Here is a 121728-nt window from a genome sequence, read left to right on the forward strand (position 1 = left end):
ATGTTCAAAATCAGTTCTAACCAGGTGGGTTTCTAGACTAGATTTTAAGGAACTGTGTTTCAGCTGTTTTGCTGTTTTCTAGGAATTTGTTCCATATTTGTGGAGCAAATGAAATATGACCAACAGATTGGTAGAAACATCTGCCTTTTAAACTAATTTAGTTTAATAGTTTAAAGGACAAGAGATGAAGACAGAAAATAGTTCATCCACTTTGATTTTGCTGTTTGTATTTGACTTTGACAATAACTTCATAGGAAATGCTTCCTATGAAAAAGTTTTTACTTTTTATTAGTTGGGCAGTTTCCTTTTACTGTTATTTAACTCATTGATCATAAAACAAAACATTTTCAGAGTTTTAGTTTTTTTTTTTTTTTTGCTTTTGAGTTTGAAATATTTTGGCTTTTCATGACACGTAAAAGTACTCTTTGGAGAGCTGCAAGTTGTTATTCAAAGGCGAGTCTTGAAGTCGATCGGTTGGATATCTTTGTGGTTCCTCTCTCATAATTTAAACTGCAGGACATGGAAAAGAACTCACTGAATGAGTTGGGTTCTGGTCTTTACTGCAGGAGAGTAAAACAAGCAAAACTGACTGGACATTTGAAGATATGAATAAAAATAGCAACCAACTTTTATCCTCAGCCATCCAGGCTTCTTAAACCCATTTAGGCCCTTCATCAGTGCTGCTCTGTTCCCACCTTAGTCAGTCATGACGTGGTCAGGTGCTGGTCACAGACGGGTTCACAACACATGCAGGTTTAAGGACCCTGATCAATAGTAAATCTGTTTTTTATTCACGGACGGTTTCAACCTCATCGTTGTCTTTATGCTTTGTTGTACCAGGCAAAGGTGTGAATTCATTTCTTGGCTCAGGTCCTGATTTCATCGTCACAGCTTTTTAAAGATGCCTGTTTGTCAACGGTATGATGAGTTGAGCTGCACCTCAAAATTGTTACCTGAGCCTGAATGATGGTTCTGTTCTGAGAAAGACATGGGCTCATTCAGAGAACAGAACCCAACACACTGGTTCTACTGGTGTTTCTTTTACAGGAACAATCTGATACAAACACAAATTCCTCTCATGTTGGATTAAAGCCACTTTCAGTTCTATTAACAATGGGTGATGCTGTCTATTGGTTTGATAATTAATACATATTTAAAATTCTAATTAAACAACTATTATGATATCTTTTTGAATTTGCAATAAAGCAAATCCTGGTGTTGAAATAATAGTGTGCGACAGACTGGCGACCCGTCCAGATGACCCCGCCTCTCGCCCAGAACGTTAGCTGGAGAGGCAGCAGCTCCTCCTGACCCCACTGGGGACCAGGGTGTTAGAAAATGGATGGATGGATGGAAATAATAGTGGAAAAATTAGGCTTCCATGATTTAGGGTCTATCAAAGAAAATCAATGGACAGCATTAGGATTTGGGAGGCATTTTGAAACAGTCTAAGTGTTTAAAAAAGTTAACATATAAAACTCACCATAAAGGTAAACTCACTTTATTGCATTCAATTATTGCAAGCTGCTTTATATTTGGTTTCAATTAGTTTTTAAAAAAATAATAATTAAAAAAATATTTAAGGAATTGAAACAATCTTGGTGTAAGTGTCTGTCCAAGAATGCAGAGGACAGATGAAACAGGAAAAAACAACCAGCTTAAAAGATTCACTGTAAATGAAATCTGCTGAAACAAAATCATACTCTACTATCTCACCGCTTTGGAGCTGCAGACTAAAAGTCACTAACCCTCAGAAATCTGCAGCCTTCCAAACCACGATCTGAACTGGGTACCACATCTTTGTTTTAAACGAAAACTAACCTGGAAATCCCATGCTCGTAAGTTTCAGGCAGAACGTATGAGCATGGGATTCCTTTAGGTGGTGCAAACTGCACAGTAAGTCAGCGTTCGTTTGGTCACAAGCATTGGATTTATAAACTTTCAGGTGTTTATAAGTGTTTTCAGTTGTTAATAATCCTAATCACCAACGTTGGACATGGTAGTCCAACATTAGTCAAGGTGATATTCTGCTAACTAAATTCAGTACTTATCCTCTGCTTTAAACAGCAAGACCACCAACGGGAATCAGGGAATATAATTAAAATCAGGCCTTAAACACCCAAGAGGCCAATTTGAAAACCCCCCAGCAATCTTACAGGCCTTTATGGACAATTTATAAAATAAAGCAGTGTTAGTTTTTTATGTCAAACACTGTTCATTTTTGACAGAAAACTAAGAAATATACTTTGTTTTCAGTTGGGAAAACACTGGATTTTATATTATGAAAATCTCCTTACTTGAGCCACCCATTTTGTTTTGCGTAACACTTCTATTCTGAAATTGATGGATTGATGGAGACACACAATGTTATTTTCTCCAATCAGAATGTTTTTTCATGCTTTTGTTCCCTTGCCAAATATTTCATTGCTCCACCCAGAATATACCTGTTTTACCTTTGAGGTTTGGTCCTCATTTTTCTGTGACAGAACAAAGCAGCTGGGTGAGTTTGAGTCCCCATTTTTCTTTTTTCTTCGTACAATACCGAGGTAAGTTTGACCTGCGATTGTTGTAAAAAAATTTTTAAAAAACAAAGCCAAAAAATGTCTCTTTACTTTGAAGTTTGAATGAATCAGGGATTTTAAAGAACATGTGCTCTTGTTTTTGATAATATTGTATAGTTAGTTGTAATATTACAACATAATATGAAATAATTAAATTCTAAAGTGGAATCTACTGGAAAATATGTGTTTCATATGAAATTATTATCAATCAATTACCAGAAGATTGTGCATACATGTCATTTGGAGAGTTTAGATATACAGCAGCTATACAGTACTTACCTAAACTATTGTTTGTCTTGTGTTTTCTAAGGAGTTGAAACAATCTTGGTGTAAAATGCTAATAGAATAAATTGAAGATCACTAAAGTGAGGACGGTAACCTGCAGACAATGGCGGTCTCCCAAACCTCAGTGCATCTTCTTCCACTCTTGGTGGTTGGGATCGGTAAGAGCTTCCCTAAGCTCAGAGGAGGACCTATCATTTTCAGTTATTGATCTAATATCTGGATTTAATCAAGAGTTTTCTTCCAATCCCTACAGCATGTGTTTCCTCATTGGCCTTAACAACTGTAAGTTTGGTTCATGATTTTTTTCTAGCTAAGAATATACCTCTTCATTTCTTGAATTAATTTTTGTACTGTAAATTTCTTTTCAGTCCAACACAACAGAAGGTATGAAAAGTATCCTCATTCAATAAGAGACAATAATATACAAATAGCAAGCTGTTCTTTAGCCTGTATCACTGTGTAATACTATTTCTGTGTTTTTATTATGTGTAGTTCAACATCTACCAATGCTTCACAACAGGTCAGCATGCATAATTTGCCTATCTATCTTAATAGTTTGAAGTAATTTATTTTTAGCTGAATAAAAGTTAATAAATTAATCTGCATTGTGTTTAATTCAATGGTTAATAAAGCACTGCTTCAACACCAGCCAATGGTATTTCTGGATCTTGCCACGGCATAAATCTACAAGATGCCAGTCGCAGTGTAAGCATTTTAGTGTCATCATCAGCATTAATCCATGGTGCCACCACACAGAAGTGACGCCCTCTTGTGTTTGGTTTCAGACATTATTACTTTCTCTGCCTGTTTTTCCAGATATGGATGGCAGCAGATGTGTTTGTAAGGGATCTTACTTGTAAAAGATCTGATGCAAATGCAAGCCTGTCAGAGGAACTGTTTCTGGAGATGGAACAAAACATTCGGCACTTAGTGGACTCGTCCTTAAAAGCTTACTTGATCCAGGTAATGGAGTGGTTAATTGGCACTATAGAAATGAAACTGAACTGAGGAAATTGTCCCAAACTGTCCCATTGTCTGTCTGTCTGTCTGTCTGTCTGTCTGTCTGTCTGTCTGTCTGTCTGTCTGTATGTATGTATGTATGTATTGCCCCTTTATGAAGAATCTGAATTATTGAGTTACAACATTTATTTTCCCTTTGGGATCAATTAAATATTTTGAATGAATACTTAAATTACATATCCAAAATATATGCATACAAGGGAAAAAACATTTACTAATATCAAATTAACTTTTTTAAATAACAGGGTGACAACCAATCCAGAGCTGATCTTCTGGAAATATTTGGAGTCCTGGATAGTCTAAATCTGGGTGACTACCGTGACCCAACATTCATCAGACTGTGGTTCTCTCTCAAGATGGCTCCTCTTTTGCCTTACGTGGCTCAAAGCTTCTTAGTCCAACTGGGCAACCAGAACTTCAGCTGCAGTTCTTACCAACAAATGTATGTAAATTAAAATAGTGACTTTTGATATATTAGCTTGCATTTATGGTGTTGGGGAAATTTAATACTAATATTGCAAAGGTAGCTACAAAATTCCTATAAGCTAATGAAGGACAGAACCAGAAGAACTTATTGGTCTGGAAGGTTGGTACAACAATAGCAGATCTTTATTATATCGTGGTGCTGAGCCGTTCAGTGATTTATGAACTAACAGTATTTTAAAGTCTATTCTCTGAGCTACAGGGAGTCAGTGTAAGGACATTAGAACTGGTGTTATGTGCTCTAACTTCCTGATTTTAGTGAAAATGCCAGCAGCAGCATTCTGGATCAGCTGCAGCTGACTTTAACCACAGGCTGACTTTTTAGGCAGACCTGTGAAGACACTGCTGCAGTAATCAATGCAACTAAAGATAAAAATATTGATGAGTTTTTCTAGATCTTGCTGAGACATTAGTCCCTTAATCCTGGAAATGTTCTTCTGATGGTAGAATGCTGTCTTTGTAATTGTCTCTATGAGACTTTGAAGGTTCAGATTGAAGATAAAAATATATCAAAACCAATCTGGTATTAGAGGGACAATTTATTTCCCTTCAACTTTTTTTTAAAAGATGTTATTGGCTCTAGTGGCCTTTATTTGACATGAAAGTGGGTAATGAGCGAAGGGGAAGACATGCAGCAAAGGTCGCCAGGCTGAGAATCGAACCTGCGACAGCTGCGTTGAGGACTAAGGCCCCCACATGTGGGTTGTGCTGAACCCCTGCCCCTGCACAGCACACCCATTTCCCCTCAACTTTAATTGGTTCTGGCTGCCTGTGCAGCAACAACTTCCAGAAAGCGTTTGCAGTGGAAAGCAGTGAGAATTTTAAACCACCATGATGGAATTTTGATTGACAGATCTGTGCAGAACTGTTTTCTTTTAGCCACATTAGAAAGTTTGCATCTTTCTGGTTTTAAGTCAAGATGCTGAAAAGCAACTGCAAATCCTGATTTTATTTTTAATTTCTCTTTGGAGCCATTCTGTGGTGGCTTGTAGTGTGTTTTGGGTCAATGTCTTGTTATTAAAACAGGTGTACTTTTAGTTAAAGCAGGGGAACCTAAAGTCGGTCCTTGAGGGCCGGCATCCTGCATGTTTTAGTTCTCCACCGGTTTAACGCACCTGGATCAAATGATGGCTCATTAGAGGCCTAAGATGAACATTGACTTGCTGAAAAGGTTGTTGGTACCAGGGAGAGAATAAAACATGCAGGATGCCAGGCCTCCAGGACCCACTTTGGGCACCACTAGGTTAAAGCCACAAAATGATGATCTGATATTATCCTTCAGCCTAATCTCGTAGAGAGCTAAATTCACTCTCACATCAATTACAGCAAGTCATCCAGGCACTGGAGAAGCAAAGCAGCCCCAGACCATCACACTATCACTGCTGTAGATACATTTTCTTTCTGAAATGTTGTTTTTGTGCCACGTGAAGCAAGACACACTCCTTCTAAAAAGTTCTGTCCGTCTTGTCAGTCTATAGAAAATAAAAAAATAATCTTTTGGATCATGAAGAGGTCTTTGTTTAATATAAAATGGGCCTTTGTGTTCTGTTGGGACAGTAGTAATCCTGGTCTTGAAACTCTACCATTAAATCATGAACACTGACCTTGAACTGAGGCAAGTAGGGCCTACATGCTGTAGAAGTTGTTCTGGGTTCTTTTGTTTGCTGTTCCTTGTCTTTCTGTAGATAATGGTTCTCACTGTGGTTCTCTGCAGTAACCCAACGACCAAAGGCTCCCACATACTCGGGTGTGCTGTACGTGTTCTGTGAGCCACACAGAGTGCTGTCTGCAGACAGTTGAAATTTCATAGTCAAGCATACCGACCGTCTACATTTCTTGTGAGAAACTCCTTGATTTCCCACAATCCAAATGAAAACTACCAAGCTTAGTGAATTAGTTGGACACTTAGCCCCACTTCGTCTCCACTAGGGCAGCCACCACACAGAGCCACAGTCTAGATGCTGTGCATCCTTGCGACTAGTTGCACCGACTCTAAACCTCATCAGCTTGGTGTCGTACACCAAACAGTTTGATGTTTTCACCGTTTCCCATCAACCAGTTTACTGTGCAACACAGAATATGCATATGGGTGTCACACACTCGAATTGGCAGACGTCCACTTGGCGTATGTGTTGACCTCTGTGGAGTGAAGAACCCCAAGTACGCGGATTCCTGTACAAATGGCTCTGCAAGGCTTCCGAGACTGTCAATTTAATCAGGTCATGATGTGCTGTTTGTTGAGAACATAGCTTAACACAAATTGTCTAAAAGGTTCCATTTAAGTGTTTATCAATTGTCTGGGTGACGCAAATGCATCCTGGCTAATCAGGCCTAAGTGTGGCTTATGAAATAACTCCCTCCACCAAAATATAGTTATTTACAGTTAGTTCTGTGAGTACCAGAGAAGGGTCCTTTGTTAACATTTCTACCTTTGGAGCCCAGAGACGGGTCGACTGACCTGAAGGATTTTAGCTATATTTGGTTATTTTAGCTATAACCAGTTTTGCATGATTTTCCACTCCTCCTTTCTGGCCTGACGGTCAATGGCCACGTTTACAATTGAAAAAGGGATGCTAATTTGAGCCATCAGAATAGTCAGTTTGGACTCAGGCCTTTTGACCCTCTTTTCGGGACTTCAGGGGAGAGGTCGAAACCCTGGTACTTATCTTTCACGGTAAGATCATTTTCATAGGTGTAAAAGGCAAATGATGCACTATTAGAAAGTGAAAATGACTTTTTTATGACCAAATTGGTTTGGAAAGCGTTTCCCCAAATAAGACCATGACTTGCTTTTTGATTGACTCAGGTAGCCTTGGGTGTAAAATTCCTAAAGCCACCACTAAGGTGACATTGTGTGCCCCAAAGCTAGATTACACTGCTGGGAAATAGCACAGAAAGCTTCCCGGCCTCAAATGCCACCAAGGTAGAGGGCCCACATGGAGGAAGCTGCCTGTGGCCACCACCAATGTTATCCTTCTGAAAGACCCAGCTAAAGAAGGCTGTCCAAGTCTCCCTAATCGAGGAAAGGTTGGTCTGAAGTCAAGTGTCTACGGGAGACACTTGACTTCACCCATCATGACTAAGTTAAGAAACCAGCTCGGATTACAAGAGTGGGCTAAAACAAATTATGGAATTTGAATTTACAGAAAATATGTAAAGTGTATATTAAGCAATGTATAAAATAAATTATGAAACAGTTTATTAAAAAAGTATATGCTGATATTTTAAAGGATGGAGTCTATGTCCACTGAACTTCAGAAAACACAAGGTGTTGACAGGGAACTAATCTACAGTAATTTCATCAAAGTGTTCCTGTCAAGAACAAACTCACCAGGTAGGATTGTTACATTTTTCTGGGCATAAAAATGGTGGAAAGAAACTGAGATATTTCTTAGAATACTCAACTGAAACATAAAAATAATGAACAAATTCTAAAAAGAAAACATTTTTTTAAACAAAAACTATGTTGTGTTTTATAATCTTAAACTATTTACTTTTACCAGACCCTGGATGCAAAGACAAAAGTACAGGAAGTGAAGAATGGCTGCAAATAAACATTGGGATTTTTTTTAAATTTGCAACTATTAAGGAACTTAAAGAAATGAATAACAACTTCTCTGCCGTAAGTGATTTAACAGATTTTCAAATATGACATGTTTCATAAACGTACAAATATATCAGACCACAAAATTGCAGACCCGATCATATAAACTTAAGCTCAATAGCATAAGCACATGTTGTTACAGATTGAAGTCCTGGAAAAACTTTCACTGCAACAGAAGGCTGAGCTAATACTGGATCCAGACAGCGGCGCTTTGGAGGATGTCAACTTTGTGAGGGAGGTGCTCACCAGCTTGAAACTGTTCGGCCAGGACGAACAGCTCAGTCAGTTTTTCCAGACGTTTGCACAAATCAGCGAGAAGGTGAATGCTTCACACTAACTTGGGATCTAAGGGTCACATTTCCCCTAGAAAGTTCTTTGTTAAACCACACACAAACAACCCCGTCTGGGGCAAAGAAGGGGCTGTGGATCCATGTAAAGCCAACATTTAGGTCAACTGTTGGACTTCTGCCGATGAATTTTGACAGAATTTTTGACGTGTCTCCATTTCTGCCCACAACCAGGATCTGGTGAGCTCTTAGACTACAACCTGAATGCTTTTGTTTTCAGAAAAACACTACCTTCATCACAAACGCAGTTGTACGAGAAACCATACTGAACATAAGCCTGACAGCCCTTGTGCCTGCATTTGAGATCTTTGGAGCACAAGAATTCCAGCTGTGGTTCCAAGTCTACCTTGTTCCTGTGATGCCAAGTCTCCGTCCTGCCTACCTGTGGGTGATTCCAAAGGACATCAGCTGTGCATCCTACATGGCCATGTGAGACCTTGTTTTTTGTTTGTTTTTTAACTCAACCACTTCAAACCTTGTCTTTGTGTGATGGGGGATAATGTGATTCCATTCCAACAAAGTGAAATTGTCTTTTCCTTTAGTCTCACTGGTCTTCAGAAAACATTGAACTTCCCTCTACCACTGGAGTTGTCAATGGGCATCAATTCAAGCATCGAGTTCCTCAAAGAGACTTTCCCACGTAGGTGTCCAAACAGCTTTGCAAACAAGAGTTTTGCTCAAAACACCAGTGCCTGACAGCAATGTATTGAAGCCATGGCTAACTTCACTTTTGTTGTTAAACAGGTTGCTTGACACCAGAATCTTTCACGGTAAGATCATTTTCATAGGTGTAAAAGGCAAATGATGCACTATTAGAAAATGCTCAAGCTACAATCACTGTTCCTACATAACATATGCAATAGTGGAAAAACCAACACATCTGTGACGCAGCTAGTTTCATTCTGTCGGGATCTGTCCCTTATCTGTGTTTATTTTGAGTTTCTGTCTCTCTGAGTCTCCGTGTTGTCCTGTCTCCCCTTGATTGTTTCCAGGTGTTTCTTGTCTCTTTGATTACCCTCTGTGTATTTAACCCCACCTGTGTTCTTTGTTCCTTGTCGGGTCCTCGTCGTGTTTGTCTAGTCTGCCAGTGTCACCAGTTGTGAGCATTTGCCCTGCGCTCCTTTTGTGCTACCTGGTCTTTTGGACTTTGTATGTTTTCTGGATTTTTGGATGACTTTCGTTATTAAACCATCTTATTCATCTTACCCTGGGTCTGCTGCCTCTGCCTCACCACCCAAATCATGACAGTAGGACCCGACCACAAGTAACCACGGTGAGGCACGCGATTTAAGATAGATTTTTTTCAACATGGAGCCAGCGCGTTGGGATGACTTATTATTTAATATCAGAGACTTTGCAGAGATTGTGGTGGAGCCATACTTCGCGCACAGGCGCATCGGGGCAGCCATCAGGCTACTACTGGAGCTGGAGGGATGGGCCAACCAACTCCAGTCCCTGGGGTTGGAGAGGCTTAAACAGGAGGCAGAGTGGGAACGCCAGGCAGGTCTAGCCTTCTTGGCTGGCGATCCTCTGCCTCCGGAGCCGGACTTCTGCTCACCCAGCCCAGCCTCAGCGTCTCCAGTTCCAGCACCGGCTTCTCCGACCCTTGCCGCAGCCGCTGCCCCTGCGCCTCCAGAGTCCGCTCCAGCCTCTGCTTCGGAAACTGTCCCCATGGTAATGCGGTTCCAGGCAGCCCGCCTGGCACCCAGCCGACAGATGGCGTGGCTGCGGGCGTGGCCTGCTCCAGTTAGTAGGTATTCGGCCTCCTCAGCACCCTCTAGTGTTCCCTCCTCAGCGCTTTCTAGTGTTCCCTCCTCAGAGGTGTCTAGTGTTCCCTCCTCCCTCAGAGGTGTCTAGTGTTCCCTCCTCAGCGCCTTCTAGTGTTCCCGCCTCAGCGCCTTCTAGTGTTCCTTCCGAGTCCCCGCCTCCTGTGGCTCGGTCCCTGCGCCGCCGTTGCCCGCCGAACCCGCCTCCTGTAGCTCGGTCCCTGCGCCAATGTCGCCCGACGGACCCTCCCATTGGGTCCCGCCTTCTGCGCCGAAGACGTCCGCCAGACCCTCCCCTTGGATTCTGCCTCCTGCACCGAGGACGTCCGCCGGACCTCCCCCTTGGCTTCCTCCTTCGGCATTACGGACGCCCTCCGGCCTCCTTTGCCTTCGCCCATTATGGATGGGTTGTTTTTTGTTTGTGTTGGACTGTTAGCCCTTCCTGTGCCTCTGCCCACTCTGTTGGGTTGTTTTTTGTTTTTTTTCGGACTCTAGCCCCCCGTCCAGCGCTCCTCCGCCCGCCCTAGTGGTGTTTTTTGGACTTGGTTTTTCTTGTTTTTTTGGGGGGGTGGGGGGCGTCTGGTAGCCGCCCTTGAGGGGGGGGTAATGTCGGGATCTGTCCCTTATCTGTGTTTATTTTGAGTTTCTGTCTCCGTGTTGTCCTGTCTCCCCTTGATTGTTTCCAGGTGTTTCTTGTCTCTTTGATTACCCTCTGTGTATTTAACCCCACCTGTGTTCTTTGTTCCTTGTCGGGTCCTCGTCGTGTTTGTCTAGTCTGCCAGTGTCACCAGTTGTGAGCATTTGCCCTGCGCTCCTTTTGTGCTACCTGGTCTTTTGGACTTTGTATGTTTTCTGGATTTTTGGACGACTTTCGTTATTAAATCATCTTATTCATCTTACCCTGGGTCTGCTGCCCCTGCCTCACCACCCAAATCATGACACATTCACTAGTCTAACATTTTTGCTGCTATTATTTACCCCCAGTGCAAGGAAACAGTTGTTGATGGTAAGTATTAAACGACACTGTTGTTCACCAACTAATGCAATTTGTACCACATTCTGATACAAAAATCTGGTCGTTTTCCAGAGAACCTCCTCTGCGCTGAGGTCAATAGGTGGGTGGTTTACTGACAGGCCCGATTTGAAGTTTGCAAGTTCTCTGACACAAAATTCAAAAGGTGGCAACTGATTTATTTTTCTCATTGTTTGGCTCAGGTCACTAGTCCAACAAACACTGAAAGCTGACAACTCCTCCGCAGCCTTGTGCTCTTTTACCATCACTGAACATGCCTGCTCTGTGGTAAGACTTTTATGTGCAACCTGTAATTTCAAGAGAAAAATGCCGGCTGTTTAAGTACAGCCCTAAAAAAAGTATGTGGGAGTTCTGACAGGTCTCTCTTCGTTTCTCCTTTCGTCTGTTTTGAAGGCTGACCAGCTTGCACCGCAAAACCTGGCCACACTGCTGAAGTGCTCGCTGGAAAGCCAAATAACATACCCCGTAGAAGTGTGGAAGCTCTACTTTCAGAAAGTTTCCTCTTCCCTGAATGACACCCTTCAGACATTTGCCACCATGGTAAATCCATTAGCCGTTTTCCAAATTTGCTCACCTTCCTTTCAAAGCAATGTTGGCATCTAACCATTTTTCTCAACTACAGACCTCCAACAACAGCAGGCCAGCCTTATCAAACGCCCTTGATGCTCTGAGAGAGGTGCGACTTGCCAACCTCAGCGACGCAGAACTACAGAGTAGGACTGTCATGGGGGATCTGGTCCAGAGAGTTATTGGTCCATTCTTGGCCTCCCCATCCACAAACTTCCTGTTCTGCCTCAGCTCCTACAACTTCAGCTGCCTGACCTACCAGATTGTGTAAGTACAAATCTTGTTTCACACAGGAAGATATTACCAAAAGAAAGCTGCATAAGTATTGATTACCTTTCCTCAAATTGCAGTGTCAAGGAATTGAGCAACCAAAGGCAACTCATGAACAGTGATAAGCAGCAAGCAGTCTTTACTTATTTCATCAAACCGTTCCTGTCACGAAAGGAGTCATTGGGTAAAGCCAGGCTCTCGGGTTCCGCTTGCTAACTTCTTGATGGCAAAGGATGTTGTTTAACAGTCAGCGTCTCTTTCTAACATCTCTGCAGATCCTGGCTGCACTTTGTCCAGCAATGGGAGTCAGGATTGGCTACAGGCAAACCTCGGCAGCTTTGCTGGTTTTGCAACCGTCCAGGATTTGCAAACCCTCAACCCGCACGTGTCTACCGTAAGTGCCAATGACGGCTGCTGATGGGTGCTCATAAACCAACACCTTTTGACCAGCTGCTTTGCAACAAGGACTGTTTTGACTCCATATAGTTTTTTTTCCTAGATTGAAATATTGTCAGTACTGACTCCCTCTCAAGTGGCACAGCTCCTAATAAGTGCAGGGAGCTCAAATGACACAACCCTGATTGATCTTGCCTTTGACCGACTTGAAAAGCGTGATGCTCTGGAAAACCTGGACGAATTCCTCACACAGCTCTCAGTGAACGGACAGGTAGGTCCCAGTCCCAATCACGGACTTAAGACGTACCAATCTTAGCCCTCATGTGGGTATCAAAGGTCTGGATTACTTTGGACATTAGTAATTTACACAACTTTGTTAACTCCAATCTTTAAAAATGCTCTGTGCAGTGCATTTGTCACACAGATTACCATACTTGTCATACTTTGCAAGGTCCTACAGTTCCAGACAGTGGTCCGAGATCGTGCGATGACAAGAACCTTTTACATCCTAAGGCTACATTTCCTGAGCTTCAGCTCACAAGAGTTGTATCTTTGGTTCCACGTGAGACTGGTTACCATCCTTGCCAGTTTCACGCCACAGATGCTCAACAGTACGATATCAAGCATGAGCTGTGCAAACTATCACGTCGTGTGAGTTGCATTCTAAAGAAGTGTATTCAGAGACGATTAGTTATAATCTACTGGTGAGGTGTCATGTAAGAAACCTTTTCTACAATCTTTGCAGTGTGGGAGGGATTGCCAAAGTGTTCCCTGCCATACCCCTGCTTAGACGACGAGGAATCGCTTCTGTTCTGCTGGCCTACCTCAAAAGCTCTACCATTGTCATCGACAAGCCAGGTGGGAATGAAAAAGTGACTTTTACCACATGGATTTCAGTTGTACAGCTGCTATGTTGAAAGAGCACCCGGAACAAAAAATGAACCTGTAAATGCCTGATGACTTTAAATAGGGCTCTGTGTAAATTATGCCTATTCTAATAAATGCATATGTCCCTCAGCTTGCAGGATGGGACTTGAGACTGATGTTGAATGGATTGAAACAAACCTGGGACCCTTTTCTCAATACACAACTTACTCTGACCTCAAAGCCTTCAACCTCTCAGATGTATGTTCAATTTAATAGGTTGTAAAAACATCCTTTAGTTCATAATCATTGAGAAATGTATTTTTTCTTTATCCTCCAACATGTTTTTGTAGCTGAACATCCTTGATTCCTTTTCTCCAACCCAACTGGCTACATTCCTCCTTGAACCAAACATCCTATCCAATGAGAATGTTGTAATAATGATTTTCAGAAGACCTGTGCTTTCAGCATCTATGGCAAACCTTGAGTCATTTTTTGATACATTTGTTCATGGCGCAGCTGAAGTAAGTTTTCATCAGAAAGTAATCTTATTAAGTTGATGTCAGAAGGAAGGACAGTAAATTCCATTTTCTCTTTTCCTTTCAACAAAACCAGACAACAGTCAGTCCAAGAATTCGTGACACCATCCTGAATCTTACTTTAACAGTTCTGGGCCCAAAGTTTTATCTGCTGAATGAGGAAGAATTCAAATTATGGTTCCAGGTTTATCTTCCTCTTTTCCTGCCAAGTGTTGACTCACAAGCATTTGAAATTATTCCCAGAAATATTACCTGCAGCTCTTATCAGAAAATGTGAGTTAAACATTTTTGTTCTTTGTTTTATCTATGGTAAAAAACACACACTAATGTCCCAACTGAAACATGATTAAATGCCTGGATGATATTTGTTCTGTCAGTCTCAAAGGGTTCGACAGCATTTTCAATCAACTTTCAGAAGAACAAACTCAGCTGGTTTTCATGTTTGCATTGGACTATCTCAGGGGACAGTTCCACACAGGTAGCTCCTGCTTACTTGAAATTTAGTCTATATAAGCACATGTACGTATGGTTGTTTGTGTGATTGAGAATTGGTACATTCATACATAGTTAATTGCTTTAGAATTGTAGTAGTCTAATGTTATGTTTAGGTTTAATGTGACCTGTTCAATAAAAATCTTTCTTATTTTATTTCTAGGTATTGCTTGTGTAACATCTGATAACAGGCATTGGCTAGAAGACAACTTTGGCTATTTCAGATTTCAAGCCTCCATCATGGATTTTCTGTCTTTAAAGAATGATTTCAGAGGAGTAAGTTTTACACTGCTATGTCTGAATAACATCTACAAACTGTCTTAATATATACATCACCAAATATAATTTAGATGTTTTCTTTAGATCCTGTGTTTATTTGCGTCAGTTTTTTATTTTCTTAGTTAGGCACTAGTGGCCTTTATCTAGCACAGGTGTCAAACTCCAGTCCTCAAGGGCCACTGCCCTGAAACTTTTAGATGTGCCTCTGCTGCATCACCTGAATAGAATAATTAGGCCATTAAGGCTCTGGAGAACTTGCGTACCCAAGAAGGAGGTAATTAAGCCATTTCATTCCAGTGTTTTGTACCTGTGTAAAAACAGCAGGACAGTGGCCCTTGAGGACTGAAGTTTGACATCCCTGATCTAGCAGTTAGTCATCAATATCCTATTGACGAACTAGATTTTGTTACAAAGTTTGCAGAACAATAATATACATTAAGGTCAAGTCTGAGTACTAGACTTGGACCTAGTCTAGTAGGTCCAAGTCTAGTGGACCTAGACCTGGAGGTCCACTAGGCTCCACTAGATTGTTGTCTAGTGGACTTTTACTTAGTTCTGGGTTTGTCACTCTATTTTTTTTTTTACCCAGAACCCGGGAGATGAAGTCAGGAAACTATAGAGTTTGGTTATTTAAGTGTCACTTGTCTTTTCTTAGGTGGAAGTTGTGGATGTTCTCACGATCAGTCAGTTGAGCCAGCTTGCAACAATTCCCTCACAGCTAAACGGGATACAAGACGTGAGGGAAGTCCTGGGAGCAATCCAGACAGCTGATTTTGGTGCTTTCTTTGACACAGTCTCACCAGTGATTGAGGTAAATGAGTAAAATTTTCTGAATAGTGATATATAGGCTCATCTTGACTGAAAGCTACTCATACACTTACTTAACACTTTCAGACATGTATTTAACAATCTTACTTCCGATCAGTAAATGGGACATTGATTTATCTAATGGCACTGATTTGAGCAATTTTAGTCAAATGTGTACAAATGCTTTTTAAATCATCAAAAATGCTAACTTTCAGCTTATGCAACACAAATTCCTTCATAGAACACACAGGACAAGGGATGTTCAAAATGGGTTTCTCACTAACACATGTCCAAATTGCATGGACACCTGTTGGCTGTCTACATGCACTGCATGGTGCCCATACCATGCACTGCCCAGCCACAACTACAAAATTACTGCACTTTAGACATACACATCTGCGTTCAAAGAAACTTGGGAGGTTAACAATATGTTATTGAGATCCTGTTTGAGGTCAATTGAAGACATTGAACAAGTTTAGAAATAGAGTGTGAGGATTTGAGTTGTTCTGTGTACTCATTTAGGTTTCTTTGTTCAGTTGAGTTTCTGTGTTGTCTGGTCTACCCATTGATTCCTCCCAGCTGTGTCTTGCTTCCCCTGATTACCTCCTTGTTTATTTAGTCCCACCTGTGTGCCTTGTTGGGTCCTTGTCTTGTCTGCTGTCTTGTTGCCTGTTTCTGTCATATTGACACCAGTTGCTACCAGGGATTAGCTCCTAGCTTTTGCTCAATCTGTGCTGCCTAGATTCTTGTGTTTTCATCATTAAATCAACATTAACTCTCCATAACCTGGGTATACTGTGTCTGCCTCACCACTCAACTACCGCATTTCATGACATAGAGAGCTAGTAGATTGGAGACAAAGTTATTGTGTGAGTAAAGAGAAAGGATAGCGGCGAGATGGATCATAGCTGTAGAGAAGGAGGAAGTGTTAGGTCTGTGTGACAGGATGCTGTGGATAATTTGTGTTTGAACAAACATCTGTTTCTAAACTCATCCACAGATCCAGTCTGCCAACTACACACTAGAGGTAAAATCCTCCTTCCTCCAGACAGTTCTGGAAAGAGGAGTGCTGTCCTTCCCTTCTGTTAGTGATGAGGAGTTCCTGCAGTGGATGAGGGTGCGGCTGAGGCCTTTTTTGGTCAATATTTCATCTAGTCTGGTAGAACGACTTTTCAGCATTGGGACAAACAGGAGCTGCAACAGCAGCCAAGAGATGTAAGTTATTCAGTGAAATACTAGGATCACAGAAAACTGACAAGTATTCCGAGATAACGTCTACTTGTTATAACGTAGTATTTCATTAGATTTCCATCTATACTTGAAAATGATAGAGAATTGTTGTTTCTTTTAGGATTACAGTGCTTGACAAGGTACAAATGACGCTTAGCACTGAAACCAAACAACAGATCTACAACAATATAGTCCTCTTCTTTCAAGGTTTGTTTGAAAAATAATACCATGCTGTAAATCTCCTAAAGAGCTGCTCATACACATCTATGTCTAATAGTAGCTCATATTTTCACCCATAATACATTTTCCTTTGTAAAAACAAAAGGCCTGGCATGGGTAAAGTGTTATGAAGGTGGAAGCTTCTACCGCTTCATGAAGAGCAACTTCCTCAACTTTGGTTTTCCTGATGTGTCAACATTCATCTCTTTTCTGCCATCAACATGCAAGTCAGAGGTAAAAATATAATGACAAAGGAATTTATCTCAGTGAAACTTGCTAGCTATAGCTGAATATCTAACCAACCTTCTGATTTCAATAATTTGGTGACAACTTTGTTTGAAACTCTCCAGCTCCTAAATACCATCAGCACCTCAGAAATGCGTCAGTTCCTCAGCCAACCTGATGTCACCCAGAACACTTCAAACATCTGTGCCATCTTTAACAACTACAACAAAACCTCTCTGTTCCTACAAAATGTATGTCCACCATCTCAGACGAGCACGTCTGCAATCACATCTAAGGGGCAATCTAGTTGTGTTCTCTTCATTCTCCCATTGATTGATTGTACAACACCTGCAGGAGGACGTCCCAGATGATGTGAGGAGGATCATCCTTCCCTGTGTTTGGCCTTTGGCTCTGAGCAGCAACAAAACATCTGAGGTTGATCTGTGGTTTAACGTACGTTTGAGGAACTATCTGAGGTTCCTCACTAAGGACCTTCTGAACTCAAATGAGGTGCAAAATGCCTCATGTCTCTCCTTCCAGAAACTGTGAGTTGGATTCTCATTGCATCTCATTATTGAATGTGTAGGTTTCATCAAACTTAGGTTTTATTATTTTCTTTTTAACAGGGTGTATATTATGGGGAAATCTTTCACATACAACAGTTCAGAATTTGGACAAAAAGATGTGTACACCGCCATCAGGAGCTACCTGACAGCAGGTGAGAGTCTAGATCCTATCATTTGCTCTGTATGACTTAGAAACTGACCAGTGGAGGTAAGATGAGTGTTACAGAAGACACCTTTCTATTCTGAGCTGAAATATCAGTGATGCAGGTTTACATCATCATGTTTTAGAACAATAGATTACATATTTCTATTACTCTGCTATGGTGGTGTCCTCAGGTTCTGGAGCCAGATGCTACGATCCCAGAGATCCAGAGCTGAGTTCTACCTCCTGGTTTGTCAGCTACATTGGCAGCTTTGTTACATTTATCACTTTGGATGATCTCACCAGCTTTATCTCCACCTCTCAGGTATTTGTTAATTTTTCCACATGGAATTGCAAGAGGGAGGAGTAGGATACATGAACTGTTTGCATGAAGCTTGCTGCATTTAGCTGTGCAAAGTAATACATATGTTCCATGGTGATCAATGTTTCTACATTTAAAGCTGGAGATATTCCTGGAGGATTACTCTAACCTGGAACTCTTCAACAACACAGCCATCTCTAAATACGTAACAGACTACTACATCACCCAGCTCTATGCATTCAAGCCGAACTTCAGTCTATTCAAGTAAGTTTTTATCACTTTAGCTAAAAAATGTACGACATTGTTAATCAGATCAGGTCTCCATGTCGGCATGTGCTTAATTACTCATCCTTACACTTGGTTGAATAAAACTCCACCTTTCATTCAGGCTTCCAGGCTCTTTATTATGTTCCTCTGACATCCCAAGCTCAGTATTTTCCTCTCTTACTGAATCTGAGACGATGGTCATCTTGGAAAAACTGAAGACATTCTGTAATGGGACAGAAGATCCTGAGGTACCAGATCTCGAAGTTCCTACACACAAATATTGTTTGCTTCAAAGACGTTTTTCCAGCTCAATTTAATTCAATTTGTACAGCAGTGATTCACAGCAAATATCATCTTAATGTCCTTCACTAGACAAACATGTTTGACTCACATGACATTCTAATGAGTTTAAAACATTACAATAGCTATATAACAAAGACTTTGTCATTTATTGTATGATTGATTGCTCTGCTGTAGACAGTGACTGAGAAAAATAATTCAAAGTTAAATGAAACTAATGCATCTGCAATATTATATTCAACAGGTATCTGCAGCTCTGACATCCACCATCAAGACCTTCACAAAGGAAACCTTTGAAGAACTTGGCAACGCCTCTTCAGCACTGACCAAAGATCAGATCCTTACAGTGCCATCTTCTGTGCTGGTTTCCTCTTTGCCCACCCTGGGCTCTGTGAAAAACTGGGGCCAGGACCGGGCCACCACTGTCATCCAGTCCATCACCTCCTCAGGATTTCAGGTAAGTTTTGCAGTTTTCTTCAGCTTTCCTGAAACACTTCAGATATTCAATGATTGGCTGCATCAATGTTAACCTGAATTTGTTATCAAAATCTATGATCCAATCTAAATGGTCATTAGTTTCTAGTTACCAGAACATGGTTTTAATGGTTTTAATAGATAACAATGTAACTGACAGGTCAACAGCGCAGCCTCTCTGGAGTCCCTGGGAACTCTTGTTGTTGGACTTCACTCAGAGTCAATTCAAAAGATCTCAGCTTCCGAAATACTCAGCGCCTCCCAGAGGCCCAACGTCGTTTCCAACATGCTGGAAGCCTCAAAGGTTGTCCAGGAGACTTTTGTCAGAAAGGTACGAAATCAACTTGCCCTTAAATTCAGTAGTATTGAATGAACCACACAAATAACAATGACATCTACTGACCTACTTGTCAGATCATTTCTGTGGACGCAAATCCAGTTAAATTGGTGGAGAATGTCCCTGATGTCCTAGCAAGTGAGATCCCATCTTCACTGCTGGTATTTTCGGAGAGCACAGTCAACATCAGCATGATGAACAAAAAGACGTGGACTCCAGATCAGGTCAGTGATTTGTTCTGGTTTTAGATGGATAAAAACTTGATGCTGTGAGAGATATTTTAATAAACGTGCCAGAGATCACCTGCCATGTTTAGTATAATAATATTTCTCACATATGTTAATAACATCTTAAACAAAGACTCCTGTATTACTCTTTATAGTCCGCCATGTTTATTTGGACATTGGGTGAATCAGGCTTTGACATCGAACAGTAAGTAACCAAAAGCCGCAGCTATTTGTCATGAGAATTTCCACCTTTCCATGCATTAAACTCTGTGCTTTTTTGTTTTCTCTCTGCAGGCTTTCGCCGTCTGTGCTGCAAGGCTTCAGTTGTTCATCGGTTCAGAAAATGTCTAAAGCCAAAATCAAGCAGATGATTCGTGCCTGTCGACCGAGGAAAGGCAGAGCCAAGGTGGACCTGGAGGAACCTCAAGTAAGTTCTGTTGCCTACATTATGATTTATATAGTTTCTGTTTACAATTCGAGTGGCGAGATTTGAAATAAAACATGAGCTGCAGTTATAAGAACCAGTTTTCCATCCTTGTTCTCACACTGTGACCTCCAGCTGACCTGCATGTACAACCTGATCCGTGACGACCTCTCTCAGAACTTCACAGATTATCCTCCAGACATGCTTCTCTACTTGGAGTGAGTCTCTCTCCACCTAATTATTGTAACTATTGTGCCAGTTGTTTGAAAGTTATGTGATCACTAATATCTTTTTTACAACAATCCCCACCAACAGCTCCAAAAATGTCCAGAAAGCAAACTGCAGGTCCTACTTTTCTGCCCTGGGTGCCGCAGACTTTTCTGTGGCCTCCAGCATCTTGAACAAGGGCCCACAGAAGTTCAGGGAAGCTAGAGACTGCTTGGTGAGAGCCAATAAAAAAGAGAATCAATAGACAAAGAGCCTATCTGCAGCATGCATCAAAGCACACATTAAACATGTGCCTCAAATTATTCTTCTACAGCAGAGTAATGGAACGTATTCACTGATTTGAACGTTTTTCACTGTTTCAGGGGATCAGTGGCGACAGCCTGAGCAGAGACAATGTGGAGGTCCTGGGGAACATGGTCTGCACTCTGGATAGATCCGACATTGAGAATTCAGATCCTCTCATCCTGGAAAACCTCAAAGCCTGCAAAGACCTCTCTGCCAGCCAGGTGGCTGCTATGGAAACACTGCTGCTGTCTGGGAAAACACAATACGGGTACTAAAAGCAAATCCATGCATTGCATTTTAAAAAATCTCTGCCAGTTCTTTACATTTTGGGGGATTTTCTGACCTTCAGGTGTCAGACAAAATTGATTTTATCCAAAAGGACAAAATTAGTCCTCTTGCCCCCTAATAAAGTGTTGTACAAAATAATTCAGATGAAGATCTATACAAAAATGTATCCATTACCTATTTACATCAATATGACAAAATATATATTGTCTTTGATTTTTAGATATGTAACCAACTGGGACCAGCAAACACTGGAGGATCTCAAGATACTTCCCTTTTACTTTACAAGAACCTTCTGGGACCGGTTTACAATTGTGTGTTTTTATCACCTTGGTTACTGTCATGAAAATTGGTCTGCTTATATTTTTTGAAAATGACTTCTAGATTGTTTTATTCCCTAACATTTATTTACATTTTCTTCCAGTCAATGAAGAGGAAATTCCTTAAGGGTTTTCTTCCAGACTTAAGGAAACAAAATCCACACAAGAACAAGCTGAAGTACCTCTTCAAACAGATCAGCCCAGTTTTAGTAAAAACAGGAGAAGGTAAATACTACTAGTAGTATTAATAAGAGTAATGGTGAATTCCTTTGCAAAGCCTATGGCTATGTCAACATAACTAAAGAAATGAACTGTGAAGAGTCAATTATTGACAAAAGGATTGATTATATATCCTGAAGAAATCTCTAACAAATGTATTTCCTGCAAGAAATTAATGTCTAACTACACAGTAGCCTCACTAGCTCTCTTATCGTTACAAGGATGCACTGAGGGCAACATCACCCAGGTGACTGTTAGCGACCCGTCTTTCCCCTTTGGCTACAACATGACGCAGTTCAACCTCTGCCTGGACGTTTCCGTTCTAAAAGATAACCTCTATACTATCTGCCAAAAAGTGGATGATGATGACTTCCAGAAAATCATTCTGAAGAAGCTCAACCAGGTAACTTGGGAACATGTGGCGGTTTGGTCAAACAGCGGTATGCACTTTATGACCTGTAAGAAGCCTTGCGACTAACAGACCCAGTGGCCATCAAGAGATGGCAGGCATTTCATCATTAATGAGTGTCATATTATTTTCATGCATTAATGTTTTGAGTTCATATTCAACACTTTGCTCTTATAATTTCATAATCTCTACTTCCAGGCATTCCCATCTGGAGTTCCTGATCAGGAAGTACAGATGCTTGCTTCAGTCTCTCGCTCAGCAACACTTGATGACATCTCTAAGTGGAACATCACTGAACTGGATACCTTGGCAGCTCTGATGAAACCTGAAGATGGAACATGGGAGACGGCACAGGTACAGCAGACCGTAGACATTAGCAAAACTTTCATTTGACTGGAATTTGGTAACTTGAGTTTTTCTTCATGATACATTTAGAGCAAAGCAATCATCACCAAGTACCTGAATACCTCTGGAAATTCACTGGGCAGCAGTGAACTGAACATTATTGACTCCAACCTGTGCTCACTGGACACCAGCACGTTACAGACCATCACAGCAGACAGTATCAGGTTGGTGTCAGCGTGGATATAACCAACATATCCACTGTGGTCGTTAAAGTAAAACTGAATGCCTCTGTATCTGTTGTCAGAAATACCAAGCATCTAGATGTGGCATCATGTTCAACTGAGCAGAAGAGAGTCCTCTACGAGATCAGCAACGCCTCCTTCAGCGTCCATCGTGATAATCCGATTAACTTTTTTAACCTGGTTAAAGGCTATCTAGGTGAGATTACATACTCACTATTATCTAATTATCCAAATAAGAATTGCTTTTTAATTTTGTCATTCATTTCTTTTTTGAAAGGTGGAGCATCTCTGGTTGATATAATATCTTTGTCAAAACAAAATATAAGCATGGATGTGAAAACCTTCATGAAACTAAACATCAGTGTTATAACTGTAAGTATAAACAAGAAAGAACTAGCATTAGGTGAATTCTTTGGACAATAATAAATGTTCTCTTCTGAAAAATATAATTAAACTGCAAAAAAATATTTTTTTCAACATTTAATTTTTCTAAACATGCAGGATTTAACTGTTTCCAACGTCCAGAAACTCATGGGGGAACATTTACCGGACCTAAAGTTGTTTGAGAACGACACTGTGATTCAGATGTGGGTAAACTTGCAACAACAGTCGGATCTAGACAGAATGGGTATTGGTCTATCTACCAACAGCTCGATCCCTCCAACTACAATGCCCACCCAGGAAACTAGTTTTACAAGTACTGGAACTGCAACTGGAACACGTTCTGACACACAAACAAAAACATCCCTAACCACTTCTGACATACCAGCACTTACTACCACGTACAGTTCAACCATTCATACTGTAAGCAGCTCATGGAGGACAACTAACACTGTAACCAGTGCTGGAACATCAACAGGTAATTCTGTGGCTACTGTTGGAACAACAACCGTGAGTGCTGAGTCTCCTCCTTTCACAACAAGAGCAAAAGTTTCAAGTAGTACTGGAACTTCAACACAAGATGCTGGAACAATCACAATGTTAGAAACAACTGTTGGAACGAGTTCCTTGATATCAAACCCTAAACCTGAAACAAGTGCTAGAACTTCAACAGGAAATGCTTTGGCCAGTGCTATGACAACAGTAGACTCCGAAAACAGTGTTCTCACAGCAACAACAAACTTAGCAAGTGCTGCAACATCATCAACAGGTGGTCCAACTGATTCTTTGACATCTCCAGATTCTGAATCTACCACTAGCACAACAATGCCTTCTCCTACAACCAGTTCTGGAACAATGATGGCAGAAGATACAATTACTAGTGGGACGTCAACAACTACTGAAGCAACAAGCAGAGAGACACTGACCAGTGTTGAAATCAGTGTTAGCACTGCAAGAATGCATACATTAGCCAGTACCAGTACAGAACTATCAAACACTGCAACCAGCCCTGTTACCCCAGAGCCTCCAACTGAAGGCAAGAGCAGTACAACATCAACACCAGATGCCACAACAACCCCTGAGACAGCAACAGCAGATGTTTCACTTGGTACATCAACAAAAAGCCTCACTGACTCTGAAACGCCAACATTTGCTACCACAACCAAATCTGTGTCAGCAACAATTAATACTGTAAGCAGGTCATGGAGGACAACTAACACTGTAACCAGTGCTGGAACATCAACAGGTAATTCTGTGGCTACTGTTGGAACAACAACCGTGAGTGCTGAGTCTCCTCCTTTCACAACAAGAGCAAAAGTTTCAAGTAGTACTGGAACTTCAACACAAGATGCTGGAACAATCACAATGTTAGAAACAACTGTTGGAACGAGTTCCTTGATATCAAACCCTAAACCTGAAACAAGTGCTAGAACTTCAACAGGAAATGCTTTGGCCAGTGCTATGACAACAGTAGACTCCGAAAACAGTGTTCTCACAGCAACAACAAACTTAGCAAGTGCTGCAACATCATCATCAACAGGTGGTCCAACTGATTCTTTGACATCTCCAGATTCTGAATCTACCACTAGCACAACAATGCCTTCTCCTACAACCAGTTCTGGAACAATGATGGCAGAAGATACAACTACTAGTGGGACGTCAACAACTACTGAAGCAACAAGCAGAGAGACACTGACCAGTGTTGAAATCAGTGTTAGCACTGCAAGAATGCATACATTAGCCAGTACCAGTACAGAACTATCAAACACTGCAACCAGCCCTGTTACCCCAGAGCCTCCAACTGAAGGCAAGAGCAGTACAACATCAACACCAGATGCCACAACAACCCCTGAGACAGCAACAGCAGATGTTTCACTTGGTACACCAACAAAAAGCCTCACTGACTCTGAAACGCCAACATTTGCTACCACAACCAAATCTGTGTCAGCAACAATTAATACTGGGAGCAGCTCATGGAGGACAACTAACACTGCAACAAGTGCTAGAACATCAACAGGAGATGCTTTGGCCAGTGCTATGACAACAGTAGACTCCGAAAACAGTGTTCTCACAGCAACAACAAACTTAGCAAGTGCTGCAACATCATCATCAACAGGTGGTCCAACTGATTCTTTGACATCTTCAGATTCTGAATCTACCACTAGCACAACAATGCCTTCTCCTACAACCAGTTCTGGAACAATGATGCCAATAGGTACAACTACGAGTGGGACGTCAACAACTACTGCAGCCACAGGAAGTGAGACTCAGACCACTCTCACAATCAGTGCTACCACAACAACAACAAAATCTTTAGCCAGTACCAGTACAGAACTATCAAACACTGCAACCAGCCCTGTTACCCCAGAGCCTCTAACTGAAGGCAAGAGCAGTACAACATCAACACCAGATGCCACAACAACCTCTGAGACAGCAACAGCAGATGTTTCACTTGGTACACCAACAAAAAGCCTCACTGACTCTGAAACGCCAACCTTAGGTACCAGTAACAGTCCTGGGTCAGCATTATCATCTCCTGGCACTACTACTGTGGTAAGAACTTGAACCTCAATAGAGGATATCATTTTGTCTCTTCTATTTTTGTGTCTGCCTGTTGTGATGTTCTAACATGCCAGCCTTTTAATGATCTACTTGTGAGCTTTCTCTTCTCCAGGGCACTTTTACATCTCAGTCTGACAAAAAAAAATTGGCTTTAGTTTCAGTTTGGATTCAACATTTTCAACCAGTGTAATATTCTTTTGCAGAGATGTACAACTTGCTCTGGGTTTTCTAACCTCAGCCTTGCACATTTAATATCTTGCACTTTTTATTCTTTAACACCAACTTATACATAACAATCTACATCTACAAGAAGAAAAGCAAACTTTTAGCACATAAATCTCAAGAATTGTAAAATGTATGATGTGTAGGTTTTTAATCTGTTTTCTAAAAATGCATCGTCTCTGGCTGTACCATCCTGATGTTCACTAAACCAATCCATTCACGCCTCTTTTTTCCTCCTAAAACTGAATTTCCCCACAGACCCAGTCTTCCAACTACACACAGAACCTGACATTGGCCTTTCTTGAGGCTGTGCTGGATAAAAATTTCTCCATGTCGGCTGTTAGTGATGAGGATTTCCTGCTATGGCTTAGGCTGCAACTCAGACCTTTGCTGGTCAATCTCTCTCCAGCTATGGTTATTCACCTCTTTGGTATTGTGAAAAACAGGAGCTGCAACAGCAGCCAAGAGATGTAAGTATCTATTCAATACATTTATGAAATTACAGTAGATATAAAAATATTACAAAATGGCTCCATCTTTTAGGCAATACATTGTATAATGTGATATTGATTATTGGTTTAAATTAGTAACTGATCATTTCCATTCAGGATTTCAGTGCTTGAAACTGTGCAGATGACACTCGGCGACGAAACCAAGGCAGAGATCTACAAAAATATGATCCTCTTCCTCCAAGGTAGAAAATAATGCTTACAACAAAAGAAAAGAAGCTTATTCTCTCTTTGACATTTCTTGGTTGCTTTAGTACATTTTTAACATCAGTCTAAACATCTTAAAAACAGTACATTTCTCAGGACATTTAGTTGAAATGGTAAACTGTGATTATCTGTAAAAACACAAAATCTTACCCAATATTTGTGGTCTAGTTTCTAGTGCTAATATCTTAGTACACTTAAAATAAGAAAACTAACTTACAGTTAACTTTTCAGCAAGATATAGGAGCTTGTTTGAAGTCAATAATACCATAATATTGATAACAATGTAATGGAGTGAAATAATCTGCCATTCACGACATTTTCCCATAAACTAAAATGTCTGAAATAAAGACAGATCAATTAACATATCAATGCTCTCAGAGACACAGCTCCAGGAATTCTGGTTTTTGAATAAACTATTCAATATGTTTAATGTCACTGTGAAATTTGTACTCTAAAATGTTTCTGATTGAAACTACAAAAAAATCTAAATAACAAGAAGGAAACATGCAGATTTTCTCAAGAACAATTATTCTTGTGCTCCTTGTTATAAAGTGACAATAGTCTTTTGCAGCAGCATAGCAATATCTCATGCATAACAGGCAGGATATGATGCACAACCATCACCCTAATCTTTAGCTCTACCCCCAGATACTCAATCAGATTTCAGTCAGGTCTCTGACTGGGTTGCTTCTAGATCTTAAAATGATTTCTAGTTGGGAGAAACATGTTAGTAAAATTAAAGTAGAACTTTAAACCTAAATCTGCTAGGGGTACAAACGATTTTCAGTGTAGTTGAATGAAAACTTCCAAGAGGTGTTTCAGCAGTAATACTTTTGTAGATTAAAAAGTATCACTTTTTCAAGCTCAAATAACAAATGGAACATCAGTCCAGTTGTGTATGACTACCCATGTTGTTTATTATTGTGGTGCTACTGTCCTTTAGTCTCTAGTAGCTTGAGAGGGAAAAGAGCAGATGGTCCGACATTGGGATGCAAACCTGGGATAGCTGCTTTAGAAGAAGCAACTGGGTGTGATTTGCTGAAGCTGATGAAAGTCATGAAAACTTGACATCTTTAAGAATTTCAGCTTAATTCTACAAAAAATGCCCCAAAGCAACCACAGCCGAAATAAAACTGAAAAGTCTTTTCTGTCCACCGATGTCTTATTTGTACCCAGAATAAGATGCTTTACTTTGCAACACAGATCCAACGCCACTAAAGTGTTACAGTGGTGGAAGCTTCTACATCTTCCTGAAGAACAACTTCCTCAGCTTTGGCTTTCCTGATGTCCCGTCATTCATCTCTCTTCTTCCACCAACACGCAAATCAGAGGTACAGCTAAATATCTGAATATGAACAACATTTATACACACAGATAAAAGGGAACGGATAGAAAGGAGATTTTTGGGGCAATTTTGTTTATACATACTTCTATATTAGGAATCCAAAAATGGACTCATTCACGTAATCGAGCTAAATTAACTTAAAAAGTGTTTTCTTCTGTTTTCAGCTCCTAAATACCATTAGCACCTCAGAACTGCGTCAGTTCCTCATTCAGCCTGGCGTAATCAGTAACAGTTCAGGCATCTGCATCATCTTCAGCAACTACAACAACACTCCTTCCTTCCTAGAAAACGTATGTCCTCATCTCAAATTTAAATGTGTAGTAACATCTATGGGTGAATCTGGTTGTGTTCTCCTCACTGTTTAATATTTCTGTACAACACCTGCAGGAGGACGTCCCAGATGATGTGAGGAGGATCATCCTTCCCTGTGTTTGGCCTTTGGCTCTGAGCAGCAACAGAAGATCTGAGGTTGATCTGTGGTTTAACGTACGTTTGAGGAACTATCTGAGGTTCCTCACCAAGGATCTCATCAGCTTCAACAGAGTGCAGAATGCCTCGTGTCTCACCTTCCAAAAACTGTAGGTTTCTGTATCATAATATCATAAACATACCTAAAACCCCATCATGAACCCAACTTTGTTGTTTTCTGTACCACAGGGTGTTTTTTATGGGGAAAATCTTCACATACACCAGTTCTGAGTTTGGACAGGAAGATGTGTACACAACCATCAGGAGTTTCCTGAGAGTCGGTATGATTTAAAAACAATTATTATTATTCCTGAATTTTCACACTGTTGGACAGTAAAGGATACTTTTATTCTATTATCTTTAACTCACAATCCTACATGGAATATAGAAAATAATTTTTCATAGTATAACAACAAACTTCTGTGTAGGTTTTTTTCTGATGTTTTGGGACAGACCAATACAAAGGAGTGCATAGATCTAAAGTTGAGAAACATTGACGCATGGTTTACGTTTGTTTTTTAAATAAGGGTGAAGTGTGTTTGTATTTGGCTTCTTATATGCCGACTCTCATAAATAAAGTCGAACAAAAAGAAAAACTCCTCAGCCCCTTAACATAAAACGGAACACCACTGTTGCGTTTTTCCATTGTATTTTCCAGGGGTGAGGGTTAAGGGGTTTTAAGAAGTCTTCTACTTAGTAAGCTAAAACTGAGTCCACTTAAGTATAATTTAAACTGAATATAAATCCAGCAGATCCGTATCAAATCTGGGGTGTTTGATCAAGGGAGCGCTGTCCCTTTCATCTGACGCCCCACTGTACCTGCACCAATCTTTCTTTGGAGGTTGCCACATGCAGTTAAAATACTTTTTTGGCAATTTTGAGGTCTTTGCCAGCTCATTCGAGGTAAGAGATGGATGGAGAAGAGCGCGACGACACAGATGGAAGGGGCAGTTGGACGAAAGATAGGAGCACAGCTCCATACCTTAATACAAGATGGGAGGGAAGGAAGGTCCTAAAATAGTCTTTTTTTCCTGAAATGAGCTCACTCAGGGAAGGTCGTAGAGAGCTGCCCTTTGGTGTGCTAGTAGGGGCCATAAGCAGGATGTAAAGCGACAAGTCTGTTGCAGAAGGGCCAAACCATCTGAGAGTTATTAGATGCCAAAGTCAGAAATCTGTCATCTTCTCCCCCTCCCCATTTCGCAGCCTTATGTTGCAAAGTTGCCATGGAGGGCTAGTTTTTCTTGGTACAACATGTCAAACCACATATCCAAAAACCAGATTATCAGGGTTGTTTGTGAGCTACATGGGCGGATTTGTACCACCCAGTGAAACCTTGACTGCAGTTTGGAAACCATTGGTTTATAATAAAAATCCCAGTAAAATATATTAATTTTTTGCTAAAGGGGTATGAAAAGGTTCAAAGAAAACTATGCAAATGATTCAGGCAGGCAGAAATATACATTGCAGTAATATGTCTCTCTTTGTCCTCAGGTTCTGGAGCCAGATGCTACGATCCCAGAGATCCAGAGCTGAGTTCTACCTCCTGGTTTGTCAGCTACATTGGCAGCTTTGTTACATTTATCACTTTGGATGATCTCACCAGCTTTATCTCCACCTCTCAGGTATTTGTCCTAACAAACTGGTTAAATTCGTAACACAATAAAAACCAAATCGAGCCCTGGTGTTTATCGGTTATGATTCCTACTGTTTGAGTGAATTTAGAACATTTCTAATCAGAACAACCAAAGTCAACGTTTGCAACATTTGATCAAAGTGCCGCACAAGGTATAAAATCACCAGGAGCTTTAAGTTTAAAAATAGAATAACAGAATGGTAGAAATAAAATATTACATTCAGCACAATTAAAGCTGTAATAGTGTGTTCAGTTAGTACCAAAAGCCAGAGTTTAAAAGTCAATTTTTGAGACTTCGAATCAGGAAAGGCAGAATGTTTCACAGATAAGGTGCCACTGAGCTGCCATCCTTAATGCAGCCCTCTTACGCTCCACAGGGGGGCGTAAGAGGGCTCAGATACAGGAAGCTTAAAGAATGTTTGTTTGCATGTTTGTTTGGGACTGGATGTGTTTGTGTGTACATTAGAACTCACCATTTAAAAAGTTTATTTGTGCAAAGTCAACCATACTGAACATTTTAGTCCTGTTTTATTCCTGTTTACATGCATTTCTGGATGTTTCTACATTTAAAGCTGGAGATATTCCTGGAGGATTACTCTAACCTGGAACTCTTCAACAACACAGCCATCTCTAAATACGTAACAGACTACTACATCACCCAGCTCTATGCATTCAAGCCGAACTTCAGTCTATTCAAGTAAGTTTTTATCACTTTAGCTAAAAAATGTACGACATTGTTAATCAGATCAGGTCTCCATGTCGGCATGTGCTTAATTACTCATCCTTACACTTGGTTGAATAAAACTCCACCTTTCATTCAGGCTTCCAGGCTCTTTATTATGTTCCTCTGACATCCCAAGCTCAGTATTTTCCTCTCTTACTGAATCTGAGACGATGGTCATCTTGGAAAAACTGAAGACATTCTGTAATGGGACAGAAGATCCTGAGGTACCAGATCTCGAAGTTCCTACACACAAATATTGTTTGCTTCAAAGACGTTTTTCCAGCTCAATTTAATTCAATTTGTACAGCAGTGATTCACAGCAAATATCATCTTAATGTCCTTCACTAGACAAACATGTTTGACTCACATGACATTCTAATGAGTTTAAAACATTACAATAGCTATATAACAAAGACTTTGTCATTTATTGTATGATTGATTGCTCTGCTGTAGACAGTGACTGAGAAAAATAATTCAAAGTTAAATGAAACTAATGCATCTGCAATATTATATTCAACAGGTATCTGCAGCTCTGACATCCACCATCAAGACCTTCACAAAGGAAACCTTTGAAGAACTTGGCAACGCCTCTTCAGCACTGACCAAAGATCAGATCCTTACAGTGCCATCTTCTGTGCTGGTTTCCTCTTTGCCCACCCTGGGCTCTGTGAAAAACTGGGGCCAGGACCGGGCCACCACTGTCATCCAGTCCATCACCTCCTCAGGATTTCAGGTAAGTTTTGCAGTTTTCTTCAGCTTTCCTGAAACACTTCAGATATTCAATGATTGGCTGCATCAATGTTAACCTGAATTTGTTATCAAAATCTATGATCCAATCTAAATGGTCATTAGTTTCTAGTTACCAGAACATGGTTTTAATGGTTTTAATAGATAACAATGTAACTGACAGGTCAACAGCGCAGCCTCTCTGGAGTCCCTGGGAACTCTTGTTGTTGGACTTCACTCAGAGTCAATTCAAAAGATCTCAGCTTCCGAAATACTCAGCGCCTCCCAGAGGCCCAACGTCGTTTCCAACATGCTGGAAGCCTCAAAGGTTGTCCAGGAGACTTTTGTCAGAAAGGTACGAAATCAACTTGCCCTTAAATTCAGTAGTATTGAATGAACCACACAAATAACAATGACATCTACTGACCTACTTGTCAGATCATTTCTGTGGACGCAAATCCAGTTAAATTGGTGGAGAATGTCCCTGATGTCCTAGCAAGTGAGATCCCATCTTCACTGCTGGTATTTTCGGAGAGCACAGTCAACATCAGCATGATGAACAAAAAGACGTGGACTCCAGATCAGGTCAGTGATTTGTTCTGGTTTTAGATGGATAAAAACTTGATGCTGTGAGAGATATTTTAATAAACGTGCCAGAGATCACCTGCCATGTTTAGTATAATAATATTTCTCACATATGTTAATAACATCTTAAACAAAGACTCCTGTATTACTCTTTATAGTCCGCCATGTTTATTTGGACATTGGGTGAATCAGGCTTTGACATCGAACAGTAAGTAACCAAAAGCCGCAGCTATTTGTCATGAGAATTTCCACCTTTCCATGCATTAAACTCTGTGCTTTTTTGTTTTCTCTCTGCAGGCTTTCGCCGTCTGTGCTGCAAGGCTTCAGTTGTTCATCGGTTCAGAAAATGTCTAAAGCCAAAATCAAGCAGATGATTCGTGCCTGTCGACCGAGGAAAGGCAGAGCCAAGGTGGACCTGGAGGAACCTCAAGTAAGTTCTGTTGCCTACATTATGATTTATATAGTTTCTGTTTACAATTCGAGTGGCGAGATTTGAAATAAAACATGAGCTGCAGTTATAAGAACCAGTTTTCCATCCTTGTTCTCACACTGTGACCTCCAGCTGACCTGCATGTACAACCTGATCCGTGACGACCTCTCTCAGAACTTCACAGATTATCCTCCAGACATGCTTCTCTACTTGGAGTGAGTCTCTCTCCACATCATAACTGTGTCTGTTGTTTTTAAAGCTAATTATTTCTGCAGTCATTTATAAAAACTACTTTCCACCACTCTACTACAGTATTCAAGATGTCCAGAAAGCAAACTGCAGGTCCTACTTTTCTGCCCTGGGTGCCGCAGACTTTTCTGTGGCCTCCAGCATCTTGAACAAGGGCCCACAGAAGTTCAGGGAAGCTAGAGACTGCTTGGTGAGTATAAAAATAAAATCAAGACTGAGTCAAAGGAGACCTCAGGTGCCATGATGAAAAATACCCAAATAAACAAAAACACTTAAGCCAGATAAAGCTTAGTTATATTTCAATTTGATGAACATGTTTCTTTAGCAGCTTGTAAAAAAGCTGAATATGGGTTTTTATTTCAGAATTAGATCCTGTTTATGGCTAAGAAATGTCTTGTTGCAGCCAATTTTTTGCCCATTTTAGACTATGATTTATATGCATGCATGTTCATACTGGTTCCATAAACTTTACACGACGTGGCTAATAACAGCGGGTTGTCACAGCTGTGACCTAATGCAAAATCTGAGTTCTCTGCTCACACCTTGACAACTGAGTCCAGATGTAGTTTGTGCAATCTGTTTAGTAAATCCAGAGACGTTCAAAGTGATAGCACAGACAGAACATTGAGACAAACTTAGCACATAGCAGGAGGGATTTGCATCAAAATGATATACGTGTATGTTAATGTTTAGTCAACGTAAATAATTTGAATGAACATTTTCACTGATGATCTGTATTTTCACTGTTTCAGGGGATCAGTGGCGACAGCCTGAGCAGAGACAATGTGGAGGTCCTGGGGAACATGGTCTGCACTCTGGATAGATCCGACATTGAGAATTCAGATCCTCTCATCCTGGAAAACCTCAAAGCCTGCAAAGACCTCTCTGCCAGCCAGGTGGCTGCTATGGAAACACTGCTGCTGTCTGGGAAAACACAATACGGGTACTAAAAGCAAATCCATGCATTGCATTTTAAAAAATCTCTGCCAGTTCTTTACATTTTGGGGGATTTTCTGACCTTCAGGTGTCAGACAAAATTGATTTTATCCAAAAGGACAAAATTAGTCCTCTTGCCCCCTAATAAAGTGTTGTACAAAATAATTCAGATGAAGATCTATACAAAAATGTATCCATTACCTATTTACATCAATATGACAAAATATATATTGTCTTTGATTTTTAGATATGTAACCAACTGGGACCAGCAAACACTGGAGGATCTCAAGATACTTCCCTTTTACTTTACAAGAACCTTCTGGGACCGGTTTACAATTGTGTGTTTTTATCACCTTGGTTACTGTCATGAAAATTGGTCTGCTTATATTTTTTGAAAATGATTTCTAGATTGTTTTATTCCCTAACATTTATTTACATTTTCTTCCAGTCAATGAAGAGGAAATTCCTTAAGGGTTTTCTTCCAGACTTAAGGAAACAAAATCCACACAAGAACAAGCTGAAGTACCTCTTCAAACAGATCAGCCCAGTTTTAGTAAAAACAGGAGAAGGTAAATACTACTAGTAGTATTAATAAGAGTAATGGTGAATTCCTTTGCAAAGCCTATGGCTATGTCAACATAACTAAAGAAATGAACTGTGAAGAGTCAATTATTGACAAAAGGATTGATTATATATCCTGAAGAAATCTCTAACAAATGTATTTCCTGCAAGAAATTAATGTCTAACTACACAGTAGCCTCACTAGCTCTCTTATCGTTACAAGGATGCACTGAGGGCAACATCACCCAGGTGACTGTTAGCGACCCGTCTTTCCCCTTTGGCTACAACATGACGCAGTTCAACCTCTGCCTGGACGTTTCCGTTCTAAAAGATAACCTCTATACTATCTGCCAAAAAGTGGATGATGATGACTTCCAGAAAATCATTCTGAAGAAGCTCAACCAGGTAACTTGGGAACATGTGGCGGTTTGGTCAAACAGCGGTATGCACTTTATGACCTGTAAGAAGCCTTGCGACTAACAGACCCAGTGGCCATCAAGAGATGGCAGGCATTTCATCATTAATGAGTGTCATATTATTTTCATGCATTAATGTTTTGAGTTCATATTCAACACTTTGCTCTTATAATTTCATAATCTCTACTTCCAGGCATTCCCATCTGGAGTTCCTGATCAGGAAGTACAGATGCTTGCTTCAGTCTCTCGCTCAGCAACACTTGATGACATCTCTAAGTGGAACATCACTGAACTGGATACCTTGGCAGCTCTGATGAAACCTGAAGATGGAACATGGGAGACGGCACAGGTACAGCAGACCGTAGACATTAGCAAAACTTTCATTTGACTGGAATTTGGTAACTTGAGTTTTTCTTCATGATACATTTAGAGCAAAGCAATCATCACCAAGTACCTGAATACCTCTGGAAATTCACTGGGCAGCAGTGAACTGAACATTATTGACTCCAACCTGTGCTCACTGGACACCAGCACGTTACAGACCATCACAGCAGACAGTATCAGGTTGGTGTCAGCGTGGATATAACCAACATATCCACTGTGGTCGTTAAAGTAAAACTGAATGCCTCTGTATCTGTTGTCAGAAATACCAAGCATCTAGATGTGGCATCATGTTCAACTGAGCAGAAGAGAGTCCTCTACGAGATCAGCAACGCCTCCTTCAGCGTCCATCGTGATAATCCGATTAACTTTTTTAACCTGGTTAAAGGCTATCTAGGTGAGATTACATACTCACTATTATCTAATTATCCAAATAAGAATTGCTTTTTAATTTTGTCATTCATTTCTTTTTTGAAAGGTGGAGCATCTCTGGTTGATATAATATCTTTGTCAAAACAAAATATAAGCATGGATGTGAAAACCTTCATGAAACTAAACATCAGTGTTATAACTGTAAGTATAAACAAGAAAGAACTAGCATTAGGTGAATTCTTTGGACAATAATAAATGTTCTCTTCTGAAAAATATAATTAAACTGCAAAAAAATATTTTTTTCAACATTTAATTTTTCTAAACATGCAGGATTTAACTGTTTCCAACGTCCAGAAACTCATGGGGGAACATTTACCGGACCTAAAGTTGTTTGAGAACGACACTGTGATTCAGATGTGGGTAAACTTGCAACAACAGTCGGATCTAGACAGAATGGGTATTGGTCTATCTACCAACAGCACGATCCCTCCAACTACAATGCCCACCCAGGAAACTAGTTTTACAAGTACTGGAACTGCAACTGGAACACGTTCTGACACACAAACAAAAACATCCCTAACCACTTCTGACATACCAGCACTTACTACCACGTACAGTTCAACCATTCATACTGTAAGCAGCTCATGGAGGACAACTAACACTGTAACCAGTGCTGGAACATCAACAGGTAATTCTGTGGCTACTGTTGGAACAACAACCGTGAGTGCTGAGTCTCCTCCTTTCACAACAAGAGCAAAAGTTTCAAGTAGTACTGGAACTTCAACGCAAGATGCTGGAACAATCACAATGTTAGAAACAACTGTTGGAACGAGTTCCTTGATATCAAACCCTAAACCTGAAACAAGTGCTAGAACTTCAACAGGAAATGCTTTGGCCAGTGCTATGACAACAGTAGACTCCGAAAACAGTGTTCTCACAGCAACAACAAACTTAGCAAGTGCTGCAACATCATCATCAACAGGTGGTCCAACTGATTCTTTGACATCTCCAGATTCTGAATCTACCACTAGCACAACAATGCCTTCTCCTACAACCAGTTCTGGAACAATGATGGCAGAAGATACAACTACTAGTGGGACGTCAACAACTACTGAAGCAACAAGCAGAGAGACACTGACCAGTGTTGAAATCAGTGTTAGCACTGCAAGAATGCATACATTAGCCAGTACCAGTACAGAACTATCAAACACTGCAACCAGCCCTGTTACCCCAGAGCCTCCAACTGAAGGCAAGAGCAGTACAACATCAACACCAGATGCCACAACAACCCCTGAGACAGCAACAGCAGATGTTTCACTTGGTACACCAACAAAAAGCCTCACTGACTCTGAAACGCCAACATTTGCTACCACAACCAAATCTGTGTCAGCAACAATTAATACTGGGAGCAGCTCATGGAGGACAACTAACACTGCAACAAGTGCTAGAACATCAACAGGAGATGCTTTGGCCAGTGCTATGACAACAGTAGACTCCGAAAACAGTGTTCTCACAGCAACAACAAACTTAGCAAGTGCTGCAACATCATCATCAACAGGTGGTCCAACTGATTCTTTGACATCTCCAGATTCTGAATCTACCACTAGCACAACAATGCCTTCTCCTACAACCAGTTCTGGAACAATGATGGCAGAAGATACAACTACTAGTGGGACGTCAACAACTACTGAAGCAACAAGCAGAGAGACACTGACCAGTGTTGAAATCAGTGTTAGCACTGCAAGAATGCATACATTAGCCAGTACCAGTACAGAACTATCAAACACTGCAACCAGCCCTGTTACCCCAGAGCCTCCAACTGAAGGCAAGAGCAGTACAACATCAACACCAGATGCCACAACAACCCCTGAGACAGCAACAGCAGATGTTTCACTTGGTACACCAACAAAAAGCCTCACTGACTCTGAAACGCCAACATTTGCTACCACAACCAAATCTGTGTCAGCAACAATTAATACTGGGAGCAGCTCATGGAGGACAACTAACACTGCAACAAGTGCTAGAACATCAACAGGAGATGCTTTGGCCAGTGCTATGACAACAGTAGACTCCGAAAACAGTGTTCTCACAGCAACAACAAACTTAGCAAGTGCTGCAACATCATCATCAACAGGTGGTCCAACTGATTCTTTGACATCTTCAGATTCTGAATCTACCACTAGCACAACAATGCCTTCTCCTACAACCAGTTCTGGAACAATGATGCCAATAGGTACAACTACGAGTGGGACGTCAACAACTACTGCAGCCACAGGAAGTGAGACTCAGACCACTCTCACAATCAGTGCTACCACAACAACAACAAAATCTTTAGCCAGTACCAGTACAGAACTATCAAACACTGCAACCAGCCCTGTTACCCCAGAGCCTCTAACTGAAGGCAAGAGCAGTACAACATCAACACCAGATGCCACAACAACCTCTGAGACAGCAACAGCAGATGTTTCACTTGGTACACCAACAAAAAGCCTCACTGACTCTGAAACGCCAACCTTAGGTACCAGTAACAGTCCTGGGTCAGCATTATCATCTCCTGGCACTACTACTGTGGTAAGAACTTGAACCTCAATAGAGGATATCATTTTGTCTCTTCTATTTTTGTGTCTGCCTGTTGTGATGTTCTAACATGCCAGCCTTTTAATGATCTACTTGTGAGCTTTCTCTTCTCCAGGGCACTTTTACATCTCAGTCTGACAAAAAAAAATTGGCTTTAGTTTCAGTTTGGATTCAACATTTTCAACCAGTGTAATATTCTTTTGCAGAGATGTACAACTTGCTCTGGGTTTTCTAACCTCAGCCTTGCACATTTAATATCTTGCACTTTTTATTCTTTAACACCAACTTATACATAACAATCTACATCTACAAGAAGAAAAGCAAACTTTTAGCACATAAATCTCAAGAATTGTAAAATGTATGATGTGTAGGTTTTTAATCTGTTTTCTAAAAATGCATCGTCTCTGGCTGTACCATCCTGATGTTCACTAAACCAATCCATTCACGCCTCTTTTTTCCTCCTAAAACTGAATTTCCCCACAGACCCAGTCTTCCAACTACACACAGAACCTGACATTGGCCTTTCTTGAGGCTGTGCTGGATAAAAATTTCTCCATGTCGGCTGTTAGTGATGAGGATTTCCTGCTATGGCTTAGGCTGCAACTCAGACCTTTGCTGGTCAATCTCTCTCCAGCTATGGTTATTCACCTCTTTGGTATTGTGAAAAACAGGAGCTGCAACAGCAGCCAAGAGATGTAAGTATCTATTCAATACATTTATGAAATTACAGTAGATATAAAAATATTACAAAATGGCTCCATCTTTTAGGCAATACATTGTATAATGTGATATTGATTATTGGTTTAAATTAGTAACTGATCATTTCCATTCAGGATTTCAGTGCTTGAAACTGTGCAGATGACACTCGGCGACGAAACCAAGGCAGAGATCTACAAAAATATGATCCTCTTCCTCCAAGGTAGAAAATAATGCTTACAACAAAAGAAAAGAAGCTTATTCTCTCTTTGACATTTCTTGGTTGCTTTAGTACATTTTTAACATCAGTCTAAACATCTTAAAAACAGTACATTTCTCAGGACATTTAGTTGAAATGGTAAACTGTGATTATCTGTAAAAACACAAAATCTTACCCAATATTTGTGGTCTAGTTTCTAGTGCTAATATCTTAGTACACTTAAAATAAGAAAACTAACTTACAGTTAACTTTTCAGCAAGATATAGGAGCTTGTTTGAAGTCAATAATACCATAATATTGATAACAATGTAATGGAGTGAAATAATCTGCCATTCACGACATTTTCCCATAAACTAAAATGTCTGAAATAAAGACAGATCAATTAACATATCAATGCTCTCAGAGACACAGCTCCAGGAATTCTGGTTTTTGAATAAACTATTCAATATGTTTAATGTCACTGTGAAATTTGTACTCTAAAATGTTTCTGATTGAAACTACAAAAAAATCTAAATAACAAGAAGGAAACATGCAGATTTTCTCAAGAACAATTATTCTTGTGCTCCTTGTTATAAAGTGACAATAGTCTTTTGCAGCAGCATAGCAATATCTCATGCATAACAGGCAGGATATGATGCACAACCATCACCCTAATCTTTAGCTCTACCCCCAGATACTCAATCAGATTTCAGTCAGGTCTCTGACTGGGTTGCTTCTAGATCTTAAAATGATTTCTAGTTGGGAGAAACATGTTAGTAAAATTAAAGTAGAACTTTAAACCTAAATCTGCTAGGGGTACAAACGATTTTCAGTGTAGTTGAATGAAAACTTCCAAGAGGTGTTTCAGCAGTAATACTTTTGTAGATTAAAAAGTATCACTTTTTCAAGCTCAAATAACAAATGGAACATCAGTCCAGTTGTGTATGACTACCCATGTTGTTTATTATTGTGGTGCTACTGTCCTTTAGTCTCTAGTAGCTTGAGAGGGAAAAGAGCAGATGGTCCGACATTGGGATGCAAACCTGGGATAGCTGCTTTAGAAGAAGCAACTGGGTGTGATTTGCTGAAGCTGATGAAAGTCATGAAAACTTGACATCTTTAAGAATTTCAGCTTAATTCTACAAAAAATGCCCCAAAGCAACCACAGCCGAAATAAAACTGAAAAGTCTTTTCTGTCCACCGATGTCTTATTTGTACCCAGAATAAGATGCTTTACTTTGCAACACAGATCCAACGCCACTAAAGTGTTACAGTGGTGGAAGCTTCTACATCTTCCTGAAGAACAACTTCCTCAGCTTTGGCTTTCCTGATGTCCCGTCATTCATCTCTCTTCTTCCACCAACACGCAAATCAGAGGTACAGCTAAATATCTGAATATGAACAACATTTATACACACAGATAAAAGGGAACGGATAGAAAGGAGATTTTTGGGGCAATTTTGTTTATACATACTTCTATATTAGGAATCCAAAAATGGACTCATTCACGTAATCGAGCTAAATTAACTTAAAAAGTGTTTTCTTCTGTTTTCAGCTCCTAAATACCATTAGCACCTCAGAACTGCGTCAGTTCCTCATTCAGCCTGGCGTAATCAGTAACAGTTCAGGCATCTGCATCATCTTCAGCAACTACAACAACACTCCTTCCTTCCTAGAAAACGTATGTCCTCATCTCAAATTTAAATGTGTAGTAACATCTATGGGTGAATCTGGTTGTGTTCTCCTCACTGTTTAATATTTCTGTACAACACCTGCAGGAGGACGTCCCAGATGATGTGAGGAGGATCATCCTTCCCTGTGTTTGGCCTTTGGCTCTGAGCAGCAACAGAAGATCTGAGGTTGATCTGTGGTTTAACGTACGTTTGAGGAACTATCTGAGGTTCCTCACCAAGGATCTCATCAGCTTCAACAGAGTGCAGAATGCCTCGTGTCTCACCTTCCAAAAACTGTAGGTTTCTGTATCATAATATCATAAACATACCTAAAACCCCATCATGAACCCAACTTTGTTGTTTTCTGTACCACAGGGTGTTTTTTATGGGGAAAATCTTCACATACACCAGTTCTGAGTTTGGACAGGAAGATGTGTACACAACCATCAGGAGTTTCCTGAGAGTCGGTATGATTTAAAAACAATTATTATTATTCCTGAATTTTCACACTGTTGGACAGTAAAGGATACTTTTATTCTATTATCTTTAACTCACAATCCTACATGGAATATAGAAAATAATTTTTCATAGTATAACAACAAACTTCTGTGTAGGTTTTTTTCTGATGTTTTGGGACAGACCAATACAAAGGAGTGCATAGATCTAAAGTTGAGAAACATTGACGCATGGTTTACGTTTGTTTTTTAAATAAGGGTGAAGTGTGTTTGTATTTGGCTTCTTATATGCCGACTCTCATAAATAAAGTCGAACAAAAAGAAAAACTCCTCAGCCCCTTAACATAAAACGGAACACCACTGTTGCGTTTTTCCATTGTATTTTCCAGGGGTGAGGGTTAAGGGGTTTTAAGAAGTCTTCTACTTAGTAAGCTAAAACTGAGTCCACTTAAGTATAATTTAAACTGAATATAAATCCAGCAGATCCGTAGCAAATCTGGGGTGTTTGATCAAGGGAGCGCTGTCCCTTTCATCTGACGCCCCACTGTACCTGCACCAATCTTTCTTTGGAGGTTGCCACATGCAGTTAAAATACTTTTTTGGCAATTTTGAGGTCTTTGCCAGCTCATTCGAGGTAAGAGATGGATGGAGAAGAGCGCGACGACACAGATGGAAGGGGCAGTTGGACGAAAGATAGGAGCACAGCTCCATACCTTAATACAAGATGGGAGGGAAGGAAGGTCCTAAAATAGTCTTTTTTTCCTGAAATGAGCTCACTCAGGGAAGGTCGTAGAGAGCTGCCCTTTGGTGTGCTAGTAGGGGCCATAAGCAGGATGTAAAGCGACAAGTCTGTTGCAGAAGGGCCAAACCATCTGAGAGTTATTAGATGCCAAAGTCAGAAATCTGTCATCTTCTCCCCCTCCCCATTTCGCAGCCTTATGTTGCAAAGTTGCCATGGAGGGCTAGTTTTTCTTGGTACAACATGTCAAACCACATATCCAAAAACCAGATTATCAGGGTTGTTTGTGAGCTACATGGGCGGATTTGTACCACCCAGTGAAACCTTGACTGCAGTTTGGAAACCATTGGTTTATAATAAAAATCCCAGTAAAATATATTAATTTTTTGCTAAAGGGGTATGAAAAGGTTCAAAGAAAACTATGCAAATGATTCAGGCAGGCAGAAATATACATTGCAGTAATATGTCTCTCTTTGTCCTCAGGTTCTGGAGCCAGATGCTACGATCCCAGAGATCCAGAGCTGAGTTCTACCTCCTGGTTTGTCAGCTACATTGGCAGCTTTGTTACATTTATCACTTTGGATGATCTCACCAGCTTTATCTCCACCTCTCAGGTATTTGTCCTAACAAACTGGTTAAATTCGTAACACAATAAAAACCAAATCGAGCCCTGGTGTTTATCGGTTATGATTCCTACTGTTTGAGTGAATTTAGAACATTTCTAATCAGAACAACCAAAGTCAACGTTTGCAACATTTGATCAAAGTGCCGCACAAGGTATAAAATCACCAGGAGCTTTAAGTTTAAAAATAGAATAACAGAATGGTAGAAATAAAATATTACATTCAGCACAATTAAAGCTGTAATAGTGTGTTCAGTTAGTACCAAAAGCCAGAGTTTAAAAGTCAATTTTTGAGACTTCGAATCAGGAAAGGCAGAATGTTTCACAGATAAGGTGCCACTGAGCTGCCATCCTTAATGCAGCCCTCTTACGCTCCACAGGGGGGCGTAAGAGGGCTCAGATACAGGAAGCTTAAAGAATGTTTGTTTGCATGTTTGTTTGGGACTGGATGTGTTTGTGTGTACATTAGAACTCACCATTTAAAAAGTTTATTTGTGCAAAGTCAACCATACTGAACATTTTAGTCCTGTTTTATTCCTGTTTACATGCATTTCTGGATGTTTCTACATTTAAAGCTGGAGATATTCCTGGAGGATTACTCTAACCTGGAACTCTTCAACAACACAGCCATCTCTAAATACGTAACAGACTACTACATCACCCAGCTCTATGCATTCAAGCCGAACTTCAGTCTATTCAAGTAAGTTTTTATCACTTTAGCTAAAAAATGTACGACATTGTTAATCAGATCAGGTCTCCATGTCGGCATGTGCTTAATTACTCATCCTTACACTTGGTTGAATAAAACTCCACCTTTCATTCAGGCTTCCAGGCTCTTTATTATGTTCCTCTGACATCCCAAGCTCAGTATTTTCCTCTCTTACTGAATCTGAGACGATGGTCATCTTGGAAAAACTGAAGACATTCTGTAATGGGACAGAAGATCCTGAGGTACCAGATCTCGAAGTTCCTACACACAAATATTGTTTGCTTCAAAGACGTTTTTCCAGCTCAATTTAATTCAATTTGTACAGCAGTGATTCACAGCAAATATCATCTTAATGTCCTTCACTAGACAAACATGTTTGACTCACATGACATTCTAATGAGTTTAAAACATTACAATAGCTATATAACAAAGACTTTGTCATTTATTGTATGATTGATTGCTCTGCTGTAGACAGTGACTGAGAAAAATAATTCAAAGTTAAATGAAACTAATGCATCTGCAATATTATATTCAACAGGTATCTGCAGCTCTGACATCCACCATCAAGACCTTCACAAAGGAAACCTTTGAAGAACTTGGCAACGCCTCTTCAGCACTGACCAAAGATCAGATCCTTACAGTGCCATCTTCTGTGCTGGTTTCCTCTTTGCCCACCCTGGGCTCTGTGAAAAACTGGGGCCAGGACCGGGCCACCACTGTCATCCAGTCCATCACCTCCTCAGGATTTCAGGTAAGTTTTGCAGTTTTCTTCAGCTTTCCTGAAACACTTCAGATATTCAATGATTGGCTGCATCAATGTTAACCTGAATTTGTTATCAAAATCTATGATCCAATCTAAATGGTCATTAGTTTCTAGTTACCAGAACATGGTTTTAATGGTTTTAATAGATAACAATGTAACTGACAGGTCAACAGCGCAGCCTCTCTGGAGTCCCTGGGAACTCTTGTTGTTGGACTTCACTCAGAGTCAATTCAAAAGATCTCAGCTTCCGAAATACTCAGCGCCTCCCAGAGGCCCAACGTCGTTTCCAACATGCTGGAAGCCTCAAAGGTTGTCCAGGAGACTTTTGTCAGAAAGGTACGAAATCAACTTGCCCTTAAATTCAGTAGTATTGAATGAACCACACAAATAACAATGACATCTACTGACCTACTTGTCAGATCATTTCTGTGGACGCAAATCCAGTTAAATTGGTGGAGAATGTCCCTGATGTCCTAGCAAGTGAGATCCCATCTTCACTGCTGGTATTTTCGGAGAGCACAGTCAACATCAGCATGATGAACAAAAAGACGTGGACTCCAGATCAGGTCAGTGATTTGTTCTGGTTTTAGATGGATAAAAACTTGATGCTGTGAGAGATATTTTAATAAACGTGCCAGAGATCACCTGCCATGTTTAGTATAATAATATTTCTCACATATGTTAATAACATCTTAAACAAAGACTCCTGTATTACTCTTTATAGTCCGCCATGTTTATTTGGACATTGGGTGAATCAGGCTTTGACATCGAACAGTAAGTAACCAAAAGCCGCAGCTATTTGTCATGAGAATTTCCACCTTTCCATGCATTAAACTCTGTGCTTTTTTGTTTTCTCTCTGCAGGCTTTCGCCGTCTGTGCTGCAAGGCTTCAGTTGTTCATCGGTTCAGAAAATGTCTAAAGCCAAAATCAAGCAGATGATTCGTGCCTGTCGACCGAGGAAAGGCAGAGCCAAGGTGGACCTGGAGGAACCTCAAGTAAGTTCTGTTGCCTACATTATGATTTATATAGTTTCTGTTTACAATTCGAGTGGCGAGATTTGAAATAAAACATGAGCTGCAGTTATAAGAACCAGTTTTCCATCCTTGTTCTCACACTGTGACCTCCAGCTGACCTGCATGTACAACCTGATCCGTGACGACCTCTCTCAGAACTTCACAGATTATCCTCCAGACATGCTTCTCTACTTGGAGTGAGTCTCTCTCCACATCATAACTGTGTCTGTTGTTTTTAAAGCTAATTATTTCTGCAGTCATTTATAAAAACTACTTTCCACCACTCTACTACAGTATTCAAGATGTCCAGAAAGCAAACTGCAGGTCCTACTTTTCTGCCCTGGGTGCCGCAGACTTTTCTGTGGCCTCCAGCATCTTGAACAAGGGCCCACAGAAGTTCAGGGAAGCTAGAGACTGCTTGGTGAGTATAAAAATAAAATCAAGACTGAGTCAAAGGAGACCTCAGGTGCCATGATGAAAAATACCCAAATAAACAAAAACACTTAAGCCAGATAAAGCTTAGTTATATTTCAATTTGATGAACATGTTTCTTTAGCAGCTTGTAAAAAAGCTGAATATGGGTTTTTATTTCAGAATTAGATCCTGTTTATGGCTAAGAAATGTCTTGTTGCAGCCAATTTTTTGCCCATTTTAGACTATGATTTATATGCATGCATGTTCATACTGGTTCCATAAACTTTACACGACGTGGCTAATAACAGCGGGTTGTCACAGCTGTGACCTAATGCAAAATCTGAGTTCTCTGCTCACACCTTGACAACTGAGTCCAGATGTAGTTTGTGCAATCTGTTTAGTAAATCCAGAGACGTTCAAAGTGATAGCACAGACAGAACATTGAGACAAACTTAGCACATAGCAGGAGGGATTTGCATCAAAATGATATACGTGTATGTTAATGTTTAGTCAACGTAAATAATTTGAATGAACATTTTCACTGATGATCTGTATTTTCACTGTTTCAGGGGATCAGTGGCGACAGCCTGAGCAGAGACAATGTGGAGGTCCTGGGGAACATGGTCTGCACTCTGGATAGATCCGACATTGAGAATTCAGATCCTCTCATCCTGGAAAACCTCAAAGCCTGCAAAGACCTCTCTGCCAGCCAGGTGGCTGCTATGGAAACACTGCTGCTGTCTGGGAAAACACAATACGGGTACTAAAAGCAAATCCATGCATTGCATTTTAAAAAATCTCTGCCAGTTCTTTACATTTTGGGGGATTTTCTGACCTTCAGGTGTCAGACAAAATTGATTTTATCCAAAAGGACAAAATTAGTCCTCTTGCCCCCTAATAAAGTGTTGTACAAAATAATTCAGATGAAGATCTATACAAAAATGTATCCATTACCTATTTACATCAATATGACAAAATATATATTGTCTTTGATTTTTAGATATGTAACCAACTGGGACCAGCAAACACTGGAGGATCTCAAGATACTTCCCTTTTACTTTACAAGAACCTTCTGGGACCGGTTTACAATTGTGTGTTTTTATCACCTTGGTTACTGTCATGAAAATTGGTCTGCTTATATTTTTTGAAAATGACTTCTAGATTGTTTTATTCCCTAACATTTATTTACATTTTCTTCCAGTCAATGAAGAGGAAATTCCTTAAGGGTTTTCTTCCAGACTTAAGGAAACAAAATCCACACAAGAACAAGCTGAAGTACCTCTTCAAACAGATCAGCCCAGTTTTAGTAAAAACAGGAGAAGGTAAATACTACTAGTAGTATTAATAAGAGTAATGGTGAATTCCTTTGCAAAGCCTATGGCTATGTCAACATAACTAAAGAAATGAACTGTGAAGAGTCAATTATTGACAAAAGGATTGATTATATATCCTGAAGAAATCTCTAACAAATGTATTTCCTGCAAGAAATTAATGTCTAACTACACAGTAGCCTCACTAGCTCTCTTATCGTTACAAGGATGCACTGAGGGCAACATCACCCAGGTGACTGTTAGCAACCCGTCTTTCCCCTTTGGCTACAACATGACGCAGTTCAACCTCTGCCTGGACGTTTCCGTTCTAAAAGATAACCTCTATACTATCTGCCAAAAAGTGGATGATGATGACTTCCAGAAAATCATTCTGAAGAAGCTCAACCAGGTAACTTGGGAACATGTGGCGGTTTGGTCAAACAGCGGTATGCACTTTATGACCTGTAAGAAGCCTTGCGACTAACAGACCCAGTGGCCATCAAGAGATGGCAGGCATTTCATCATTAATGAGTGTCATATTATTTTCATGCATTAATGTTTTGAGTTCATATTCAACACTTTGCTCTTATAATTTCATAATCTCTACTTCCAGGCATTCCCATCTGGAGTTCCTGATCAGGAAGTACAGATGCTTGCTTCAGTCTCTCGCTCAGCAACACTTGATGACATCTCTAAGTGGAACATCACTGAACTGGATACCTTGGCAGCTCTGATGAAACCTGAAGATGGAACATGGGAGACGGCACAGGTACAGCAGACCGTAGACATTAGCAAAACTTTCATTTGACTGGAATTTGGTAACTTGAGTTTTTCTTCATGATACATTTAGAGCAAAGCAATCATCACCAAGTACCTGAATACCTCTGGAAATTCACTGGGCAGCAGTGAACTGAACATTATTGACTCCAACCTGTGCTCACTGGACACCAGCACGTTACAGACCATCACAGCAGACAGTATCAGGTTGGTGTCAGCGTGGATATAACCAACATATCCACTGTGGTCGTTAAAGTAAAACTGAATGCCTCTGTATCTGTTGTCAGAAATACCAAGCATCTAGATGTGGCATCATGTTCAACTGAGCAGAAGAGAGTCCTCTACGAGATCAGCAACGCCTCCTTCAGCGTCCATCGTGATAATCCGATTAACTTTTTTAACCTGGTTAAAGGCTATCTAGGTGAGATTACATACTCACTATTATCTAATTATCCAAATAAGAATTGCTTTTTAATTTTGTCATTCATTTCTTTTTTGAAAGGTGGAGCATCTCTGGTTGATATAATATCTTTGTCAAAACAAAATATAAGCATGGATGTGAAAACCTTCATGAAACTAAACATCAGTGTTATAACTGTAAGTATAAACAAGAAAGAACTAGCATTAGGTGAATTCTTTGGACAATAATAAATGTTCTCTTCTGAAAAATATAATTAAACTGCAAAAAAATATTTTTTTCAACATTTAATTTTTCTAAACATGCAGGATTTAACTGTTTCCAACGTCCAGAAACTCATGGGGGAACATTTACCGGACCTAAAGTTGTTTGAGAACGACACTGTGATTCAGATGTGGGTAAACTTGCAACAACAGTCGGATCTAGACAGAATGGGTATTGGTCTATCTACCAACAGCACGATCCCTCCAACTACAATGCCCACCCAGGAAACTAGTTTTACAAGTACTGGAACTGCAACTGGAACACGTTCTGACACACAAACAAAAACATCCCTAACCACTTCTGACATACCAGCACTTACTACCACGTACAGTTCAACCATTCATACTGTAAGCAGCTCATGGAGGACAACTAACACTGTAACCAGTGCTGGAACATCAACAGGTAATTCTGTGGCTACTGTTGGAACAACAACCGTGAGTGCTGAGTCTCCTCCTTTCACAACAAGAGCAAAAGTTTCAAGTAGTACTGGAACTTCAACGCAAGATGCTGGAACAATCACAATGTTAGAAACAACTGTTGGAACGAGTTCCTTGATATCAAACCCTAAACCTGAAACAAGTGCTAGAACTTCAACAGGAAATGCTTTGGCCAGTGCTATGACAACAGTAGACTCCGAAAACAGTGTTCTCACAGCAACAACAAACTTAGCAAGTGCTGCAACATCATCATCAACAGGTGGTCCAACTGATTCTTTGACATCTCCAGATTCTGAATCTACCACTAGCACAACAATGCCTTCTCCTACAACCAGTTCTGGAACAATGATGGCAGAAGATACAACTACTAGTGGGACGTCAACAACTACTGAAGCAACAAGCAGAGAGACACTGACCAGTGTTGAAATCAGTGTTAGCACTGCAAGAATGCATACATTAGCCAGTACCAGTACAGAACTATCAAACACTGCAACCAGCCCTGTTACCCCAGAGCCTCCAACTGAAGGCAAGAGCAGTACAACATCAACACCAGATGCCACAACAACCCCTGAGACAGCAACAGCAGATGTTTCACTTGGTACACCAACAAAAAGCCTCACTGACTCTGAAACGCCAACATTTGCTACCACAACCAAATCTGTGTCAGCAACAATTAATACTGGGAGCAGCTCATGGAGGACAACTAACACTGCAACAAGTGCTGGAACATCAACAGGAGATGCTTTGGCCAGTGCTATGACAACAGTAGACTCCGAAAACAGTGTTCTCACAGCAACAACAAACTTAGCAAGTGCTGCAACATCATCATCAACAGGTGGTCCAACTGATTCTTTGACATCTTCAGATTCTGAATCTACCACTAGCACAACAATGCCTTCTCCTACAACCAGTTCTGGAACAATGATGCCAATAGGTACAACTACGAGTGGGACGTCAACAACTACTGCAGCCACAGGAAGTGAGACTCAGACCACTCTCACAATCAGTGCTACCACAACAACAACAAAATCTTTAACCAGTACCAGTACAGAACTATCAAACACTGCAACCAGCCCTGTTACCCCAGAGCCTCCAACTGAAGGCAAGAGCAGTACAACATCAACACCAGATGCCACAACAACCCCTGAGACAGCAACAGCAGATGTTTCACTTGGTACACCAACAAAAAGCCTCACTGACTCTGAAACGCCAACATTTGCTACCACAACCAAATCTGTGTCAGCAACAATTAATACTGTAAGCAGGTCATGGAGGACAACTAACACTGTAACCAGTGCTGGAACATCAACAGGTAATTCTGTGGCTACTGTTGGAACAACAACCGTGAGTGCTGAGTCTCCTCCTTTCACAACAAGAGCAAAAGTTTCAAGTAGTACTGGAACTTCAACACAAGATGCTGGAACAATCACAATGTTAGAAACAACTGTTGGAACGAGTTCCTTGATATCAAACCCTAAACCTGAAACAAGTGCTAGAACTTCAACAGGAAATGCTTTGGCCAGTGCTATGACAACAGTAGACTCCGAAAACAGTGTTCTCACAGCAACAACAAACTTAGCAAGTGCTGCAACATCATCAACAGGTGGTCCAACTGATTCTTTGACATCTCCAGATTCTGAATCTACCACTAGCACAACAATGCCTTCTCCTACAACCAGTTCTGGAACAATGATGCCAATAGGTACAACTACGAGTGGGACGTCAACAACTACTGCAGCCACAGGAAGTGAGACTCAGACCACTCTCACAATCAGTGCTACCACAACAACAACAAAATCTTTAGCCAGTACCAGTACAGAACTATCAAACACTGCAACCAGCCCTGTTACCCCAGAGCCTCTAACTGAAGGCAAGAGCAGTACAACATCAACACCAGATGCCACAACAACCTCTGAGACAGCAACAGCAGATGTTTCACTTGGTACACCAACAAAAAGCCTCACTGACTCTGAAACGCCAACCTTAGGTACCAGTAACAGTCCTGGGTCAGCATTATCATCTCCTGGCACTACTACTGTGGTAAGAACTTGAACCTCAATAGAGGATATCATTTTGTCTCTTCTATTTTTGTGTCTGCCTGTTGTGATGTTCTAACATGCCAGCCTTTTAATGATCTACTTGTGAGCTTTCTCTTCTCCAGGGCACTTTTACATCTCAGTCTGACAAAAAAAAATTGGCTTTAGTTTCAGTTTGGATTCAACATTTTCAACCAGTGTAATATTCTTTTGCAGAGATGTACAACTTGCTCTGGGTTTTCTAACCTCAGCCTTGCACATTTAATATCTTGCACTTTTTATTCTTTAACACCAACTTATACATAACAATCTACATCTACAAGAAGAAAAGCAAACTTTTAGCACATAAATCTCAAGAATTGTAAAATGTATGATGTGTAGGTTTTTAATCTGTTTTCTAAAAATGCATCGTCTCTGGCTGTACCATCCTGATGTTCACTAAACCAATCCATTCACGCCTCTTTTTTCCTCCTAAAACTGAATTTCCCCACAGACCCAGTCTTCCAACTACACACAGAACCTGACATTGGCCTTTCTTGAGGCTGTGCTGGATAAAAATTTCTCCATGTCGGCTGTTAGTGATGAGGATTTCCTGCTATGGCTTAGGCTGCAACTCAGACCTTTGCTGGTCAATCTCTCTCCAGCTATGGTTATTCACCTCTTTGGTATTGTGAAAAACAGGAGCTGCAACAGCAGCCAAGAGATGTAAGTATCTATTCAATACATTTATGAAATTACAGTAGATATAAAAATATTACAAAATGGCTCCATCTTTTAGGCAATACATTGTATAATGTGATATTGATTATTGGTTTAAATTAGTAACTGATCATTTCCATTCAGGATTTCAGTGCTTGAAACTGTGCAGATGACACTCGGCGACGAAACCAAGGCAGAGATCTACAAAAATATGATCCTCTTCCTCCAAGGTAGAAAATAATGCTTACAACAAAAGAAAAGAAGCTTATTCTCTCTTTGACATTTCTTGGTTGCTTTAGTACATTTTTAACATCAGTCTAAACATCTTAAAAACAGTACATTTCTCAGGACATTTAGTTGAAATGGTAAACTGTGATTATCTGTAAAAACACAAAATCTTACCCAATATTTGTGGTCTAGTTTCTAGTGCTAATATCTTAGTACACTTAAAATAAGAAAACTAACTTACAGTTAACTTTTCAGCAAGATATAGGAGCTTGTTTGAAGTCAATAATACCATAATATTGATAACAATGTAATGGAGTGAAATAATCTGCCATTCACGACATTTTCCCATAAACTAAAATGTCTGAAATAAAGACAGATCAATTAACATATCAATGCTCTCAGAGACACAGCTCCAGGAATTCTGGTTTTTGAATAAACTATTCAATATGTTTAATGCCACTGTGAAATTTGTACTCTAAAATGTTTCTGATTGAAACTACAAAAAAATCTAAATAACAAGAAGGAAACATGCAGATTTTCTCAAGAACAATTATTCTTGTGCTCCTTGTTATAAAGTGACAATAGTCTTTTGCAGCAGCATAGCAATATCTCATGCATAACAGGCAGGATATGATGCACAACCATCACCCTAATCTTTAGCTCTACCCCCAGATACTCAATCAGATTTCAGTCAGGTCTCTGACTGGGTTGCTTCTAGATCTTAAAATGATTTCTAGTTGGGAGAAACATGTTAGTAAAATTAAAGTAGAACTTTAAACCTAAATCTGCTAGGGGTACAAACGATTTTCAGTGTAGTTGAATGAAAACTTCCAAGAGGTGTTTCAGCAGTAATACTTTTGTAGATTAAAAAGTATCACTTTTTCAAGCTCAAATAACAAATGGAACATCAGTCCAGTTGTGTATGACTACCCATGTTGTTTATTATTGTGGTGCTACTGTCCTTTAGTCTCTAGTAGCTTGAGAGGGAAAAGAGCAGATGGTCCGACATTGGGATGCAAACCTGGGATAGCTGCTTTAGAAGAAGCAACTGGGTGTGATTTGCTGAAGCTGATGAAAGTCATGAAAACTTGACATCTTTAAGAATTTCAGCTTAATTCTACAAAAAATGCCCCAAAGCAACCACAGCCGAAATAAAACTGAAAAGTCTTTTCTGTCCACCGATGTCTTATTTGTACCCAGAATAAGATGCTTTACTTTGCAACACAGATCCAACGCCACTAAAGTGTTACAGTGGTGGAAGCTTCTACATCTTCCTGAAGAACAACTTCCTCAGCTTTGGCTTTCCTGATGTCCCGTCATTCATCTCTCTTCTTCCACCAACACGCAAATCAGAGGTACAGCTAAATATCTGAATATGAACAACATTTATACACACAGATAAAAGGGAACGGATAGAAAGGAGATTTTTGGGGCAATTTTGTTTATACATACTTCTATATTAGGAATCCAAAAATGGACTCATTCACGTAATCGAGCTAAATTAACTTAAAAAGTGTTTTCTTCTGTTTTCAGCTCCTAAATACCATTAGCACCTCAGAACTGCGTCAGTTCCTCATTCAGCCTGGCGTAATCAGTAACAGTTCAGGCATCTGCATCATCTTCAGCAACTACAACAACACTCCTTCCTTCCTAGAAAACGTATGTCCTCATCTCAAATTTAAATGTGTAGTAACATCTATGGGTGAATCTGGTTGTGTTCTCCTCACTGTTTAATATTTCTGTACAACACCTGCAGGAGGACGTCCCAGATGATGTGAGGAGGATCATCCTTCCCTGTGTTTGGCCTTTGGCTCTGAGCAGCAACAGAAGATCTGAGGTTGATCTGTGGTTTAACGTACGTTTGAGGAACTATCTGAGGTTCCTCACCAAGGATCTCATCAGCTTCAACAGAGTGCAGAATGCCTCGTGTCTCACCTTCCAAAAACTGTAGGTTTCTGTATCATAATATCATAAACATACCTAAAACCCCATCATGAACCCAACTTTGTTGTTTTCTGTACCACAGGGTGTTTTTTATGGGGAAAATCTTCACATACACCAGTTCTGAGTTTGGACAGGAAGATGTGTACACAACCATCAGGAGTTTCCTGAGAGTCGGTATGATTTAAAAACAATTATTATTATTCCTGAATTTTCACACTGTTGGACAGTAAAGGATACTTTTATTCTATTATCTTTAACTCACAATCCTACATGGAATATAGAAAATAATTTTTCATAGTATAACAACAAACTTCTGTGTAGGTTTTTTTCTGATGTTTTGGGACAGACCAATACAAAGGAGTGCATAGATCTAAAGTTGAGAAACATTGACGCATGGTTTACGTTTGTTTTTTAAATAAGGGTGAAGTGTGTTTGTATTTGGCTTCTTATATGCCGACTCTCATAAATAAAGTCGAACAAAAAGAAAAACTCCTCAGCCCCTTAACATAAAACGGAACACCACTGTTGCGTTTTTCCATTGTATTTTCCAGGGGTGAGGGTTAAGGGGTTTTAAGAAGTCTTCTACTTAGTAAGCTAAAACTGAGTCCACTTAAGTATAATTTAAACTGAATATAAATCCAGCAGATCCGTATCAAATCTGGGGTGTTTGATCAAGGGAGCGCTGTCCCTTTCATCTGACGCCCCACTGTACCTGCACCAATCTTTCTTTGGAGGTTGCCACATGCAGTTAAAATACTTTTTTGGCAATTTTGAGGTCTTTGCCAGCTCATTCGAGGTAAGAGATGGATGGAGAAGAGCGCGACGACACAGATGGAAGGGGCAGTTGGACGAAAGATAGGAGCACAGCTCCATACCTTAATACAAGATGGGAGGGAAGGAAGGTCCTAAAATAGTCTTTTTTTCCTGAAATGAGCTCACTCAGGGAAGGTCGTAGAGAGCTGCCCTTTGGTGTGCTAGTAGGGGCCATAAGCAGGATGTAAAGCGACAAGTCTGTTGCAGAAGGGCCAAACCATCTGAGAGTTATTAGATGCCAAAGTCAGAAATCTGTCATCTTCTCCCCCTCCCCATTTCGCAGCCTTATGTTGCAAAGTTGCCATGGAGGGCTAGTTTTTCTTGGTACAACATGTCAAACCACATATCCAAAAACCAGATTATCAGGGTTGTTTGTGAGCTACATGGGCGGATTTGTACCACCCAGTGAAACCTTGACTGCAGTTTGGAAACCATTGGTTTATAATAAAAATCCCAGTAAAATATATTAATTTTTTGCTAAAGGGGTATGAAAAGGTTCAAAGAAAACTATGCAAATGATTCAGGCAGGCAGAAATATACATTGCAGTAATATGTCTCTCTTTGTCCTCAGGTTCTGGAGCCAGATGCTACGATCCCAGAGATCCAGAGCTGAGTTCTACCTCCTGGTTTGTCAGCTACATTGGCAGCTTTGTTACATTTATCACTTTGGATGATCTCACCAGCTTTATCTCCACCTCTCAGGTATTTGTCCTAACAAACTGGTTAAATTCGTAACACAATAAAAACCAAATCGAGCCCTGGTGTTTATCGGTTATGATTCCTACTGTTTGAGTGAATTTAGAACATTTCTAATCAGAACAACCAAAGTCAACGTTTGCAACATTTGATCAAAGTGCCGCACAAGGTATAAAATCACCAGGAGCTTTAAGTTTAAAAATAGAATAACAGAATGGTAGAAATAAAATATTACATTCAGCACAATTAAAGCTGTAATAGTGTGTTCAGTTAGTACCAAAAGCCAGAGTTTAAAAGTCAATTTTTGAGACTTCGAATCAGGAAAGGCAGAATGTTTCACAGATAAGGTGCCACTGAGCTGCCATCCTTAATGCAGCCCTCTTACGCTCCACAGGGGGGCGTAAGAGGGCTCAGATACAGGAAGCTTAAAGAATGTTTGTTTGCATGTTTGTTTGGGACTGGATGTGTTTGTGTGTACATTAGAACTCACCATTTAAAAAGTTTATTTGTGCAAAGTCAACCATACTGAACATTTTAGTCCTGTTTTATTCCTGTTTACATGCATTTCTGGATGTTTCTACATTTAAAGCTGGAGATATTCCTGGAGGATTACTCTAACCTGGAACTCTTCAACAACACAGCCATCTCTAAATACGTAACAGACTACTACATCACCCAGCTCTATGCATTCAAGCCGAACTTCAGTCTATTCAAGTAAGTTTTTATCACTTTAGCTAAAAAATGTACGACATTGTTAATCAGATCAGGTCTCCATGTCGGCATGTGCTTAATTACTCATCCTTACACTTGGTTGAATAAAACTCCACCTTTCATTCAGGCTTCCAGGCTCTTTATTATGTTCCTCTGACATCCCAAGCTCAGTATTTTCCTCTCTTACTGAATCTGAGACGATGGTCATCTTGGAAAAACTGAAGACATTCTGTAATGGGACAGAAGATCCTGAGGTACCAGATCTCGAAGTTCCTACACACAAATATTGTTTGCTTCAAAGACGTTTTTCCAGCTCAATTTAATTCAATTTGTACAGCAGTGATTCACAGCAAATATCATCTTAATGTCCTTCACTAGACAAACATGTTTGACTCACATGACATTCTAATGAGTTTAAAACATTACAATAGCTATATAACAAAGACTTTGTCATTTATTGTATGATTGATTGCTCTGCTGTAGACAGTGACTGAGAAAAATAATTCAAAGTTAAATGAAACTAATGCATCTGCAATATTATATTCAACAGGTATCTGCAGCTCTGACATCCACCATCAAGACCTTCACAAAGGAAACCTTTGAAGAACTTGGCAACGCCTCTTCAGCACTGACCAAAGATCAGATCCTTACAGTGCCATCTTCTGTGCTGGTTTCCTCTTTGCCCACCCTGGGCTCTGTGAAAAACTGGGGCCAGGACCGGGCCACCACTGTCATCCAGTCCATCACCTCCTCAGGATTTCAGGTAAGTTTTGCAGTTTTCTTCAGCTTTCCTGAAACACTTCAGATATTCAATGATTGGCTGCATCAATGTTAACCTGAATTTGTTATCAAAATCTATGATCCAATCTAAATGGTCATTAGTTTCTAGTTACCAGAACATGGTTTTAATGGTTTTAATAGATAACAATGTAACTGACAGGTCAACAGCGCAGCCTCTCTGGAGTCCCTGGGAACTCTTGTTGTTGGACTTCACTCAGAGTCAATTCAAAAGATCTCAGCTTCCGAAATACTCAGCGCCTCCCAGAGGCCCAACGTCGTTTCCAACATGCTGGAAGCCTCAAAGGTTGTCCAGGAGACTTTTGTCAGAAAGGTACGAAATCAACTTGCCCTTAAATTCAGTAGTATTGAATGAACCACACAAATAACAATGACATCTACTGACCTACTTGTCAGATCATTTCTGTGGACGCAAATCCAGTTAAATTGGTGGAGAATGTCCCTGATGTCCTAGCAAGTGAGATCCCATCTTCACTGCTGGTATTTTCGGAGAGCACAGTCAACATCAGCATGATGAACAAAAAGACGTGGACTCCAGATCAGGTCAGTGATTTGTTCTGGTTTTAGATGGATAAAAACTTGATGCTGTGAGAGATATTTTAATAAACGTGCCAGAGATCACCTGCCATGTTTAGTATAATAATATTTCTCACATATGTTAATAACATCTTAAACAAAGACTCCTGTATTACTCTTTATAGTCCGCCATGTTTATTTGGACATTGGGTGAATCAGGCTTTGACATCGAACAGTAAGTAACCAAAAGCCGCAGCTATTTGTCATGAGAATTTCCACCTTTCCATGCATTAAACTCTGTGCTTTTTTGTTTTCTCTCTGCAGGCTTTCGCCGTCTGTGCTGCAAGGCTTCAGTTGTTCATCGGTTCAGAAAATGTCTAAAGCCAAAATCAAGCAGATGATTCGTGCCTGTCGACCGAGGAAAGGCAGAGCCAAGGTGGACCTGGAGGAACCTCAAGTAAGTTCTGTTGCCTACATTATGATTTATATAGTTTCTGTTTACAATTCGAGTGGCGAGATTTGAAATAAAACATGAGCTGCAGTTATAAGAACCAGTTTTCCATCCTTGTTCTCACACTGTGACCTCCAGCTGACCTGCATGTACAACCTGATCCGTGACGACCTCTCTCAGAACTTCACAGATTATCCTCCAGACATGCTTCTCTACTTGGAGTGAGTCTCTCTCCACATCATAACTGTGTCTGTTGTTTTTAAAGCTAATTATTTCTGCAGTCATTTATAAAAACTACTTTCCACCACTCTACTACAGTATTCAAGATGTCCAGAAAGCAAACTGCAGGTCCTACTTTTCTGCCCTGGGTGCCGCAGACTTTTCTGTGGCCTCCAGCATCTTGAACAAGGGCCCACAGAAGTTCAGGGAAGCTAGAGACTGCTTGGTGAGTATAAAAATAAAATCAAGACTGAGTCAAAGGAGACCTCAGGTGCCATGATGAAAAATACCCAAATAAACAAAAACACTTAAGCCAGATAAAGCTTAGTTATATTTCAATTTGATGAACATGTTTCTTTAGCAGCTTGTAAAAAAGCTGAATATGGGTTTTTATTTCAGAATTAGATCCTGTTTATGGCTAAGAAATGTCTTGTTGCAGCCAATTTTTTGCCCATTTTAGACTATGATTTATATGCATGCATGTTCATACTGGTTCCATAAACTTTACACGACGTGGCTAATAACAGCGGGTTGTCACAGCTGTGACCTAATGCAAAATCTGAGTTCTCTGCTCACACCTTGACAACTGAGTCCAGATGTAGTTTGTGCAATCTGTTTAGTAAATCCAGAGACGTTCAAAGTGATAGCACAGACAGAACATTGAGACAAACTTAGCACATAGCAGGAGGGATTTGCATCAAAATGATATACGTGTATGTTAATGTTTAGTCAACGTAAATAATTTGAATGAACATTTTCACTGATGATCTGTATTTTCACTGTTTCAGGGGATCAGTGGCGACAGCCTGAGCAGAGACAATGTGGAGGTCCTGGGGAACATGGTCTGCACTCTGGATAGATCCGACATTGAGAATTCAGATCCTCTCATCCTGGAAAACCTCAAAGCCTGCAAAGACCTCTCTGCCAGCCAGGTGGCTGCTATGGAAACACTGCTGCTGTCTGGGAAAACACAATACGGGTACTAAAAGCAAATCCATGCATTGCATTTTAAAAAATCTCTGCCAGTTCTTTACATTTTGGGGGATTTTCTGACCTTCAGGTGTCAGACAAAATTGATTTTATCCAAAAGGACAAAATTAGTCCTCTTGCCCCCTAATAAAGTGTTGTACAAAATAATTCAGATGAAGATCTATACAAAAATGTATCCATTACCTATTTACATCAATATGACAAAATATATATTGTCTTTGATTTTTAGATATGTAACCAACTGGGACCAGCAAACACTGGAGGATCTCAAGATACTTCCCTTTTACTTTACAAGAACCTTCTGGGACCGGTTTACAATTGTGTGTTTTTATCACCTTGGTTACTGTCATGAAAATTGGTCTGCTTATATTTTTTGAAAATGACTTCTAGATTGTTTTATTCCCTAACATTTATTTACATTTTCTTCCAGTCAATGAAGAGGAAATTCCTTAAGGGTTTTCTTCCAGACTTAAGGAAACAAAATCCACACAAGAACAAGCTGAAGTACCTCTTCAAACAGATCAGCCCAGTTTTAGTAAAAACAGGAGAAGGTAAATACTACTAGTAGTATTAATAAGAGTAATGGTGAATTCCTTTGCAAAGCCTATGGCTATGTCAACATAACTAAAGAAATGAACTGTGAAGAGTCAATTATTGACAAAAGGATTGATTATATATCCTGAAGAAATCTCTAACAAATGTATTTCCTGCAAGAAATTAATGTCTAACTACACAGTAGCCTCACTAGCTCTCTTATCGTTACAAGGATGCACTGAGGGCAACATCACCCAGGTGACTGTTAGCGACCCGTCTTTCCCCTTTGGCTACAACATGACGCAGTTCAACCTCTGCCTGGACGTTTCCGTTCTAAAAGATAACCTCTATACTATCTGCCAAAAAGTGGATGATGATGACTTCCAGAAAATCATTCTGAAGAAGCTCAACCAGGTAACTTGGGAACATGTGGCGGTTTGGTCAAACAGCGGTATGCACTTTATGACCTGTAAGAAGCCTTGCGACTAACAGACCCAGTGGCCATCAAGAGATGGCAGGCATTTCATCATTAATGAGTGTCATATTATTTTCATGCATTAATGTTTTGAGTTCATATTCAACACTTTGCTCTTATAATTTCATAATCTCTACTTCCAGGCATTCCCATCTGGAGTTCCTGATCAGGAAGTACAGATGCTTGCTTCAGTCTCTCGCTCAGCAACACTTGATGACATCTCTAAGTGGAACATCACTGAACTGGATACCTTGGCAGCTCTGATGAAACCTGAAGATGGAACATGGGAGACGGCACAGGTACAGCAGACCGTAGACATTAGCAAAACTTTCATTTGACTGGAATTTGGTAACTTGAGTTTTTCTTCATGATACATTTAGAGCAAAGCAATCATCACCAAGTACCTGAATACCTCTGGAAATTCACTGGGCAGCAGTGAACTGAACATTATTGACTCCAACCTGTGCTCACTGGACACCAGCACGTTACAGACCATCACAGCAGACAGTATCAGGTTGGTGTCAGCGTGGATATAACCAACATATCCACTGTGGTCGTTAAAGTAAAACTGAATGCCTCTGTATCTGTTGTCAGAAATACCAAGCATCTAGATGTGGCATCATGTTCAACTGAGCAGAAGAGAGTCCTCTACGAGATCAGCAACGCCTCCTTCAGCGTCCATCGTGATAATCCGATTAACTTTTTTAACCTGGTTAAAGGCTATCTAGGTGAGATTACATACTCACTATTATCTAATTATCCAAATAAGAATTGCTTTTTAATTTTGTCATTCATTTCTTTTTTGAAAGGTGGAGCATCTCTGGTTGATATAATATCTTTGTCAAAACAAAATATAAGCATGGATGTGAAAACCTTCATGAAACTAAACATCAGTGTTATAACTGTAAGTATAAACAAGAAAGAACTAGCATTAGGTGAATTCTTTGGACAATAATAAATGTTCTCTTCTGAAAAATATAATTAAACTGCAAAAAAATATTTTTTTCAACATTTAATTTTTCTAAACATGCAGGATTTAACTGTTTCCAACGTCCAGAAACTCATGGGGGAACATTTACCGGACCTAAAGTTGTTTGAGAACGACACTGTGATTCAGATGTGGGTAAACTTGCAACAACAGTCGGATCTAGACAGAATGGGTATTGGTCTATCTACCAACAGCACGATCCCTCCAACTACAATGCCCACCCAGGAAACTAGTTTTACAAGTACTGGAACTGCAACTGGAACACGTTCTGACACACAAACAAAAACATCCCTAACCACTTCTGACATACCAGCACTTACTACCACGTACAGTTCAACCATTCATACTGTAAGCAGCTCATGGAGGACAACTAACACTGTAACCAGTGCTGGAACATCAACAGGTAATTCTGTGGCTACTGTTGGAACAACAACCGTGAGTGCTGAGTCTCCTCCTTTCACAACAAGAGCAAAAGTTTCAAGTAGTACTGGAACTTCAACGCAAGATGCTGGAACAATCACAATGTTAGAAACAACTGTTGGAACGAGTTCCTTGATATCAAACCCTAAACCTGAAACAAGTGCTAGAACTTCAACAGGAAATGCTTTGGCCAGTGCTATGACAACAGTAGACTCCGAAAACAGTGTTCTCACAGCAACAACAAACTTAGCAAGTGCTGCAACATCATCATCAACAGGTGGTCCAACTGATTCTTTGACATCTCCAGATTCTGAATCTACCACTAGCACAACAATGCCTTCTCCTACAACCAGTTCTGGAACAATGATGGCAGAAGATACAACTACTAGTGGGACGTCAACAACTACTGAAGCAACAAGCAGAGAGACACTGACCAGTGTTGAAATCAGTGTTAGCACTGCAAGAATGCATACATTAGCCAGTACCAGTACAGAACTATCAAACACTGCAACCAGCCCTGTTACCCCAGAGCCTCCAACTGAAGGCAAGAGCAGTACAACATCAACACCAGATGCCACAACAACCCCTGAGACAGCAACAGCAGATGTTTCACTTGGTACACCAACAAAAAGCCTCACTGACTCTGAAACGCCAACATTTGCTACCACAACCAAATCTGTGTCAGCAACAATTAATACTGGGAGCAGCTCATGGAGGACAACTAACACTGCAACAAGTGCTAGAACATCAACAGGAGATGCTCTGGCCAGTGCTATGACAACAGTAGACTCCGAAAACAGTGTTCTCACAGCAACAACAAACTTAGCAAGTGCTGCAACATCATCAACAGGTGGTCCAACTAATTCTTTGACATCTCCAGATTCTGAATCTACCACTAGCACAACAATGCCTTCTCCTACAACCAGTTCTGGAACAATGATGGCAGAAGATACAACTACTAGTGGGACGTCAACAACTACTGAAGCAACAAGCAGAGAGACACTGACCAGTGTTGAAATCAGTGTTAGCACTGCAAGAATGCATACATTAGCCAGTACCAGTACAGAACTATCAAACACTGCAACCAGCCCTGTTACCCCAGAGCCTCCAACTGAAGGCAAGAGCAGTACAACATCAACACCAGATGCCACAACAACCCCTGAGACAGCAACAGCAGATGTTTCACTTGGTACACCAACAAAAAGCCTCACTGACTCTGAAACGCCAACATTTGCTACCACAACCAAATCTGTGTCAGCAACAATTAATACTGTAAGCAGGTCATGGAGGACAACTAACACTGTAACCAGTGCTGGAACATCAACAGGTAATTCTGTGGCTACTGTTGGAACAACAACCGTGAGTGCTGAGTCTCCTCCTTTCACAACAAGAGCAAAAGTTTCAAGTAGTACTGGAACTTCAACACAAGATGCTGGAACAATCACAATGTTAGAAACAACTGTTGGAACGAGTTCCTTGATATCAAACCCTAAACCTGAAACAAGTGCTAGAACTTCAACAGGAAATGCTTTGGCCAGTGCTATGACAACAGTAGACTCCGAAAACAGTGTTCTCACAGCAACAACAAACTTAGCAAGTGCTGCAACATCATCAACAGGTGGTCCAACTGATTCTTTGACATCTCCAGATTCTGAATCTACCACTAGCACAACAATGCCTTCTCCTACAACCAGTTCTGGAACAATGATGCCAATAGGTACAACTACGAGTGGGACGTCAACAACTACTGCAGCCACAGGAAGTGAGACTCAGACCACTCTCACAATCAGTGCTACCACAACAACAACAAAATCTTTAGCCAGTACCAGTACAGAACTATCAAACACTGCAACCAGCCCTGTTACCCCAGAGCCTCTAACTGAAGGCAAGAGCAGTACAACATCAACACCAGATGCCACAACAACCTCTGAGACAGCAACAGCAGATGTTTCACTTGGTACACCAACAAAAAGCCTCACTGACTCTGAAACGCCAACCTTAGGTACCAGTAACAGTCCTGGGTCAGCATTATCATCTCCTGGCACTACTACTGTGGTAAGAACTTGAACCTCAATAGAGGATATCATTTTGTCTCTTCTATTTTTGTGTCTGCCTGTTGTGATGTTCTAACATGCCAGCCTTTTAATGATCTACTTGTGAGCTTTCTCTTCTCCAGGGCACTTTTACATCTCAGTCTGACAAAAAAAAATTGGCTTTAGTTTCAGTTTGGATTCAACATTTTCAACCAGTGTAATATTCTTTTGCAGAGATGTACAACTTGCTCTGGGTTTTCTAACCTCAGCCTTGCACATTTAATATCTTGCACTTTTTATTCTTTAACACCAACTTATACATAACAATCTACATCTACAAGAAGAAAAGCAAACTTTTAGCACATAAATCTCAAGAATTGTAAAATGTATGATGTGTAGGTTTTTAATCTGTTTTCTAAAAATGCATCGTCTCTGGCTGTACCATCCTGATGTTCACTAAACCAATCCATTCACGCCTCTTTTTTCCTCCTAAAACTGAATTTCCCCACAGACCCAGTCTTCCAACTACACACAGAACCTGACATTGGCCTTTCTTGAGGCTGTGCTGGATAAAAATTTCTCCATGTCGGCTGTTAGTGATGAGGATTTCCTGCTATGGCTTAGGCTGCAACTCAGACCTTTGCTGGTCAATCTCTCTCCAGCTATGGTTATTCACCTCTTTGGTATTGTGAAAAACAGGAGCTGCAACAGCAGCCAAGAGATGTAAGTATCTATTCAATACATTTATGAAATTACAGTAGATATAAAAATATTACAAAATGGCTCCATCTTTTAGGCAATACATTGTATAATGTGATATTGATTATTGGTTTAAATTAGTAACTGATCATTTCCATTCAGGATTTCAGTGCTTGAAACTGTGCAGATGACACTCGGCGACGAAACCAAGGCAGAGATCTACAAAAATATGATCCTCTTCCTCCAAGGTAGAAAATAATGCTTACAACAAAAGAAAAGAAGCTTATTCTCTCTTTGACATTTCTTGGTTGCTTTAGTACATTTTTAACATCAGTCTAAACATCTTAAAAACAGTACATTTCTCAGGACATTTAGTTGAAATGGTAAACTGTGATTATCTGTAAAAACACAAAATCTTACCCAATATTTGTGGTCTAGTTTCTAGTGCTAATATCTTAGTACACTTAAAATAAGAAAACTAACTTACAGTTAACTTTTCAGCAAGATATAGGAGCTTGTTTGAAGTCAATAATACCATAATATTGATAACAATGTAATGGAGTGAAATAATCTGCCATTCACGACATTTTCCCATAAACTAAAATGTCTGAAATAAAGACAGATCAATTAACATATCAATGCTCTCAGAGACACAGCTCCAGGAATTCTGGTTTTTGAATAAACTATTCAATATGTTTAATGTCACTGTGAAATTTGTACTCTAAAATGTTTCTGATTGAAACTACAAAAAAATCTAAATAACAAGAAGGAAACATGCAGATTTTCTCAAGAACAATTATTCTTGTGCTCCTTGTTATAAAGTGACAATAGTCTTTTGCAGCAGCATAGCAATATCTCATGCATAACAGGCAGGATATGATGCACAACCATCACCCTAATCTTTAGCTCTACCCCCAGATACTCAATCAGATTTCAGTCAGGTCTCTGACTGGGTTGCTTCTAGATCTTAAAATGATTTCTAGTTGGGAGAAACATGTTAGTAAAATTAAAGTAGAACTTTAAACCTAAATCTGCTAGGGGTACAAACGATTTTCAGTGTAGTTGAATGAAAACTTCCAAGAGGTGTTTCAGCAGTAATACTTTTGTAGATTAAAAAGTATCACTTTTTCAAGCTCAAATAACAAATGGAACATCAGTCCAGTTGTGTATGACTACCCATGTTGTTTATTATTGTGGTGCTACTGTCCTTTAGTCTCTAGTAGCTTGAGAGGGAAAAGAGCAGATGGTCCGACATTGGGATGCAAACCTGGGATAGCTGCTTTAGAAGAAGCAACTGGGTGTGATTTGCTGAAGCTGATGAAAGTCATGAAAACTTGACATCTTTAAGAATTTCAGCTTAATTCTACAAAAAATGCCCCAAAGCAACCACAGCCGAAATAAAACTGAAAAGTCTTTTCTGTCCACCGATGTCTTATTTGTACCCAGAATAAGATGCTTTACTTTGCAACACAGATCCAACGCCACTAAAGTGTTACAGTGGTGGAAGCTTCTACATCTTCCTGAAGAACAACTTCCTCAGCTTTGGCTTTCCTGATGTCCCGTCATTCATCTCTCTTCTTCCACCAACACGCAAATCAGAGGTACAGCTAAATATCTGAATATGAACAACATTTATACACACAGATAAAAGGGAACGGATAGAAAGGAGATTTTTGGGGCAATTTTGTTTATACATACTTCTATATTAGGAATCCAAAAATGGACTCATTCACGTAATCGAGCTAAATTAACTTAAAAAGTGTTTTCTTCTGTTTTCAGCTCCTAAATACCATTAGCACCTCAGAACTGCGTCAGTTCCTCATTCAGCCTGGCGTAATCAGTAACAGTTCAGGCATCTGCATCATCTTCAGCAACTACAACAACACTCCTTCCTTCCTAGAAAACGTATGTCCTCATCTCAAATTTAAATGTGTAGTAACATCTATGGGTGAATCTGGTTGTGTTCTCCTCACTGTTTAATATTTCTGTACAACACCTGCAGGAGGACGTCCCAGATGATGTGAGGAGGATCATCCTTCCCTGTGTTTGGCCTTTGGCTCTGAGCAGCAACAGAAGATCTGAGGTTGATCTGTGGTTTAACGTACGTTTGAGGAACTATCTGAGGTTCCTCACCAAGGATCTCATCAGCTTCAACAGAGTGCAGAATGCCTCGTGTCTCACCTTCCAAAAACTGTAGGTTTCTGTATCATAATATCATAAACATACCTAAAACCCCATCATGAACCCAACTTTGTTGTTTTCTGTACCACAGGGTGTTTTTTATGGGGAAAATCTTCACATACACCAGTTCTGAGTTTGGACAGGAAGATGTGTACACAACCATCAGGAGTTTCCTGAGAGTCGGTATGATTTAAAAACAATTATTATTATTCCTGAATTTTCACACTGTTGGACAGTAAAGGATACTTTTATTCTATTATCTTTAACTCACAATCCTACATGGAATATAGAAAATAATTTTTCATAGTATAACAACAAACTTCTGTGTAGGTTTTTTTCTGATGTTTTGGGACAGACCAATACAAAGGAGTGCATAGATCTAAAGTTGAGAAACATTGACGCATGGTTTACGTTTGTTTTTTAAATAAGGGTGAAGTGTGTTTGTATTTGGCTTCTTATATGCCGACTCTCATAAATAAAGTCGAACAAAAAGAAAAACTCCTCAGCCCCTTAACATAAAACGGAACACCACTGTTGCGTTTTTCCATTGTATTTTCCAGGGGTGAGGGTTAAGGGGTTTTAAGAAGTCTTCTACTTAGTAAGCTAAAACTGAGTCCACTTAAGTATAATTTAAACTGAATATAAATCCAGCAGATCCGTATCAAATCTGGGGTGTTTGATCAAGGGAGCGCTGTCCCTTTCATCTGACGCCCCACTGTACCTGCACCAATCTTTCTTTGGAGGTTGCCACATGCAGTTAAAATACTTTTTTGGCAATTTTGAGGTCTTTGCCAGCTCATTCGAGGTAAGAGATGGATGGAGAAGAGCGCGACGACACAGATGGAAGGGGCAGTTGGACGAAAGATAGGAGCACAGCTCCATACCTTAATACAAGATGGGAGGGAAGGAAGGTCCTAAAATAGTCTTTTTTTCCTGAAATGAGCTCACTCAGGGAAGGTCGTAGAGAGCTGCCCTTTGGTGTGCTAGTAGGGGCCATAAGCAGGATGTAAAGCGACAAGTCTGTTGCAGAAGGGCCAAACCATCTGAGAGTTATTAGATGCCAAAGTCAGAAATCTGTCATCTTCTCCCCCTCCCCATTTCGCAGCCTTATGTTGCAAAGTTGCCATGGAGGGCTAGTTTTTCTTGGTACAACATGTCAAACCACATATCCAAAAACCAGATTATCAGGGTTGTTTGTGAGCTACATGGGCGGATTTGTACCACCCAGTGAAACCTTGACTGCAGTTTGGAAACCATTGGTTTATAATAAAAATCCCAGTAAAATATATTAATTTTTTGCTAAAGGGGTATGAAAAGGTTCAAAGAAAACTATGCAAATGATTCAGGCAGGCAGAAATATACATTGCAGTAATATGTCTCTCTTTGTCCTCAGGTTCTGGAGCCAGATGCTACGATCCCAGAGATCCAGAGCTGAGTTCTACCTCCTGGTTTGTCAGCTACATTGGCAGCTTTGTTACATTTATCACTTTGGATGATCTCACCAGCTTTATCTCCACCTCTCAGGTATTTGTCCTAACAAACTGGTTAAATTCGTAACACAATAAAAACCAAATCGAGCCCTGGTGTTTATCGGTTATGATTCCTACTGTTTGAGTGAATTTAGAACATTTCTAATCAGAACAACCAAAGTCAACGTTTGCAACATTTGATCAAAGTGCCGCACAAGGTATAAAATCACCAGGAGCTTTAAGTTTAAAAATAGAATAACAGAATGGTAGAAATAAAATATTACATTCAGCACAATTAAAGCTGTAATAGTGTGTTCAGTTAGTACCAAAAGCCAGAGTTTAAAAGTCAATTTTTGAGACTTCGAATCAGGAAAGGCAGAATGTTTCACAGATAAGGTGCCACTGAGCTGCCATCCTTAATGCAGCCCTCTTACGCTCCACAGGGGGGCGTAAGAGGGCTCAGATACAGGAAGCTTAAAGAATGTTTGTTTGCATGTTTGTTTGGGACTGGATGTGTTTGTGTGTACATTAGAACTCACCATTTAAAAAGTTTATTTGTGCAAAGTCAACCATACTGAACATTTTAGTCCTGTTTTATTCCTGTTTACATGCATTTCTGGATGTTTCTACATTTAAAGCTGGAGATATTCCTGGAGGATTACTCTAACCTGGAACTCTTCAACAACACAGCCATCTCTAAATACGTAACAGACTACTACATCACCCAGCTCTATGCATTCAAGCCGAACTTCAGTCTATTCAAGTAAGTTTTTATCACTTTAGCTAAAAAATGTACGACATTGTTAATCAGATCAGGTCTCCATGTCGGCATGTGCTTAATTACTCATCCTTACACTTGGTTGAATAAAACTCCACCTTTCATTCAGGCTTCCAGGCTCTTTATTATGTTCCTCTGACATCCCAAGCTCAGTATTTTCCTCTCTTACTGAATCTGAGACGATGGTCATCTTGGAAAAACTGAAGACATTCTGTAATGGGACAGAAGATCCTGAGGTACCAGATCTCGAAGTTCCTACACACAAATATTGTTTGCTTCAAAGACGTTTTTCCAGCTCAATTTAATTCAATTTGTACAGCAGTGATTCACAGCAAATATCATCTTAATGTCCTTCACTAGACAAACATGTTTGACTCACATGACATTCTAATGAGTTTAAAACATTACAATAGCTATATAACAAAGACTTTGTCATTTATTGTATGATTGATTGCTCTGCTGTAGACAGTGACTGAGAAAAATAATTCAAAGTTAAATGAAACTAATGCATCTGCAATATTATATTCAACAGGTATCTGCAGCTCTGACATCCACCATCAAGACCTTCACAAAGGAAACCTTTGAAGAACTTGGCAACGCCTCTTCAGCACTGACCAAAGATCAGATCCTTACAGTGCCATCTTCTGTGCTGGTTTCCTCTTTGCCCACCCTGGGCTCTGTGAAAAACTGGGGCCAGGACCGGGCCACCACTGTCATCCAGTCCATCACCTCCTCAGGATTTCAGGTAAGTTTTGCAGTTTTCTTCAGCTTTCCTGAAACACTTCAGATATTCAATGATTGGCTGCATCAATGTTAACCTGAATTTGTTATCAAAATCTATGATCCAATCTAAATGGTCATTAGTTTCTAGTTACCAGAACATGGTTTTAATGGTTTTAATAGATAACAATGTAACTGACAGGTCAACAGCGCAGCCTCTCTGGAGTCCCTGGGAACTCTTGTTGTTGGACTTCACTCAGAGTCAATTCAAAAGATCTCAGCTTCCGAAATACTCAGCGCCTCCCAGAGGCCCAACGTCGTTTCCAACATGCTGGAAGCCTCAAAGGTTGTCCAGGAGACTTTTGTCAGAAAGGTACGAAATCAACTTGCCCTTAAATTCAGTAGTATTGAATGAACCACACAAATAACAATGACATCTACTGACCTACTTGTCAGATCATTTCTGTGGACGCAAATCCAGTTAAATTGGTGGAGAATGTCCCTGATGTCCTAGCAAGTGAGATCCCATCTTCACTGCTGGTATTTTCGGAGAGCACAGTCAACATCAGCATGATGAACAAAAAGACGTGGACTCCAGATCAGGTCAGTGATTTGTTCTGGTTTTAGATGGATAAAAACTTGATGCTGTGAGAGATATTTTAATAAACGTGCCAGAGATCACCTGCCATGTTTAGTATAATAATATTTCTCACATATGTTAATAACATCTTAAACAAAGACTCCTGTATTACTCTTTATAGTCCGCCATGTTTATTTGGACATTGGGTGAATCAGGCTTTGACATCGAACAGTAAGTAACCAAAAGCCGCAGCTATTTGTCATGAGAATTTCCACCTTTCCATGCATTAAACTCTGTGCTTTTTTGTTTTCTCTCTGCAGGCTTTCGCCGTCTGTGCTGCAAGGCTTCAGTTGTTCATCGGTTCAGAAAATGTCTAAAGCCAAAATCAAGCAGATGATTCGTGCCTGTCGACCGAGGAAAGGCAGAGCCAAGGTGGACCTGGAGGAACCTCAAGTAAGTTCTGTTGCCTACATTATGATTTATATAGTTTCTGTTTACAATTCGAGTGGCGAGATTTGAAATAAAACATGAGCTGCAGTTATAAGAACCAGTTTTCCATCCTTGTTCTCACACTGTGACCTCCAGCTGACCTGCATGTACAACCTGATCCGTGACGACCTCTCTCAGAACTTCACAGATTATCCTCCAGACATGCTTCTCTACTTGGAGTGAGTCTCTCTCCACATCATAACTGTGTCTGTTGTTTTTAAAGCTAATTATTTCTGCAGTCATTTATAAAAACTACTTTCCACCACTCTACTACAGTATTCAAGATGTCCAGAAAGCAAACTGCAGGTCCTACTTTTCTGCCCTGGGTGCCGCAGACTTTTCTGTGGCCTCCAGCATCTTGAACAAGGGCCCACAGAAGTTCAGGGAAGCTAGAGACTGCTTGGTGAGTATAAAAATAAAATCAAGACTGAGTCAAAGGAGACCTCAGGTGCCATGATGAAAAATACCCAAATAAACAAAAACACTTAAGCCAGATAAAGCTTAGTTATATTTCAATTTGATGAACATGTTTCTTTAGCAGCTTGTAAAAAAGCTGAATATGGGTTTTTATTTCAGAATTAGATCCTGTTTATGGCTAAGAAATGTCTTGTTGCAGCCAATTTTTTGCCCATTTTAGACTATGATTTATATGCATGCATGTTCATACTGGTTCCATAAACTTTACACGACGTGGCTAATAACAGCGGGTTGTCACAGCTGTGACCTAATGCAAAATCTGAGTTCTCTGCTCACACCTTGACAACTGAGTCCAGATGTAGTTTGTGCAATCTGTTTAGTAAATCCAGAGACGTTCAAAGTGATAGCACAGACAGAACATTGAGACAAACTTAGCACATAGCAGGAGGGATTTGCATCAAAATGATATACGTGTATGTTAATGTTTAGTCAACGTAAATAATTTGAATGAACATTTTCACTGATGATCTGTATTTTCACTGTTTCAGGGGATCAGTGGCGACAGCCTGAGCAGAGACAATGTGGAGGTCCTGGGGAACATGGTCTGCACTCTGGATAGATCCGACATTGAGAATTCAGATCCTCTCATCCTGGAAAACCTCAAAGCCTGCAAAGACCTCTCTGCCAGCCAGGTGGCTGCTATGGAAACACTGCTGCTGTCTGGGAAAACACAATACGGGTACTAAAAGCAAATCCATGCATTGCATTTTAAAAAATCTCTGCCAGTTCTTTACATTTTGGGGGATTTTCTGACCTTCAGGTGTCAGACAAAATTGATTTTATCCAAAAGGACAAAATTAGTCCTCTTGCCCCCTAATAAAGTGTTGTACAAAATAATTCAGATGAAGATCTATACAAAAATGTATCCATTACCTATTTACATCAATATGACAAAATATATATTGTCTTTGATTTTTAGATATGTAACCAACTGGGACCAGCAAACACTGGAGGATCTCAAGATACTTCCCTTTTACTTTACAAGAACCTTCTGGGACCGGTTTACAATTGTGTGTTTTTATCACCTTGGTTACTGTCATGAAAATTGGTCTGCTTATATTTTTTGAAAATGACTTCTAGATTGTTTTATTCCCTAACATTTATTTACATTTTCTTCCAGTCAATGAAGAGGAAATTCCTTAAGGGTTTTCTTCCAGACTTAAGGAAACAAAATCCACACAAGAACAAGCTGAAGTACCTCTTCAAACAGATCAGCCCAGTTTTAGTAAAAACAGGAGAAGGTAAATACTACTAGTAGTATTAATAAGAGTAATGGTGAATTCCTTTGCAAAGCCTATGGCTATGTCAACATAACTAAAGAAATGAACTGTGAAGAGTCAATTATTGACAAAAGGATTGATTATATATCCTGAAGAAATCTCTAACAAATGTATTTCCTGCAAGAAATTAATGTCTAACTACACAGTAGCCTCACTAGCTCTCTTATCGTTACAAGGATGCACTGAGGGCAACATCACCCAGGTGACTGTTAGCGACCCGTCTTTCCCCTTTGGCTACAACATGACGCAGTTCAACCTCTGCCTGGACGTTTCCGTTCTAAAAGATAACCTCTATACTATCTGCCAAAAAGTGGATGATGATGACTTCCAGAAAATCATTCTGAAGAAGCTCAACCAGGTAACTTGGGAACATGTGGCGGTTTGGTCAAACAGCGGTATGCACTTTATGACCTGTAAGAAGCCTTGCGACTAACAGACCCAGTGGCCATCAAGAGATGGCAGGCATTTCATCATTAATGAGTGTCATATTATTTTCATGCATTAATGTTTTGAGTTCATATTCAACACTTTGCTCTTATAATTTCATAATCTCTACTTCCAGGCATTCCCATCTGGAGTTCCTGATCAGGAAGTACAGATGCTTGCTTCAGTCTCTCGCTCAGCAACACTTGATGACATCTCTAAGTGGAACATCACTGAACTGGATACCTTGGCAGCTCTGATGAAACCTGAAGATGGAACATGGGAGACGGCACAGGTACAGCAGACCGTAGACATTAGCAAAACTTTCATTTGACTGGAATTTGGTAACTTGAGTTTTTCTTCATGATACATTTAGAGCAAAGCAATCATCACCAAGTACCTGAATACCTCTGGAAATTCACTGGGCAGCAGTGAACTGAACATTATTGACTCCAACCTGTGCTCACTGGACACCAGCACGTTACAGACCATCACAGCAGACAGTATCAGGTTGGTGTCAGCGTGGATATAACCAACATATCCACTGTGGTCGTTAAAGTAAAACTGAATGCCTCTGTATCTGTTGTCAGAAATACCAAGCATCTAGATGTGGCATCATGTTCAACTGAGCAGAAGAGAGTCCTCTACGAGATCAGCAACGCCTCCTTCAGCGTCCATCGTGATAATCCGATTAACTTTTTTAACCTGGTTAAAGGCTATCTAGGTGAGATTACATACTCACTATTATCTAATTATCCAAATAAGAATTGCTTTTTAATTTTGTCATTCATTTCTTTTTTGAAAGGTGGAGCATCTCTGGTTGATATAATATCTTTGTCAAAACAAAATATAAGCATGGATGTGAAAACCTTCATGAAACTAAACATCAGTGTTATAACTGTAAGTATAAACAAGAAAGAACTAGCATTAGGTGAATTCTTTGGACAATAATAAATGTTCTCTTCTGAAAAATATAATTAAACTGCAAAAAAATATTTTTTTCAACATTTAATTTTTCTAAACATGCAGGATTTAACTGTTTCCAACGTCCAGAAACTCATGGGGGAACATTTACCGGACCTAAAGTTGTTTGAGAACGACACTGTGATTCAGATGTGGGTAAACTTGCAACAACAGTCGGATCTAGACAGAATGGGTATTGGTCTATCTACCAACAGCACGATCCCTCCAACTACAATGCCCACCCAGGAAACTAGTTTTACAAGTACTGGAACTGCAACTGGAACACGTTCTGACACACAAACAAAAACATCCCTAACCACTTCTGACATACCAGCACTTACTACCACGTACAGTTCAACCATTCATACTGTAAGCAGCTCATGGAGGACAACTAACACTGTAACCAGTGCTGGAACATCAACAGGTAATTCTGTGGCTACTGTTGGAACAACAACCGTGAGTGCTGAGTCTCCTCCTTTCACAACAAGAGCAAAAGTTTCAAGTAGTACTGGAACTTCAACGCAAGATGCTGGAACAATCACAATGTTAGAAACAACTGTTGGAACGAGTTCCTTGATATCAAACCCTAAACCTGAAACAAGTGCTAGAACTTCAACAGGAAATGCTTTGGCCAGTGCTATGACAACAGTAGACTCCGAAAACAGTGTTCTCACAGCAACAACAAACTTAGCAAGTGCTGCAACATCATCAACAGGTGGTCCAACTGATTCTTTGACATCTCCAGATTCTGAATCTACCACTAGCACAACAATGCCTTCTCCTACAACCAGTTCTGGAACAATGATGGCAGAAGATACAACTACTAGTGGGACGTCAACAACTACTGAAGCAACAAGCAGAGAGACACTGACCAGTGTTGAAATCAGTGTTAGCACTGCAAGAATGCATACATTAGCCAGTACCAGTACAGAACTATCAAACACTGCAACCAGCCCTGTTACCCCAGAGCCTCCAACTGAAGGCAAGAGCAGTACAACATCAACACCAGATGCCACAACAACCCCTGAGACAGCAACAGCAGATGTTTCACTTGGTACACCAACAAAAAGCCTCACTGACTCTGAAACGCCAACATTTGCTACCACAACCAAATCTGTGTCAGCAACAATTAATACTGGGAGCAGCTCATGGAGGACAACTAACACTGCAACAAGTGCTGGAACATCAACAGGAGATGCTTTGGCCAGTGCTATGACAACAGTAGACTCCGAAAACAGTGTTCTCACAGCAACAACAAACTTAGCAAGTGCTGCAACATCATCATCAACAGGTGGTCCAACTGATTCTTTGACATCTTCAGATTCTGAATCTACCACTAGCACAACAATGCCTTCTCCTACAACCAGTTCTGGAACAATGATGCCAATAGGTACAACTACGAGTGGGACGTCAACAACTACTGCAGCTACAGGAAGTGAGACTCAGACCACTCTCACAATCAGTGCTACCACAACAACAACAAAATCTTTAGCCAGTACCAGTACAGAACTATCAAACACTGCAACCAGCCCTGTTACCCCAGAGCCTCTAACTGAAGGCAAGAGCAGTACAACATCAACACCAGATGCCACAACAACCTCTGAGACAGCAACAGCAGATGTTTCACTTGGTACACCAACAAAAAGCCTCACTGACTCTGAAACGCCAACCTTAGGTACCAGTAACAGTCCTGGGTCAGCATTATCATCTCCTGGCACTACTACTGTGGTAAGAACTTGAACCTCAATAGAGGATATCATTTTGTCTCTTCTATTTTTGTGTCTGCCTGTTGTGATGTTCTAACATGCCAGCCTTTTAATGATCTACTTGTGAGCTTTCTCTTCTCCAGGGCACTTTTACATCTCAGTCTGACAAAAAAAAATTGGCTTTAGTTTCAGTTTGGATTCAACATTTTCAACCAGTGTAATATTCTTTTGCAGAGATGTACAACTTGCTCTGGGTTTTCTAACCTCAGCCTTGCACATTTAATATCTTGCACTTTTTATTCTTTAACACCAACTTATACATAACAATCTACATCTACAAGAAGAAAAGCAAACTTTTAGCACATAAATCTCAAGAATTGTAAAATGTATGATGTGTAGGTTTTTAATCTGTTTTCTAAAAATGCATCGTCTCTGGCTGTACCATCCTGATGTTCACTAAACCAATCCATTCACGCCTCTTTTTTCCTCCTAAAACTGAATTTCCCCACAGACCCAGTCTTCCAACTACACACAGAACCTGACATTGGCCTTTCTTGAGGCTGTGCTGGATAAAAATTTCTCCATGTCGGCTGTTAGTGATGAGGATTTCCTGCTATGGCTTAGGCTGCAACTCAGACCTTTGCTGGTCAATCTCTCTCCAGCTATGGTTATTCACCTCTTTGGTATTGTGAAAAACAGGAGCTGCAACAGCAGCCAAGAGATGTAAGTATCTATTCAATACATTTATGAAATTACAGTAGATATAAAAATATTACAAAATGGCTCCATCTTTTAGGCAATACATTGTATAATGTGATATTGATTATTGGTTTAAATTAGTAACTGATCATTTCCATTCAGGATTTCAGTGCTTGAAACTGTGCAGATGACACTCGGCGACGAAACCAAGGCAGAGATCTACAAAAATATGATCCTCTTCCTCCAAGGTAGAAAATAATGCTTACAACAAAAGAAAAGAAGCTTATTCTCTCTTTGACATTTCTTGGTTGCTTTAGTACATTTTTAACATCAGTCTAAACATCTTAAAAACAGTACATTTCTCAGGACATTTAGTTGAAATGGTAAACTGTGATTATCTGTAAAAACACAAAATCTTACCCAATATTTGTGGTCTAGTTTCTAGTGCTAATATCTTAGTACACTTAAAATAAGAAAACTAACTTACAGTTAACTTTTCAGCAAGATATAGGAGCTTGTTTGAAGTCAATAATACCATAATATTGATAACAATGTAATGGAGTGAAATAATCTGCCATTCACGACATTTTCCCATAAACTAAAATGTCTGAAATAAAGACAGATCAATTAACATATCAATGCTCTCAGAGACACAGCTCCAGGAATTCTGGTTTTTGAATAAACTATTCAATATGTTTAATGCCACTGTGAAATTTGTACTCTAAAATGTTTCTGATTGAAACTACAAAAAAATCTAAATAACAAGAAGGAAACATGCAGATTTTCTCAAGAACAATTATTCTTGTGCTCCTTGTTATAAAGTGACAATAGTCTTTTGCAGCAGCATAGCAATATCTCATGCATAACAGGCAGGATATGATGCACAACCATCACCCTAATCTTTAGCTCTACCCCCAGATACTCAATCAGATTTCAGTCAGGTCTCTGACTGGGTTGCTTCTAGATCTTAAAATGATTTCTAGTTGGGAGAAACATGTTAGTAAAATTAAAGTAGAACTTTAAACCTAAATCTGCTAGGGGTACAAACGATTTTCAGTGTAGTTGAATGAAAACTTCCAAGAGGTGTTTCAGCAGTAATACTTTTGTAGATTAAAAAGTATCACTTTTTCAAGCTCAAATAACAAATGGAACATCAGTCCAGTTGTGTATGACTACCCATGTTGTTTATTATTGTGGTGCTACTGTCCTTTAGTCTCTAGTAGCTTGAGAGGGAAAAGAGCAGATGGTCCGACATTGGGATGCAAACCTGGGATAGCTGCTTTAGAAGAAGCAACTGGGTGTGATTTGCTGAAGCTGATGAAAGTCATGAAAACTTGACATCTTTAAGAATTTCAGCTTAATTCTACAAAAAATGCCCCAAAGCAACCACAGCCGAAATAAAACTGAAAAGTCTTTTCTGTCCACCGATGTCTTATTTGTACCCAGAATAAGATGCTTTACTTTGCAACACAGATCCAACGCCACTAAAGTGTTACAGTGGTGGAAGCTTCTACATCTTCCTGAAGAACAACTTCCTCAGCTTTGGCTTTCCTGATGTCCCGTCATTCATCTCTCTTCTTCCACCAACACGCAAATCAGAGGTACAGCTAAATATCTGAATATGAACAACATTTATACACACAGATAAAAGGGAACGGATAGAAAGGAGATTTTTGGGGCAATTTTGTTTATACATACTTCTATATTAGGAATCCAAAAATGGACTCATTCACGTAATCGAGCTAAATTAACTTAAAAAGTGTTTTCTTCTGTTTTCAGCTCCTAAATACCATTAGCACCTCAGAACTGCGTCAGTTCCTCATTCAGCCTGGCGTAATCAGTAACAGTTCAGGCATCTGCATCATCTTCAGCAACTACAACAACACTCCTTCCTTCCTAGAAAACGTATGTCCTCATCTCAAATTTAAATGTGTAGTAACATCTATGGGTGAATCTGGTTGTGTTCTCCTCACTGTTTAATATTTCTGTACAACACCTGCAGGAGGACGTCCCAGATGATGTGAGGAGGATCATCCTTCCCTGTGTTTGGCCTTTGGCTCTGAGCAGCAACAGAAGATCTGAGGTTGATCTGTGGTTTAACGTACGTTTGAGGAACTATCTGAGGTTCCTCACCAAGGATCTCATCAGCTTCAACAGAGTGCAGAATGCCTCGTGTCTCACCTTCCAAAAACTGTAGGTTTCTGTATCATAATATCATAAACATACCTAAAACCCCATCATGAACCCAACTTTGTTGTTTTCTGTACCACAGGGTGTTTTTTATGGGGAAAATCTTCACATACACCAGTTCTGAGTTTGGACAGGAAGATGTGTACACAACCATCAGGAGTTTCCTGAGAGTCGGTATGATTTAAAAACAATTATTATTATTCCTGAATTTTCACACTGTTGGACAGTAAAGGATACTTTTATTCTATTATCTTTAACTCACAATCCTACATGGAATATAGAAAATAATTTTTCATAGTATAACAACAAACTTCTGTGTAGGTTTTTTTCTGATGTTTTGGGACAGACCAATACAAAGGAGTGCATAGATCTAAAGTTGAGAAACATTGACGCATGGTTTACGTTTGTTTTTTAAATAAGGGTGAAGTGTGTTTGTATTTGGCTTCTTATATGCCGACTCTCATAAATAAAGTCGAACAAAAAGAAAAACTCCTCAGCCCCTTAACATAAAACGGAACACCACTGTTGCGTTTTTCCATTGTATTTTCCAGGGGTGAGGGTTAAGGGGTTTTAAGAAGTCTTCTACTTAGTAAGCTAAAACTGAGTCCACTTAAGTATAATTTAAACTGAATATAAATCCAGCAGATCCGTAGCAAATCTGGGGTGTTTGATCAAGGGAGCGCTGTCCCTTTCATCTGACGCCCCACTGTACCTGCACCAATCTTTCTTTGGAGGTTGCCACATGCAGTTAAAATACTTTTTTGGCAATTTTGAGGTCTTTGCCAGCTCATTCGAGGTAAGAGATGGATGGAGAAGAGCGCGACGACACAGATGGAAGGGGCAGTTGGACGAAAGATAGGAGCACAGCTCCATACCTTAATACAAGATGGGAGGGAAGGAAGGTCCTAAAATAGTCTTTTTTTCCTGAAATGAGCTCACTCAGGGAAGGTCGTAGAGAGCTGCCCTTTGGTGTGCTAGTAGGGGCCATAAGCAGGATGTAAAGCGACAAGTCTGTTGCAGAAGGGCCAAACCATCTGAGAGTTATTAGATGCCAAAGTCAGAAATCTGTCATCTTCTCCCCCTCCCCATTTCGCAGCCTTATGTTGCAAAGTTGCCATGGAGGGCTAGTTTTTCTTGGTACAACATGTCAAACCACATATCCAAAAACCAGATTATCAGGGTTGTTTGTGAGCTACATGGGCGGATTTGTACCACCCAGTGAAACCTTGACTGCAGTTTGGAAACCATTGGTTTATAATAAAAATCCCAGTAAAATATATTAATTTTTTGCTAAAGGGGTATGAAAAGGTTCAAAGAAAACTATGCAAATGATTCAGGCAGGCAGAAATATACATTGCAGTAATATGTCTCTCTTTGTCCTCAGGTTCTGGAGCCAGATGCTACGATCCCAGAGATCCAGAGCTGAGTTCTACCTCCTGGTTTGTCAGCTACATTGGCAGCTTTGTTACATTTATCACTTTGGATGATCTCACCAGCTTTATCTCCACCTCTCAGGTATTTGTCCTAACAAACTGGTTAAATTCGTAACACAATAAAAACCAAATCGAGCCCTGGTGTTTATCGGTTATGATTCCTACTGTTTGAGTGAATTTAGAACATTTCTAATCAGAACAACCAAAGTCAACGTTTGCAACATTTGATCAAAGTGCCGCACAAGGTATAAAATCACCAGGAGCTTTAAGTTTAAAAATAGAATAACAGAATGGTAGAAATAAAATATTACATTCAGCACAATTAAAGCTGTAATAGTGTGTTCAGTTAGTACCAAAAGCCAGAGTTTAAAAGTCAATTTTTGAGACTTCGAATCAGGAAAGGCAGAATGTTTCACAGATAAGGTGCCACTGAGCTGCCATCCTTAATGCAGCCCTCTTACGCTCCACAGGGGGGCGTAAGAGGGCTCAGATACAGGAAGCTTAAAGAATGTTTGTTTGCATGTTTGTTTGGGACTGGATGTGTTTGTGTGTACATTAGAACTCACCATTTAAAAAGTTTATTTGTGCAAAGTCAACCATACTGAACATTTTAGTCCTGTTTTATTCCTGTTTACATGCATTTCTGGATGTTTCTACATTTAAAGCTGGAGATATTCCTGGAGGATTACTCTAACCTGGAACTCTTCAACAACACAGCCATCTCTAAATACGTAACAGACTACTACATCACCCAGCTCTATGCATTCAAGCCGAACTTCAGTCTATTCAAGTAAGTTTTTATCACTTTAGCTAAAAAATGTACGACATTGTTAATCAGATCAGGTCTCCATGTCGGCATGTGCTTAATTACTCATCCTTACACTTGGTTGAATAAAACTCCACCTTTCATTCAGGCTTCCAGGCTCTTTATTATGTTCCTCTGACATCCCAAGCTCAGTATTTTCCTCTCTTACTGAATCTGAGACGATGGTCATCTTGGAAAAACTGAAGACATTCTGTAATGGGACAGAAGATCCTGAGGTACCAGATCTCGAAGTTCCTACACACAAATATTGTTTGCTTCAAAGACGTTTTTCCAGCTCAATTTAATTCAATTTGTACAGCAGTGATTCACAGCAAATATCATCTTAATGTCCTTCACTAGACAAACATGTTTGACTCACATGACATTCTAATGAGTTTAAAACATTACAATAGCTATATAACAAAGACTTTGTCATTTATTGTATGATTGATTGCTCTGCTGTAGACAGTGACTGAGAAAAATAATTCAAAGTTAAATGAAACTAATGCATCTGCAATATTATATTCAACAGGTATCTGCAGCTCTGACATCCACCATCAAGACCTTCACAAAGGAAACCTTTGAAGAACTTGGCAACGCCTCTTCAGCACTGACCAAAGATCAGATCCTTACAGTGCCATCTTCTGTGCTGGTTTCCTCTTTGCCCACCCTGGGCTCTGTGAAAAACTGGGGCCAGGACCGGGCCACCACTGTCATCCAGTCCATCACCTCCTCAGGATTTCAGGTAAGTTTTGCAGTTTTCTTCAGCTTTCCTGAAACACTTCAGATATTCAATGATTGGCTGCATCAATGTTAACCTGAATTTGTTATCAAAATCTATGATCCAATCTAAATGGTCATTAGTTTCTAGTTACCAGAACATGGTTTTAATGGTTTTAATAGATAACAATGTAACTGACAGGTCAACAGCGCAGCCTCTCTGGAGTCCCTGGGAACTCTTGTTGTTGGACTTCACTCAGAGTCAATTCAAAAGATCTCAGCTTCCGAAATACTCAGCGCCTCCCAGAGGCCCAACGTCGTTTCCAACATGCTGGAAGCCTCAAAGGTTGTCCAGGAGACTTTTGTCAGAAAGGTACGAAATCAACTTGCCCTTAAATTCAGTAGTATTGAATGAACCACACAAATAACAATGACATCTACTGACCTACTTGTCAGATCATTTCTGTGGACGCAAATCCAGTTAAATTGGTGGAGAATGTCCCTGATGTCCTAGCAAGTGAGATCCCATCTTCACTGCTGGTATTTTCGGAGAGCACAGTCAACATCAGCATGATGAACAAAAAGACGTGGACTCCAGATCAGGTCAGTGATTTGTTCTGGTTTTAGATGGATAAAAACTTGATGCTGTGAGAGATATTTTAATAAACGTGCCAGAGATCACCTGCCATGTTTAGTATAATAATATTTCTCACATATGTTAATAACATCTTAAACAAAGACTCCTGTATTACTCTTTATAGTCCGCCATGTTTATTTGGACATTGGGTGAATCAGGCTTTGACATCGAACAGTAAGTAACCAAAAGCCGCAGCTATTTGTCATGAGAATTTCCACCTTTCCATGCATTAAACTCTGTGCTTTTTTGTTTTCTCTCTGCAGGCTTTCGCCGTCTGTGCTGCAAGGCTTCAGTTGTTCATCGGTTCAGAAAATGTCTAAAGCCAAAATCAAGCAGATGATTCGTGCCTGTCGACCGAGGAAAGGCAGAGCCAAGGTGGACCTGGAGGAACCTCAAGTAAGTTCTGTTGCCTACATTATGATTTATATAGTTTCTGTTTACAATTCGAGTGGCGAGATTTGAAATAAAACATGAGCTGCAGTTATAAGAACCAGTTTTCCATCCTTGTTCTCACACTGTGACCTCCAGCTGACCTGCATGTACAACCTGATCCGTGACGACCTCTCTCAGAACTTCACAGATTATCCTCCAGACATGCTTCTCTACTTGGAGTGAGTCTCTCTCCACCTAATTATTGTAACTATTGTGCCAGTTGTTTGAAAGTTATGTGATCACTAATATCTTTTTTACAACAATCCCCACCAACAGCTCCAAAAATGTCCAGAAAGCAAACTGCAGGTCCTACTTTTCTGCCCTGGGTGCCGCAGACTTTTCTGTGGCCTCCAGCATCTTGAACAAGGGCCCACAGAAGTTCAGGGAAGCTAGAGACTGCTTGGTGAGAGCCAATAAAAAAGAGAATCAATAGACAAAGAGCCTATCTGCAGCATGCATCAAAGCACACATTAAACATGTGCCTCAAATTATTCTTCTACAGCAGAGTAATGGAACGTATTCACTGATTTGAACGTTTTTCACTGTTTCAGGGGATCAGTGGCGACAGCCTGAGCAGAGACAATGTGGAGGTCCTGGGGAACATGGTCTGCACTCTGGATAGATCCGACATTGAGAATTCAGATCCTCTCATCCTGGAAAACCTCAAAGCCTGCAAAGACCTCTCTGCCAGCCAGGTGGCTGCTATGGAAACACTGCTGCTGTCTGGGAAAACACAATACGGGTACTAAAGAAATGAATCCAGTCATTTAGTCTGCAGGGAAAAATCACTCAGCTTCTGTTGTCCTGCATTTTAATATAAATCGAGATAAAGTGGGCTCTTTATTCGCATCTAACATACTTGGATGTTAGATTATCTTCTAAAATAATCAGATAGACTTCGATGGATTTCACAGCAACATACCAGGCAACAATTGATCACTTGCTTGTTGTCTGAATGATGACTTATGTATATTTAAATATTTGTTAGATGTGTCATATTTGCACAAACCTTTTTTCAGAGCTGTAAACAGCTGGGACCAACAGACACTAGAGGGGCTGGGAACACTTCCTTTGTATTTAACAAGAAACATCTGGACACATTTCACAGCTGTAAGTCTGATGACGTTAAGATGCGACATTAAGTCACCTAACAACAACTCATTTGTCTTTGCATGAAAGAACTAACTGTCATATTATCTCTACCTTGTCAGGCAACACAGAAAAGATTCCTTAAGGGTTTCATGCCTGACCTAAGGATACAAAAAACACAGAAGTGGAAGCTCAAGAACCTGTTTTCACAGCTCACCCTTACAGCAGCAAAACGAGAAGCAGGTAAACCTTTTTAAAAGCAGCTACTGAAGCCAAAGCTGCAAGATTTCCTAAATGACTAAAGGTTGAGTTATTTAAGTGGAATAAATTAGTTGCAAACCAATCCCAACTCGATTTCTCAAACTTTTAAAAGGATGCAGTGAGGGGAACATCACCCAGGTGACCGTCAGTGACCCTTCCTTCCCCTTTGGCTACAATCAGCTGCAGTTTCAACTCTGCCTGGACGTTCCCATTCTGAAAGACAACCTCTACTCCATCTGCCAGAAAGTGGATGATGATGGTTATAAAAGCATCATCCTCAATAAACTCAACCAGGTGACATGGGAATATCTGTTACTTTTTAAAGAGAATCAAAGTGTTTTGGTGGTAAAATCCAAGTGCTTTTTTATGGTTTTCACAGCTGCTTTTAATCCAACCTCCTCCTCTTACAGTAAAAACACTTTCCCAGAGTTTAGTGTAGTTGTTGGTTTCTCCGGAAGCTTTTAAATGTGCCAGATATGTACATATTCATGTGCATGTGTGAGTTTGCCTGTGTGTGCCTGCCAGATCCACCGGGTGGCGGACCCTGATAAAGAGGGTTGCTAACTAAAAGCGGTTGCCAACGACTGGACTGAGCTCAAACTGATTTGTACATTTTCAAAAATAAGTGCAAACTCTCACTCATCACAAATAAGTTTAAAAGCAGAATTTGATGTACTTCATTTTCAAAGACGATGATAACGCATGTAATGTCAGATTTTGGTGTTTGTTCAACACAGTTTGTCTCAATCTGTCTCTCCAGGCATTCCCATCTGGAGTTCCTGATCAGGAAGTACAGATGCTTGCTTCAGTCTCTCGCTCAGCAACACTTGATGACATCTCTAAGTGGAACATCACTGAACTGGATACCTTGGCAGCTCTGATGAAACCTGAAGATGGAACATGGGAGACGGCACAGGTACAGCAGACCGTAGACATTAGCAAAACTTTCATTTGACTGGAATTTGGTAACTTGAGTTTTTCTTCATGATACATTTAGAGCAAAGCAATCATCACCAAGTACCTGAATACCTCTGGAAATTCACTGGGCAGCAGTGAACTGAACATTATTGACTCCAACCTGTGCTCACTGGACACCAGCACGTTACAGACCATCACAGCAGACAGTATCAGGTTGGTGTCAGCGTGGATATAACCAACATATCCACTGTGGTCGTTAAAGTAAAACTGAATGCCTCTGTATCTGTTGTCAGAAATACCAAGCATCTAGATGTGGCATCATGTTCAACTGAGCAGAAGAGAGTCCTCTACGAGATCAGCAACACCTCCTTCAGCGTCCATCGTGATAATCCGATTAACCTTTTTAACCTGGTTAAAGGCTATCTAGGTGAGCATGCCTGGTAACTGCCTAACTGTACAACTAAGGACCCTTCAGAAGGTAACCTTCCTATTTCTGGTCGGTAGGTGGAGCACCTCAAGCAGATATTGCAGCGTTATCAAGACAGAACATCAGCATGGATGTCAACACTTTCAGGAGTCTGGATATCAATGTGATAACTGTAAGTTTACATGTGAAACAAACGATACCAGAAAATTGTGTGAGAAGTTTCTGTGGATGGAAAGTCAGCTTAGTGGCCAAAGCTACAAAACAAATCTCAACCTAGTGCATTTACTTACAGTAACTGCGTGTTCCTGAAAATTAAAGATCTTCAAAGAAATCTTCCTGTGTTTGTTTTTTTCCAACACAGAATCTGACTGTGGCCAACGTCCAAGGTCTGATGGGTGAAAACCTACGAGATCTCAAGCTGTTTGAGAATGATACTGTGGTTCAGACCTGGGTGAACCTACAGCTACAGTCTGACCTGGACAAACTGGATTTGAATCTAATCACCACTAGGGCAGACCCAACAGTACCAACCGCTACAAACAGCACTGAGCCACAAGGTAAAACTATCACCTTTCTCTTTAAAAATGGTCCAGGTTGGAATCAACAACAGTGCGGGTGACGGTGTGTTTACATCTGAAATTCAGATGAACTACTGCCTAAAATGAAAAAATATTTGGCCATCAGCAGTGTGTTTTCTGTACTGAACAGTTTTCATTTGTAACTGTTGGAGCTTTGTGAGCTAAAAGATAAATTAGACATCTTACGGATCTTATGTGATTAAATAACAATTCTAATGAACCATCTTGTTTCATTTAAGTGTCTGCAGTAACGTGTTCATGGTGTGGTGCCAAAGGTCTTCTGTTGTAGTTTTACTGTTTACAGCCACTAGGGGGTGCCACTGTCTAACAAACTTAATTCTTTGTTTTAGGAAACACAAACAGTTCAAGTACAACCCCGGCCAGTACAGCAATATCATCCCAATGTGAGCATACTTTACTTACATTAACTCCTTTCTAAATATTCAGCAGCAGAGTTTAAATCAGAAATGTTGTAAATGGACTGTTTGTTTGATTTACAGCTGCAACCACCAGTGGTGTCCTGGAGTTCACAAAATCACCAGTCTCTGTTCTCCTGACTGCTCTGCTCACAGCTGCTCTACAAATAATCCTACAACCAGCCTAATTATTGCACTGCTGCAATAACTCAGGCAATGCTTTCATACAGCCTACAGTTATTATCACTATTAGCTCTATTATTTACTCACATGTACAAAAAATACTTCATCTCACCTTTTCGATGTCTTTATTAGCATCATGAAACTAATCTATCTAAGAAGAATCATTTAAATCTTTACATAACTAGTTAATGGAAATTAGGGGAAAATTAAAAAGAACATTCATATAAAGTGCTAAATCATGATACAATTAATTGCATTGGTTTTTATCCTTCCAGATGTAATTCTTTTCTTCCTGTACTTTGTCCTGTACTTTAAACATTATCTAAATAAATAAATGTATATGAATAAACATGCTAAGAGTGTCTTTCTAATTGCAAACATCTTGCAAAACCTGAAGAATGCGACATCATTTCATCTTACATCAACTTCAACAATCGGATGATACAAGTTTCATGTGAAGCACCCATCTTAGCTGTGAACTCCAGAACATCGTAGAGGAATATTTTTATAAACCGTTTCAGAAGTATTTCTGTTTCATTCAGTTTTACTCTCCTCGAATCTGAAACAAACTTCAAGAAAACTGTAAAACTGCTGACACACTGAGTTCATTTAAATCACAATTGAAACCTCACCAGATTAGAAACAACTGGAACATTGCTATGTTGCCCATCTTTGCCTTCTGTACTAGGTAAGAGCCTTCTAGATTTGCTTGTGTAGCAATAAAGACCAATAAATGTTAACTTTTTTCAAAAGCTCATCCTCAAATCCAACATATCCTCTAATACACATACGATAACTTTCAGTTAATTTCCCTGCAATACACATCATGATCAACTCACACATTCCTTTAAAATTAAGCAAAACAACCAAACCTTAAGTTAAATGTGAACCCTTAGTTTACTGACCTATCTTACCTTCATAAACTACACTTGGTGATATCCAACCTGGCAAATACACGCACAGTTTGCAACACCAGATTCCTTCATTTGAAAATCTTTATAAAATACAGAGAGAGCACAAGTCGATGCACCAAAACCCTTCAGTGCCATCAGGATATCCTACCTGTTTCACATTGGTAGGTCGCACGTTTATCTATGAAATTCCCTGATTAGAAAATTGTATCTTTGTATATGGTGATGCACTAAATTATTAATCAGAATATACTACCTTTTTTTTAAAATACAAAGGTATTGCAGTTCATGTCTTAACGTTGTAATATCCTACCAATTTCTAAACATACGTGTTTGTAAGAATGAAACCGTTTCAAACAGGTGAAACTGTCACAGCTGCTGTTGTGCAGTGACCACTCGCACCTGATCATCATCCTCCTAATCTCCAGCTGCTGCCATTTAAGGACGGAACTCTCCCTGCATGGCGTCAGATTGTTGTGAAACCCTCAGCGGTAACACCTTCAGACCTGCTACTGAGACTTGAGCTGACTGCCCAGAATCTAACCTGTCTGTCTGTCTCTCCCTCAGCGATCCCTCTCCTGTCCCTGATCCCTGACCCTCTCTGTTGGATAAGGACCTCCTGGCTTCGACCCCCCCGGCCTGTCTGACCGGATACCCGTTTCGATCTGGACTCTGGACCCGCGGGCTCGGATCCCCTGTTTGCCCGGCCCGAAGATCAGGGGCCGCCTGATCCTGATTTGATTCCCTGGTTCTGACCCTGGCCTGTCTGACTAAGAGTTTGTCGACCTCCCAATAAATACCTGGTTGTAATTTTCTGTTCAGTCCCTGTGTCCATCAGTGCCTGAGCCTGACAGAAACAAGTTTTTATTGAAATTAAATTAGGCGCAAAAATCTACAAATACAGATCCAAGCAAACTCTCTTTTGAACGTTAATACATTGTATGGCAGTCTTTATCAAAGCAAAGTCAAAATGTCTCCACCGAACTGCAGGGGTCACTGTGCACCTGAAATGATAGGATATACTTTTTAATATGCTAATATTCATATACTAATATTAAACAATAGACATGCACAGTTTCAATCATGTAATATCGCCATCAACATCTATTTAGCATGGTTTAATAAAAAAAAGCATTATTAAACAAATATTTTACAGTATAGGGATAAAACAAGATATTGGTCCTGACTCGTGTGATCAGTGCCGAGCGATGACTCTCTTGTTTATAGTATACAATATGGTAACAACTAGGCCTGTCACGATAGCAAATTTTGCTGAGCGATTAATTGTCTCAAAAATTATTGCAATAAACGATAATATTGTTTGAAGACCTTTTAACACTGATTTAATGGAAATGACGTAATAATGCATACGATTTCCTGCCAAAGATAGATACACTTTATTTTCAAAAGAATATTTAACACTGGAGCTGATAAACAAAATAAATAAAACAACCAAAAACAAAATGGATTCTCAGTCTCCATTAACAAAAATGTACTTGATAAAAACTAAACAACATAAAGCCAAAGTGGAAATAAATACTGCATTCAACCAAAAGAGGGCAGATTATGAAGTCTGTATATTATGTTGCCCTTCAGATGCAATAATTCACACTACATGATTTTTTGCTCCTATTTTTCCCCTTATGACAATGTTAGATCGTTGGTCTTTCTAAGATTGTGTGGTGTGTTACGGTAGATCGTCGTTGCCGCTCCGATCTAAATCAGGGTTTTTCCCGACTGGGATGTTAACGCAGCCTGTTGAATGTGACAGGTAACCAATCAGAAAGCAAGGATTCCCCTCCCTGCTTTCTGAGGGTAAATTACGGAGGGGAATCCCAAACAGCTGAAACGGCGCAACCCGAAGTCCAGCGGACATTGGAGATGATATGTGGAAACAACATTAATGTTTCTTCAACATGCAAAGAATATAGAAATGACAAGAGGAGGAGTTGGAGCGAAATTGCTACCGCAGTTGATAAACCTGGTAACTTTTCAGCTGTTCTTCGTTAACGTGACGTAAATAGTTTATAATGATTGTCATTCGGTCAGGACTTTACACTGACACTAGCCACATGCACTGCAGGTAGATTGTAGTAAAGCATTGATTAATGCCTGGTTTTAAAATTAGTTCACTGGACTTGTAGCCATTATTTTGTGCCCATTGTTGGACACCACACGGCAGGACCGAACCCGATCGAACCTTTATACCTAGGATTTCTGTCGGCTAATGTGTGGTCTGTCAGGTTTTGAAAATGGGCCGACAATCGGCCAACAGCTCTAAGATCGTGTAGTGTGCACTGGGCTTTACACTAAGGAAATGAGGAAGGGAGGGTCAGTGGAGAGCACCGGAGTTGAGCCTTTTTTCATTCAGTCTCATTAGCTGAAAGAGAAAAAGGTCGGAAGAGACGATAAAGCCGATAATTAAAATGACTTCGATAGTTTTAATTTACCGTACGATTAATTGATTTATCGTTTATCGCGACAGGCCTAGTAACAACATAGCAGACGGCAAACTAAAGCCATTTATAAATGTATTTACAAGCCGCCTATCATGTAAACTTAAAACAAGAAATAACAGAGCAGCTTAAGGAAAGCCAGTCATGACATAAATTAAGCTTACTGTAATTGAGAAGAAATCTGCAGAGTAAGCAACCTGTGAGGTAACATCGATGCGAGCGTTGCCTCAAGATGGGACATATTGCTGGGTAGCGGAGATAGCCAGAACGTCGGCAGCATAACGGCACAGATGCTGCTGCGGCCGTTGAGGGAAGCGGTAATGGCGGATCTCCGGTCTCCCCGCCGCTTGAGCCGCTTGCGATGCTGCACTGAGGGGTCCGACAGCTGCAGAGCGTTTCCGGGAAGACTCAATCTACTGAGGATCTGCAGCTTTCCATAACCGGGCTGCCAAGTATCGGTTACTTGACAGTAAGTGGCTTTTTCTGACAGCAGTCAGAGATTTTCCTTTGTCAATGATGACATTATGTTTGAAATACATCTCATCATTGACAGGCTTTGTTCATGTGTGACCTGTTTGGGATTTAATTTGAGCGAGGCTGTGATGATTGCGATGACTGAATGTTGGTGTTCTTATCTTTGCTTGTGTCTAACTGTGAGGGTGAGAGGTTGTTTTCCGTTTTGAAACGGGTTAAATGAGTTTTGGACCAACATGTTAATTTCAGAAAATGATACTGATACTGTATTTTATTGATCAGGGTGCTTGAAATCCTTCAAAATGCTTCAAATTCATTTAGGTACATTCAAGGCTTGGAAAGTGCTTGATTTCTGTACAAAGTCCTTGAAAGTGCTTGATATCCAAACTGCACAGTTTTTTTTTTTTAAATAAAATCCAAATTATGGTTTGATTAAAAGCCTAAATGTGGAAACTTTTCTTGATTTATTTTAGATATATTACCAGTTATTTCCATTTCCCTAATGTCAGAAAACCTATCAAGAACATTTTCTGTGACTTTGTAATTGTGTTTAAGCATTTAATTTGAGCAGGAAAGTCATTTATTTTAAGATTTGTTTGTATTTGTTCAATGTAACCAATATGTATTATTCCTAATGGCTCAATGGCTTATCTGTGACTGAAATAACGATCAGCTTATAACTATTTGATAGTTATTGAAATTGGGGGATTGCTTTGCTAAAGTAGTGTTTTGTTCTCAGGTCAGTCAAGTGTGTAAGGTGTGTCTTAAAAACATTTGAAAACATAAAATGTTGTTATAGTATGTGTGTGGGATAGAATGGAAAATACCAATCAAATAAATTACTAATAATAATAATCAATGATATCATTGTTTTTTTTAAGTTCATTGGTATTGCTTTTATCTCGAAAGTGTGGCACTGGAAAACTTAGAAAACTTACCTTGAAAATGTTTGAAAATGCTTGAATTTTACTTTATGAAAAGTGAACGAACCCTGATTGTTTTTTTCTTGTGTATGAAAATGCAGTAAATTGTTTATTGTTGTGGAGAGAACACTGGCATCAAAAGGCATACATTGCACTAATGACTTAATAGCCCTGTTAAATTCTGGGGCAACAGGATGATTTCTGTTTAAAATGTTTCTTGATGGCTGACTTCCTCTGAAATGGCTCTATCAGTTCAATACATTTCTGTTGGGCTCCAGGGTTAGATAAACATCAAATGGTTTGGTTGTTTATTGTTCATAAAATGGAGGAAGTGTATTCCTCTACCAGATTGTTCTGATACTGACATGCATTTTGTTTTTCTAGCATCATATTTGACTGAGTGTCACTGACAGAAAGACATAGGAATGTGTTTGTAGTTCTATAAGTTTTTGGTCATTTGTATACCAAACTGAATCTAAAGTATAGAGCAGGGGTGTCAAACTCATATTTGTTTTGAGCCAAATCAAGATCATGTATGTTCTTAAAGGGCCAGTTGTACCAGAATGTATTGATAAATCCTGTTCACAAATTGTTAAAATATCAATGAATTCTTAAAATTTCACATTATGGAACATCTCTCCAGTTCCTCCAGGATTTCATGATTCTTTTTGTGATTTTCCTGCAGTAAAAATTAAAGTGTTTGTGGTACTAATCTGGAAATATCTGCGCTTATTTATGACAGTAAATGTGACTTTTTATTACTCGCTGTATAGATTATGGACTATAATCTGACATCAGTTAAGGCTGAGGCAGCTCTTTAGCACAAGTAAAACTTTTTGACAATTTTTGAGAAAAATCTGAAATAAACTCAAAATATGTATTTGTGCAATAAATTGCGAGGATTTGTTGACTTTGCATGAATTTCCACAATAATTCTCAAGAAACTGGAGCGACTGATTGATATAATTTAGCAGTAGACAGATAAAAACTGCATTGATTTGATTGATTGATAACATAATACTTAAGAACTCTTAGTGTTTAAGAGTTCTTAAGTATTGTTTAAGTGTAGAATCTAGAGGGCCAGATAAAAAGCTCCGGTGGGCCAGATTTGGCCCACGGGCCTTGAGTTTGACACACGTGGTATAGAGCTTTGGAACGTGACGTCTCTGCTCAAGGCGTAGGGATATGAGCGCCATCTTGTATGGCCATAAACATAACCGAGAAAACGACTGTCTCACAGATATTTTGAATTTTTGAATCCAAGTTACTTAAAATTATTTAGCAATGGTTCGAACTTGCTGCATTATTGGATGTAATGTCCGATCACATGACCGAAACAGTAAAAAGATGGAAAACGGACATTCGTTTCACAACGCGAGGAGGCTAAGCTATCAGAGCTAACAAAAAGGAGACGAATGTCCCGGGTATCAGCGGTGAGATGTCCTGATATTACGTTCTCCAACATCCCAAGATATCTACTAGTTTGCTCCAGACATGTCCATTCTGGTGAGTGTCTAAATTTGCTTTGTTGCTGTTGTGTCATAATGTTTTGCTATGATTTTGTCCGGGTGACTCAGGTTCAGGTACGTTGAGTTCAACAAATGGGCCAACCTTGTTTAGGTCAGGCTGATATTTTTTATGTAGCATAGTCCGAGTTTTGTCAGTGAACATCAAGGTTATTCCATTATTGTGAAGTAAACTATTTTACTGGTGTTATCAAATTTACAGTATTAGTACCGATATGTGTTCTGATATTATTTCCTCTTCAAGGTAAACCGGCGTATGAAATAGATCAGATCAATCCAGACTGAATCTGGGTCACAGCGAGGTAAACGCCACGACATCGGACCGACATGCTCGACAATTAAAGAGACGATGCAGCAAAACCATGATGGATCAACAAGTTACAGAGACTGTTTTCATGATTTACCCCAGAAGAGGTAAATCATGAAAACACAGTGGAGGCTGTAGAAGAGGAGCGAGTTGGAGAGGCTGAGGAGGAACCAGGAGAGGAGAAGCTCAGCCAGGCTGCAGACTCTGAAGAGGAACATGAACCATTTGTATTTAATTATGTGTTCAGTTGGAAGTGGCTGTTTTCTCTAATTCATAATTTAATGTGGTAAAAATTCATAAAACGTTTGATTCAAGCTCTTCAAGTTGCATGTAAACAGGTGATGAAATGAATCACATTTCAAGTAAAAATGTGATATTTAAAATTTTTCAAGTAATAAACATATATGTAATGAAAGATTATATTTTAAATAAACATTTTATGTGATTAAAGTAAACAGTTATATTCAATTTTGCAGTAAACATTTAATGTAAACAATCAAACCAGATGAAAGAGCCCATCTTTAAACATTTAATGTGTAATTAAACATTTCAGAGTAAACAATAAAGGTGACAAGTAAATGTCATGAAATTGATCACACTTTAAGGTAATATTGGTTGTATTTAACATATTTCAGGTAAGAAGTGAACATGTAATGAACTATATCCTGTCCTAGAATTGTATGTAATTAAACAGGTAACAAATGTGATAATCATCTGAAGTAATACATTTTATGAACATTTTTTAAAAATATTTTTTAAATATAAAATTAGTTAAAAAACAAAACAGGGGTCAAACTGTAATAAAGATGATCTATGCAGTCCAATAGAATAATTTTACATTGATTTTGAGTTAATGGGGCACAATTTGGAAGCTACTGAAGAAAACATATAATTTAATATTAAAATGATTTATCCATCCATTTTCTTACACCTTTGTCCCTAGTGGGTCGGGAGGTGCTGCTGCCTCTCCAGCTAACGAGGTCACCTGGACAGGTCGCCAGTCTGTCACTTAACATTTTAATAGAGGATAGTGTGCCTCGTGTAATAGCATGAATTACCACTTTTTTGTATCAGTTGGTCACAAGGCATTTATTTACAGAAGTGTTTAGTTGGAAATTGACGGTCCCTGTTGAGAATTTGTTTTGGGTTTAAGCAGGATTTGCTTAAGACTTATTATTTGGGATATTATAATTTAATATAAGTTTAGTTGCAGTTGTTTCATAAATCTAGTTAGCATTTGATAGTTAGTATCTGGTTCAAAACTGACTATTGTGGACCCTTAAATGAATGGACTCTATATCCCATGATGCTTTTGAACTGGTAGAAGAAGAACTTGGGGTTAGAGGAAGAAGTGAGCTGAGGACCGTTGGGTTTTTTTCCGAGAAAAGAGCTGTTAGCTGAATGACTAAACTCTGTACGATTCGTTCATCCCTTTTTTATTCACTAAAGTTCATCTGAACAATCCATCCGACTCCTTTTCGTTTTTCAATCAGTCGAATATACAACATTTTTGGTGCCGAAACCCGGGAAGCAGGAGACATGGCTGACGAAGATGGAAGCGGTATGGAGCGACAGGACGGTGGAGAACAGCGTATTGAAAGAACAAGAAGAAAGCGGCGGACAATACGGAGTTCTACTACACGACTACTGAACCAGATTGATAGTGAATTATTAAAGGACGACCCGGACGTCGGACGAGTGCGGGAAATGTTGGCTGTGCTAATGGCAAAGGGGGACAGTTTAAATGAGCTGAACCGCGCCATTGAGGAGCACACTCCGCTAGACGAAGTGGAGGCGGAGACGGAACTCGTAGAGGAGTATAACGACCGCATCATCAGTACGAACGAACGTGCAAACCGAGTGATGAGGACGTTAGAAACTGTGAGTACGGAACCCCGACAGGCGCGAGTGAGTGAGAACAACGCAAACTCCACACAGCACAGTAATGCTACCGTGAGGCTGCCTAAGCTAATAATTGACAAATTCAACGGAGATGTTAGCTTATGGCAAGAATTTTGGAGCCAATACGAGACGGCTATTCACAGTAATGAAGCTCTTTGTAAGCGAGAAAAGTTTACATACATGAAGACTTACCTCACAGGCACAGCTGCAAAGGCTGTAGCAGGGCTAACTCTGACAGACAGTAACTATGACGCTGCAGTTAAAATACTAAAAGGCAGATTTGGAAGAAAGGACTTAATAATAAATGCTCACATGTCAAAGCTCCTGAATTTGACTCCTGTAAAGAAATCCTCTGATGTGAGTGCTATGAGACAGTTGTATGATGAATGCGAAGTTCAAATTAGAAGCTTGGAGTCACTGGGAGTAGTGTCAGACACATATGGAGGCATGTTATGCCCAATACTGCTCCAGATGATGCCAGAGGAACTGGCTCTTGAGTACAGCCGTCAGAGGGGAGACCAGGATGAGTGGAAGGTGCATCAGGTGCTGGAGTTTCTACAGAAAGAAGTTCAGAGTAGAGAGAGAGCCTTGCAAATGATGAGATCATATAATGAAAAGGAAACCCTGCCTGGTCCCAGATTATGCAGTAAATCATATGGATTCACTGACAAAAGGCAAAGGAAACCAAGCATGACATCAGCAGCTGCACTCCATACTGCTAATCAAAAGACTCAAACCTGCTTCTTCTGTGATAGCGCTGAACACAAGGTCGAAAACTGTCCAGAACATGGGGTGTCAGCACGAAAAGAGAAACTGAAGAAGCTTGGCAGGTGCTTTGTGTGTTTAGGACAGAAACACATTGCAAGGTTCTGCAGATCTAAGAGTGGGTCATGTGCCAGATGTGGCGGCAGGCATCACATAGCTCTTTGTGATAAAAATGAGACCCCACCCCCTACAGTCTCTACCAATATGGAAACTGTTATTTCCTCTGTAATCCCCCAAGTTGAGGAAACCAAGCCTAATAGTGAAAACACTGTGCTGCTACAAACTGCTAAGGCATGGGCGGTTGGACCTACCAGCAGGAAGATGGTGCGTTGCCTATTAGATGGAGGAAGTCAAGGTAGTTTTGTACACGAGAATGTTGTCAGAGCACTGCAGCTACCTGTCACAAAGCAAGGGACACTTATGCTTCATACATTTGGCTCTTCAGCTCCCACCCCAGTTGAACGCAACACAGTGAAGCTATGCTTGGAAAATGTGTGGGATACAGGACAGAGCATTGAAATAGAAGCAGTAGTGACACGAAAGGTTTGTGCAGCAGTGATGAAGGTTCCAGGCGAACATGTGCGCAATGAGATGGAAAGGCGAGGTCTCCAACTTGCAGATTTCCCTGGAGAAGATAAACCTGAACTTTCTGTGCTAATCGGCTCTGATTATTACTGGCAAATAGTAACAGGCCGTATAGAGAGACTAACTAAGAGTTTGGTGGCTCTTGAGAGTGCCTTTGGTTGGGCAGTCCAAGGCCCAGTGGCAATGTCCAGTTTGTCAGAGACAACATGCATGCACATTCAACTCAAGGAAGACATCCAGATTGACAAACAGCTCCATGCATTCTGGGAGCTCGAGTCCCTGGGAATCACAAGCGAGAAGCCAGAGAGCCCAGAAGATCTGGAAGTGTTGCAACGGTTTGAGGAAACTTCCACCTTTAAAGATGGACGTTACCAAGTGGAGTTGCCATGGCGACAACCTCACCCAGCCCTCCAAGACAACTACCGCATTGCAAAACAAAGACTGATGAGTTTGAAAAGAAAATTAAAGAAAGATGTTGTCCTGTACAGCAGATACCACGAAGTAGTGGAGAACTATCTAAAAGAAGGAATGGCTGAGGAGGTGCCAAGAGAGGAAATTGCTGCAAAGAAGGTGACATACTATCTACCTCATCATGCAGTGATAAGAGAAGATAAAGCAACAACTAAGATAAGGGTTGTGTTTGATGCTTCTTCTCATGAGGAGGGAAGCCCATCCCTGAATGAGTGTCTTATAACAGGCCCTAATTTAAACCCAGACCTGATGAATGTTCTGCTCAAGTTCAGGCTGCATCCTATTGCCTACATGGCAGACATTAAAAAGGCATTTCTGCAAATATCGTTATCAGAGAGAGACCGTGATGCAGTGAGATTTCTGTGGTTCTCAGGACCACCCACTGATGACACAGATGAACATTTGCTGGTGCTCAGAATGACAAGAGTGGTGTTTGGAGCTTCATCAAGCCCATTCTTACTAGCAGCTACTATAAGAAAACATCTGAGACAATACCAGTCAGAACAACCAGAAGTGGTAGAAACCATCAACTCATCTCTCTATGTAGATGACTTCATTTCAAGTTCCAGTAAGCTGGAAGAGGCCTTCAGAGTGACTACCACAACCAAGAACATTATGTCTGCTGCAGGAATGGATCTATGTAAATGGATAACGAACTCGGCTGAGCTCAAAGAAATGTGGCAAGGAAGTTCAATGGATTGCACTACACAACCAGAGACATGTGGATCAGTGTTAAAGGTCCTGGGCTTAGTGTGGAGACCAGTAACAGATGATTTTGTGTTTGACCTCAGAGGATTGCTGGACATTCTAAAGGAGAAAAGGAACACAAAGAGAAGTGTCCTGCAATCGTCTGCTCGCATTTTTGACCCGTTAGGCTTCTTGACCCCTTTCACCATCAGAATTAAGTGTCTGTTTCAAGAAATGTGGGAGAGAGGAATAAAGTGGGATGAAGAACTGCCACCTGATTTGTCCAAGAAGTGGCAGCAGTGGTGTTCAGAGCTCCCTCAACTGCACCGGTTGACAATCCCACGATGGCACAAAATGGACATGCAACAACTGAACAGTCAGGATGTAAAGTTACATGTGTTTTGTGACTCAAGTGAACAAGCCTACAGTGCAGTCGCCTATCTACAAGGAAAAACTAAGGAAGGGGAAATGAAAATGAGTCTGGTGGCATCCAAATCCAGAGTGGCTCCACTTAAAAGGATGACACTGCCACGGCTGGAGCTAATGGGAGCCGTAATAGCTGCCAGGTTTGGGAACACAATCAGTAAAGCTCTTCAACTAGACCAAACCCAGCTAACTTTATGGACAGACTCTATGATAGTCCTGCATTGGATTCGAGGCTCTGCTGGCAGGTGGAAGCAGTTTGTTTCCAACAGAGTTACAGAAATCCAGTCTCTAACTGATCCACAGGCATGGTTTCATTGCCAAGGGAAAATCAATCCAGCAGATCTTCCCACTCGAGGGTTGTCTGTCCAAGAGCTGATCCAAAGCACATTGTGGTGGCATGGACCTTGCAGACTAACATTACCTGATCAGTCAGAAAACATCCAGAAACCTGTTCGGGAAGATGAGATGAGATCTGAAATGAGATCCAAACACCAGGTTGCAGTACACCTGGTCAATCAAGATGCAGAGTACTTAAAACCAATGTTAGATCTGGAAAAATACAGCAAACTAAGAAGAGTGTTCAGAGTGACAGCCTGGATAAGGAGATTTATCAGAAATGCCCGCTCCAGAGAAAAAATCAGTGGTGAGCTGACAACAAAGAGTTGGACAAGGCAGAAAAACACTGGATAAAAGTGACTCAGATTCAGTATTTCAAGTCAGAAATTGATATTCTAAAGCAAGATAAATGCCTCAACACTGACTCTAAAATTCGAGAACTGAAACCATTTCTAGATGAAGATGAGCTGCTTTCTGTTGGAGGAAGGCTGCAACAATCTGAACTTTCATACAGAGAAAGACACCCATGGATTTTGCCTGGTCATCACAGATACACAGAAATGTTGGTGCAGTGTCAACATGAGAAAATGATGCATGCAGGTATACGAGACACCTTAGTGCAAACTAGAGAAAGATATTGGATTGTGAGAGCACGCCAAGTAGTCAAGAAGGTTGTCTCAAGATGCACATTTTGTAAGAAATTCAACGCCAAGGCAGGACAACAGACTACTGCACCACTGCCAAAAAATAGAATAACAGAATCTCCACCATTCAATGTCACAGGTGTGGACTTTGCTGGGCCGCTCTATGTAAAGGAACAAGGTTCCATGAGAAAATCATATGTTGCACTGTTTACCTGTGCTGTAACTAGAGCAGTGCACTTGGAGCTGGTTTCAGATCTGTCCACAAAAAACTTTCTGCTGGCTCTAAAAAGATTCATCTCAAGAAGAGGTTTGTGTAAAGTGGTCTACTCAGATAACGCCATGACATTCAAGAGAGCTGAACAGGATTTAAAGAAGCTCTGGGAGAGCATTAAAGACCCACAGCTGCGAAACTTCTTCTCTGAGAAGGGCATCACCTGGAGATTCATTGCTGAACGAGCATCCTGGTGGGGAGGATTCTGGGAGAGACTCGTCAGGTCAGTAAAAGTAATTCTACGAAAGGTACTTGGCAGAGCAAAACTAAATTTTGAAGAAATGTGGACGACCCTTACTGAAGCAGAGGCTATAATAAATTCTAGACCTCTGACATACATGCACAATGAGGTGGATGAGCCACAGCCTCTGACACCTGCTCACTTCTTAGTGGGTCAAAGACTCACTAGTTTGCCTCCAAGAGCATTCCCAGCGGATACCAAGCAGCCAACAGCAACCAAGGAAGAGATGACCCGGAGATGGCGGTACAGGCAAAGACTCATGACCAACTTCTGGAATCGATGGAGGAAGGAATACTTGTTGGACTTAAGATCAGCGCATCGTTGCGACACCCCGACGCCGTCCAAGCTGCAGGTGGGAGACATAGTGCTCATTGGAGAGGACAAGACTCCGAGGCAGAGCTGGAAGCTGGGGAGAATTGAAGAACTGTTTCCAGGCCGTGACGGACTGGTGAGATCGTGTGCTGTCCGAACGACAGCTGGGACTGTATGGCGGAGACCAATCCAACTTCTATATCCTTTGGAAATTTAGATAAACTGTTGTTTATCGGGGGGGAGGATGTTGAGAATTTGTTTTGGGTTTAAGCAGGATTTGCTTAAGACTTATTATTTGGGATATTATAATTTAATATAAGTTTAGTTGCAGTTGTTTCATAAATCTAGTTAGCATTTGATAGTTAGTATCTGGTTCAAAACTGACTATTGTGGACCCTTAAATGAATGGACTCTATATCCCATGATGCTTTTGAACTGGTAGAAGAAGAACTTGGGGTTAGAGGAAGAAGTGAGCTGAGGACCGTTGGGTTTTTTTCCGAGAAAAGAGCTGTTAGCTGAATGACTAAACTCTGTACGATTCGTTCATCCCTTTTTTATTCACTAAAGTTCATCTGAACAATCCATCCGACTCCTTTTCGTTTTTCAATCAGTCGAATATACAACAGTCCCAATGTGAACCTCCGAGCGCTTGAGGAGGGAGCGCTAGAGAACAGCTGGCCGGAATTAGAGTTCATAAATCGGATCAACCTTGAACTAAACGCTCCTTACTCCGTGGAGCGCGAAAATCCAATATCCAACTTGAAAACAACTTCGATGCGGTCAGTAGCACAATGAAAACGCTGGAATAAAGTTTGTTTTGGTATGAGGCCATACAAGATGGCGCCCAGCGACGTAAACGTCACACGTAGTGATGTCAGTTCCAAAGCTCCATAGAGTATATTTACTGTATTATTACGATATTTTATTCTGTATTTACGGTGATACAGATTATGGTGATCTTCTGGTCATGATCATGGGGCCTAGGGTCCAGCAAAACGTTAATCTGGCCCTGCTTATGGTGACACCCAAAACTTAAAGGCTGTTTCACTCTACAAGAAAATAAACAAAACAAAGCAGTACCTGCTCTAGTAGTTCAGTTCATTCAGACGCTGCTCCCAGTTGAGGTGAAGAGGAAAAACCAAATGATGTCTTAAGATGACGACGCAATCCTCCATCTGCTGTGCCAGGGTTTAAGTCCAATAATCAATGTTCAGGAGAAGGGAAAGAAAAAATATATAATCCAAAGTGACTCTTCTGACAGTCTATTAACACTTCAGTTATGACTAGTCTTCACATCCAGATCGGAATGGAAGAGGCAGAAACTCTGTTAACTTCAGCTGTTATAAAAATGCTGTATATATAAAATGTGACTTATATATATATCTATATTTATATATATATAACATGAATACATAAAAATATAACAATTTGAGTGGCTGTGTGGTATGTAAAATACCTATTATACATCAACATATTGTATTCTACCAGTGTTAACTCCACTAAATATATTTAAATATGCTGAACAGCGTATCAATCCAGTTCAAAGCTATTTTAAAAATGTGTGTCCTTATAGATGTAGCTATGATAGCTATGTGAATAAGGTTTAGAAATAAAGTTGGCATAAAAAGCATTAAAATCAGTATAGCATTCAGTGACTTAAGGTAGTTTAAATGCGCAGATCCTTCATCGCCCCTGCCAAATGTCCACCGCTCCAAGATGGCGGCACTACGGCATGTCAAAGCGGCCCATAAGGCCTCTGCTCCTGTTATGTCACCATAGTAAGCTGAGCTAGCTAAACTAGGCTTCCAGTGCAGCATTTACCTAGTTAGCGAATGCTAACTGTTCAGTATTAAACCGCCTCAAAGTGCAAGAAACATATAGAACAGCAGGAAAAAATTAGATCTGAAAATGTCCATAAGTTGTGTCCATTACCGACCATTGGGTTATCGATCAGGATACTTATTACTAAAAGCTGCTGCGTACATTTTACCTCCTGCGCGTCCTTCCCGTCCCTGTCATCAAGCTCTGCTCAGACTGCTCACTTCCGTTAGCTTTTCAAAATAAAACGGAAATAAAATACACCAACAAAATTTTACACTTTGCTTGCTTTTAAATTAGTCCATGTATCAGACCATTTTATGTCCATTTCAGGGTGGCAAAGTCTATCGATATTTTTTGAAAAGATACATGTCTCTAGTTAATATTTTGGCATGATAGCCCTTCCAAAATGGTAGCTGGGTCATAGTTATCGGCTCATGAAGTGAACGACCCCTTTGGACTAATTCTGTTTCTTGAGACTGGTGTATGTCTGGTTTAGGCTCATGGTATGGGCATTTGTCAAAGGTCTATAATATAATCTTTGGTATCATCTTAAAGGGGACACTCTTGACTTTCATTTAAAGCAGGTGTTGAGTCTCTCTGACCAACAGAGTCAGAGACTTCAGTCTCTGGTCCCGTAACGAGGTCACTAGAGCTCGTTACACCAAACATAATACACAGTCAGGAGGAGGGTCTTAGTGCTGTCAATCAACCTCATGTTCATGTTTCTAAAGCAGCAGAGAAACTACTTTATGTTCCAGGAAAACCGGGGTAGAGCAGCAACTTTATGAGAATGATTGACAGCGCCAAGTCCCTCTTAGAAATGGACAAAAATGTGAATAATTAATTAAATTATGCTTAGGCATTTTAGGCAGTTTTTAAGTATTTTTACATCAATGAAACAGATGCTTTGGCTATATTTAGAGCATATGTAACTTATTTGAGTTTTTTAAAATCACTAACATGTTTGTCTGGTTTACAGAAATTTGATGTGTGTTTGATTATTATTCTTGATGATTTTGATGATGGCATTTGACAAAATGTAATGTTTGTAGCTTGTTTCATGGTTGGTTGCTGTGTATCATGTCCCACAGAGACATCCTGTGTTTCAGAGCAGAGCCACCTGGAGGATCTGCTGCTGAAAAATAACCATCTGAGAGGAACCTGACCGGAGCTCAAAGGTCCAGTTAAAGTCAGAGAAGATGCACATGTGTCAGACAATCTCTGGTGTTCATGCTAAGGACACAAGGAAACGGGTCTCATACCACATTTTATTTTATATGAATTGTCATCAGAAAAGCAAGCAATTTTGTTAAACAATATTTATTTCTTAATGTGGAATTACTTTCTTAAGTGAATAAATGTTCTCAAAGTCAGGATTTTCATCAAACTTTCACATATTACATGTTTTCAGTAAATATGACCTGGATATTTTTTCAGAAATGTTTAAAAAACATGTTCAGCGGTGCTGTCAGTGACGTAAGAAGACGTTCGCTCTGCTCCATCGTTTCCTGTTCGGCTCTTCTTTTCCAGGTTAGGAATACATCACAAGGTTCATCCACTAGAAGAAATATATTAAGTTCATTATAATTTATTTTATATCAGTAAGGCAGGCAGAGACCAAATATGATCTGATTTCTGCCATGTGTTTGTAAAGATGCAACAGTTCAGTCAGAGAGAAAAATCAAACTTAGGAAGAATCAGTTGAATTACCTCTGGTTCGCGAAGAGTCACGGCTCCTCCATCAGATAACTCTCTGAATATTTCTGCAGGGAAAAATATTTGAAGAAACTGAAATAATGATCAGTAAAGAGGAAATAATTATAAACTGAATTACTAAAAATACGCTTTCATGGCACTCCAGTCTGATAAAATAAGGTGTCATATTTAGTTCCTTCAGTGTAGCCTAACACCAGAGCCGGATAATAATTAGTTACATTTACTTGAGTAACCTTACTGAAAAAATGTAGTTTTAGGAGTATTATTACTTTTGACCTTTACTTCAGTAATTTTACCACGAAGTATCTCTACTCTTACTTGAGTAAAATTTCTGGATTTTCTACCCACCGAATGAAAATTAAACGTTTTAACCAAAATGTCACCAGACTCAGACACACCTGCAGTTTCTGTTAAAGTTTAAAAGATTTTTTGTTGGAAAAAACTGATTTGGAAACATTTTATTTTGCCTGATTTTGTTATTTTTTGTTACTTATAGGAATTATTGTCAGTTTGCTCCTTAAAATACCAAAATTTCTACTGAACTTTACATCTTGGTCCATCTGATTATGTAATTCTTAAATATTAAATAGTTGATCATTTTACTCTTACTTGAGTATAATTTCTCTGCTTAACACACAACTAGCCTCGTTTATCAGGATCTTCAGCAGCAGTAAAATCCCAAACTCCAGATCTGGCTGCACACTCTCCTTAGGTTTTGGTTTGGCGATAAGCAGCCATCACCAGCACCATGTCCTCTGATCAGATGCTTACGGTACATGCGGTCAAATCGAAGGACCAAAGCGATGAAGTTCTCCAGCGTTATGAATCCAGAGGAGGCGCCGTAGCGCAGAGCCATGATGTTCAGCATGCCGTCACTGATCGTCTTTCCTGTGCAACAGGGCAAAGTCTGTCAGAGCTTTTGTCAGCCTCAGACCTGCTGAGCACTAAGCTACGGCTAACAGTCAGAAACATTAAGCTTAAACTGATGATTTTATGAGTTTCACTTTGAATTTACATTTGGTCACAGCATACTGGGTTCTGGGGGAATGTGGGGTTGACTGTGGCTTGTTTGAAAACTAATGCAGGCTTGTACATGAGGCCGGGTGTGAGCTAATAACACTGTGCCGTGAATCCAGGATAAATAAAACCTTGTTGACCTGAAGCCATGATGGCCTTCCTCAGCTCGCTGAGCGACAGCGTCCCCGTCTGAGAGACGTCGCAGTGAGAGAAGATGTCCTGAAGGAAGACAGAGGACAGTCAGCTGTCTGGATCTGCAAACTACCAACGGGTGAAACTATCTTACTGTCTTCCTGCTTTTACTGTGACTGGTGCATTCTGCCAGTGTTTTTCTATTTGTATGTAAAATCTGGGACATAAGCCAGATGTTCGCTGTTAGCAGGAATATTAATGTTGTTGTTCTTTCCATGTTACATGAGAGCAGAGGCAGCAGGATGGTGATGCTGCGTCTGTTCAAGGAAGGAGACATTATTTCCTATTTCAGAATCCAGGCAGATATCAGGACATGTCAGTGTTCCTCTCATTCACACCACACAGTATTTCACCTGTGTTTTCACTAGCAAAGGAGAAGTTATGTATTTTGTATTTAGACATTGTATTTTTAATTCTCAGGTATTATTTGACTTCTGTATTATTTGTGTTTATAAAGGCAGCAGATAAGTCGTTAAGTTTCTATTTGTTGATTGATTTTAACATCACATTTGTCTAAAATGTCCATGTGTTTGGTTTTGTGTCCTATTCCTTTTTGTGTGCTAAGGAATAATTTGCACAGAGAAATGATGTTGGACTGAATGTCTGATGTTCGTTGTTTCCATTCTGATCTGATTATGACCCTGTAAATGTCGGTGTGTTAACCAGTTTGGCAGCTCAATCTTTAGGTTCTGTTATTTTATAGTGTGAAGCGGTCGGTCCGCCGGCCTGTGGTTGTTAGTGATTATGATCCACGAAGCTCTAGTTTGTCTCTGTAACCTCATAATAAATGATCAGAAACGTCCTTCTTTATCCATTAAACTTAACTGGATGTTTTTAGTGAGTAACGGCTGAAAAGCAGCAGTTTGACATGTTGTGTGGTAAATACTTCACTGCTCTCACCTTGTACGAGACAATCTTCCTCCACAAACTGACAAATTCCTCACTGTTCAGCTTCCCAGTGATGGATGTCTGTTTGATCAGTTCGTTAAGGTACGCTCATTCAGAGGCAGGGGTTAAAGGTCAGACATGTTGTGGGGAGTTCGGGTGGAGGATACGTCCATGAGGGCCACCATGCTGCGGCAGGCGTCGGTGCTGAAGCCGCCAGACTTCAGGTCACCTGGGTGAAAACAGAGCAAAGAGTGAGAGTGGTGCAGGTGACCCTGTGACCTGTGACCCTGCGATGGAGGCTCGGTCCAAACCTCGCAGGATTTTGCCGTTCAGGAGGCTCTGCAGCTGCTCGGCGTCCACTTCTTCGTACTGTAGGAAGAGAAATGAAGGACGGTCTGGCGGCGGCTGCAGAGTGACGGTGTTCTAGTGAATAGCGCCTCACCTTGTCAGAGTACTGTCGGAACAGGGTTCTGTTACTGTCTTCCACCACTGCGCTGACCGGAGCAGAGGGCTGCAGGGAGGAGACACGGCGCCATTTAGTATCGGATCCGTTCAGACCGAAATGTGAGGCGTGTCTGACTGAATTTAATGAGACGGGCAGAACCTGGGAGTCGGGCCTACCTTCTCTGTCTCCACCTGATCCGGGTCGTTTCCACCAGAACTCTCACTGCCAGGAGAAACAAAGCATTCACCTTCACAAACTTCACCGGTCCTCTCTGCATATTCGACAACACTTTAATCTCAGCGATGGATGTAAAATATTTCATAATCATTATTGGTCGTCATTAGCAACGCTGCTTTACGGATTCTCGTTCTGTGGACGAACAGAGATAAACGTTTTAACACTGAAGCAATAAGCAGCTATAAATTATGTCTCCAAGATCACTGAGGCTGTTCCACACAGTGACCGTACTGGGCCCTCAGACCGTACTGGGCCCCGTCCCAGCTGTGACCTACTAGACGTGTGTCTCGGTCTTGGACAGCACGGTGAGGATGAAGGACGCCGTCTCGTTGGGGCTGTAGGTGGACGGGACGATCAGGAACTCTCCGGGCTTCAGGCTCAGCAGCTGCATCACCTCCCGCGCGTTGGGGTAGTTCTCCAACTGAGCCACCGGCTTGTTTGTGCTGAAGAAATGGGCTGGGAATTTCCCCCTCACAGCCCTGAACTGCAGCGGACAACTTATTACTTTAAGTCATTTTTTACAGCGTCAGCTGCTCAGTACTGGCAGGTGAAACAACAACACTTACTTCTTTAGGCACCTTGAAGAAAAGCAGAAGATGAAGCGGGTTAGAAAGCATCAGATGAATCAAAGACAGCGGCAGGAAGACGGCGCTCACCTCAAACACAGAGAAGCCGATGTGGAGGTTCTGGACCAGCCGCCTGTTCCTCTTGTCCGGCTTCTGCATGAGAGACACCAGCACGTTCTTCTCACCCTGACTGTCTGAGCCTGCAACCTCCACCCGGTACTGCGGATTGGTCCAGAAGGTCCCTGGGAGGAAACGAGGAAGACCTCCGTGAACGCCACCAGTAGGATGAAGAAATCCCAATTTCATCCCCGGGAAGCTGATTCAGTCATCAGTTTAATTCACTTTAAGGCTCAATAAAACCTCTTTCTAAATTATTGAATCACAATTTCCTCCATTTTATCTTTTTTCCACATTTTTCCTCTTTTCTTCATGTCCTTCTTTTTTCTTTACATTGTTTTTTCTGTTTTGTTCTCCTTTCTCTTTTTATCATTTTCCCTACTTTTTCATTTTTTCTGTGTTTTCCTTATTTTTTCTGTGTTTTCCTTATTTTTTCTGTGTTTTCCTTTACCCAAAGCTAAGAGTACCCTAACCGTCTGACAGCAGGTTGAACCGATCCAGAGTTGGACCGGCCCTGTGCTGATTTCTTTTTCATTTTAATTTTTTCTTCATACCAGGGTGATTCATGCAGCCTCCAGCTGAGATCCCTGCGACCCATCGGCCTTCGTAAAACGAGGATTTCCAGTGACAGGACGAGCTCCCATCGAGGAAGTCCGGACACGAGCAGCAGATGTCCAGGTCAGAGTAAAACTTACAGAAATCCTGCAGAGTCATCCTTGGAAAGGACAGTATGTGACAGCAGGAGTGAGGTGATGGGAAACAATAAGAGCAGAGTTTATTCTCAGCAGTTTGCTCAGAGAAAGCGGGTCCAGCTCACCAGAACTCGCCGTCTTCACGCACTGAAAGGCAGGTTTCCCGATCCTGAGGACTCACCGTCTGCCACAGAGGCGACCTTCAGGAACAGAACAGGAACAGGTGAACCGAACTCTGTGGGATCAACACGACCACAAACATCCTCAACTCCGGATCATCACTCCACTCAGAGCTCACTTCAGAGCCTGAGCCTTTGGGCCCGGTACCAAAGAGCCCAGAACTTTGGTCAGTGCGGTTCTGATGGAGCCACTAAGGGAGGGCGGCCATGTTGTAATGGCCGCTGCCTGGATAATAATGACACTGGTGCATCAGCACCATCAAACCCGTTTCAAATGGGAACCAATGAGCTATGCTGGTTTTCTGATGGGTCAGAACCAGTTTGGAGCCACCGGAGCGGTGTTGACTCCAAACTGAGTGTGTTTCTGCTGTGAGCCTCTGGGGAACGGTAGATGTTTGCACAGATCAAACCGAGTTTGATGATGTAAAGTGGTTGTTAAAGGACGCCTCCTGCTGGTGGTCCTGGGAAGCTTCCAGAACAGGAAGAATCCATCTTTAATCCCTTCATCCGTCTGCTAGTTCATCCTCAGATCCCTTCCTGCCTGAGATCCTGCTCCTTCACTCAGAAAGGCCAGACGGTGTCGGCATGAAGGATGGAGGACAGAGGCGTTGGTTCTCACCGGTCGCTCCAGTCTCCGCTCCACTCTCCTTGGCCCCAGGGGTTCCACAGACGCACCAGACGCTCAGCCTTCGCTCTGCTCAGCACCTGGCCGACAGGTAGCAGACACAGCGCTCACCAGATGATCGGTCTGACTGCAGCACTCACATGTTGAACTAGGCTGACTCTCTCCATGTTGGAGTTCCAGTTGAAATCCATGTTTTACCTCCTTGACTCCAGTGACAGCGTAGGCGTGGCCTTGAACTAGGCCGTTTGGTAAGACAGTGTTGGCAGAAGTCTCCTAAGAAAGGAGTAAATTGAGGATTAAAGTCATTAAATGTACATATTATGTCATATAAAGCCTGAGCTGGACGTCAGCTGCTCCCATCAGTCAGTGAGACGTTTCAGCTTCTCTGTCCTACAACAACAAAACCTGAAGAGCTTCAGTGTAAGTGGCTGTTAATCTTCAGATTGACAGATTGTTCTTCCAGATTAACCCACCGGATAGAGCTGAGGTCTAACCTGCACACGACTTCTAATCAAGCTGGTCAAAATATTAACCGATATGAGAGTTTTTTGTTGTTTTTTCCTCCCCTCCAGGGGGTCTTTTGTGGGCTCTAGTGTCCCTTATATGACAGTAGGCTGACAGGAAAGGGGGAGGCAGAGGGGGAAGACATGCAGCAAACATCGTCGGGTCCGGGAGTCAAACCCGCGACAGCCGCGTCGAGGACTCGAGGCCTCCAAACGTGGGTCGCTCCATCCCCTACGCCACGGCACGCCCCCTGATATGACAGTTTATTATGAAGCCCAACATTTCTGCCTTGAATTTTCTGGTTATGTTTTTTCAGTTGTTTCATCATATTTCCTAATAACTAAAGTGACAAACTGCCCAGTGAGTTTGATGAAAAGGTTTAAGTTCTGAATCTGTGTGGTGCTGAATGGTGCTGGAGCGACCCGGCGGGAGGAGAACCCACCTCTGATTGGTCAGAGAGGTTTGGACGGGTTTAATGTTATTACTGAGCCAGTTGTTTAACTTTGTTTCTAAAAAGGTAGATTAAGTGTTTATGTCCTGTCCTCATCTCTCTATCCTTGGGGTGAAAAGATGAAATCTGAGTCCTGCGTGTCTGAACTGAGAGCTTCCTGGATCCTGGAAGTTCTCACAAAACCTTCACTTCTTCTTTCTGTCAGCAGATTAATCCTTTATCAACAGTTGGTTGGTGGCAGCCCCAGGTTTTTCTCTAACTGGCTGACATCCAGAGCAAGTTCCTCTGTGTGTTATTATGGTGTATTATAGCAGGTCCAGATCTGCTCAAACTCGCAGCCTGGAGGGATTTCTCAGTTTGCAGTTGGCTGAGGTGTGATCGTCTCTTACTCCCTGCGGAGTCCCGCAGCCCATCAGCGACGTGGCCTGGCCGGCTCTGCACATCAGCTCCCACAGGTCTGCAGGCGGCTCAGACAGCTGCACACACATGTGGACGCCGCCGGTGAAGTCCACCAAGGCCTCCACTGGAGTTCCTGCATTCATGTCTGCATAGGAGCCACAGACCCTGACACAGCAGGGCCAGGTTAGACACAAACACGTCGGCAGCAACATTTTATCAGCAGCTCACGTACTTGGCGTAGGCCTTCTCCATCAGAGCGGGCCAGAACTCAGTCGGGTTCTTAGAGTGGACAAAAATTAACTGGCCGTTGATTGTTGGCAGCTTATCGTCAATGACTACGTCGACCCATTTTCCAAACCTCCAGAACTGAAATGTAAAGAAAACAGCGTTATTTTGAAACTAAATATTGAGAGGAAGATTTTCCAGAGAAGATTTATGAATGTTTGTCTGATTGAAGGAACTCTGAGGGATTGAAGTCCTCCACCTGCAGCTAACGAGCTAATTTAGTTAGCATTAGGTGGGTGTTGGAACTCCTGAGGGTCCACCTAAATGTTGTGGCAGTTCAAGAGTCTGGAGAGCTGCTAAGGGCTAGCTGGCCAACAAGACGGATAGCTGCTAGAGGCTAGCTGGCCAACAAGACGGATAGCTGCTAAGGGCTAGCTGGCCAACAAGACGGATAGCTGCTAGAGGCTAGCTGGCCAACAAGACGGATAGCTGCTAAGGGCTAGCTGGCCAACAAGACGGATAGCTGCTAAGGGCTAGCTGGCCAACAAGACGGATAGCTGCTAGAGGCTAGCTGGCCAACAAGACGGATAGCTGCTAGAGGCTAGCTGGCCAACAAGACGGATAGCTGCTAGAGGCTAGCTGGCCAACAAGACGGATAGCTGCTAAGGGCTAGCTGGCCAACAAGACGGATAGCTGCTAAGGGCTGGTTTGCTGACAAATTGCCATAAACAATTGTAGCAACAACTCCATTATTACGACTGCAGCAATGCTCTGGAAAATAGTCTTTCTTTGGTCTGGACCTGAACTTGGACTTGGACTCGCTTCCCTCATAGTTTTATTCTGGTCCTGGTCTCTGGTTGGGTAATGGTGCGTTCACACCAAAAGCGTTATGTGCATAAAAACTGCGTCCGATGCTTCAAGTCTGATGCGTGCGCACTTTGAATGTGCATGCGCTCAAAGTGCTATTGTACTAATATGCTACTCTAAATAACACTTATTTGTTTATTTATTGTTTTTAAAGTGAGCATGAGTGACTATACTTATTGATTTCAGCTGCCTGGATTCGCCTTGTTGCTGAATCGGATGTCAAAATCTGGTGGATTGTGTTGAATTGTACACGGATTAACTGGTTTAACTTTTCATTTAAACCATGAAAACTCAACATTTTTCTCTACAACTAACATTTCATGCGTTTGGTTTACTTTCAAACCAAATGTTTATTTCCTGTTGTGCATTGAAGGCTCTTGACTCATCAAACGCTCCAAACAGTTCAAATTACGCCGTGCTAGATTCTCGAAACGCGCCACAACGACCCTGGACGCTCCTCCACGTAGTCTTTGAATGTAAACCAGACGCACCTGATGCTCAAAACATGTTTGGTGTGAACGCACCATTAAGCACCTTCCAGAACCTTCCAGAACCCACAGGTTACTTTCTGGAACTTGTGTGGAATGAATCTGTCAAATCTAGAAACTAGCCTGGATGTTTCTAAAAGTAATCTGCTAACCCAGAAAAGTACCAAAGTAACTTGTGAGGTCTGGAAAGATCTCAGCTGGATCCAGAGAGAAACTATGTGAGTCACGATTTACTTCCTTTCTGTAACATTTTGGATCTTACAGATTACATGGTTACTTTTAAAAACTTACTTTATTAACCTCTCTGAGGAGTTCTTAAAGCTCACAGGCTGTTATTGGCATCTGATCAAAAATACCACCTAACTTTCCAGAACTTTCACAGCAACAAGTTCAGCAAGTAACCAGTAAACTCTGGAAAGTACATCTACCTGTCTGAAAAGTAATTTTTATAAAGTAACTTGCAGTTTCTGTGACATTTCAAGTCTAAGAAGTACTGTTAAGTTCATTTAATCCCTGAAATAAGGTCCAGATTTCCGAACTCCAGAGATTAACCGGAAAGTTTTGTGCCAATAATCTGGAGTTGCTGCTCACTCCAACAGCTAACCTGCAGGACGGCAAAATAACTCACCAGTTCTTGGAAATTTCCAGAAAACTAACCTGATCATCACAGATCCACGTAAGGTCCAAAAAGTAAAACTTGTTCTTCAAAAGCAAACAGTTTGCTTCAAGTTACACCCAGTACAGATATCATTTCTAGATTAAAAGGACCAAAAGAATCCTAAAAAAGATCTTTCTTATCTGATCGTAAAAAATTAACTGATGTTCTCATACATAAACTCTGAACAATATGAACAAAATAAAAACACACACATTTTATTTTGCACATATTTTAGTCCAATATCTAATATTTTTACATATTAGTGGTAAAATCATTGTCTCCATTAATTATTGGAAAATCTGCAGCCATAAGAGTCTCCAAATGTTTTCCTTCTGTTTATGTTTTTGACCCACTTCCTGTCCTGTTTAACAGTTTAAATCTGAAGAAATAAGTGTAATAAGTTTGTAAATAATGTTATCTTAAACATGATTTCAGGTTTTTGCCAGTCGGAGAACAAAACGTGGAACGAACCCTGAAGTGGAACAGGCCGCAGTAATCTTCATCAAATGTTTGCTCAAGAGGAACGACTTGTTTCAGGACCAAGTCCTGGAAGGTCAGCGCTCCGATGGAGGCAAGAAACCAGCAGTTTCCTAGGAAACAACAGAAAAACATCTGAACATGAAGCAGCAGCGTTTGAAAGGCAAGACGAGGCAGGTTCACTTGTGTAAAACATTTCAGCAACAACAGTTCAAACTGCGGCGGAGGGAGGGATCCTGCTGGTGTTGATAAATGATGAAGATAAACTTAATGAGGTGTTGAAGGAATACTCAACACGGTTTGAACATGTCCAGATTCCACTGATCGGCATCTCCTGCCTCAACTCGCATGAACAAAAATCTGCTTGAGGGGGCAGATTATAGAAAGATTAAAGAGATTTCCTTACCAACCATTCCTTGGCCAAAGTCAAATCTGGAGACTCCGTCAACAATGAAGGAAGGGTTGGGAACTATTTTCTGAAACAGCACAAACAAGTTGACATTTGAATGCAGCCAGCAGCTCTGATAACAGGAGATCAAACTCAGCAAGACTGGACAGATTCACTGGCAGAGCAACCAAACAGCATGACTACAGCTGGACAAATTCAAGACAAGTTGGAGTATTTTGGTTTCACATATTCTATACAGAGAATATATTCATATTCACATTCTGCTCACTACTGTCCAGTTTAATCCTGGATATAACAGGATAGATAGATAGATAGATAGATAGCATTTATTGTCATTGAACAGAATTCAACGAAATTTCCATTGCACAGAATTCAACGATGCAGTCGCATGGAGTTTATCAAAGTTATTATCTGTTATTGTTGTGTGTTATATCAAAGGAAGCCATCGTTTCTATCATGCCGTCCACCTCAGCAAGCATGTGGTGACAGTGGACAGAAATGACTCGTTTTTAACAGGAACAAACATCCAGAACCAGGATGAGCAGAACATCGAACAGCAGCTTTTCTTTAAAGCTCATCTTTCAGAAACGTTTTGTGACCTTTATTCATTTAAAGGCTTCAAACTTTAAGAGCATTCAGCGCATTTCTTCTGCTTAGCTTTCTGTTTCTGTTTAGTTCACTGACCAACAGTTTGCTGTGACCTTTGACCTGGAGACCCCAGGAAGTGTTTATGAAACAACACATATTTGCTCTGATGTTTCAGTAAAGGAGTATGAAACCTGAGTCCTGTTTGGACCTCCATAGTCGGGCCATCACTCCTTCAGAACCACTGTTCCCAGTTTAAATGGGTTTCCTTCAGAACCACTGTTCCCAGTTTAAATGGGTCTCTGGATGGTTCCAGCCTCTCTGGTTCCTGCGTCTCAGCAGGTTCTTCCTTCCCTCTGACCAGGGGGATCCAGGTCTCCCTGGTCCAACACGCTCCAGTCCAGCAGCTGAATCTCCTCCTTGGTTCTGTCCGGTCCGGTTCTGCTAATCACCTCATTAAGTGACTCGGTGATGAAGCAGAGACTGAGGCCCTGCAGGCCTGATCTAGCAGAAGGAACATGATGGATTCTGGATCTTCCAGCAGCAGAAACTTTGCCTCCCTTTTACATTTCTTCTGAATTTCCTGCTTTAAATGTTTAGTTTTATCTTTTATATTTCTTGTTTTGAATTATTTTCCAGTTAATGTGAGTACCAGAGAAGGGTCCTATGTTAACATTTCTACCTTTGGAGCCCAGAGACGGGTCGACTGATCTGAAGGATTTTAGCTAGCATCCTATAACCAGTTTTGCATGATTTTCCACTCCTCCTTTCTGGCCTGACGGTCAATGGCCACGTTTACAATTGAAAAAGGGATGCTAATTTGAGCCATCAGAATCGTCAGTTTGGACTCAGGTCTTTTGACCCTCTTTCGGGACTTCAGGGGAGAGGTCGAAACCCTGGTACTCCCAGTGTTAAAAAATACATCAAAAGAAGGCCTCCTTCTCTGAACCTGATTCATCCTCAGCCTCTTTAGTTCAGTAAACATCCTCTGACCTCTGACCTCCAGCTGCGTTCTGCATGTTCAGAACCTGAACTCACCGACGGTCTGACCCACTCCACCCGGACCAGGTCGGCCGGCTGCAGGACGTCCCTGCCGATGGAGCGGTGGTCGGGGGGGAACATGTCGTCGATGAACCTCACCCGGCGGATGACGCAGTACTCCTTCAGCTGCTGGAAGTCCTGGTTCAGGAACTTCTCGGGGTTGGAAACAGTTCCATATCCGTCTTTAGAGTGACGAGCGCTGATGATGTCCATGCAGACGCCTGGAGCGAGCATGGCTGCAGCTTCCTGCAGAAAACACAACCAGTCTGCCTCTACACATCACTTCGAAGCAACAGCAACATCCACTGAAGAGGCGCCCATGAGGACACATAACCCTGACACTCACTGCGGTTCTCACTAAAGCAAATACTTCATAGATCATTCTATTCACTGAAGCAGCTTCCTGCAGTCAGAGTTACCTTTTAAAAGTTTCTTCACACCTGGTGTTGCTGTTGGGAAGACTCTGAGTCTGGTTTGAGGGGGCAGACTGAGGAGAAGCTGCAGCTCCTTTATAGAGCGGCTGACGCCTGAGGCTGTTCTCCAACAGACTCGTTAGCTGAGCTGCCATTGGATGGAGGTGAAACCAGAGGAACAGCGTTCAGACCTGCACACTCAGTAAGCAGCACAGTCTGCCATGCATGAAACCAGAAATTTTTGGAATGATTTGCCAAAGATTGGTGAATTTCTCCAAGCTATTCGTACAAACAGCATGAATCACCTGCAGAAGCAGCTTCTTCCTCAGTTCCTCTGTAAAGTGAATCTCTGTCGGTGAACATGTTGGCGCCTCAGCATGAAACTCAGCCAGGTGTGGGACCATCAGACACGCTTGTCTGGATTCTTAAAGCGTTTTTGGAAAAGATGCAGAAAACCCTGAAGCACATCAGAGATTAAAACTGTCGAGGAAGGAGTTTTTAACCTCCAAATGTCTTGCACTCATTTTCTTCCTAGATGCCAGCAGAACGGCGCTGAGAAGATGGTGGAACCGTGAGCAGGCTCCAGAGCAGAGGTGAGGAGTGTAAGGGCCTGGTTCTGGCTCCAGCTGCCAGAGACTCATCCAGCTGTTTTTCCATGTTGTCTGTTTCAGGATTGGTCAGATTGAGACTCTGACAAAGCCAAGAAGACGTGACTGTGAAGCAGGACGTTCATTAGGTGAACTGATCCCGGGTCTTTGCTGCCTCGGCGTCGGGGTCAAAGGTTGAGGGGATCCTGCAGCCAGGTAGTTCTGGCCTTCGGGCCATGGAGGTTCAGCCAAACAGCACCAAGGGAAATGAATGGTGCTGCTCGATTGGAGTGGCATTGTGGCTTTTCAGCTTTTTTCTTTGAATATTTTGGAATAATTGCAGTTTTGTTCCACAGAAACATCTAGAAACAGGCGAGTCCTAAACCAGGACCACATGCTGATTCTGCTGCCCTCTGCTGGCCTCATCCAGGCTCTGCTACATTCTCAGATGGATGGAGATTTATTTACTCCTGTGTCTTGTTGAGAAGTTTTACATTTTCTACCTGTTGCTCGTCGTTCTCTCGTCTCCTCGGGTCCGTTAATGTCGTGTGTAAAAGTGAAACCACAAAGACAGCAGTCACTGTTCAACTTCACAATCAACCAGAATTTATTCAAACAATCAAATGCATCAAATCACATCAACAGCTCAACATAGTCACCAGAAACCAAAGCCACAAAGAAGAAATTAATTACCTTGGAAAAATACAAGAATATGAAGACGCCTTCAGAGACACTGAGTGGCAGTTCAGACAGATCCAGTGATCTGATTGGCTGGTTTAGCTCCATTCCTTTTATATCCAGGCGTTTCTACTGTCTGATGGTCCAACATAGTGTTTAATGCTGTAATGTTGCTGTTTGCAGCCAGAGACCAGGCAGGTTTTATCGAGGTCAAGATGAATCCATCCTGCTGATCCTCCTGATCTTTCCCAGCAAACCAACAATAGATGTTCATTTCCTATGGAAACATTTTACTCAAGAAAGTGGAACCAAAGTTTATCAGCTATTTGTGTTTCATTTCAAACTGGTTCAAACTGGTTTCTGAGCCCACAGAGCTCTGCTGACCTCTGACCTCTGATCCAGGGCGTCAAACAGCAGATTTGATTATAAAAATTTGCACGTTTCATATAATATCTTCAAACTCTCATAAAACAGACATGAGCTTATTTCAATACCAAAACATCTGTTACACTTAATATTTTCTGATTAGTTCTCAACTTCTTAGTTTTAATGAACTAAAACATTTTCAGATGAATATATAACTTCTACACTCTTAAGAATGTGATCTAATATAAAAACTACTGATTAGACTAATTTTAATTAAACCATGATCATTATATCTAAGAAAATGTTCTACTGATTAAGTTCTGTATTGATTAAACCATGAATCTAAAACTAACCTAAACAATCAGGATCCGTCTAATATTTCAACATGTACTAAAGTTAAACATTATTAAAACTAGCATCATATTTCCAGCAGTCTGTATGAAGAGTCCATGACATCCTGTAAGACAGAGCCTTCTGTATTTTGGAGGCTTTTTTTTTTAAATTTTTTTTTATTTAGTCAACTATCCACAACAGTACATTGAACACAGGGACAAAGTAAACATGACATTTTTTTTTTTTTTCCCTTCTCCCCTCCTTCCCACTCCCCATCCTGTGGTCTCTTCCTTTACCTTCTGTTTATTCTGTCCCCTACCCCTCCCCATCCATCCATACCCGGCTGCAAACAAAAGAAACAGCAAAATAAAGTAATAAAAAAAAATAATAATAATAATAATAATAATTATACAGCTATGGAATCACAATCATGAAAAACCCAGGGGACTAAGACAGAGTACAGAAACATGGACAGCATGTAAAACAGGCGTCCGCGCAAGCGTAGGTACACAGATCAAGACAGAACATGGATATTTAAAACTGCACAGGTTGACAATCACTATCGATAGCCAGATTCACAAGGAGCCGCCGGGCCGGGGGGGCAGGCAACTACAACAGAGCTGGCTCCTATGTGATTTTCAGGCTCGAGGGAGGGTATCCAGTCTTTCAAAATAAGATAATAGAGGGGCCCAAGTTTTATAAAATTTTTGGATCGAACCTCTAAGACAAAATTTGATCTTCTCTAACTTAAGGAACATGGACAGATCTTTCAACCAAAGAGAAGCCTTGGGTGGGTGTTCTGATTTCCACGCTAATAATATTCTTCTTCGGGCGAGGAGAGTTGAAAAAGCTAGTACATTTTTAAAATCATGTGTTAATGATATCCCCTCCCCTGGAGTTCCAAATATTGCCAATTCAGCACTGGGTTGAATACTTATTTCGAAAGCTTCAGAAAGGATCTGAAAAATTGTGGACCGGAAGTTACACAGTTTGTTACAGGTCCAGAACATGTGAGTTAGGTTTGCCTTAGCTATGTGGCACCGAGCACAGGTTTCACTCACTGTAGAATAAATCCTTGAGAGTCTGGCTCTACTGTAATGGATCCTATGAAGGACCTTGAACTGAATTAGTCCAAGTCGAGCGCATGATGTTGACCCATTTACTCTACGTAGTGCTTGGTTCCAAGTTTCATCAGAGATGTGTATTCCAATTTCCTCTGACCATTCTGCTCTGATCTCATTGAGCTTCACAGTATTGAATGATGAGATGCTATTATAAATTTTGGAGATTAAGCCCCTATCTTGTGTTGGAGTTTGCAAGATTATGTCCATACCTCCCTTTGGGGGTAAATTAGGAAAGCAGGGACTATTGTTACGAACACAGTCACGGATCTGGAGGTATCGAAATAGGGAGGAACGCTGTAGGCTAAATTTAGAGGAAATAGCATCAAAGGTAGCGAAAATTCCATCTATATATAGGTCACTAAATTTATTTAAGCCTGCTCTCCGCCAATGGGCAAAGACAGGATCTAATAAGGATGGCGGGAAAACATGGTTATCACATATGGGACTGTAGATAGAGAAGTTTATCATATTTAAGTGTTGTCTAAATTGTGACCATATTTTTAGAGTTGAGATTACAACTGGGCATGACGAATGCTGCCTCGGAGAGAGAGGAAGCTTTGAGGTAACTAATGCAGGGAATGATGATGGCTTACATGCATTCAGTTCTAATTGACACCAGTCAACATCTGGTTGATGGAGTAAACAGACTATTTTTTGTAGGTTTGCTGCCCAGTAATAATACAACAGGTTAGGTAGAGCCATACCCCCCTCATCCTTATGTCTCTGAAGGAAGCGCCTGCTGATTCTAGGATGTTTATTACCCCACATGAATGAGGATAGCTGTTTATCAATAAGTCTGAAGAATGATTTTGGGAGAAAAACTGGGATACTCTGAAAGAAATACATAAATCTTGGCAAGACGTTCATTTGAATGCATGCTACTTTACCCGCTAAAGATAAATTTAGGACACTCCACTTCTGCAGGTCACGTTTGAGATTATTAAGCAGAGGGGGGAGATTTTTTTCAAACAGATCAGAAAAAGAACGTGTCACGTTAATTCCCAAATATTTGAATCCTGCTCTAGCAAGAGGGAAGGGCAGGTCAGTTTCTGTAATTTGGAGCGCAGAATTATTAATTGGAAAACATTCACTCTTTGAGAAGTTCAACTTGTATCCTGAGAATTTACCAAAACGGTTTAGCAAACTCACAATGTTGGAGATAGATGATACTGGGTCCGAGATGTAAAGTAATAAGTCGTCCGCATACAGGGACAGCCGATGTTCCAGCTGTTTTCTACAAATTCCCTTAAAACTCTGTGAAGTCTTGAGCATAATTGAGAGTGGCTCAATAGCTAAAACGAAGAGGAGTGGGCTGAGGGGACAACCCTGCCGGGTACCCCTGGATAAAGAAAAGAGCCCAGACCTTGTTTTGTTAGTGATTATACTCGCTTTGGGTGAGGTATACAACAGTTGTACCCATGATGTAAATTTGGGCCCAAACCCAAACCTAGCTAGTACTGCAAATAGGTAAGGCCACTCAACCCGGTCGAATGCCTTCTCCGCATCGAGGGAGACCACAACCTCAGGAGACTCCCCCGATTCAGGAGAATGGACAACACCAATAAGCCTACGTATATTAGAGAAAGAGTGACGACCCCTCATAAACCCAGTTTGATCTGAGGAGATTATGTCAGCCATGGCTGCGTCCAGTCTCGTAGCCAAAAGTTTAGCTAAGATTTTAACGTCACCATTTAGAAGTGATATGGGCCTGTATGAAGCGCAGTCTGTTGGATTTTTACCATGTTTTAGTAAGAGTATGATGTTAGCTTCTGTAAGAGTCTGTGGCAAGGTTCCCCGCTCCAGTGAGTAGTTAAACATTTCAAGTAAAAGAGGTGCTAACTTGGATGAGAATTTTTTATAGAATTCGATTGGATAGCCATCTGGTCCAGGGGCCTTGCCACTCTGCATTGCTGAAATAGAATTGATAACCTCACTAAGTGTAAGGGGCTTATCCAAATCCCTCTTCCTATCAGGACCAATAACAGGGATATCCAAGCTGATTAAGAAATTATTCATATCCGAGTTGTCCTCTGGGAATTGTGACGTATATAGGTCAGAGTAAAATTTCTCAAAGACTTGGTTTATTTCAGCTGGATCAATAGTTTGCTCGTCAGGGGTCTTTTGGATCTGTGATATGAGCTGCGCCGCTGACCGGCTCTTGAGTTGGTGGGCCAGGAGGCGGCCCGCCCTCTCACCATGTTCATATATAAATCCACGGGATCTAAGCAAGGATTGTTCCACATCCTGCGTTGATATAAGATTATATTGCATTTGCAAACAAAGTCTCTCTTTGTACAGCTCAGGGGAGGGTGACATTGAATGTCTACGGTCCAACTCCAGCATAGAACTGATAAGCTGTTCCTGCCTTAATCTTCTAATTTTGTTACGTGTTGCTGTGTAAGATATTATCTCACCTCTAATTACCACTTTTAATGTTTCCCACAGGATGGATGGCGACACAGAATCTGATTTGTTTTCAAACAAAAAATTATCTATGGCAGTAGACATCGATTCACAAAAATTGTCATCTGCTAACAAAGTTGAGTCAAATCTCCAGATGGGCCGCTGAGCCTGATTAAGTGGAAAGGCTAAGTCCAGTATTACTGGTGAATGATCAGACACTACAATAGCAGAATATTCACTTTTCTTGACAAAGGGTAGCAGAGTTTTGTCTACAAAAAAACAATCAATCCTTGAATACGACTGGTGGACATGTGAAAAAAAAGAGAATTCCCTACGATTTGGAAACAAAAAGCGCCAAGGATCTATACAACCCGCTTCCTTCATGAATGCTGCTAAGGCCTGAGTCATCTTTGATGGAGATGACAATCTAGAGCTGGAACGGTCTAGGGTCGGATCCATAACACAGTTCATGTCACCACCCAGTATCAAACGGTGAGAATTCATGTTAGGTAGAGCAGAGATTAACCTGGATATGAAAGAGGGGTCATCCCAGTTGGGAGCATATATGCAAGCAAGTGTAACTTGAGTATTATATAGGGAACCAGAAACTATAACATATCGGCCCTGTGGGTCTGATATGGACGAGCTTAAAGTAAACTGTATATTTTTATGAATCAATATTGCTGTTCCCCTCGCTTTAGTATTAAATTGTGAATGGTAAACTTGTCCCACCCAAGGCTTCTTAAGTTTTATATGGTCTGCAGAGACCAAATGAGTTTCCTGTAGAAATGCTATTTCTGTTTTAAGTTTTTTAAGGTGGGAAAAAATTTTGGCCCGTTTCACTGGTCCTCTCATGCCCTTTACATTCCAACTAGTAAAGCGAACTGCTGAGGCGTCCACTCTTACACTGTTGCTACATATGTTAGCCATGATAATCCAATTTTATACCTGTCCCGGCCCAGCAGCTCCACCTGGCACCCCCACGGGTGCATGTCTTCCTATGCATGTTCAAATTTTTAAGAAAAATAAAGTAAAAAAAACAACACAAATCAGCTGTATGAATGAAAAAGGCAGCCCTGAACCCAGCCCTTATTAGAACCCACCCCAGTTGTATCCTTGCTTCTCTTGTCGAAGCCAACTGCTGTCCCATAAACACCTCGTAGGTCTTCCGATAGGCCATACACATCCCCAAACTAACTTTGGAAGGTTCCCAATAAACTTGGTATTAAGGAGTTACACTCTTTAAACAATAAGTTAAAACAGCACCAGCAACTATAAACGGTGGATAGTGTAAACTCCACAGGGCAATTGTACAATAACCAGCTAGATTATGAACGTGGATTTTTGTGCTGAAATGCACTAAATTTACGTAAGAACAGAGAACAACAAAAACAGTGATAGTGGCAGCATAGATTTGTAATAATAGGGGGCATATTCGTGTACGTGCATACATGGTACAAACATACTCACAAATGTATGGAATTATGTCCCTTATGAGAAAAACGATGCGTCCACTTGAAGCAGCATTAATTTTTTATCCAGTCATTCAATGCAGAACACGCAGGTGTAACACATAACGCAGTAATTTGTTACCAGACCCTGCTGTATCGTGGGTATCCCGTCTCACTCCGACAGATGTTTGTTTATTTTTGCAACGCAGCGGTCATAAAACGCCTGGGCCTCCTCCGGCGTTTCAAATAAGTGGCTTTCTCCCTTAAACGTAACTTTAAGACGGGCAGGGAAAAGAAGACGAAATGACACACCCTTCTGGTAAAGAGCACCTTTGACACCGTTGAATGTCGATCTTTTCTTTGCAAGAGCGATGCTGAGATCTGGATATATCCTCAGGGTGGTTCCCTGGTGCTTTACTTCATGCTGCCTGGACCATCTTAAAGCGGCTTCCTTCTCCCGGTATCGGTGAAATTCAAGGATGAAGGGCCGTGGTGGTCGTCCTGCTACGGGCTTAGGTCCAGCTGTGCGGTGTGCTCGCTCCAATTCCGGGGGAGAAGGGAATATGTCGTCCCCCATAGCATCCTTTAGCAACTTGGAGATGAACTTAGTTGGATCCTGTCCGTCTTCACTGCCTTCAGGTATGTTAAGTATGCGTAGATTGGACCTGCGAGATCGATTTTCCAGGTTTTCCAGGCGTTCCAACAAGGCAGCGTTTTGGGACTGAAGAGACTTAACAGCAGCTTCAGCTTCAAATATGCGTTGAAAGTTGTCGCCTGCCAGGCTTTCCGCAGCTACAAGGCGGCTCTGAAAAGAATTCACTTCGTCCCGCAGCCCGTCCACCGATGTTTGCAGAGGCCGAATTGACTCTTGAATTAATGTGGCCACATCCTCTTTAAAGTTGTTCCGCTGCTTGGATAGTTCCGTGACCAGTTGGGACATGGAAACGGGATCTCCGCATTTACTATCGCCAGGTGGTTCGCCGTCGGAGGAGGCCGCGGCCATTGAGGCTACCTTGCTAGCTAGGCTAGTCGTTCGCCTGGTTGAAGTAGAAAGCTTTTGTTTAGTATTATCACTGGCCATTATAACGTCGCCAGGTTCAGAGACGGTGCTTCTATCGGTCCGGTGCTTAATAGAAGTGTATAACTCCTGTTCTAAAGTAATTTAAAGAAAGTTGGCCGGGAGCTCCTTCACCCTGCTTCCCTCTCCTACATCGCCAAACCGGAAGTCATTTTGGAGGCTTTAAAAGGGAATTTTACTGAGGCGTCTGTAAAACTCAGAA

At 40.8% G+C, this 121728-nt stretch overlaps 2 protein-coding genes across 3 annotated transcripts; one reads left to right on the forward strand and one right to left on the reverse strand.

Moving 5' to 3' along the window:
- The first annotated feature begins 2934 nt into the window (after nucleotides 1-2934).
- Nucleotides 2935-85610, forward strand: LOC114134358 (uncharacterized). 2 transcript variants are annotated; one of them, XM_028000910.1, is made up of 181 exons: nucleotides 2935-3004; nucleotides 3100-3128; nucleotides 3215-3230; nucleotides 3339-3366; nucleotides 3479-3551; nucleotides 3663-3809; nucleotides 4112-4308; nucleotides 7580-7683; nucleotides 7853-7971; nucleotides 8096-8272; nucleotides 8521-8729; nucleotides 8843-8940; nucleotides 9045-9070; nucleotides 11051-11072; nucleotides 11154-11181; nucleotides 11282-11366; nucleotides 11493-11639; nucleotides 11722-11933; nucleotides 12017-12120; nucleotides 12212-12330; nucleotides 12436-12603; nucleotides 12784-12983; nucleotides 13078-13190; nucleotides 13351-13457; nucleotides 13550-13720; nucleotides 13812-14008; nucleotides 14113-14213; nucleotides 14391-14503; nucleotides 15162-15317; nucleotides 16314-16528; nucleotides 16665-16750; nucleotides 16869-16996; nucleotides 17113-17238; nucleotides 17342-17530; nucleotides 17612-17705; nucleotides 17890-18020; nucleotides 18157-18281; nucleotides 18406-18532; nucleotides 18829-19041; nucleotides 19219-19389; nucleotides 19473-19619; nucleotides 19778-19827; nucleotides 19917-20049; nucleotides 20182-20264; nucleotides 20362-20488; nucleotides 20637-20827; nucleotides 21068-21158; nucleotides 21269-21389; nucleotides 21605-21786; nucleotides 21991-22146; nucleotides 22228-22361; nucleotides 22442-22575; nucleotides 22657-22751; nucleotides 22881-25313; nucleotides 25803-26014; nucleotides 26153-26238; nucleotides 27464-27591; nucleotides 27770-27895; nucleotides 27993-28183; nucleotides 28263-28354; nucleotides 29565-29695; nucleotides 30279-30403; nucleotides 30528-30654; nucleotides 30951-31163; nucleotides 31341-31511; nucleotides 31595-31741; nucleotides 31900-31949; nucleotides 32039-32171; nucleotides 32304-32386; nucleotides 32484-32610; nucleotides 33173-33363; nucleotides 33604-33694; nucleotides 33805-33925; nucleotides 34141-34322; nucleotides 34527-34682; nucleotides 34764-34897; nucleotides 34978-35111; nucleotides 35193-35287; nucleotides 35417-37657; nucleotides 38147-38358; nucleotides 38497-38582; nucleotides 39808-39935; nucleotides 40114-40239; nucleotides 40337-40527; nucleotides 40607-40698; nucleotides 41909-42039; nucleotides 42623-42747; nucleotides 42872-42998; nucleotides 43295-43507; nucleotides 43685-43855; nucleotides 43939-44085; nucleotides 44244-44293; nucleotides 44383-44515; nucleotides 44648-44730; nucleotides 44828-44954; nucleotides 45517-45707; nucleotides 45948-46038; nucleotides 46149-46269; nucleotides 46485-46666; nucleotides 46871-47026; nucleotides 47108-47241; nucleotides 47322-47455; nucleotides 47537-47631; nucleotides 47761-50193; nucleotides 50683-50894; nucleotides 51033-51118; nucleotides 52344-52471; nucleotides 52650-52775; nucleotides 52873-53063; nucleotides 53143-53234; nucleotides 54445-54575; nucleotides 55159-55283; nucleotides 55408-55534; nucleotides 55831-56043; nucleotides 56221-56391; nucleotides 56475-56621; nucleotides 56780-56829; nucleotides 56919-57051; nucleotides 57184-57266; nucleotides 57364-57490; nucleotides 58053-58243; nucleotides 58484-58574; nucleotides 58685-58805; nucleotides 59021-59202; nucleotides 59407-59562; nucleotides 59644-59777; nucleotides 59858-59991; nucleotides 60073-60167; nucleotides 60297-62726; nucleotides 63216-63427; nucleotides 63566-63651; nucleotides 64877-65004; nucleotides 65183-65308; nucleotides 65406-65596; nucleotides 65676-65767; nucleotides 66978-67108; nucleotides 67692-67816; nucleotides 67941-68067; nucleotides 68364-68576; nucleotides 68754-68924; nucleotides 69008-69154; nucleotides 69313-69362; nucleotides 69452-69584; nucleotides 69717-69799; nucleotides 69897-70023; nucleotides 70586-70776; nucleotides 71017-71107; nucleotides 71218-71338; nucleotides 71554-71735; nucleotides 71940-72095; nucleotides 72177-72310; nucleotides 72391-72524; nucleotides 72606-72700; nucleotides 72830-74491; nucleotides 74981-75192; nucleotides 75331-75416; nucleotides 76642-76769; nucleotides 76948-77073; nucleotides 77171-77361; nucleotides 77441-77532; nucleotides 78743-78873; nucleotides 79457-79581; nucleotides 79706-79832; nucleotides 80129-80341; nucleotides 80519-80689; nucleotides 80773-80919; nucleotides 81078-81127; nucleotides 81217-81349; nucleotides 81482-81564; nucleotides 81662-81788; nucleotides 81937-82127; nucleotides 82405-82495; nucleotides 82597-82717; nucleotides 82848-83029; nucleotides 83496-83651; nucleotides 83733-83866; nucleotides 83947-84080; nucleotides 84158-84252; nucleotides 84442-84637; nucleotides 85009-85062; nucleotides 85159-85610. In XM_028000910.1, the coding sequence occupies exons 1-181, from the start codon at nucleotides 2950-2952 to the stop codon at nucleotides 85260-85262; spliced, it is 34353 nt and encodes an 11450-aa protein (XP_027856711.1). In that variant the 5' UTR covers nucleotides 2935-2949; the 3' UTR covers nucleotides 85263-85610. The 2 variants fall into 2 exon arrangements, with proteins under 2 accessions (XP_027856711.1, XP_027856712.1); XM_028000911.1 differs by lacking the exons at nucleotides 17612-17705; nucleotides 17890-18020; nucleotides 18157-18281; ... (19 more) ...; nucleotides 27464-27591; nucleotides 27770-27895 and having other exon boundaries at nucleotides 17342-17463; nucleotides 28115-28183.
- Nucleotides 85611-101566: 15956 nt separating this feature from the next.
- On the reverse strand, nucleotides 101567-113622 carry LOC114134372 (calpain-1 catalytic subunit-like). The gene is made up of 22 exons (XM_028000966.1): nucleotides 113513-113622; nucleotides 113091-113339; nucleotides 111465-111534; nucleotides 111053-111171; nucleotides 108576-108709; nucleotides 108334-108508; nucleotides 107188-107262; nucleotides 106984-107069; nucleotides 106311-106385; nucleotides 106048-106208; nucleotides 105467-105618; nucleotides 105377-105388; nucleotides 105086-105294; nucleotides 104750-104795; nucleotides 104571-104639; nucleotides 104440-104497; nucleotides 104296-104357; nucleotides 104141-104209; nucleotides 103189-103267; nucleotides 102803-102919; nucleotides 102026-102078; nucleotides 101567-101873 (listed from the first exon to the last, which is right to left on the reverse strand). The coding sequence occupies exons 2-22, from the start codon at nucleotides 113325-113327 to the stop codon at nucleotides 101847-101849; spliced, it is 2085 nt and encodes a 694-aa protein (XP_027856767.1). The 5' UTR covers nucleotides 113328-113339; nucleotides 113513-113622; the 3' UTR covers nucleotides 101567-101846.
- Between the last annotated feature and the right edge of the window lie 8106 nt (nucleotides 113623-121728).

This window comes from Xiphophorus couchianus, chromosome 19 (assembly GCF_001444195.1).
Source record: "Xiphophorus couchianus chromosome 19, X_couchianus-1.0, whole genome shotgun sequence".
NCBI classification, from domain to species: Eukaryota; Metazoa; Chordata; class Actinopteri; order Cyprinodontiformes; family Poeciliidae; genus Xiphophorus; species Xiphophorus couchianus.

What these genes read in the sequence shown, in the direction of transcription:
- LOC114134372 (XM_028000966.1), bottom strand. Translation starts at nt 113,327, where the DNA reads ATGCTCGCTCCAGGCGTCTGCATGGACATCATCAGCGCTCGTCACTCT. An exon ending in AAGACCGAGACACACGTCTA is followed by an intron (nt 104,796 to 105,085) that starts GTAGGTCACAGC and finishes TTCTCCTGGCAG; the next exon opens with TGAGAGTTCTGGTGGAAACG. An exon ending in ATCAGGTGGAGACAGAGAAG is followed by an intron (nt 104,640 to 104,749) that starts GTAGGCCCGACT and finishes TCCTCCCTGCAG; the next exon opens with CCCTCTGCTCCGGTCAGCGC.
- LOC114134358 (XM_028000910.1), top strand. Translation starts at nt 2,950, where the DNA reads ATGGCGGTCTCCCAAACCTCAGTGCATCTTCTTCCACTCTTGGTGGTT. An exon ending in TCTGGGACCGGTTTACAATT is followed by an intron (nt 21,159 to 21,268) that starts GTGTGTTTTTAT and finishes ATTTTCTTCCAG; the next exon opens with TCAATGAAGAGGAAATTCCT. An exon ending in CACCAACACGCAAATCAGAG is followed by an intron (nt 52,472 to 52,649) that starts GTACAGCTAAAT and finishes TTCTGTTTTCAG; the next exon opens with CTCCTAAATACCATTAGCAC.